This window comes from Rhineura floridana, chromosome 3 (genome assembly GCF_030035675.1).
Source record: "Rhineura floridana isolate rRhiFlo1 chromosome 3, rRhiFlo1.hap2, whole genome shotgun sequence".
NCBI classification, from domain to species: Eukaryota; Metazoa; Chordata; class Lepidosauria; order Squamata; family Rhineuridae; genus Rhineura; species Rhineura floridana.
The window spans coordinates 228,347,164-228,468,244 of record NC_084482.1 but is presented as its reverse complement, the minus strand read 5'-3'; the positions used below and the strand labels follow the sequence as shown (position 1 = coordinate 228,468,244).

General features: G+C 45.6%; 4 protein-coding genes across 6 annotated transcripts; 1 reads left to right on the top strand and 3 right to left on the bottom strand.

The window, feature by feature from the left end:
- Nucleotides 1-13,763: 13,763 nt before the first annotated feature.
- On the top strand, nucleotides 13,764-24,301 carry LOC133381799 (serine/threonine-protein kinase 35). Its single transcript, XM_061621266.1, has 2 exons — nucleotides 13,764-14,521; nucleotides 24,140-24,301. The coding sequence occupies exon 1, from the start codon at nucleotides 13,822-13,824 to the stop codon at nucleotides 14,482-14,484; it is 663 nt and encodes a 220-aa protein (XP_061477250.1). The 5' UTR covers nucleotides 13,764-13,821; the 3' UTR covers nucleotides 14,485-14,521; nucleotides 24,140-24,301.
- Nucleotides 24,302-46,207: 21,906 nt separating this feature from the next.
- LOC133382455 (zinc finger protein ZFP2-like) lies at nucleotides 46,208-48,794 on the bottom strand. The gene has a single exon (XM_061622181.1). The coding sequence runs from the start codon at nucleotides 48,779-48,781 to the stop codon at nucleotides 48,113-48,115; it is 669 nt and encodes a 222-aa protein (XP_061478165.1). The 5' UTR covers nucleotides 48,782-48,794; the 3' UTR covers nucleotides 46,208-48,112.
- Nucleotides 48,795-52,786: 3,992 nt separating this feature from the next.
- Nucleotides 52,787-79,118, bottom strand: LOC133381798 (zinc finger protein 420-like). Of its 3 annotated transcripts, none has more exons than XM_061621263.1 (4): nucleotides 79,029-79,118; nucleotides 74,884-75,027; nucleotides 69,380-69,460; nucleotides 52,787-57,049 (listed from the first exon to the last, which is right to left on the bottom strand). In XM_061621263.1, the coding sequence occupies exons 2-4, from the start codon at nucleotides 74,915-74,917 to the stop codon at nucleotides 55,410-55,412; spliced, it is 1,755 nt and encodes a 584-aa protein (XP_061477247.1). In that variant the 5' UTR covers nucleotides 74,918-75,027; nucleotides 79,029-79,118; the 3' UTR covers nucleotides 52,787-55,409. The 3 variants fall into 3 exon arrangements, with proteins under 3 accessions (XP_061477247.1, XP_061477248.1, XP_061477249.1); XM_061621264.1 differs by lacking the exon at nucleotides 79,029-79,118 and adding an exon at nucleotides 78,115-78,127; XM_061621265.1 differs by lacking the exon at nucleotides 74,884-75,027.
- Nucleotides 79,119-97,461: 18,343 nt separating this feature from the next.
- On the bottom strand, nucleotides 97,462-104,140 carry LOC133379097 (zinc finger protein 486-like). Its single transcript, XM_061613708.1, has 2 exons — nucleotides 104,131-104,140; nucleotides 97,462-101,310 (listed from the first exon to the last, which is right to left on the bottom strand). Exons 1-2 carry the CDS (start codon nucleotides 104,138-104,140, stop codon nucleotides 100,952-100,954), a joined length of 369 nt encoding a protein of 122 aa, XP_061469692.1. The 3' UTR covers nucleotides 97,462-100,951.
- Nucleotides 104,141-121,081: the final 16,941 nt, after the last annotated feature.

Genomic DNA, 121,081 nt, shown 5'->3' with positions numbered 1-121,081 from the left:
CCTCATCGTCATCGGTCGCCAGGCAGGAGAGTCCAGAGAATGTCCTGTTCAGGCACTTGTCAGATAAAGGGGCAAAATTGAGATCTATCTCTTATCTCTCTGCCCCTCCCACATTTACAGGGGGGGTCATGGCTTCTTCTGATGTACTTTTATTGCGTGTTGATAAATATGTTGCTGCCAGCCACCTGGCAACCTGATATAAATCTTAAGAAAAGATCCGTAAAGGGTAAGGGTGTTTGGGGGAGAGGTCATTACGCTCCATGCTAAGCAACTGGGGGTTCCTGTTGGAGTCAGTAGGGAGCAGCTCTCTGGCTGCCACAGGGGTGCTGCACCCCAGAGAAGAGCATCCCCACAGACACTCACACAAGCCTGCCCCCAGGGACCCTTCTCCAATCCTCCCACCCGGGGACCGTCGACTCACATTGCCTGCATCCCCCTTCCTCTGCTGTGTCTTAGAAAAAGAACATTGTGGGGGGTCTCACTGGGGTGACCCCATAAGGGTCTGTCATGTCCCCCCATGGCAAACCTCAGACCTGGTACACCTTCAGGGACAGCCCCTCCACAAGGAGGAGGGGACCCCCCACTGTGTCACTGGGCATTGAAAGAGGACGTTGAACAGCACCAGACCCAGGAGCAATCCCTGGGAAGCCACACTTGTTGCATGATATGGATACCTGACGTAGACCTTGCTGGTACCCATTTACCTCCCTCCTCAGTTAGCACAGTGAGGATGAGAGCCTGGCTGGGAGTCCAGAGTCTGTGAGTTCAAATCCCTGCTCGTGTCTCCTCAGCGTCAAGAGCCAGCTAAAGATCACCCCCACAGGGAGTGGCTCAGGGGTGACGTGCCCTACCACCTGTGCAGCTGTGGGCCAGCGGCACAGTCCGAAGGAGCCCAGTTGCCCCCCAGCTGGCAGTTGCAGTCAAGGAAGGGGCTGGCTTGTGCAGCCGTGGCAAGCTGAGCAGGCCCTAGCCAGCTGGAGAGGACTAGCCCTAGAGGGAGGCAGTTGTAAACCCCCTCGGAATACTGCTTACCAGGAACACCTTATTTGTAGGGTTGCAATAAGTCGGGATAGACTTGAAGGCAGCCCATTTCCATTTTCAGTTTCATACCCATTCTCTCCCCCCCAATTGACTCAGATTGGCCCAAATGTTCTTGCTTTGTCATGTGTGATATGAGTCCAATCTGGAAACCTCCATTTGCTTCAGGACCTTGCATGGTTTGCAAAGCTGGTTTCCTTCCTGAATGTGTCGTACTGGATATGAAGGGCATCACCACCCTTCCCATGGGGTTGACTTCTCAGGAAAGGGCTCTCATGTTCTAGGATAGTTCCCTTCATTCAACATCGATGAATACTCTGTGGAGAGTGGAGTGGAGAATGCGGGGAGCATCTTTTTCAGGGGGAGGAGGGATGGGCATGCTTGATCAGGGTCTGGGCTTCTAGGGGAGCCTTGACTACTCAGTTTACTTTCCACATTGTTATCAGACAATGTTTTTAATCATCTAACATAATACGACTTCTGTGTGGTTTTTGGATTTGTTTGTCTTTGCAGGGAATAGAACTGGATGGCCCATGATCCTTTGGATTAGTAGCTCAAGTCAACAGCTGACTTGGGAGCCCCTAAGTTTCATTTATTTTATAACTGTTCAATATTATACAGCCACAAGAGTACCAACCGATGCCATTCTGATGCTTCCCATAAGCTCATTTCAAAACAGAAAACTTTACAAAACTTATGGTCCTGAACTCAGAAACACTCGCTTAACAACCCTGTAAATTTTCATGGCTATACACAAAACAGTCAGAAAGAATAGAGTGTTCAAAGTGTAAAAGAGAGAGAGAAACCCCAGAGCCCTTTTGGAGTTCTTTCTGTGAGAGAACAGATGTTGAAATTCATTAAAAAATCGACTTCCGGGAAGGGTGACTTAGCCTGTGCCTGCTTTTGAGACGGGCTCCTGCCTCAAAAGAAGCTTATTCAGATATATCAGTCAGATTTTTTTTTTTTTTTGACTGATTAAACTTCTCCCGGGTAGGGAGAAACGAAGAGATTAACCTCAAAGCCTATTTTTGTTGGGACGACCAGATCTCATTAATTTATGGGACGAGGTCCAGCCGACGAAGGTGGGACGGATTTTCAACAACAAGCTCTATCTGATAAAGCGAACGTTCATCTTATCTTCTAAGAGAGAACGCACTAACAGGCAAGCACCCTTCTTTCTATATTTTTCTTTTACTTGACTTAAATTGTTGCTGTTTAAAAGAGATTTGCCAGATTGATCGGTTTTTGACATCTCACTGGGGAGCCATAACTTCTCTCTGCTACTCACTAATTAATAGCTTATCTCTGTTTTTGTTGCAAAAAGCTGTCCTGGATTTGCATTCTAAAGATATACACAGAAGAGGGATTTCTATTCCAGATTTTTATTTTGAAGAATATTATATTGTCTGAGACTACTCTCTTTTTGGTCTATTTTATTTTGACGAATCTGTTTCCTGACGACCGCCATTAATTGTTTCGATCCTGGGAACTGCATTTTGTTTACTTAAGCATGGAGAGATAAGGCTGTCTGCTCTGTTTATACTGTGATGTCACCAAGTTTGGAGTATTAACCCAATTGTTGCTGAAATAAGAAGTGGTTTTCCTATATTTTTCTTTTAAAATGGCAATTAAGAAAGTGGCTGAGAATCTGGAAATAACTATGTTTCAGAAAATAATGGATGAGATTGAGATAACGAAACAAAACCTGCGACAGGGTTGTAAGGAGCTGAAAATTGAATTGAGTAAAATGAAGCAGGAGATTAAAGATATAGGGGTCCCTGTGAGAGAGGTGACCCTGGAGATTGGAACAAACGTGGAACAGGAAAAAGATTTGGAGTCTATGGACTTTAGAAACAAAATCTATTGTTTGGAGACACAGGAGATTAAAGACATAGGGGTCCTTGTGAGAGAGGAGACCCTGGAGACTGGAACAGGGGTCCCTGTGAGAGAGGAGACCCTGGAGACTGGAACAGGGGTCCCTGTGAGAGAGGAGATCCCGGAGATTGGAACAAACGTGGAACAGGAACAAGATTTGGAGTCTATGGACTTTAGAAATAAAATCTATTGTTTGGAACTCAATGTTATCTCTGAAGAAATTAATGAAGATTCTAGAGATAAAGTTATCAATGGCATGGATAATCTTCTGGACTGGAATGATGTGATGGAGCCCAATATAGAGAAAATCTATGGAATTAACTGCAGCCATGTGACAATGGAAAAACTTTCAAGAGATGACCCAGTGTATTTTGAAAAAAAGAACAGAGATATGATTTTACAGCAGTATTTCAGCAACCTATTCAGAATGGATGGCAAGAAAATATTTGGGATAGAGGTAATTCCCATCAGACTCTTACTATATGACTATGGCTTTGACAGCAAGATTATTATGGAATACTGATAATGGAAGATTGGATACTGAAATTACTGGACTTAACAAGACTACTGAAGATGGAAGATGGAAAATGGAACTAATAGGGATAATAGAACAATGGCTACTGAAATTACTGAACCTAACAGATTCTGATGTGATGGATTAATTGAAATGTTTATTTTGACTATGGTTATGACAATAAGATTATCATAATTAGTAATGAGATGGATTAATCGATATGCTTATCTGGAAAAAAAAATTGATAGATATATTTCTTAAAGAATTGAAACCTCTCTTTGACTTTTTGTGGAAAGAATAAAGTAATGTTTATGAGATTTGATGATTAAGTAAGATAACTACTGGAGGAAAGTGATTTTATAATATGACTTAAGAGACAGGATTGTTATATATTATAGACTTATAACTGATTTGATCTTTGACAAATGGGAAGTCAATATTTTACTCTTTATTTTTTATTTTTTTTCTTTTTTTCTTTTTTTCTTTTTGTTTAACTATTTTTGATTTTGTTTTTTGTCTTTGAATGTTTTATGATTTCGTCTTGTATGTTTTATGAAAATCTGAATAAAAATTATTGGAAAAAAAAAAAGAAATTCATTAAAAAATCAACCATATTCACAAAGTACCTGTAATCCTATTACTGAACTTGCCCCATACTCTGACGTTCATCTTCTGCAGTTTAAAAGTTAAAAAAAATGCCTGGATTATTTTTAATTAATTTAAGAAATTTTGCATTGAACTGAATGATAGTTTAGGGCATGCTCAGTAAGAACCAATTGTCAGAGTTCTAAAAGCCAGACTCACAGCTGCTGGGCTTGCCTAACCAGGGGGCCACACCCACACCAGGCTTTGATTTCACTTGAGACAGTCATGGCTTCCCCCAGAGAATCCTGGGAAGTGCAGTTTGTGAAGGGTGCTGAGAGGAGACTCCTATTCCCCTGACAGAGCTCCAGTGGCCAGAGCCTCTCGGATTGAAGGTCTGTGAGGGGAACAGGGCTTCTCCTAGCAACTCTCAGCACCCCTACACTTTAATGTATATCCCGCCCTTTCTCCCAGCAGAAGTCCAGGGCAGCAAACAAAGTGCTAAAATCACTTTAAAACATCATAAAAACAGATCTTAAAATATATTAAAATACATTAAAAGGAAACAGCGTTAAAAACATTTTTTAAAAAACATTTAAAAAAGGGTTAATAACATTACTAAAAAACATATTAAGCAATTCTGACACAGATGCAGACTGGGATAGGCTTCAACCTAAAAGGCTTGTTGGAAGAAGAGTCTTCAAAAGGTGCCGAAAAGGTAGCGGAGATGGCCCCTGCCTAATATTCAAGGGGAGGGAGTTCCACAGGGCAGGTGCTGCCGCACTAAAGGTCCATTTCCTATATTATGCAGAATGAGCCTCCTGATAAGATGGTATCTGCAAGGGGCCCTCACCTGCAGAGCACAGTGATTGACTGGGTATATAAGGGGTAAGACGGTCTTTCAGGTATTCTGGTCCCGAGCTGTATAGGGCTTTGTACACCAAGATTAGAACCTTGAACTTGGCCCAATAGCAAATGGGCAGCCAGTGCAGTTTTCAGCAGTGGAGTCACATGTTGGCGATACCCTGCCCCAGTGAGCAGTCTCACCTCCGCATTTTGTACAAGCTGCAGCTTCTGGACCAATCTCTAGGGCAGCCCCACACAGAGTGCATTACAGTAATCCAGCCTGGAAGTTACCAGTGCATGGACAACAGTGGTCAGGCTATCCCGGTCCAGAAATGGCCACAGCTGTCTCACCAGCTGAAGCTGGTAAAAGGCACTCCTACGCACAGAGGTCACCTGGGCCTCTAGCGACAAAGATGGATGCAGGAGCACCCCCAGACTATGGACCTGCTCTTTCAGAGGGAGTACAACCCCATCCAAAGCAGGCAAATAACCAATTATCTGAACTCGGGAACCACCAACCCACAGCACCTCCGCCTTGCTAGGATTTAGACTCAGTTTATTGGCCCTCATCGAGCCCACCACCGAGTCCAGGCAGCGGTCCAGGGCTTGCACGGCCTCTCCCGATTCAGATATTATGGGAAAATAGAGCTGGGTATCATCAGCATACTGCTGACACCTCGCCCCAAATCTCCTGATGACTGCTCCCAAGGGCTTCATATAGATGTTAAACAGCATGGGGGACAAGACGGTACCCTGTGGCACCCCACAGCACACCTGCCAGGGGGCTAAAAGAGAGTCACCCAATGCTATTCTCTGGGAGCGACCTTGGAGATAGGATCGGAACTACTGTAAAACAGTGCCTCCAATACCCATCTCACCAAGTTGGCCCAAAAGGATACCATGGTCAATGGTATGAAAAGTCGCTGACTGATCAAGTAAGAATAACAGGGGTTGGTTTGGTTGGAAGACGCCTGTGCGTGAATTTGTTTTATGTGGGGAGATCGGTGCATGACGATCAACACACAATCATGACAGAAAAAGGTCTTGATCCAATGGCATGGATACCACGATGATTGGAAGTCTTTTATCTGCTGCAGCCTTCATCTGCCTTCACAGCCATTGTAATGTACACATTGTTATCCGCCTGTTCTGCCATTGAGAACTTTCTTGGGTCGTTCTTTGTCTGGCTCCTCTCCCTTGACCTTACTGCCATGGGTGACCCTGCTGGGAATACATGACACCCGACGGCATTGCTCAGAGGGTTCACTGGAACACACAAGCCCACTCACCACTGCAAGGTGACAATCCAGCGAATATTCCTCATAGGACAGGAAAGTTATAATTTTGGGGACACATTGATCTTGTTTGGATGCTGGTCTTCCGGACATTTTATGCAATGGTCTGCATCTGAGAAGAAGAGTTATTTTAGCATCCGTGTTTCCTCACATCTAGAATTACCTACCATGTGGTAGGCATGATGGTGCAATTTTATTCGTGTTCAGTCAGGTTCAGACCAAGATTTATGCCACCTGCGCTCCAGCTGCCAACCCTCCTGTTTCATCACACACAGGTTATTGGAGTACCAAGATGACTTACGTGCTCCACAGTGATGGTGAGGGCACTCACAAGCGATCGTGTCAATGGCTCAATGCATCTCACTGTGCCACAGTGTCGTGCCCGGGTTGGGACTCAAGAACAGAATCACTTGATGAAAGCAAATCAGTTTTTATTAGAGTAATTTCCAGACATAGGCTTCTTCGCCTCATGAACTCTTAACATGAACCAAAACCCGCGGCATGGGAGAGAGTTGATAGAACAAAGTTTCAAGCATTCCCCATCCCTTATCAAGGGGGCTTTCGGGCCCGGATCCTCTCACTCCGCCTCAAACTGCCCACATCTACGCCCCTTCCCTCCTCTTTTCTTTGGCGCCTTTTTAACTGTCTTTGGGTGTGGGGCGATGGGGGGGCGGCTGCCTCCTCCCCTTCTGATTCGGAAAGGATGATAGGAAGTAGGGGGGGTTGGCCCAACACTTCAGGCGATTTATCTCTACCCTTCTCTGCAGCCGAACGACCTTGGTCCTCCTCCTCCCTCTCTGTCTGTAACTGCAGCACCTTCCTAGGAGGGGAGTGCGTGAGAACCGAGTCTGTTGTCTGTTCAAGATTTCCCCCCTCTATCTGGGAAGCTTCCCCCTCCCCTTCAGAACCCTCAGCCCAGCTGCCCCCCTCTCCTAGCTCATTCTCAGAAACATCAGAACTCCAACCATACATCCTGACACACAGCGAGAGAAAAGCTTGGAGAGAAGCACCTGCCATGTCAGCCAGGAAATCCCCCAGGGTATTGAGGAATCCATCAGATTCCATAAGGGCGGACCACCTCAATGGGTCCAAATGGGTACTGAGACATCCCCATGGTTGTCATGGAGACCATGAAGTCCCAAGTTGGACCCTTCCTGAAATCCTGGAAAGTTACTGCTGGTCAGTACAGACCAGGGAATGGCAAACCTGTGTTCCTGCAGATGTTGATGGACTCCAGTTCCAGTCAGCTTGACCAATGGTCAGGGATGATGGATGCTGAAGCTCAGCCGCATCAGCCTAAGGGCCACAGGTTAGCCATCCCTGGTGTAGCCAGCACTGAGTAAGGTAGTTTCCTATATTGTTTGCTTAACACCAGCATGGCAGCTGAATCCGCTGCCCTGAGACCATGTCCTGCTAGGACCTTTTCCAAAGTTAGTATTTTGAGCAACCAAGTCACGTGACCCGTGCATGCATGTTTTACTACAGAAACTGTGCTTAGAAATTTTAGAATGTGAGGTTGCAATCCATCTATAAGCAAATATATAGCCATGAGCAAATGTATAGCCAAGGTAGGATGAATTTGTGCTTTTAGACCGGGAAGTCTGTATCCCCTTCAAGGCCTCAGCATTCCTTAGGTATGCAGCATGTTGTTGGTAGCTGTAATGTGCAACAGAAGTTTCCCCAAAGACATGTACAGGGTTAAAACACACAGAGGAGCTCAAGGCCGTGCAGAAGCCGAAGGCTGCAGCTGGCAAAGAGCTGCCAAGGCTATAAAGTCCTTGAGGGAATGTCTCTGTGGTGTGGGGGGTGTATATGGAAAGTGAAGGCATTTGGAGTGAGAGTGTTTTGTGATTACTGCTTTGAATCTATTGAATCAGTAAAAGATTCATCTTACAATAATCCTGGTGGTGCGTCTCTATTCATTCAATCTGGGGCAACTGGATGTACTGGTACACACATAGCTTTAACAGACTACCGCACAACAAGGGTTATGGGCCCAGAGTACCCAGTATAATCCCAGTTAAAACCAGTAAAGAGAGCATCGGGTAACCAGTGGAAGCAAGCTGGACTTCATCGTTGGTGTGAGGAGTCCTAGAAGGCAGCAAACGGATAACGTTTCCAGGGAGACACAGTGAAGGAGTGTAAGTCAGCATGGCAGTTTCACTTTCGAAAGGAATGCCGCTGGAGCGACTTAATGAGACTAATTACTTAAGCTGGCGTTTAAGGATACAAGCCTTTCTCACGAAAGAAGATTTATGGCAGGTCATAACGCAGGATCCCCCATCCGATCTGCCTCCTGCACAGTGGCTGAGACTGGATGAAAGAGCTCGGTCGTACATAGTTCTGACTGTCAGTGATTCACAACTGTTACTCATTCAAGATAAACAAACAGCGAAACTGGCTTGGACTGCTTTGCATGAAACACACATTCAGAAAACGGCAAGTAGCAAAATAAATCTGACTACAAAACAATATCAACTGAGGCTGATGGATACTGTGACTATGTCTGAACATTTATTGACTATTTCCAGGATTTTTGCTGAGTTGCAGGAAAGAGACGTTGTGCACACTCCGTTACAGAAAGTATACATTATCCTATCGACTTTGAATGCATCATGGGATAATTTAATAAGTTCCTTGGAAGCGATGTCTGATGAAGGATTGACAGTTCAATATGTATCCGGAAAATTGATACAGGAATGGGAAAGATGTCAAGAATCGATTGAACAGGAGAAAAGAAATAAGCCAGAAAGAAGAACCGAAAGGACTGAGAGGAGTGCTAAGTCTTTTGGAATGAAAGCATGCTATAGCTGTGGGTCTGTTACGCATCTTCAAAGAGACTGTGATTTACGACGAACAAGGCAAAGGAGAAAGCAATCGCAGATACAGCTGGTGAGTGCTGGCACAGAAGAAAGAAAAGGAAGAAAAGACAGAGACTGTAAATATTGACTGTAGTGAATAGGTGATTGATTCGGGAGCAACACATAGCTTATTAAAGGACAGAACATTATTCAATACGTGGGTTCCAACAACAGAGGATGTGGTGTTGGTGGATGGTACATGCAGACAGGTATTGGGCAGAGGAACAGTGAAATTATGTATTTTGAACACTGTAATGACAGATGTTTTATATGCGCCAGACATAGAATGTAATATTATGTCAGTATCTAAACTTAATGCTATGGGATATACTGTAACATTTAAACAAGGAATGTGTGAGTTAACGAAAGAAGGCAATGTATGTGTGAGAGGATTTCTTAGAGATCCTCTGTTTCACATAACACTAAGTCCTAAAGAACAAGTATCCATGATTGCTAACAAGAAAACCAAATGAAGCATAATAGAACCAGAGCCCAGTTCCAGCGATGAGTGGGCTTCAATAGAGGCTGCCAGACAGTCTATTCATGCCCTAGTGACGGTGAGCAGGGCTGGGTATGCACTAAATGGAAGCTACGCCCTGGCATTAATTAGGGAGCCCCAAGATGCAGTAATGGCCACCAGCTTGGATGGCTTTAAAAGAAGATTAGACCAATTCATGGAGGACAGGGCTATCAATGCCTACTAGCCATGATGGCTGTGCTGTGCCACCCTAGTCAGAGGCAGCATGCTTCTGAAAACCAGTTGCTGGAAGCCTCAGGAGGGGAGAGTGTTCTTGCACTCCGGTCCTGCTTGCGGGCTTCCCCCAGGCACCTGGTTGGCCACTGTGAGAACAGGATGCTGGACTAGATGGGCCACTGGCCTGATCCAGCAGGCTCTTCTTATGGTAGCTATTGGATTTGTGAAGGAAAAGCCTGGCCGTGGTTGCCCCCATGCTGGATTGGAAGATGTTCCCTGGAACTATGGGGCCCACATAGGTTTGTGAACACTTTGGAGAGCCCCTCAATAGGTAATTACAGAGCGTGGAAAGTCAGATGGCAAAGGGATGTTTTCAGCTGCACTTGGGCCCTAGTGCCTGGAGGGGGGTGGCTAATATCATGTATAAGGTAAATATCTTTGGGAGAGCTATGGAAGTTGCTTTAAATGTTACTGCCTTAGCCTTGGAGGCGATTGGAATAGAGATGACAAGCATGAGGACTGCTGTATTACAGAATAGGCTCGCGTTGGATATGCTGACATCATCAATGGGAGGAACATGCGCAATGTTACAACAGGAATGCTGCATGTATATTCCAGATAAACAAAACATGGTGAATCACACCGTGGCTGCATTATATCAGCAAAGCAGTAAAATAAAGGATTTGGAGGGAGAATCATTCCTGGATCCAATTCTAGCCTGGTTTCAGGGAATAGGAGAATGGTGGAAACAGCTTCTTTCCATTGGATTCATTATTTGTGGAATTCTGCTCATATGTGTATGTTTATCTTGTTTGTGAGCTATTAAAGGCTGATGACTGAAAGGTATGATAAACCCCTCTTATGGTCAAACGATAGGGCCATGAAGATCTGGCCCCTTGGGGTTAGAAGACATTTGTAACGCATAGTGCATTGACACGTCCTTTGAGCAATCGGGGGTGGAATGTAATCCATCTATAAGCAAATATATAGCCATGAGCAAATGTATAGCCAAGGAAGGATGAATTTGTGCTTTTAGACCGGGAAGTCTGTATCCCCTTCAAGGCCTCAGCATTTCTTAGGTATGCAGAGTGTGAGTGTTCTTGGCAAAGGGATGGGTCAGAGGACGGTCAATAGAAACAGTATTAGGCAACCCAGGTGTGTTATCAGCTTGTTGCTAACGAGCATGGCGTAAGTGAAATGCTTGCCAAAGAGGTGGTCAAGAGGTAGCTGGGAAGGGCAAGTACGCTATTGGTTATTTGCAGTGTTAATTAGCAGCATGAGATAGAGCACCCTAGCGAGGGAGCCTGCTCCACGAGCTAGAGGGAGCCCCAGCTGACGAAGCGTCAAGGCCCCAGCTGACAAAGCGTCAAGGCGAGTTAAGCAGCAGAGCGAAAAGAGGGTAAGTAGCTCCCATTTATTCCATTATTTAATTGAAGTAAAACAGCTCAGAGCAATAAGTAATAAGGGCAGCCCAAGGTCACCCTGAGCTAGGAGCCAAATCCTGAAAGAACCTATATCTTAGGAGACAGATCCTAGGAGAAGGAAGCCTATAGAAAGCTAGTTTTCAACACCACCCTAGCAGGAAAGCTTCAGGGGACACTGTAAACAAGGCTAAATTCCAGTCGGAGAGAAGGGGGAAAAGGAAACTCCACCGACACATACAGGGAGAGAGTCAGCTCAGTCCTTGCTAAAAAGGGCAGCTTCAGCCTTCCTGAAACACAACCACAACCTCTGTTTCCCTAGGTTAAAGAAAGGTCAGGCTGTTCTAGGTGGGAAAACAACAAACACAAAAGACTTGCCTGGAAGGCGCAGCCCCTTGGTTAGATTAAAAGCAGCCAAAAGCTTAAACAGCCCGGCCCCTCGCTCAGGAAGGAAGGAAGCCTGCCTTCCTGCCTTCAAAGGAAGGAAGCCTGAGAGAATACTAAAGAGTTAAGCCCCAGCTGATAGCCATCAGCCTCAAGTAACACATCATTGGCTGGCAGCAGTAGCTGGGAGGAACCAGCCACACATATAAAGTCAGAGCACCCTAGCGAGGGAGCCTGCTCCACGAGCTAGAGGGAGCCCCAGCTGACGAAGCGTCAAGGCAAGTTAAGCAGCAGAGCGAGAGGCCAGGACCCCCCACTCTGCCCGTCTGTTCCCTGACCTCAACTAAACCGCAGTCTCCAACCCATTGACGTAATAAACCGTAAACCAAACTATGCAGGTAAGAAGCCAGCAGGGGTGTGGGGGCTTTCCAGTGTTTTGCACCGCCTGCAGAATGTACGACTATCTGCCTGTTGGACAGAAATCGTGGGTGTGCTCTCGGTGCAATGAGCTCCTGGCTCTCCGGGAACGACTTCATTTCCTTGAGGCCAAGGTGGCGGACCTGGAAAAGCTGAGAGAGGCAGAGAGGTGTGCGGAGGAGGCCTTCAGGGACGTTATAGCTGTGTCCCACTCCAACGATGATAGCTCTCCTGCTATCATGGACAACGATGGTCTCGGGGAAGGAGAGCATCTAGCTGAGGAAGAGGGAAACGATCCCTTAGAAGGGACCCATTCCTTGGGGGATGAGCAGCTATCCTCTCGTGCCGAGGATATATCTCCAGGGGGTGGAGGGATCCTTGTAGTGGGTGATTCGATCATTAGGAACATAGACAGTGGGGTGTGTGATGGGCGTGTAGACCGCAAGGTGTTTTGCCTGCCTGGTGCGAAGGTTGCGGATATCGCCCGTCGTTTAGATAGTTTGGTAGACAGTGCTGGGAAGGAGTCAGTGGTCGTGGTGCACGTTGGCACCAACGACATGGGGAAATGCAGCCGTGAGGTCCTGGAAGCAAAATTTAGGTTGCTAGGTAGGATGCTGAAAGCCAGGACCTCCAAGGTGGCTTTCTCTGAAATGATACCGGTTCCACGCGCAGGACCAGCCAGACAGGCCCAGCTTCGCAGTCTCAATGCGTGGATGAGACGATGGTGTCGGGTGGAAGGGTTCAGATTTGTTAGGCACTGGGGAACATTTTGGGACAAGCCGGGCCTGTACAAAAGGGACGGGCTCCACTTGAACCAGAATGGAACCAGACTGCTGGCACTTAAAATTAAAAAGGTAGCAGAGCAGCTTTTAAACTGACTGAGGGGGGAAACCCGACAGGAGCTGAGAAAGGTCCGGTTCGGAATAAACCTCCCCCCTGGGATAAAAACCAAAGAAATGATGAAATTTTAAAAGGGGTAGGCCTAGAAGTAGGCATTGTGAGAGCAGGGGCACTGGATATAAATTCAGAAGAGCAAAATTACCACAGGCCAAACCACAAGTGCCAAAGACACTTGAAGAGTGACACTGTGTAAAGTGCTCTTTCTGTAGAGTTTATCCTTTTAGTTTTGAACATAAAAACAGAAATAGCTTGATGAACAACAACTGCTTCTCCTCTGGGTTTGGTGCCATCTGGGCTTATTAAATTCTGTCTGCTGGGTCCTGCTTGATGAGCTGTGTGCTGGTGAGTACTACTTGCCCTCAAAGTACAGGTGGCCACTTTAGCCAGATGGCTCCAAGCGAATGTTTTTCAGTGAAACACACACCAGAAGCCTGGCCACCAGAATTTGAATTATGCATCATTCTTTAAGCCAGGTGTAGGGAGCCTTTAGCCCTCCAGATGTTGCTGAACTACAGCTCCCATCAGCCTCAGCAAGCATGGCCGGCGGCCAGGGATGGTGTGAGTTATCTCTGGCACTCCAGATCTATTCCCCATACCTGCTTTAAGGGCTCGCATAGTTAGAGAGATCTCTGAAAGCATCTCCAGTATGTCCTCAAAGACGTCTATTGATCAAAGAGGCAGGGCACAGCCTAACTTGTCAAAACCAGGATTCTGCTAATGCCCATCCACATGCAAACATTTCTAGCCCCTCCCCCCCCAGTTTTAGCAAAATAAATCAGGAGAGTTCTCTGTAGAATTCTTAATTGACCTTGGTGAGGGTTGCCAGGAAGATAGGCTGTTGGGTTGTACACTCCTCCTCCTCCAGGTTCTGTTTAATCTTCTTCATCTCCCCATCTTGCTTTTGCAGTAATTCTTTTCCTTGTTTTCTCTCTTCCCCTGGCAAGGTGAGAGGATCCTGGGTTATGCTGAAGAACCTTGCTATCTCTGGTTTGTCATGGAGTACTGCGAAGGGGGAGACCTGAACCAGTACATTCTTTCCCGCAGACCTGACCCGGCCACCAACAAGAGTTTTATGCTGCAGCTGACAAGCGCCATTGCCTTCCTTCACAAGAACCACATTGTGCACAGGGACCTGAAGCTAGACAACATCCTAATCACGGAGAAATTGGGCGCTCCCATTCTGAAGGTGGCGGACTTTGGGCTCAGCAAGGTGTGCGCTGGCTTGACTGCTCGAGGCAAGGACGGGGGGAACGATAACAAAAATGTGAATGTGAACAAATACTGGCTGTCGTCTGCCTGCGGCTCAGACTTCTACATGGCTCCTGAGGTCTGGGAGGGGCATTACACTGCCAAGGCGGACATCTTTGCCTTGGGCATCATTATCTGGGCAATGATTGAGAGGATAACGTTTATTGATGCCGAGACTAAGAAGGAGCTGCTGAGGACCTACATCAAGCAGGGGACTGAGATTGTACCCGTCGGGGAGGCGCTGCTAGAAAACCCAAAGATGGAGCTGCACATCCCCCGAAAACGCAGGACTTCCATGTCTGAGGGGATCAAGCAGCTCTTGAAAGACATGTTGGCTGCTAACCCACAGGACCGACCCGATGCCTTTGAGCTTGAATCCAGGATGGACCAGGTTACATGCGCTGCTTAAACTCAGGTCAGAGTGTTGGTGTACTTTGAAAACTGGGGTAAGTGCAGTTTCTCTGTTGGCTGTACAACATAGTTGGACTTTGTCGCCATTTTTTGTCTATTAAGCTGCTTGGGGTTGTAGAGGCACTTACTTGCTTCCCTCTGTAGGATTTTCACCAGATTTGCCTTCATTTTTTCCTTTAAGTAACGGCCATCAAAAAGATTGAAAACCGAACCTCCAGGTGCATGCTCTAATGCTGTTCAAATCGCGTGAGATTGGTTTGTACCCAGAAGTTCCCTTTCGTTCTTGTTGAACAAACTGAAGTGGCATGTAATGGATGAGATTAAGGGGCAAGATGTTGAACTGCTAAAAATCAGGTCTTTGTTCTTAGGGCACTGTGAACCCTGCATATAAAGGGAAGTAGGGCTGCAACCCCATTTTAAAGACCTTTTAATCAATTAAATTTGCATATGGGTAAAAGCATTGTCTCTGAAGCGACAGTGTAGGCATCATCTTAGATGAGGCATTCCTCCTGTGTGTGTAAGGAAGGGGAGAAAGCCTCTTCTGAGATGCTGCCTGCCACCTGCAGTTTTTATAAGTGGCTGTATCAAAACATAATTTTTAAAAAATCTGTCCAGTTAATCAGGTACTCGTTTTGTCAATTAAAGGGTTTTTTTAAAAAAATACCTAACTGATTAAACATTACAGGCCTAAAGGTAATGTCCTTGATTGCTTCCTTGAGAGCAGCAAACTGCTGTTTGTGAGATGGGCTACATTGTGCTACACTCCCTTCCTTGCAGATGTCTTTCACCCTATAATTCTGGATCCGTGTCATAATCTTGGGGCTCCTGGGTCAAGGATTTTGGTGGGACCTTCCCCTTCCTTTCAGACTTTTCTCTCATTGCGTACAGTGGTGACGTGAAGCAACAGAAGAACCGTTTTGTGTTCTGAAGCAACCTTATGTGCAAGGGCCCACAAATCCTGGTTGTCCTTAGTAGCCAGTTGAGATTTTGTTTGCCACAACCAACAGAGGAAGGGGCAGGGTCTGGCTTGACATCGCCTTGTGCTTAAGGCTCAGGGAGTCGCCTGGGGGAAGCCTCCTCTCTCCTCTACAGTCCTGAGCTGTGCGATGGAAGGGAAGGCTCATCCCTGTTTTACAGTGCCACAGAAATGCTCCTAGAGCAGAAAGGAATGACAGTAAGTCTTAGGACACTGCCAGGTAGAGACTGCCTTTTTCTGTGGATTGTCTGATGCTGTCCTCCGCAGATCAAAAGATGCACTTTGCACTTGGTGGTGGTTGCCATTATGAGCCCTTGCTTGTCAGGAGGGGAAGAGTCCTGTGACGGTCTGGAGCCTTAAGTAACTGCCTGTGTCGTGTCAGCAAGCCAGTTTTGCCACCTTGACCACATACCACATGGTGACTTGGGTGTTCTTATTATCCTCGCTTAACCACAATGGCCAAGTTTTGCAATTTCCATGTTCAGAGGCAAATAATGTTTGCTGGGTGTGGCTGTTCCCTTCATGCCTGAAAGCATCTAGTTAGCTTATTGTGAGAAATGGGATGCTTATGGGCCTTTGGTCTGATCCAGTCGGTCTCTTGGGTCCTGCAGTTGCTCCCAGCAGAGTCGCATATTAACGACCATTGTCAGCTCTTTGATTTATACATTGCATTCTGTGTTCAGGCACACTTTATCTGACTCCAAAAAAGGGAAGTAGTTTCTGAAAGACATAATCCTACATGCGTTAAATAAAAACAGTTGCAAGGATGTCTAGTTCAGACATCATCCCATTAGTTGCAGTTAAAAATCCCCATTACTGAACTGGGCATTTTTAAGTGCAGAATTATCCCCCCCCCTCCGCTGCCTGACAGTTCTTCCACTCACCTTGGTTTTTTCATCTGAATGTTGGTAGAACCAGTGTTCCCACCCCTCCCTTGGCACAAAATGCCCATGATGCACCTGCTGTTAGATCCTTGTCTCCCTCGTTATCTTTGGCTTCCTCAGTGAGGAATGTCGTGGTCTGCTTTGCTTCACCCTCCCTGGGCTGAGCAGAGGCCACCCTGCTCTTTTTGCACACTGCACGCACACAGTGGTAAGCTGTCCCTCTCACCCGCTACAAGCTACAAGCAAGCAAGGCAAAAGCCTCCTACAGAGAAGATGTTGATGCTACTAAATGCCTCCCCCTCTAAGCCAGTCACCAGAGCAGCTTTACATTCTCTGAATCTGCTACATGCTCCTGAAGTTAAAACACAGGGAAAACAGGGATCTTGCTTCCGTCCCAGGCACTGCTTGCAAAACACTTTCACATTTCGGGAATGGGAGGACTCTTGAACCATTTGCAAAGCCATATACAAACAATCTGGTACCAAGGGTATGCAGAGGCAAAGAACTTGGCTGAAATTATGGAAAATGGTTGTTATTTTCAGCAGGCGTTCCAAAATGCTGCTCCGGTAGTTGAATGCTACAGTGAGTGGTGTGATAATGGTGCCTCCCTGCCAGGCCTTTGGTCCTCCATTCTATTAGAATAAATTTGCACAAGCCAATATTTAATTGCATTGCAGAATGCAAGTCAATGCGATCTTTAGAGCAGGTACAGTCTTGCTACTTGGTAAGTAGCAGTGAGAGTCTGGATACCTGAAGGACACAGAAGGGCTAGGTGGGGGTGAGGAACCCTCTCTCCCTAGGGCAGACTTGCACAACTAGTGGCCCATCAACCTGAATTCAGCCCACTAGCCATAGAAGAACTTGATACACCTTTGGTTTGGCTGCCTGCCTGGGACCCCAGAAATAAGGGGCTGCCATAGACCTGACAGACCACCATAAGTGGCTCATGGCCGCATTTGACTTGGTTGGTCTCAAATTGTGCAGGCCTGTCCTAAGGCCCAGCTGTTGAATTGACTTCCTAAGAGTGAAGCCTGTGCCCGGTCTTGTATCTTTGTGCTAGAGGTAACTTCATCACATCCTACCCAGGAAGGTTATGTGGAAGGTGCTCTTGGCAGCCTTTGCCTTTCAGTTTCCTGCAGCTGTTGGGATGGTCTTGCCCTCCAGCATGCATTCCAGAAGTTATATAAAAAGTGATGTGCTGTGCTTTCCAAACACCACTTCAGAGCTTAGATGAGAATGTTATGTGGGGCGTTGCCTACTGGTGCCTGTTAACTTCTTTTAAAAAAGAACTCCATTGGACGGTTGCTGTTCCAAAATAAAACCTTTACATTTGTCGAGACAACAGCCTATTTAGCCCAGTTCTGTTTGTGCTCAGCTGTCAGCAGAGGTGGGTTTTTGTCTCAGCCTGTTGCCTTGTAGTCATTAGTTTGGAAATGCCGGTCTTGGACCTATGACCTCTTCTACCTGCCTGGCATGTCCTGCACCTCTTCCAGTATTCAGCCCAGAATGTAACATCACCTTTAAATTCCTGAAACAAATTGCTCTCCATGTGGTGGGTGTAGCATTTCTTTTCCTCTGCCCTGGTCCAAACGCGTCTTGTGCCTCTGCTGCTGCCACATCTCCTTAGGAGCCATGGCATGCATTTGGGCTTTTGTCCAGTGTGAAGCATGGACCGCAAAAAAGACAAATAACTGGGTGTCAGAACAAATTAAACCAGAACTATCACTAGAAGCTAAAATGATGAAACTAACGTTATCATACTTTGGACACATCATGAGAAGACATGAATCACTAGAAAAGGCTATAATGCTGGGGGGGGGGGGGGGAAGAAGGGAGTAGAAAAAGAGGAAGGCCAAACAGGAGATGGATTGATTCCCTAAAGGAAGCCACAGACCTGAACTTACAAGATCTGAACAGGGTGGTTCATGACAGATGCTCTTGGAGGTGCTCATTCATAGGGTTGCCATAAGTTGTAACCGACCTGAAAGCACATAACACACACACAAACCAGTGTAAAGAGTTCTAAGTGTTCCGTGCCACTGTGAGACAATTTTTGGTGTGGGGACTTATGCCTTTAAAAGGTCCTAACACCCTAGCCCAGTGGTTCCCAAACTGTAGTCAGTGGTGCTTCATTCAGGTGGCTCACAGAGTGTCTGTAAAAATGCAACTAAAAAATCATACAGCATGTAACACAGTGCATTGCAATTGCTACAACAGGCAGAAAACCCATTAGGTGATCTGCCCTCAGCAGTTTTTAAGTGGTCCAGGTGGGGTGGCGTTTGGGAATCACTGTCCTAGTCTAAAGCACTCCTCCGTCTGCAGGTTTTCTAAGAAGTGAATACAAAGAGAATAATTTTACTACTTCAGCCTCCTAGATAACCACAAGTTTTAAGTTGTCTTAAGGCTTAAAGCAAGATCTAGACTTAGCTATGACAGCTGTATCTCAAACTGATAGAATAACAGGGGTATGAGTGAATTAGGCAGGTAGGTAGTTATTAAATTTCTGTCCCGCCCTTCCTCCCAGAAGGAACCTGGGGCAGCAAACAAATGATAAAACATTAAGAACATCTTTAAAGATTAACAACAGGGTCAACAATAAGACAGAAATATGCAGGAACAGAATTAAAACCTAAAAAGAGCAAGTTAAATCAAACCATTTAAAAGCCAAGCAGAATTTTTTTAAAAATGTTGCCCAGTCACCCCTGACAGCCTTAACTCAATAAGAAGCAGCAACTCCTCCAGCTAGTCAGTTTCAATGCTCGGGGTTTTTTGGTTTGAAAAATGGCAAGGGAGGACATGGTAGAGGTATGGGGGGAAAATACGCATGGTGTGGAGAAGCAAATAGAGAGACATTCTTTTTCCGGTACTACTACTATTGCATCCCTGAGGTCATCTTGTGAATCTGAATGGTAGGAGACTAAAAAGAGAGAACAGGAAGTACTTTGTTGCACAGCACATAGCTGTACTATAAGGTCTGCTCCCATAAGATGTGACAGTGGGTACTGAATCAGCTGGCTTCTTAAGGCTGTCAGTGGCTGCTAGTCAAGTGTGCGTCTCTTATCAGTCACTGGGAACAACAGCAGGAGAGGGCTAATACCCTCATGTCCTCTTTTTCCAGCTTCCCAGAGGCATCTGGTTGGCCACAGTGGGGAACTGGATGCTGGGCAAGATAGGCCTTTGGTCTGTGCCTGCTGGGCATCTCTTCATTCCAAGTTGAATGACTTTTTCTCATAGGGGTTTGGGAGAGGCGAGGATAGTGGCATCCAGTATTTTTCCCCCTCTCCTTTCTCAACCCTCTGTGTGGGTCACCTGTGGTCACTCATGCTCTGCTAACATGCTGCCGAGTTGCATAACCAGGCTGTGCCCTCTGGGGAAAATTTCTCCTGCGCATCTTTTCAGAACGGTAAATGCAAGCATAATAAACACTATGAGGGCACAGACCTGCCCTCTGGCTGTTTATTCTAGGGCCCAGCGGCCTCTTCCCATCCAGGGCCTGAGCGGGTAACGTCTCCATCCAAAGCACAGCTGCAGCGAAAGAGGCTGCCTCTTACATAACTGACAGAGATGTGCCACTTTGCGTATCCCCTTGCCAGCCTTGTGCTCATAGAAATGGATGCTGTGCATTGTGATGGACACATCTGTCCCTCTGGTTCTGATGGTGATGGTGGTGGTGGCTTCTTATCTTGATAGATCAGCTTGGAGCTGTGGCCACGTTTCTGCAGGCACTGGAGTGAGTTTGGTGTGGTTCTGTGTATGCAGTCGTTCAGCCTGGGCCACAAGCATACAAAACTGCCTTCTACCAAGTCAAGCTGTTTGGCCCATTAACCCATTAAATCTTCCTCCGAGTGGGGTGGGTCTAGTCAGTGGATGTCAATGGCCTGCCCTACTTGCTAAAATCCTTTTCCCTGGAGATGCCTGGGACTGGACATGGGACTGACTTGCCCCTAGATCTTGTCCTCTCATTAATGAGCTGTGCCACTCCTCGGACAGGATTCATTTGTGTTCAAGGGTTGACATGAGCCGACAGTCATCAACCTTTGGCACAGTCAGGGGAATCTGGTCTCTTACTTATCCTGGGATAAGCCAGTCGTAAGCAGCCACCTTCCTACTATCTCTGGAGCATAGTTCCTTGGAGATGATCCACAGTGAACTGTGAATGACCTGAAACAGGCAGCAAGGAGGGGGTGACTGAAACACCCTAGAATTCCTTGCTGGTGTAGATTGGGGGTGGGGACTTGTTTTGAGAGAATCTGAAGTTTGATTGTTCTGCCAAGCTACAATTAAATGGCTACTGATAATTTTGGAACTGAAAGGAAGGTGGACATTGACCCAGAGGAGGAGGCTGGGCTAAAACACCTCTCTGTCAGTATCTGCAGGGGAGCTCTTTCCCCCCAACTCTAACTGAAGTGGGGAATGGAAGAACGAAAGAAAGCTTCGCACTAGTCAGAGCTGCTGTTCTACAAAGGCTTTCCTTCTGCTGATAGTGTTTGGTTGAATTCACCTGGGCTGTTCGCTCCCCTTCACTCTGCCAAAAGAGCATCTGAGGCACAGGACAGTCTGTTCCCTGTATCTGGCTGGGTACCAGGCTGGATGGAACCTCAGCTCAGTCTGTTAGCCCTGTAGGCCTTTTGCCTCACATGTGCAGTGCTAGTGACAAAGCCTTTGCTTCCACTGGCAAGAACAGCATCATTAATCTTGCAAAGGCTTACATAATACTTGTTGCCCTCATCTGATTTCGGTGCTTATTGTACTCCCTCCCATGAATTGCAAGGATTTGGCTAGGCAGGTTGGGGAGGGCTCTTTGGAAGTTCAGTCTGTCTTGCTATCCCCGTTTTCAGTCGCCCTTTATAATGGAAAACCTGCAGCCTTAAAAAGCCAACTTCTGTCAATCTTAGGATTAACCTCTCTTGAGGAATGGTTAGATGAATCTTTTTTTCTTCCACAAGTGTGAAAGTATATGTCTGTGTCTGTATTTGTGTGTGTGTATTTATGTATGTTGTCAGGTGTCTTTCTCCCCTATTCCTCCCCACCCCTCTAATTTCTAAGCATAGCCTGAGTGTACGCAAGGTACAATAAATATAATTGCCTTGCATAAGTTCAGTATTCTGCAAAATGTGACGTTTCTGGAGAGCTGAGCTGATGAAAGAGGTGAACAGGATGGGAAGAGCCAAAATTCATTTCGTTTTTGTAAGCGTTGAAGAGATGGCCTGTTGACACTGCGTGCAGCAGTGTCTGACCTATCATACAGAGCCTTAACAAGAAATTTACCTGCTTTTCTGCTTCTGCTGATTCTGTAAACTAGGTTGTGCTGTCTGTTTAACATTGTTCTAATTACAGCAGTCTCACCTGAACCCTCCTCTCTTAAGGGGCCAATTTTAACTGTATCTGAGCTCCAGTTTCAGAAGCACCCTTGCCAAATCCAACAAGAAAATTAGAGACTGAGAAAATCCATTGCCAATAACTGCCTCCTCTATACCCACTGTTTTCTCTTACGGCTTCCTCCAACTAATTGGGCTTCCCAGTAGGGAGTTTGTCCCGAGAAACTTGGTTACTGAGTTTGGATGTTGAAGCAAGAGCCCGCCCAAACCTCGCTCCCCTCGAGACCCAGGTATGCTGGGTAAGGGAGGTGAGGCAGGGTGCCTGAGCGATGAGTCCAATAATTGGATTAATGCCTCTTTACGCTCCCAGTCAGGCTGCATAAGCATCCTGAAGTCTCCACAGTGGTGGTGAAGCTTGTCTTGTTCTGCTGATTTAGTACAGAAAGCAATACTTCCCATGTACTAACTTGAAAGCATCATTCACTTTTTAAAACTATGAAATTATAGTGCTGTGAATTAGAAAATCTGCCTTCAGTCACCAGTTAATTCTCACCACTGGGAACCAGGGGCCAGGTGGCACGTGTTTAATGTCATTCATTTAATACTCAGCATTTGTATAGTGCTTTATGTTCAGAACATTGGAAATACATTCTAGGTAGCCTCTTCAACAGCCCTGTAAAGGGCAGTCGTAATGTCTCCATCTTGGAGACAGCCCAGGGAGCAGGGCCAGGTGGCGGAAACTGAGATCGAGAAAATGGCGATGAGCTGGGATGAGATTTGCATTGGGAACTCTCCTGGCTCTCCTCAACCTTTACACCACACTAGCTCTCGCTGGGGATTTTTGCAGAGGATCTGCCTGTACCGTTGTGTCCACCAGTGACCAGTTTCTCAGAAGCACAAGATGCTTTGAGGGGGCCTTAGGATACATGTGTTCAGTAGTGGATCGTGCTCCCACTCTGTCAGCTTCAAGCTGGACGAGATTCTGCACATGCAACTACCAATTGAGCAAATGATGCAAAAAAAAAAAAATAGCAGGCCAGGAGGACCAATCTTTCCCCCATGTTGCAGTCCCACCTGCTATTTACTTTGAAAAGGCTATTATCATAATTACTAATTGCACGGACGGTGCATTATCTACCTTGGCCCTGTGACTCCTGTCTGTTCCTTTGTTTGTGTCAGCCTTTTTCAGTGTCTGTATTTAAAAGTAACTGTGCAATAAAGGTCCTACCAAAAGATGCTGCAGCAAAATAAAGGGGGGGGGATGCAGTTCATAGGGAAGAAGAGATCAAAGTCAGTCTTGTGCAGCTGTCTGAAAGCCAGGCCACAGGATGCTTGAACAGGAACTGCAATACTCTATGCGCTGGAAGAGGCCAAAATTAGTAGTTAGTGGGATTGCTGTAGCTCTTGAAGTGAACATGCAAATTTGTTACATAACAGCAAGTCTCAAGTAGGTGAACGGGGCAGTACAGATTGTTTAATGTATGCAGGACATGACACGCAGCTAGCACAGACCCTATTGGGTAAATCTTGTGCTTTGCACTTCAGTGCATTATACCAGTTAATCAGCTTCTCCTCAACAGGATCTGCAGTGTGGCAGAGCTGGTGTTTGAGGAGGGAAATCGTTCATTGCTTCTTTTGGCACTCACCAGAGAGCTGATTCCCTAAAGAAACCGCCACTGCTGCTGCCACCACCACTACTCTGGTGAAACACTATAATTAGACACAGAGCTCTGAGAGCTACACTGGAGAAGTTGCAATGCAATGTAACCTGTAGAGCAAAACACTCGACTAGCTTTGCAAACAAGTGAACCGTCACTCATGGCTCAGGTGCTGGGCCAGAAGCCTGTCCCTTTCAGGTCCAAGGCACTGAGAAGATCTGCCTGCCACTGCATTGGCCTCATTGCCCAAACTCTCCTCCTCCTCCTCTCCTGCTGCGGCAAGCAGGACTGCAGTGTGCCTCCACACCAGAGGTGGTGCAGGAGTTTGCACTGGGGAGATCTCATCTTAATCTGGTTTGTTGTTTTAATGCTTTGCACATTGCCTTGGGGGCCCTTGTTTAGGACTGAAAGGTGGTTTATAAATATTTTAATTAACAGATATATGTCTTCTAAAGCAGGTGTGAGGAAACATTGGTTCTCTAGATGTTGCCGAACTACAACTCCCATCATCCCTGGCCTTTGGCCGTGCTTGCGGTGGCTGATGGGAGTTGTAGTTCCTCCCACTTGTTCTAAAGGGACAAGTACCCGCTCCACTCCGAACAAAAGACAAAGACATCCCAGTCCAATTGCTGCCAGCATCTAACTGAGAGACCTTTCTTCCTTGAGGAAGCAAATAGGTAGAATTGTGATACTTATCATACTGCATTGTTGTCTGTCAGGGCTAGCTGCTTTTACCAAATGATTGTCTGTTGCTTTTACCTTTGTAGGGTTTGAGGGCCTACAAAGTTATTTCATAATTTCTTTTTCCTTCTTCCAGGTTTTCTTACCAGGGACCTACAATCTCCGTGACTTACATGCATAAAGAAAAGCTGAGGATGATCCAGGTCAAGCATCAGGATCTCTGGCAACATGAAGCTTCGAGGTTCTTCTTAAAAGTCACATGAGACCCATTAAGAAGAGCAGGACCTATTGTAATCCATTTCATGTCATCAGGATCAGGACCTGTCAGGGTGATTAAAATAAAGAGGGATTGTGAGGAACTCCAAAAGGAACTCTCCAAGCAGGCTTGGGTATTAAAGAGAAAATGCAATTAAATGTAAGCAAGCGTAAACTGATGCACGGAAGTGAAAAATCCTAACTGAGCCAGAGGTGACTGACAGGAGAGACACCTTGAGGTCATAGCAGATGCCCCAATTAAGGTACTGATGTTATTGGTGATTTGCATGTGAGGGATCACTAAGACGCAGATTGAAAAGAAAACTGCCAATATCATAATGCCATTATACACATCCAAAATGTGATCCTACTTGGAATGCTGTCTTCAGTTCTGGTTGCCTGACCGCAAAAATAACATTCTAGGGGTGGAAGCGGTAGAGAAATGAGCAATCAAAATGATCAAGGGTCGCAACATTTGGGATTTTTCTCATAGAAAAAAAGGAAAGAGGAGACATGATAGAAGTGTATGATCACACCAGACATTTAAAGCACACTCAGCACAAATGTAAAGCACACGGCTTCCCCCAACAAATCCTGGAGAATAGTTTTTTCTCACTGTGCTACATTCCCAGCACCCTTCATAAACTACAACTCCCAGGACTCTTTGGAGGAAGCCACATGCTTTCAATGTACTGTGGATGTGCCATAAAGGTGTGTGGTGTGGAGAAGCTGGATGACACCCTCTGATTTAGCAGGGAACTTACACCTGGTGTAGGAAGAGGGAGGGAAGTAGCTCCCACCAATTTGCACCCGTTTCAGGAGACACATCACTCGCTAAACATTTTGTCTGCCAAGGAGGGCAGGGCCACGTTTCAGCTTTCCTGAATTAAACGGTGACCTTAATTCTAACAGAATAGGAAACTGGGGAGGGCTGGCAGAATGCAGGCATTGAAAGAAGAGCCTCACTATTAAATGTGCTTTGAGCGCTGTGGAGCCAGTTCTGTGGAGTTCTCTTCCCTCTGAAGTGAAACAAGCCCAGACATTCTTACGCTTTCCAAGTTTGTTGAAAGGTTTTTGTCCCCCCCCTCAACAAAGAATTCTTAATTACTGTTTTTATGATCCTTATTAGGTCTTATATTCTGTTTTTTATACATATATATTGTTTTTCCGGTGAAGTTTGGCTTTTATTGGAAATGGTACGCTGCTGTGTGGAAGAAGTTCCTCGAAAAGAAAATGCCAATGGACTGCTTTCAACTCGATCCCGATTTATGGCGACCCTATGAATAGGGTTTTCCTGGTACGCGGTATTCAGAGGTGGTTTACCATTGCCTTCCTTGAAAAGTGAGGCATAAATTTTAAAATAAACCAATAAATATGCTGTAGAATGTGTCTTGGGTTTTAAAAGGGTTCATATAAAAACCTGTGCAAAACCTGAGCTGTGTGGCTTTTCCAGATAATATCTGTGCTGAGAAGCTTCTAGCTCCATTTGATGAAGGGCTTAATGTGAAGCAAGATCCACTTTTGTTCAGAGGGGCTCATTTTTACAACTAATGCTGAATTTGGCTTCAGGCGGGTGCAGCCTTGCAAGATCTCAGCTGCATGACTGCGAGACGGGGACCCTCTTCCAGAGCATGCATGGCCTCACTTTTACTTTGGGCTTCAAGAAAATAAAATCCAAGTGCTGGAGAAGGAGGCATGAAGAAGCCCTCTTCGACTATCTGCCCCCTATCTTAAAGGAAGGACCAGCCATCAAGTAGTCTGCAGGATCCACAACCAGAAAAAGGAGTCTGTGGTACAAATAGTCCCCGACAACAAAAGCGAGTAACCCAAAGTACACACACCAAAGAGAATGGGAAGTCATTTAGAATATCTAGAAATTTTGCTTCTTTGTCATGACTGGAACACATATGCTGCCATTCTATGTCTGGGTATTTGAAGTCACCCATTACTACCACATTTCCTAGTTTGGATGCTTCCTCAATTTCATATCTCATCTCAAGGTCTCCCTGAGCATTTTGAACGATAGATCGTTCCCAGTATTAAATCTCTCCTGGGGCATGGTATCACCACCCACAACGATTCTGTGGGGGAGTCCGCCTCTTTTGAGGTTTTGAGCTTGCTGGATTCAATGCCTTCTTTCATGTATAGAGCGACTCCAACACATCCTTCCCTGTCCTTCCGATATAGTTTATATCCAGGGATAACCGTATCCCACTGGTTTTCTCCATTCCACCAGGTCTCCGTTATGCTCACTATATCAATGCTCTCCTCTAAGACCAAGCACTCCAGTTCTCCCATCTTGGTTCGGAGGCTCCTAGCATTAGCATACAGGCACTTGTAAGCAGTGTCACTCTCCAAGTGTCTTTGGCACTTGTGGTTTGGCCTGTGATAATTTTGCCCTTCTGAATTTATATCCTGTGCCCCTGCTCTCACAATGCCTACTTCTAGGCCTACCCCTTTTAAAATTTCATCATTTCTTTGGTCTTTATCCCAGGGGGGAGGTTTATTCCAAACCGGACCTTCCTCAGCTCCTGTCGGGTTTCCCCCCTCAGTCAGTTTAAAAGCTGCTCTGCCACCTTTTTAATTTTAAGTGCCAGCAATCTGGTTCCATTCTGGTTTAAGTGGAGCCCGTCCCTTTTGTACAGGCCCGGCTTGTCCCAAAATGTTCCCCAGTGCCTAACAAATCCAAACCCTTCCACCCAACACCATTGTCTCATCCACGCATTGAGACTGCAAAGCTGGGTCTGTCTGGCTGGTCCTGCACGTGGAACCAGTAGCATTTCAGAGAAAGCCACCTTGGAGGTCCTGGCTTTGAGCATCCTACCTAGCAACCTAAATTTTGCTTCCAGGACCTCACGGCTGCATTTCCCCATGTCGTTGGTGCCAACATGCACCACGACCACTGACTCCTCCCCAACACTGTCTACCAAACTATCTAAACGACGGGTGATATCTGCAACCTTCGCACCAGGCAGGCAAAACACCTTGCGGTCTGCACACCCATCACACACCCCACTGTCTATCTTCCTAATGATCGAATCACCCACTACAAGGATCCCTCCACCCCCTGGAGATATATCCTCGGCACAAGAGGATAGCTGCTCATCCCCTAAGGAATGGGTCCCTTCTAAGGGATCATTTCCCTCTTCCTCGGCTGAATGCTCTCCTTCCCCAAAACCATCGTTCTCCATGACAGCAGAAGAGCTATCATCCTTGGAGTGGGACACAGCTATAACGTCCCTGAAGATCCTCTCCGTCTTCCAAACAGGAATTGAGCTCCGATTCTTTGAAGGAAAAAGACAGGACTAGTTACTTTTGACCACAAGATATTCAGCCATTCCAAGTCAAGCCATTTGTAGTTAACAGGAGGGATTGTTTGGAACATTTTAACTCCTGCACCCCCTGAAGAGGACAGGGCCGTGTGCCCCAGCAGGGTCAGCCTGGCACTTGGGAACATGCGCTCACTGGATATGACACTCAACCTGAACTGCCTGATGGGGAGGGCACGGTGGAACTCAGCCAACCCAGCTGTTTTCATTTGGACAACATCATCTCTTCACAAAGAAAGTGAAAACCAGCCCTGAGAGCTCCACCCTCCTCCTCCTCCTCCTCCCAAAAGGAGTCAGGGCTGCGCTTCACATTTACACTTCTGAGGAAACCTTTCTCCGTGGAGATTAGGGGCTCATCCAGACGACTGCAAAATGTGTGACATTCCTGTTATGTGTGTTCATTATTTTTCGGTCGTCCTGATGACGCCGAGTGCAAAAGCGCGTTTTCACGTGGTTAAATCCGCTTTCGCACAACCACGGAAAATGCGATAAACTATTTAAAAGCGTGAATCATCCACAGTTCCTTCGGCCGCTCGGACGCAATACCGCGGATTTAAGAGATGACGCTGTTGCATTGGCGGTACTGGGGCGGTTCCCAATTCCCCCTCCTCTTTTCCAGCCAATCCCGTCCTTTGCACGTTTGCGCTTGTGTGGAAACGTCTCCTGGAAAAGCCCGGGAAAACGTGTCCAACCAGTGCTGTTGGATATACTGCGCAGGTGTGGAAATGTATATGGAAAGGAGTGTAACAGGGCTGTTTAACCGTTTTGGATTAACGTGATTGCAGAAATGCAAGAAAGCATATTTGTGAAAGCAGCCGAAGGAAGGGGAAACTGGAAGGGGAAACACAAATCACTTTTGCGCCGCATGTATGATGTACTTGCTGGGGCCTATAAATGGCTGCAATAGGGAGTGTTTTGCAAGCCAAAAAGGGAAATATCCAAGAACTCGCTTGCCAAACGGAATAACTATTCTGGTTTGCCACAAATGTGCAGTTCTGCAAGACTTGCCGAGCAGACACACCATAACCGTAGGTGTTGTTTGTGTGCGATGAGAAGCTGGGTGGGCTGTGGCGTTTTTCTCCGTTGCAGCCGTGCAGCCTCGTAAGCCGCTTCCCGCTCTTGGGATATCCCCCGTCCCCAGATGAGTGGCTGGACAGCTTCCTCCCTCTCTGCTCATCAGCTGTGAATTGGGTTTGTGTGAGGTATTTTGGTGGGAGGTTTGAATCCCCTGAGTGGATTCCTTGTGCTGCCCGGCTCGTAAAATTGGAAGCAGCCAATCCTCCGCCAGCATGAACAGAAGGGAAACATCCCTCACCTCCCTAACTCCATTGCGCCCACAGGAAATTCAAACTTTGGCGCTTCCGCGTTCAAGCACGCATGTGCAGAACTGATAGCAGTGGAAGGGGAGAGAGGAGCAGACGCCATATTTTCCCAACGAATCAGATGTGTCAGGGGCATGGCTAGGAAAATAGCGAGAAGATGCTGCATGTTCGGGCTGTGTGTGCGGCCGGTAAAAAAGCGTGTTTTTAACATCAGCAAAAAGCGGGAAAGGAGCGGGAAAAGGGGCAAGTGAGGACTCTCCGCTGACAGAGCAGGTATGGAAAACCTGGATTGTCTCGCTCCGTCTGGATGAGCCCTAAGAGTGAAGCCACCGCAAGATATTCGTGTCGCCAGAAATGCTCCCATAAGCTTTTCAGCGTTGTAGCTTGAGAATGTACATGCAAATATCAATGCTGGCATCGGGAAGAGACAGAAAAGGGCCAGAGTATATGGTCTGGATCGCTGGAAGGGAAATGGTGGTGTGTTGCATTTAAATAAATGCTCCCTTTGTAAATGCATTTCCTCTAAAAAACGTCCTATTGATTTTGATGGAGTCAACTTTGACGCAAGCATGTTCGGGATTGCAGCTTAATTTTAACTTCCAGTTTATGATTCAGGTATAATTTGCATATCGAAAGGGCTCCAGCAATGGGGGTGGTGGGTGGGGGAGTGAGAAATTTGTCAGAGAGAGTGTTTCTCCCCCCACCCCCTTCTCCCCATAATCCATCTATGGTACCAACCATGCAAATGGTATGATTCTGAAAAATATATGTAGAAAGGAATGATGGAAAATATATTCTGTGGCTGAGTACAGAATAATGTCCAACTTCTAATGCACCTGCAATTTACCACACAGAGTGTGATGTGAACTACTAGCTTTGTATATGAGATGTACATACACTCCCAATGACAACACAGCAATAAAAGGCAGAGGTGTGCTAATACAGAAATATAAAATGCAAAGATAAAATGCACAACACATCTCAAATAATTTGCCAAAGACATTTCGACTTGAAGCAAGTCTTCTTCAATGGCATCTATTTGGAGAGCTTCTCCAGAGAATCTTCCTCAACCAAAAGACACAACAATGTGTGGAATGCAGGAACATTCTTGCAGAAACTGCACTAGGGCTGTCTTGAGAACTGGCAAGGACTTCAACTCCAACGCATGAGGGCAGGATCCAGGCAGACACCAGTCCTGCTCACAGACTGGTGCAAGCACAAGGGTGCCCACCTTGATTCTGCAAGCTGCCACCTCCGCCGCTTCCTAGGCCCCAAAGGCATAAACTGGATGAAAGAAGGATGGGGGAGAGAGGGGAAGACACTCCCAAGCGCCAACGGAGCAGCAATTCCCACTGTAGAGTTTGGACTACAGCTCCCAGAATCCCTAGTGAGAAACTGACTTTCCACTAAACGCATCATTGGCACAAATGGTCTTCAACATCTATCAGTTAAGAAAACGTGTCTCCTTACTGAAAGAGGCTCCAATCTCATAATTCTCCTCCATGGCTTCCCTGCGCAGAACACTTTGGCCCGGATCCAGGAGACCCACTCCTCCTCCATGAAATGCACAGCTGCTGCCTCCTCCTCCTCCTCAAAGGTCACCGGACCCTGAAAGAAGAAAATGCCGTCTACTCATGAGATGGCCTCTTCCACACAGACCATTCCCTCCAGGTTGAAAGGGCTCTGCCCACCTGTCAGAGTTGGATCCTGAGGCGAGGGTCCAGTAAAGATCTGGCCCGCAGAGCCAGAAAGGGTTCCCACGGCTGGTTTTGAAACTGGAGGGCTGTGAATGCCGTAAGCAGAAAGGGCATTTACCTTGGCCCATTCCCCAAAAGAGCAAAACTTTAGCCTCAAATCCAGAACTTCTCTACACAGCCATTTAGGTGAAGGGCATCTGCCTTGCCTGCAAAAAGTCCTGGGTTCAAATCTCAGCAGCATCTCCAGGCAGGACTGGGAAAGGCTCCCTGCTTGAAACCCAGGACAGCACTAGTGTAGACAATAGTGAGCTAGGTGGACCAAGTCAATATAAGGCACCTCCCTATGTTTCCACGAAGTAATAATAATAATAATAATAAATTTTATTTCTAGGCCGCCTATCTGGCCGCACAAGCGGCCACTCTAGGCGATGTACAAGATCAAGTAAAATACAACATACAAACTACATAAAAACCCAAGAAGTACAATATAAAATGAAACCGAACCCACCCATAGCTAAAACCAATAAAATTAGGCTACTCCAGGGATCTTGTAGGCCTGCCTGAATAGCCAGGTTTTCAAGGCTTGGCGAAAACTTGGCAGGGAGGGGGCATGGCGAAGATCATAAGGGAGAGAGTTCCAGAGGGTGGGGGCCACGATTGAAAATGCCCTCTCTCTGGTCTGCACCAGTCTAGCTGTTTTGACTGGTGGGACCGAGAGAAGGTCTTGAGTGGCTGATCTTGTCAGGCGGCATATTTGTTGATGCTGGAGGCGTTCCTTCAGATAAGCTGGGCCGAGACCGTATAGGGCTTTAAAGGTTAGTACCAACACCTTGAATTGGGCCCGGTAAACAACTGGTAGCCAGTGTAGATCCTGTAACACCAGAGTGATGTGATCGCGGCGACGGCTGTTCGTAATCAAATGTGCCACCGCATTCTGTACCAGCTGCAGTTTCCAGACCGTTTTCAAGGGTAACCCAACGTAGAGCGCATTACAGTAGTCTAAGCGAGAGGAGACCAGGGCATGTACTACCCGTGGGAGAAGATGGACAGGCAGATGGGGTCGCAGCCTTTGTATTAGATGTAATTGAAACCAAGCTGCCCGGCTTATTGCCAAAACCTGAGCCTCCCTGGACAGCTGGGAATCAAGGATGACCCCGAGGCTGCGGACCTGGTCCTTCAGGGACAGTTTTACCCCATTGAACACCAGGTCTAAAGCTCCTAATCTTTTCCTGTCTCCCACAAGCAGTACCTCGGTCTTGTCAGGGTTTAGCTTCAGCCTATTTCCTCCCATCCATTCACTTACTGACTCCAGGCACTTGGAAATGGTCTCCACATCCAACTCTGGCGAGGATTTAAATCAGAGATAGAGCTGGGTGTCATCCGGATATTGGTGGCACCGCAGCCCAAATCTCCTGATGATGGCTCCCAGCGGCTTTACATAGCTTTACAAAGCCACTGAGAGATCCAGGAGGACGAGGAATGCATGTTCTCCTTTATCCAACACCCTCCTTAAATCATCCACCATAGCGACCAAAGCTGTTTCAGTTCCATGACCAGTCCTGAAGCCAGAATGGAATGGATCCAAATAATCTGCTTCATCCAAGTGTGACTTTAACTGTTCGGCCACCACTCGCTCGATGACCTTGCCCAAGAATGGAAGATTAGAAACTGGGTGAAAGTTGTTTAAATCTTGGGGATCCAAGGAGGACTTTTCAGAATGGGCTTTATTACCACCTCCTTGAGGGCTAATGGCACCACACCTTCTTCTAAAGAAGCATTCACCACTGCCTTGATCCCTTCGCTCAGTTTCTTTTTACAGCCCAAAATGAGCCATGTAGGGCAAGGATCAAACAAGCAAGTGGTTGGCTTCACAGTAGAGAGCACCTTGTCCACTTCCTCAGAGGGAAGAGGCTGAAACCGATCCCACCAGACCGGAATGCAACTGGCCGACTCTGGCACACTTCCTGTATCCACGGCATATGGAATCACACTCTTCAGGCGCTCAATTTTATCAGCAAAGTGTTTAGCAGATATGTCACAGGAGGCTTTAAAAAGTTCCATGGGTTCCTGCACAACTGGACTGACCAGGCTTCAGACCACTCGGAACAACCTCCTGGGACAACACTCTGCGGATACAATAGAGGCAGCAAAGAATTCCCTCTTTGCTGCCTTTGTTGCCACTTGGTAGGCTTCAATTGCTGCTCTAACCAGTGTCCTCATTGTCAACTGTAAAGTTGCATAAATCTTATGTTGTCATTACATTAGTCTTTCTGACGTTCAGCTGTAGTCCTGCTTTTGTGCTTTCCTCTATAACTTCCATCAGCCTTCGTTTCAAATCATTACTGGTTTCTGCTAGTAGTATGGTATCGTCTGCATATCTTAAATTATTGATATTTCTCCCTCCAATTTTCACACCTCCTTCATCTTGGTCCAATCCAGCTTTCCATATATGTTCTGCGTATAGATTAAATCAATAGGGTGATAAAATACACCCCGGTCTCTCACCCTTTCTGATAGGAACCAATCGGTTTCTCCATATTCTGTCCTTACAGTAGCCACTAGTCCAGAGTATAGGTTGTGCATCAGGACAATCAGATGCTGTGGCACGCCCATTTCTTTTAAAGCATTCCATAGTTTTTCATAATCTTCACAATCAAAGGCTATGCCATAATCTATAAAGCACAGGGTGATTTCCTTCTGAAATTCCTTTGTCCGTTCCATTATCCAACGTATGTTTGCAATACGATCTGTGGTACCTCTACCCTTTCTAAAACCAGCTTGGACATCTGACATTTCTCCATACAGGGCCGACTTATCCATTAGGCACATTAGACACAGTGCCTAGGGCTCATGATACTTTTAGGGGCCCACAAAAATGTTTTAATTTCTTTTAAAATCAGAAGAAAAATAAACTTTTAGGGTTGAAGAAAATGTTTTTCTTTTTTTCTCATATCAGAAAAAAATGAAACTTTTAGGGCCCTCGAAAATCTATTAAATTTTGCCTAAAACAGAAAAAAATAAAATGTTAAAGTATTTAAAGCTATATAAATATGATTTTTAATATTGATATTATTAAGGTGGGAGGGGTGGCCCTGGCTCCATATATGGAGCCTTTGTTGTAGAATCTTGAGCATTATTTTACTTGCATGGAATATTAAGGCAATAGTTTGATAATTACTGCATTCTCTGGGATCTCCTTTCTTTGGAATTGGGATGTATATTGAACGCTTCCAGTCTGTGGCCATTGTTTTCTTTTCCATATTTGCTGACAGATTTTTGTCAAAATGTGGACAGATTCAGTCTCAGTAGCTTGTAGCAACTCTATTGGTAGGCCATCTGCTCCTGGCGATTTGTTTCTTCCAAGTCTTTTAAGAGCAGCTTTCACCTCTGTCACACTTCAGGTTCTCAGACAGCACCAGAGAGGCTATGCAGACACACGAGGTTTGCTTAAAAGGAGTAAAAATTTATTGAGTACCTTGCACAGATGCTCAATGAAAGTGGATCAGTGACACTGCCCTGCAGCAGCTGGTGTCGGACTGAACACTCATGCTGGGCACAAAAGACACTTTTATAGCATGCATGTTTACCACTTCAATAATGAGGTTACATAAGTGATTAATTGCTACAAAACATAAAATCATGAGACATCAGCATATGATTCGACTGATCCTACATTATCAGATCCTTCCCACCTAGGAATTAGACTTAGACTTAGACTCCAATATTATAGCAGCTGGATTCAATGAAGCATCCAGAACATGGTCTTGTCCTTATTTATTGGATGAGTTTCAGTCTGTGCAGCTTGAGGATGTTGACAAGATCCTTGGACTGGTGCGGGCGACCACATCGGTGCTGGATCCTTGCCCCTCTTGGCTGGTGAAAGCTGGTAGGACCGGAACCGCCGACTGGGCCAAGGAGGTAATCAATGCCTCTTTGCGAGAGGGAGTGGTCCCTGACTGCCTAAAAGCAGCGGTAGTGAGACCACTTCTGAAGAAACCCTCCTTGGACCCAGATAACTTGAACAACTATAGACCTGTGGCGAATGTTCCGTTCCTGGGCAAGGTTCTGGAGCGGGTGGTGGCCGGCCAGCTCCAGGGGCTCTTGGATGACACTGATTATCTCGATCCGTTTCAATCCGGTTTTAGGCCTGGGTTTGGTACCGAAACAGCCTTGGTCGCCCTGTATGATGACCTTTGTCGGGAGAGGGACAGGGGGAGTGTGACCCTGTTGATTCTCCTTGATCTCTCAGCTGCTTTTGATACCATCGACCATGGTATCCTTCTGGGAAGACTCACGGAGTTGGGAGTTGGGGGTACTGCTTGGCAGTGGCTCCGCTCCTACTTGGTGGGTTGCCACCAGAAGGTAGTACTTGGGGAACATTGCTCGATACCCTGGACTCTCCATTGTGGAGTCCCGCAGGGATCAGTTCTGTCCCCCATGCTTTTCAACATCTACATGAAGCCGCTGGGTGCAGTCATCAGGAGTTTTGGAGTGTGTTGTCATCAGTACGCTGACGACACGCAACTCTATTTCTCCTTTTCATCTTCTTCAGGTGAGGCTGTTAACGTACTAAACCGTTGCCTGGCCGCGATAATGGATTGGATGGGAGCTAACAGACTGAAGCTTAATCCAGACAAGACCGAGATGCTGTTAGTGAGTGCCTTCTCTGCCCAGATGGTGGATGTTCACCCTGTTCTGGACGGGGTTACACTCCCCTTGAAAGAACAGGTTCGTAGCTTGGGAGTTCTTATCGACTCTTCCTTGTCTCTTGAGGCTCAGGTAGCCTCAGTGGCAAGGAATGCTTTCTACCATCTCCGATTGGTAGCCCAGCTACGTCCCTATGTGGACAGTGACGACCTCGCCTCAGTCGTTCATGCTCTGGTAACTTCTAGATTGGACTACTGCAATTCGCTCTACGTTGGGCTGCCCTTGAAGACAGTTCAGAAACTACAGTTAATCCAGAATGCAGCGGCCAGATTGTTGACGCGGACAAGAAGGTCCGCTCATATTACACCCGTTCTGGCTCGTCTGCACTGGCTTCCTATTTGTTTCCGGGCTAAATTCAAAGTGCTGGTTTTGACCTATAAAGCCTTACACGGCATGGGACCGCAATACCTGGTGGAGCGCCTCTCCCAATATGAAACTACCCGTACACTGCGCTCAACATCTAAGGCCCTCCTCCGAGTACCATCCCATCCAGAAGCTCGGAGGGTGGTGACTAGAAATAGGGCCTTTTCGGTTGTGGCTTCCGAACTATGGAATGGTCTCTCCGATGAGGTGCGCCTGGTGCCGACGCTGCTATCTTTTCAGTGCCAGGTGAAAACCTTTTTATATTCCCAGGCATTTTAATGTGTTTTATTATATGTATTGTTGTATTTTGCTCCTGTTTGATTATTTTTGTTTACCTTTGTTGGCTTGATTTTATAGTATTATTGTATTTATATTTTCCTGATTGCTTTATTTTATGTACACCGCCCAGAGAGCCCTTGGGCTTAGGGCGGTATATAAATTAAATTAAATAAATAAATAAAATTAATAGCTGGAAAAACCTATCTCATGCTGCTAACTAACAGTGCAAATAACCAAGAGTGTCCTTGCCCTTCCCAGCTACCTCTTGACAAACTCTTTGGCAAGCATTTCGCTTACGCCATGCTCGTTAGCAACAAGCTGATAACACGCCTGGGTTGCCTAATACTGTTTCTACTGACCGTCCTGTGACCCATCCCTTTGCCAAGAACACGCACACGCTGCATACCTAAGGAATGCTGAGGCCTTGAAGGGGATACAGACTTCCCGGTCTAAAAGCACAAAGTCATCCTACCTTGGCTAAATATTTGCTCATGGCTATATATTTGCTTATAGGTGGATTACAACCTCACATTCTAAAATTTCTAAGCACAGTTTCTGTAGTAAAACATGCATGCACGGGTCACGTGACTTGGTTGCTCAAAATACTAACTTTGGAAAAGGTCCTAGCAGGACATGGTCTCAGGGCAGCGGATTCAGCTGCCATGCTGGTGTTAAGCAAACAATATAGGAAACTACCTTACTCAGTGCTGGCTACACCAGGGATGGCTAGCCTGTGGCCCTTAGGCTGATGCGGCTGAGCTACGGCATCCATCATCCCTGACCATTGGTCAAGCTGACTGGAACTAGAGTCCATCAACATCTGCAGGAACACAGGTTTGCCATTCCCTGCTCTGTACTGACCGGCAGTAACTTTCCAGGATTTCAGGAAGGGTCCAACTTGGGACTTCATGGTCTCCATGACAACCATGGGGATGTCTCAGTACCCATTTGGACCCATTGAGGTGGTCCGTGTGATGTTCCTATATTAATGTATATATGGTAAGTGTTGGTTGTTTAGAAGATACATGGTAAGTGGAGTGAAAGAGGAGGGGGAGTGAATGGGCAGTAGAATGCTAGATGATTGGCTGAGTGTTTAAAATGGCTGAATGTATAAAAGGAAGAGAGACAGTGGATGTGAGGTGGACATGTGTGGACGTTGGTGAACTGAGTGGGTTGCTTGGTGGGGGTTTAGAGAGTTGTTTGACAGGAGAGGGTGGAGAATGAGGGTGGTGGAGTTCGGATTAGTATTGAGTAAAACCATATGCTTATGTGCCTTAAGAAGAAATCTTGTTAATCTTGTTAGCTTTGTTATCTTTAATAAATACTTAATTTGGTTTACCAAAGGCCTGATCCTTGGCTGGGGTTTCACAGACCAGAAGGGAGGGTAAGGTAATGACCAAGGCTGAAGGGAAACTGTAACAAATGGTGGCACCGGTGAAGAGAATAACAATACCAGTATTCAGAGTCTCTGGGAATACTAGTATTAGGACGTGACTGGTGGTTGCCTAGCAGGGGGATCTGTTGAGATCTGTGCTAGAGCGGGGAGAGAAACAATAAAAAAGGACAGTCCGGACTGGTGGAGTCCCTGGTGGTGCCTAGTGACAGGCAGTAGCCACGTGCAGGTAGGAACCTGACAGGGAGAGCCAGGGAAGGGTGTCACACGTAGTGGCAGTAGCGGTGGGATACGAACAACAGAGAATCCAGATATGAACCAAAGAGAGTCCCAAAGACACGTGGTGACAAAGGAGACTACGTCACAGGTGTTGGCTGTAGCAGTGAGATACGAATACTAGAGAATCCCTAACAGTGGTGTGGCAAACAGAAATAACAAAACAAGATTACTTGTGAGAGTGACTGGCAAAGAGTGTGTGGCAAAGAGTGAGTGAACTCAAACACCATGGCTGAATATATAAAAATGAAAAGAGAGGAGCTGGTGGAGAAGTGCATAACATTCAATTTACCTCACGAGGGTAAAGGGGTAGATGAATTGAGGGTAGCACTTATAGGATTTGCAACTGCCCAGCAAAAACAACCTGTCAGGGAAGAGACCCCAGAAGGATATTTAAGCAATCCCGCTTATATAGAGTACTTGAGAGAGAAGTTAAGATGGGAGGCTGAGGAAAAAGACAAGCAGAGGGAGTTGGAAGCTGAGAGATTGAGGATGGAAGCTGAGAGATTGAGGAGGGAAGGTGCAGAGAAGGAAAAATAGAGGGAGTTGGAATTTGAGAGAATGAGAGTGGATGCGGAATTACAGGCAGAAAAGTTAAAATTTGAAAGAGAGAAGTTTCATTCTGATGAAACAAGAAAGGACAGAGATGGAGGAGCTGGTGGAGAAGTGCATAACATTCAATCCCGCTTATATAGAGTACTTGAGAGAGAAGTTAAGATGGGAGCATGAGTTGGAAACTGAGAGATTGAGGATGGAAGGTGCAGAGAAGGAAAAACAGAGGGAGTTGGAAATTGAGAGAATGCGATTGGGGTTTGAGGAGAGGGAGAAGCAACGAGCATTGGATGCTGAATTACAAGTAGAAAAGTTAAAATTTGAAAGAGAGAAGTTTCATTCTGATGAAACAAGAAAGGACAGAGATGGAGCAAAAATAAAAATTACTCCAAAGGACTTTGCTGTCTATGAGCCTGGTCAAGATCCTCAAATTTACCTCAGCACCTTTGAAAAAGCAGCTCAGTTGTGGGGGCTACCTGAAGATAAATACATGCAGTATTTATCAACCCTGATTAAAGGGGAATTGGCTGAGGTATACCAATATTTCCCCTCAGACAGGCCCGTCACCTATGCTGAATTCAAAGAAGCAGTGTTTAAAAGATTCAGACTGGGGCCTGATTATTTTAGAAAGCTTTTCAGAAACTGCCAGATACAGACAGGGAGGTCTTTTGTGGAGCTGGGGGCAAAACTGATGGACATATTTGGGAAATGGCTGACAAGTGCAAAAGCTCAGTCTGTGGAGGAGGTGAAAAACCTCATGATATTGGATCAATTATACCATCAGTTACCACCAGAAATAAGGCTCCTGGTCAAAGACCGTTCCCCTACATCGGTGCAGGAGGCCGCAGAGATGGCGGATCACTTTGCCTCCAACAGAACTGGCTGGGTGGGGAAAACATCAAGAGATTTTAAACCCAGACCATAAAATTCTGGCAGAAGGGATGTGGTACCACAGAGAGTGAGTCCTCCAGTAAAATCTGAAGGGCACAGGACACCCCAGAGTGGATCTGTGTACCCTAAAAGTGAGGAGAAATTATGCTACAAATGTGGTAGACCGGGGCACCTACGTTTTCAATGTGAGGTTGCCAACCCCATTAGAAATCCTGCTCAGACAAGGGCAGTGAAAACAGAGCCCAAGGCTTTAGAAACAGTGAAAAAGTTTCAGTTCTGCCAGATAAACTGGACAGAAGTAACAGACCTTGATTCAAGTCTGAGAGAGGAAGTGAGTGTACAAGGGGCAAATTATTGGGCATTGCTTGATACTGGTGCCGCTCAGACATTACTGAGGCAAGATTTAATAAAATCTGAGGTGATATTACCTCAGGAAACTGTGACAATCCAAGGAGTGAGGGGTCAACCAGAAAGTTTGCCTGTGGCCCTGGTGGAAATGACTTGGAGAGGCCGAGAGGGCCGATATAAAGTAGACATTAATGCCCAGCAACAAGAACCAGTAATACTGGGAAGAGATGTAATGGGAGCCCAAGGAAAGATCTATGTAGTGACCAGACAGCAAATTGGCAGAGAAAAAGAAGCCATATTAAGGGGGGCTGAAACAAACAGGGTGGAATCTGTTAACCAGCCTCAGGTCACCATAGCAACCACTAGCAGGCCTGCTGAAGGAGACCAACTATATCAAGTGGTCTCTGATAAGAAAGAAGCAGAGCAATTCAGGGAAGAGCTGCATAAAGATATAAATTTGAAGCAGATAAAGGAACAAGCTCTGACCCAACAGATTCCTTTCACTGACAAACTGAGGAATCAAGTTGTGTGTGAGAATGGGATTTTATATAGACTGTGGATGCCCGCTGAGAGAAAGGATGAATGTGAACCAGTGAAGCAATTGATAGTACCTAGCAAATACAGAACCAGATTGCTAGAGGTAGCCCACGATGTCCCATGTGCAGGACATCTGGGAATAAAAAAGACCAAGAGGAGATTGGCAGCACACTATTATTGGCCAAACATCTCCAAAGATGTAAAACAACATTGTCTATCTTGTGGAATATGCCAAAAGGTGGGAAAAAGTGGAGTAAAGACTAAGGCACCCTTAAAGCCCCTTCCTATAATTGGACAACCTTTTTATAGAGTGGGAATAGATTTGGTGGGCCCTTTTTCCAAACCCACAAGGCATGGCAAGAAATATCTAGTGGTGGTGGTGGATTTTGCCACCAGGTACCCAGACGCAGAAGCACTAAGATCTGTAGAAGCCCCTGTAGTGGCAGAGGCTTTATTAAAAATCTTTATGAGGCTGGGTTTCCCTCATGAAGTGCTGACGGATCAAGGCAGTGTATTCATGGGAGATATGGTTATGGCATTCATACCCAGGAAACATGACAAATTACAGGCTAACTGGGAAGGACCATATACCATCAGAGAAAGGCTTGACACAGTGACGTATGTAATCACCACAGACCAATTAAACAAAAGCAAAGTGGTTCATGTAAATATGTTGAAGCCTTACCATACCAGGGATGTACAGGTGTTGCAAGTTACCTTATTCCCTGAGGGAAGTGGGCCTGAACTTCCAGATTTGGTACAGGAAAGCAAAGACAAAGGAGGGGTAGATCAAGTGGAATGGTCAGAGGAGGTGAAGGAGGAAGTAAAAGAAGAGATTCTGAGAGTTTTGAAAACCTATAGGAATCTCTTTAGCAACAAACCTGGCCGAACCAGTATAGTTATACATTCCATTGATACTGGAGATCATGCCCCAATCAGATCTGTTCTGTACCGTGTGAATGGGAAAGTTTTGAATGAGATCAAAAAGGAGGTAGAAGAGATGCTGGAATTAGGAGTGATCAGGGAATCCATCAGTCCCTGGGCCTCAAGTATTGTCCTGGTTCCGGAAAAACATGGAACGACAAGATTTTGCATTGATTATCGGCTAATCAATAAAATTACTGTCCCAGATGCGTATCCTATGCCTAGGGTAGATGCAATGTTAGAGTTATTGGGGGAAGCAACCATTATCTCTACACTAGATCTCTGTAAAGGATTTTGGCAAATGGAACTAGACAAGCAATCCAGAGCCAAAACTGCCTTCAGTACACCAGATGGGTTATATGAGTTTGTGACCTTACCCATGGGACTAAGGAACTCACCAAGTTCATTTCAGAGGCTAATCAATACTGTGTTGCGAGGCATGTCAGATTTTGCAGTGGCCTATATCGATGACGTGGCCATTTTTAGCAAGTCGGTGCCTGAGCATGTCCAACACCTGACAACAGTATTGGAGGCCTTAAGAAAAGCAGGCCTCACAATAAAAGCTAAGAAATGCCAGTTTGGACTAAAGGAAGTAATCTATTTAGGACATAAGGTGGGGAGTGGGAAAATCACCCCCTTATGGAGCAAGGTGGAGGCAATACAAGCGTGGCCTATCCCCTTAACAAAAAAACAAGTAAGGGCATTTCTGGGTGTGGCTGGATTTTATAGGAAGTTTGTGAGAAATTTTGGGGAAATAGCAACCCCCTTGCATGAATTAACAAAGAAGAAGTGTTCTGAGCGTGTGGTATGGACAGATGAATGTCAGAAGGCTTTTGATGTGCTGAAGCAAGCCTTGTGCCAAGGACCCATATTAATAGCACCAGACTATGAGAAACCATTCATCGTGGCTACAGATGCGTCGGACCTGGCACTGGGAGTCGTCTTGCTACAGGAGAGAGAAGGCACCAGACATCCAGTGGCGTACCTGAGTCGCAAGCTGACGCCGAGGGAGAAAAACTATTCGTCGGTCCAGAAGGAGTGCCTAGCGGTCGTGTGGGGACTGAACAAGTTGCGCCCATACGTGTGGGGACGAAGATTCACAGTGACTATGGATCATCGGGCCTTGTTATGGTTGCAGACTATAAAAAACCATAACACTATGCTGCAGAGGTGGTCCTGGGCCCTACAGGACTATCAAGTGGACTTCCAGTTCATAAAAGGCAAGGACAATGTACTGGCCGATGGACTTTCAAGGCAAATGGCTGGGACTGTAGTGACATGACCAGACGGAGGAACAAAGAAAGACATTTTCCCCATAGAGACTTTTATTTGTTAACGCGATGTATAAATCCTGGAACAGGAATAATACTCTGCCGTTGTTTTAAGGGGGGGGAATGTGATGTTCCTATATTAATGTATATATGGTAAGTGTTGGTTGTTTAGAAGATACATGGTAAGTGGAGTGAAAGAGGAGGGGGAGTGAATGGGGCAGTAGAATGCTAGATGATTGGCTGAGTGTTTAAAATGGCTGAACGTACAAAAGGAAGAGAGACAGTGGATGTGAGGTGGACGTGTGTGGACGTTGGTGAACTGAGTGGGTTGCTTGGTGGGGGTTTAGAGAGTTGTTTGACAGGAGAGGGTGGAGAATGAGGGTGGTGGAGTTCGGATTAGTATTGAGTAAAACCATATGCTTATGTGCCTTAAGAAGAAATCTTGTTAATCTTGTTAGCTTTGTTATCTTTAATAAATACTTAATTTGGTTTACCAAAGGCCTGATCCTTGGCTGGGGTTTCACAGACCAGAAGGGAGGGTAAGGTAATGACCAAGGCTGAAGGGGAACTGTAACAAATGGTGGCAGCGGTGAAGAGAATAACAATACCAGTATTCAGAGTCTCTGGGAATACTAGTATTAGGACATGACTGGTGGTTGCCTAGCAGGGGGATCTGTTGAGATCTGTGCTAGAGCGGGGAGAGAAACAATAAAAAAGGACAGTCCGGACTGGTGGAGTCCCTGGTGGTGCCTAGTGACAGGCAGTAGCCACCCGCAGGTAGGAACCTGACAGGGAGAGCCAGGGAAGGGCGTCACAGTCCGCCCTTATGGAATCTGATGGATTCCTCAATACCCTGGGGGATTTTCTGGCTGATATGGCTGGTGCTTCTCTCCAGGCTTTCCTCTCGCTGTGGCACAGTGAGATGCATTGAGCCATTGACATGATTGCTTGTGAGTGCCCTCACCATCACTGTGGAGCACGTAGGTCATCTTGGTACTCCAATAACCTGTGTGTGATGAAACAGGAGGGTTGGCAGCTGGAGCGCAGGTGGCATAAATCTTGGTCTGAACCTGACTGAACACGAATAAAATTGTACCATCATGCCTACCACATGGTAGGTAATTCTAGATGTGAGGAAACACGGATGCTAAAATAACTCTTTTTCTGAGATGCAGACCATTGCATAAAATGTCCGGAAGACCAGCATCCAAACAAGGACAGAGATCAATGTGTCCCCAAAATTATAACTTTCCTCTCCTATGAAGAATATTCGCTGGATTGTCACCTTGCAGTGGTGAGTGGGCTTGCGTGTTCCAATTAACCCTCTGAGCAATGCCGTCGGGTGTCATGTACTCCCAGCAGGGTCACCCATGGCGGTAAGGTCAAGGGAGAGGAACCAGACAAAGAACAATCCAAGAAAGTTCTCAATGGCAGAACAGGCAGAGGATAACAATGTGTACGTTACAATGGCTGTGAAGGCAGATGAAGGCTGCAGCAGATAAAAGACTTCCAATCATCGTGGTATCCATGCCATTGGATCAAGACCTTTTTCTGTCATGATTGTGTGTTGATCATCGTGCACCGATCTCCCCACATAAAACAAATTCACGCACAGGCGTCTTCCAACCAAACCAAACCAAACCAAAAGTCCCATGGTGATCGGTGAATGGCAACGGGGGCAAGACTGTGAAATCTGGAAGCCCCTAGCCATGGACCGGCACATGGGCGGTGGATACAGACTCAGTCATCCTGGCTCAAGGACCGAGGCAGTTGAGTAGTTCAGCAGCTGTATCCACGACTGAGCAGTCCTAGTAAGGATCCACTCTGCTCACCCCGTCTGGGGAGGGGGCTAGAAAAGGTGCCCTAAACATAGTCTGCCTCATCTCTCTCCCTGACTGGATCACCGCTTCCAGTGGGGTCACCACTTAGCGGTAGCAAAAGACAAATGAATTTTGGAACATGGAATATACGGACATTGCTGGACAATACAGACAGTGAACGTCCTGAACGCAGGACCGCCATCATTGCGAGGGAGTTGAGACGTTTTAATATTGACATAGCAGCACTCCAAGAAACTCAAAGAGCAGGAGAGGGACAATTGAAGGAAGAAAAAGGAGGTTACACCTTCTTCTGGAAAGGTCTGCCTGAACAAGCAGTTGTAAGTGAAGCGAAGTAGTTGCAAGTGCAATTGGAGGAAGCTGATTATCTGGATCCATTTCAGTCGGGCTTCAGGACTGGACATGGGACTGAGACAGCCTTGGTCGCTTTGGTGGATGATATGAGGAGTGTTGAATATGGGTGAATGCACCTTCCTTATCCTCCTGGATCTCTCAGTGGCTTTTGATACTGTTGACCACTGTATCCTTTTGGACCGCGTGGAGGGATTAGGCATAGGGGGCACTGTACTGCAGTGGTTCCGCTCCTTCCTCTCTGATAGGCACCAAAGAGTAGCATTGGGGATGAGGTTTCAGATCCTTGGGCTCTCACCTGAGGGGTGCCACAGGACTCCATCCTCTCCCCAATGCTATTTAACATCTATATAAAACCGCAGGAGGCTATCATTAGATTTGGGCTGCAGTGTCACCAATATGTGGATGACACACAGTTCTATCTCTCATTTAAATCTGCACCGAGGTTGGCTGTAGAAACCCTGTCCAAGTGCCTGGAGTCGGTGAGTGGCTCGATGGGAAGGAATAAGCTGAAGCTGAACCCTGACAAAACTGAGGTAATGTTCATGGGAGACAAGGGAAGGGTAGGGGATTTGGACCTGGTGCTCAATGGGGTACAACTGCCCCTAAAAGACCAGGTCTGCAGCCTCAGGGTCATTCTTGACTCCCAACTGTCCATGGAAGCTCAAGTTTCGGCTGTGAGCCAGGCAGCGCTGTATCAACTCCATCTGATATGGAGGCTACACCCCTACCTTCCCAATCATCTGCTCCCATCGGTGGTACATGCCCTGGTCTCCTCTCGCCTAGACTACTGTAATGCGCTCTACGTGGGGCTACCCTTGAAAATGGTCTGGAAACTGTGGCATGGATTCTTCATTTGTCACAACACTTTGGACATTTGAATATGCCATGAGGAGCTTGATTTATCTCAAGGCAGGACAGGTGGTACTCCCTGGCAGAGAATCATTGTGTCCTCCTTGGGTTTCTTGCACAGATTACCTATTAAAAACTATGACCAAGATGACATATAATACTGTTGTACTGCTGAAGATAAGAATGCAATTGTAGACAATGATCCTTCAGGCACATTTCTTGAGACAGGAGTGTTGAAATTGTTCATGACTTTCTGATTTATTTGTTCCTTTGTTCTCTGCTGCTGTCTCTGAGTTGCACTTGGTTGTGGAAGTAATGCATTCTTGCTGAGCAGTTCTGAGCAGTTGCTGCCCTGAGACCATGTCCTGCTAGGACCTTTTCCAAAGTTAGTATTTTGAGTACCCAATGGGAACTGTGTACATTGGTGGGGATGAGCCAGATGTCCTTCATCACAACATCCAAGTTTGTGCCAAAGTTATGTACACTTGTTGTGTATCCCTGTAATTCCATGGACTGCATAATAAATGGGCTGAAGACACACACGTCAACATCTGTACTTGTCACAGTCTCTAGATTTGTCCTAGTAATTAGGAATCCCTCAATTACAGTGTCAACTAGCCAGTTTTGATTCCGAAGAGACTTCATGTCATCTGCATTGATGTAGACCCTTTGTATGGTTGAATTTCTCATGCGTGGATAGCATGTTATAGGTTCCCGTGGAACATGTTCTTTTTTTCCCATCAGCTTTCCTTGAGTAGGTTTTGCAGGGGTACTTGAAAAATAGGGGGCTTCCTGCTCAAGATCCAAAGCAAAGGATGATAATTGCCTTTCCTTGCTAGCAGCTTGATTTTCATTTTTCTTATTTCTCTGTTGGGAGGCATTAGTTGTAGTATAACCATGCATCAGAAGGGAATCTGATACAGCCAATATGGTTAACTGATCTTTTTATCTAGGTTTCTTTCTTCCAGATTTTCCTTTTCATCCACTCATCCTCAATTTCTTCAGAGAATAAGGGGAAGGAGAAAGAGGGGATTGGAAGGGGATGGGGAGTGAGGGGCAAAGGAAGGGGGAGGGAAGGGGCAAGAGGAGGGGATAGGAATAAGGAGAAGGGAGGGTGGGTTTGATCATTTGCATATTTTTTGAGTTCAGTGGGATCTATTTCTATGCAATCATGTTTGAAAATGAAAATGGACTGCCTTCAAGTCAATCCCCACCTATTGCGACCCTTTGAATAGGGTTTTCATGGTAGACGGTATTCAGAGGTGATTTCACCATTGTCTTCCTCTGAGCCCAAGAGGCTGTGACTGGCCCCAGGTCACCCAGTCAGCTACATGGCTGTGTGGGGATTCAAACCCTGGTCTCCCAGGTCATAGTCCAACACTGACCCAGGGAAGGGGCAGGGAGTGGGAGGGGAGGAGATTGGGTGGGTGGGCACTGGGCAGAAGGGAAGACCTTTCCCTTTCCAAAAGGAAAACATTGTAAACAGAATCGTTCTTTTTCAGCCTTTCCCCCACCTTTTTATTCTACAGCAGACACATGTAGCCTCCCACCCAAATTTAAACCAAAGCTGTCCCTGGCCACATCCACACCAGGCCTTTATTTCCCATTGGCCAGTCATGGCTTCTCTCAAAGAATCCTGGGAAGTGTAGTTAGTGAAGGGTGCTAAGAGTTGCTAGGAGACGCCCTGTTCCCCTCACAGTCCTTCAATCAGAGTGGCTGTCTGTTAAACCATTCTCTCAGGGGAATAGGAATCTCTTAGCACCCTTCACAAACTACACTTCCCAGGATTCTTTGAGAGAAGCCATGATTGTCTCAAGTGAAATCAAGTCTGGTGTAGGTGTGGCCCTCTGATTAGCCAAGCCCAGCAGCTGTGAGTCTGGCTTTTAGAACTCTGACAGTTGGTCCTTACTGAGCATGCTCCGCGCTATCATTGGGTCCCAGCCAAAATTTATTAAATTAATTAAAAATCAGCCAGGCATTTTTTAAACTTTTAAACTGCAGCAGATGAAGGTCAGAGTATGGGGCAAGGTCAGTATTAGGATTACAGGTACTCTGTGAACATGGCTGATTTTTAATGAATTTCAACAGATTATAACTCTCAGAGAAAAAAGTCCAAAAGGGTTCTGAGGTTTCTCTCTCTCTTTTTACACTTTGAACTGTCTATTCTCTCTGACTGTTTTGTGTATCGCCATGAAGATTGACAGGGCTGTTAAGCAAGCGTTTCTGAGTTCAGGACTATAAGTTATGGAAGCTTTTGTTTTGAAATGAGCTTATGGGAAGCATCAGAATGGCATGGGGGGTATTTTCAATTGAACATTGCGGAATGTGAAAAATCCCCGCTGGCTATACTATACAGACACTCTTGTGGCTGTATAATAGGTCAAATCCAGCACCTTGAATTGAGCTTGGAAACATACAGGCAGCCAACGCAAGCAGGCCAGAATTGGTTTTATACGTTTGAACCATCTGGTCCCTGTTACCAATCAGGGCATTGCATTTTGGACAACCTGCAGTTTCTGAACCGTCTTCAAAGGCAGCCCCAGGTAGTAAAGCCTTTACCTGCTTAAGCATTCACATAGAAGTGATCGAGTCCATGGACACTTTGAGTTTCATAAATGCCCTCCATAGGTTCCTTGCCATACGAGGCCCAACCAAGCAGTTGAGGTCCAACTGTGGGACCAATTTCATAGGACCCTGTCGAGACCTAGGGATTGGTTAGGGATTTAGAGAACTAAAGCTCTTTCCACACTCCAAGCATTTATAAGGTTTGTCTCCTGTGAGTTCTTTCATGTTTACTAAGGGTGTCACTCCGACTAAAACACTTTCCACACTCCAAGAATTGATAAGGTTTGTTCCCTGTATGAGTTTTGTGATGCGAAGTAAGGTTGCTACTCCTCCTGATGCTCTTTCCACACTCCAAGCATTTATAAGGTTTGTCCCGTGTGACTTCTTTGATGTAAAGTAAGGTTGCCATTCTGACTAAAGCTCTTTCCACACTCCAAGCATTTATAAGGTTTGTCCCCTATGTGAGTTCTTTGATGTGAACTAAGGGCGCTATTCTGACTAAAGCTCTTTCCACACTCCAAGCATTGATAAGGTTTATCTCCTGTGTGAGTTCTTTGATGCGAAGTAAGAGTGCTACCCTGACTAAAGCTCTTTCCACACTCCAAGCATTTATAAGGTTTGTCTCCTGTGTGACTTCTTTGATGCGAAGTAAGGTTGCCATTCTGACTAAACCTCTTTCCACACTCCAAGCATTGATAAGGTTTGTCCCCTGTGTGAGTTTTGTGATGCGAAGTAAGGTGGCTACTGCACCTGAAGCTCTTTCCACACTCCAAGCATTGATAAGGTTTGTCCCCTGTGTGAGTTCTTTGATGCAAAGTAAGGTTGCTACTCCACCTGAAGCTCTTTCCACACTCCAAGCATTGATAAGGTTTGTCTCCTGTGTGAGTTTTTTGATGCAAAGTAAAAGTCCTACTCTGACTGAAGCTCTTTCCACACTCCAAGCATTGATAAGGTTTCTCTCCTGTGTGAGTCTGTCTTTCCTCTTGTCTCTTTGCTCCATCTTGACTCCTCAGTTTCTGTTCTTGCATCTGCTCCTCAGCTTTTTCCAGTGATACTTCAGTTACTTCTCTGTCAGCTTTGAATGAAAAAGAAAGGAGATAAAATGCTGTGGAGAAATCCTGTGAATATATTATGATTTGTATTTTGAAAATGTATTTTTGGGAGCTCTGTTGATATCAGAGTTTAACTGGCAAAGCTCAAGGCCTTGTACAGAGTTAGTTTAGCAGGAGGTGCTTGGTAACAGGTTGTGAAAAGAGACACACACAGAGACAACTGTAACAAAAATTTCCTCTCTTGTTCCTCCATTTAAGGTGGACAGCTCAGTACTTATGCACAGCTGGAATTTAAAAACCTAGGATGGATCCTGTCTGACAGGAACATGGCCTTTTCCAGTGCCCAGAGGGCAGCTCGAATACCCTCCCTCCTTCCCTCCCTCCCTCCCTGACAGAAGGGAATCTGATACAGCCAATATGGTTAACTGATCTTTTTATCTAGGTTTCTTTCTTCCAGATTTTCCTTTTCATCCACTCATCCTCAATTTCTTCAGAGAATACATCACCTTTGTCCATGAAGACTTTTTCCTACAGACATCTGTCCTGCCATAATATGATGGCATGTCCTGGAACTGTTGCAAGAACATGTTACTTTTGGAAATAATTTCACCACATATTCCTTCTCACGTAATCCTCTGATAAGGAAACAGCCAGACTGTGCTTGTAAGAATATGTGGTTTTGCTTTACAGTTAAATTTGATGGACTTTCCATAGTCTTTGATTTAAGCTCTTTTCTTTGAAGTTCAGGCACATGGTCTGTGTCCATCTTTCTCTGCTTTATGAAATGCACAATGTCATCTACAGGAACACAGTCTACTGGAAACTGTGTAGTATCAGGATTTAATTTTCTGCTATTGTGTTCTGCTAAGAGGTGGCTTCCAATTCCACACAATCCTCTTAAAATTTCTTTTAGGTAATATGTCTGAAGGAAATAAAAAACCAAAACCATTTCATCCATGTTTAGCATTACTTTCATATGTTCAGCTGAAACTATTGTTGTTGCTATTTTATGCTGATAAAGTTTGCACTGGCTAAAGTGTTTCTGCCCCATAGCTTCTGACAATACAGAAGGCATGATACGTACATGACATCTCATGGGATATTTTTTCATATTTCCATGAGGCACAGATGGTTCAGGTCTCTCATCCTGTCCAAGGTAATGGACAATTACTCTGCCTACACTTCCATCAGGCACTTCATATGCATATCTGTGAAACAACACTTGCTCTGCATTAAATAGTCTTTGGAAGTATCTTTTTCATCCCAGAGGACCCCCCCTTGGCAACAAATGCCTTCCTTTTTGAATCCATTTGTACTGATCACATCTCCAGTCATCTTTTTTCTGTTTGTGGCCTTCGTAGCTATAGACAAACAGCTGCCCACATTTTGGCTTAGCAGCTGGGAGAGTTGATATTTTCTCTGCTACTGGGTTTTCCAAAATCTCAAGAGCTTCAAATGGTGAAAGTTGCTCAAACTTACACATGTATACTACACTCATGGTTTTTCTGCTGTAGGTAATGAGAGAAGACACTACTTGCTGCCACTGAGCCACCTCCACAGTATCAATATAGCATACCTGGGCTGCTGCCTTTTTGGTCTGAAAAAAGAAGGGATCATCCTGTCTCTGCAGAGACCAACAGATCTTATAGTGCCCCTAGTGGGAAGAAGAGTAAACTGCAGCTATTCTCTAGCACCAAAAGCTATCTGTAGTTGCATTCAATACTAGTATAGCTTACTACAAAGACCTTGCTAGGAAAGAAAAACAACAATGTACTATATTGTTTTCACACACATACCTAATTAATCATTACTAGAGCTGCCAACTAAGTAATAATATTTATTGGACCAATTTGTTTTGCAGTTAAATTTGCATACTATCAACATTTCATTCAGGATGTTTTGTGTAGATGACTGTATAATTTATAAATAAACACTACCTCTAGTTGGAATGAAAGTTTATCTTTAATATATATTACAGTAACATCAAATGAAATTTGTCTCTGTTGTTAAATTAACTGAAGTTATATTTGGCTATATACCATTGAAAACAATTGGAGTGCATAGCACAAATCTTTGCTTGTGTGTATGCAAGTGAAAGTGGTTGCTGTGAAAGCTTGTGGCCCAGAGCATTGACTCATACAGTTATGCATGGCTGGTGCATTTGATTGACTTGGCTGGTTCAGATGTTGTTCTGGGCTCTGTTCAGAAAGATGTATTATTGCATGGAACGTGGCTTATGTGGAAGTTTTGTGTCTTATTGCATGAATCCCATGTAGTCATGTGGGACTGGTGAATTTGGTAGGTCTGGCTCACTGGAAAGTCACCGTTCCGGGCTGTTTCATTCTGTTCTGGAGGGCATTTTGGTTGTTAAAGGGTTACTAAAAATCCTATCTGAATGTTTTTTGTTCTTAAATGTTCTCAAGTGTCTCTAACACATCCCAGTGATTTTGGCATCAATTTCTTTTATAAAGGGCCTGTTCCAGCCTGTTCCATTCCATTTTTCCAGGGAATCATTCCATAATTTTGGGGGCCACCACTGAGAAAGCCCTCTCCCTTGTCGCCAGACTCCCACCATCCCTCGGAGGAGGCACCTGGAGGAGGGCCTTGGATGTTGAGAATAGTTTATGGGGGGGTATATGCTGGGAGAGGTGTTCCATCAGGCATTGTGGTCCCAAGCCATGTAAGGCTTTATTCACTAATAGGCAAAAAACCTTGCGGTTTAATAACATACCTATAGCCCACAGCTATTCTATCAAACTTTAATAAGCTGGGAAATTGGGCAGCTCTAGTGAATGCACCAGCGGAGCAGGAGACCTGAACTCCTCCCTGAGATATTGGACCGCCCCACATATTGGTCAAAATGCAAACACCATTTGGGTTGGTCTTTCACAGTCCAATCCACTTCCTGTGTAGCTTGGAAGAATTTGGTAACATGCGCCTCTGAGCATATGGTGAGTGGTGGCAACACTTGCCATCTCCAAAGATAGAGAATTATATTTTTGTATGTTTGCTGGTGTTCTTCTTACTTTGCTTCTTTCCTCTGTTATTAATGTTTCTACAGAGAATCTGAACTAGAAAATTTTATTATCCTCATTATTTATCCCAGAAATCTGTGTCAAATTTATTTTTATTAATTTCAAAGCCTTTTTATTGGTCAGTGTCATATGATGGTGAAGACAGCCTTTTGTGTTTCAAATTGGAGGTTATGGTCTAATTCTATCTTGGGGGCATTAACAGTGGAATTTGGACCTGCAGTTTGATGAAAAATCAGACCGATTCCAGTATGTTGCTACTTCAGCAATGACTCTAGCTGTTGGAAAAAAGAGGATGCATATTTCAGCCTGCTATGTTTAAACCACTTCATTTAAGGCAAGGTGGGCACAGTCAATTAAAAACATAGAGGACACCTAGCATTTTTCTAGAATATATTTCACCTCCCACTGTTTTATCATGTGCAAACTGAGACACTCCTGAGGTCCACTGGAGACTATTCTGCAGAAGGCAGTGCCATTATTCCACAATTATGTTTGGAGTTTTTTTAGTATAAATTTGGCAAAGAGTTGCTGTACTTCACATATTCACAGAAATAGAAACAAAAGAAAATGATTTCCTATAGGAAACTTCACTAAAATTTCAAAGGAAATCAGACATATTCAAAGTGACCATCTGAACTATGTCAACTGTCTTAATAATGTTGCTTCCTCCCGGCTAAAACAAGATCACCACAGCACATGTCTTCTTTCTATTCTTTGGGCTGATTGCAGGTGTTGCCACCACTCACCATATGCTCAGAGGCACATTTTACCAAATTCTTCCAAGCTACACAGGAAGTGGATTGGACGGTGAAAGACCAACCCAAATGGTGTTTGCATTTTGACCAATTCGTAGGGCAGTCCAATATCTCAGAGAGGAGTTCAGGTCTCCTGCTCCCCTGGTGCATTCACTATAGCTGCCCAATTTCCCTGCTTTTTAAAGTTTGATAGAATAGCTGTGGGCTATAGGTATGTTCTTAAACCGCAAGGTTTTTTGCCTATTACTGAATTTCCCTGCTTTTTAATCTGGGAGGTAAGAAATGGGATCCTGTCCAAGTTTGCTGAGAATGGATCCATCATTTGCATGCTTATTGAGTTCAATGGGATTTACTCCCCTGCAATCATGCTTAGGATAGGTGAAACTGACCACAGAGGATGGGGAGGGGAGGAGGAAGAGGGAGGGGAGGAAATGCAGAGGGGAGGACTGGGAGGGGAGCAGGCAGGATGGGGAGGGGAGGAGAAGGACATGCTTGATCATTTGCATGTTTATTAAATTCAGTGTGATTTGCTCCCATGCAATCATACCTAGGATAGGTAAAACTAACCGGGGGGGTGAGGGAGGGAGGGCTTGAGTGGGCAGGAGAGGAGGAAGGGAGAGGAGAGGGGAAAACCAGGTCTGATCATTTGCATGCTTATTTTCAATGGGATTTACTCCTATGCAATCTTGGTTAGGATAGGAAACACTGTCCATGGGGGAGGAGGAGGGGGAGCGTATTGGAGGGGGGGAAAGGAGCGTATTGGAGGGGGGCAAAGGAAGGTGGAGGGGAGGGCAGGTTTGATCATTTGCATGCTTATAGAGTTCAATGGTATTTACTTCCGTGCAATCATGTTTAAGATAGGTAAAACTGACCATGGGGAGGAGGAAGGGGAGGAGGGGGAAGGGGAAGGAGAAAGAGGGGATTGGAAGGGGATGGGGAGTGAGGGGCAAAGGAAGGGGGAGGGAAGGGGCAAGAGGAGGGGATAGGAATAAGGAGAAGGGAGGGTGGGTTTGATCATTTGCATATTTTTTGAGTTCAGTGGGATCTATTTCTATGCAATCATGTTTGAAAATGAAAATGGACTGCCTTCAAGTCAATCCCCACCTATTGCGACCCTTTGAATAGGGTTTTCATGGTAGACGGTATTCAGAGGTGATTTCACCATTGTCTTCCTCTGAGCCCAAGAGGCTGTGACTGGCCCCAGGTCACCCAGTCAGCTACATGGCTGTGTGGGGATTCAAACCCTGGTCTCCCAGGTCATAGTCCAACACTGACCCAGGGAAGGGGCAGGGAGTGGGAGGGGAGGAGATTGGGTGGGTGGGCACTGGGCAGAAGGGAAGACCTTTCCCTTTCCAAAAGGAAAACATTGTAAACAGAATCGTTCTTTTTCAGCCTTTCCCCCACCTTTTTATTCTACAGCAGACACATGTAGCCTCCCACCCAAATTTAAACCAAAGCTGTCCCTGGCCACATCCACACCAGGCCTTTATTTCCCATTGGCCAGTCATGGCTTCTCTCAAAGAATCCTGGGAAGTGTAGTTAGTGAAGGGTGCTAAGAGTTGCTAGGAGACGCCCTGTTCCCCTCACAGTCCTTCAATCAGAGTGGCTGTCTGTTAAACCATTCTCTCAGGGGAATAGGAATCTCTTAGCACCCTTCACAAACTACACTTCCCAGGATTCTTTGAGAGAAGCCATGATTGTCTCAAGTGAAATCAAGTCTGGTGTAGGTGTGGCCCTCTGATTAGCCAAGCCCAGCAGCTGTGAGTCTGGCTTTTAGAACTCTGACAGTTGGTCCTTACTGAGCATGCTCCGCGCTATCATTGGGTCCCAGCCAAAATTTATTAAATTAATTAAAAATCAGCCAGGCATTTTTTAAACTTTTAAACTGCAGCAGATGAAGGTCAGAGTATGGGGCAAGGTCAGTATTAGGATTACAGGTACTCTGTGAACATGGCTGATTTTTAATGAATTTCAACAGATTATAACTCTCAGAGAAAAAAGTCCAAAAGGGTTCTGAGGTTTCTCTCTCTCTTTTTACACTTTGAACTGTCTATTCTCTCTGACTGTTTTGTGTATCGCCATGAAGATTGACAGGGCTGTTAAGCAAGCGTTTCTGAGTTCAGGACTATAAGTTATGGAAGCTTTTGTTTTGAAATGAGCTTATGGGAAGCATCAGAATGGCATGGGGGGTATTTTCAATTTAACATGGCAGAATGTGAAAAATCCCCGCTGGCTATACTATACAGACACTCTTGTGGCTGTATAATAGGTCAAATCCAGCACCTTGAATTGAGCTTGGAAACATACAGGCAGCCAATGCAAGCAGGCCAGAATTGGTTTTATACGTTTGAACCATCTGGTCCCTGTTACCAATCAGGGCATTGCATTTTGGACAACCTGCAGTTTCTGAACCGTCTTCAAAGGCAGCCCCAGGTAGTAAAGCCTTTACCTGCTTAAGCATTCACATAGAAGTGATCGAGTCCATGGACACTTTGAGTTTCATAAATGCCCTCCATAGGTTGCTTGCCATACGAGGCCCAACCAAGCAGTTGAGGTCCAACTGTGGGACCAATTTCATAGGACCCTGTCGAGACCTAGGGATTGGTTAGGGATTTAGAGAACTAAAGCTCTTTCCACACTCCAAGCATTTATAAGGTTTGTCTCCTGTGAGTTCTTTCATGTTTACTAAGGGTGTCACTCCGACTAAAACACTTTCCACACTCCAAGAATTGATAAGGTTTGTTCCCTGTATGAGTTTTGTGATGCGAAGTAAGGTTGCTACTCCTCCTGAAGCTCTTTCCACACTCCAAGCATTTATAAGGTCTGTCCCGTGTGACTTCTTTGATGTAAAGTAAGGTTGCCATTCTGACTAAAGCTCTTTCCACACTCCAAGCATTTATAAGGTTTGTCCCCTATGTGAGTTCTTTGATGTGAAGTAAGGGCGCTATTCTGACTAAAGCTCTTTCCACACTCCAAGCATTTATAAGGTTTATCTCCTGTGTGAGTTCTTTGATGCGAAGTAAGGTTGCCATTCTGACTAAAGCTCTTTCCACACTCCAAGCATTTATAAGGTTTGTCCCCTGTGTGAGTTCTGTGATGCAAAGTAAGAGTGCTACCCTGACTAAAGCTCTTTCCACACTCCAAGCATTTATAAGGTTTGTCTCCTGTGTGACTTCTTTGATGCAAAGTAAGGTTGCCATTCTGACTAAAGCTCTTTCCACACTCCAAGCATTTATAAGGTTTGTTCCCTGTATGAGTTTTGTGATGCAAAGTAAGGTGGACACTCTGACTGAAGCTCTTTCCACACTCCAAGCATTGATAAGGTTTGTCCCCTGTGTGAGTTCTTTCATGTATACTAAGTTTGTCACTCCGACTGAAGCACTTTCCACACTCCAAGCATTGATAAGGTTTGTCTCCTGTGTGATTTCTTTCATGTATACTAAGTTTGTCACTCCGACTGAAGCACTCTCCACACTCCAAGCATTGATAAGGTTTGTCCCCTGTGTGAGTTCTTTGATGCGAAGTAAGGTTGCTACTCCAACTGAAGCTTTTTCCACACTCAAAGCATTTATAAGGTTTGTCCGCTGTGTGAGTTTTGTGATGTGAAGTAAGGTGGCTACTCCACCTGAAGCTTTTTCCACACTCCAAGCATTTATAAGGTTTGTCCCCTGTGTGAGTTCTTTGATGCGAAGTAAGAGTGCTACCCTGACTAAACCTCTTTCCACACTCCAAGCATTTATAAGGTTTGTCTCCTGTGTGACTTCTTTGATGCGAAGTAAGGTTGCCATTCTGACTAAACCTCTTTCCACACTCCAAGCATTTATAAGGTTTGTCCCCTGTGTGAGTTTTGTGATGCGAAGTAAGGTGGCTACTCCACCTGAAGCTCTTTCCACACTCCAAGCATTGATAAGGTTTGTCTCCTGTGTGAGTTCTTTGATGCGAAGTAAGAGTGCTACCCTGACTAAAGCTCTTTCCACACTCCAAGCATTTATAAGGTTTGTCTCCTGTGTGACTTCTTTGATGCGAAGTAAGGTTGCCATTCTGACTAAACCTCTTTCCACACTCCAAGCATTGATAAGGTTTGTCCCCTGTGTGAGTTTTGTGATGCGAAGTAAGGTGGCTACTGCACCTGAAGCTCTTTCCACACTCCAAGCATTGATAAGGTTTGTCCCCTGTGTGAGTTCTTTGATGCAAAGTAAGGTTGCTACTCCACCTGAAGCTCTTTCCACACTCCAAGCATTGATAAGGTTTGTCTCCTGTGTGAGTTTTTTGATGCAAAGTAAAAGTCCTACTCTGACTGAAGCTCTTTCCACACTCCAAGCATTGATAAGGTTTCTCTCCTGTGTGAGTCTGTCTTTCCTCTTGTCTCTTTGCTCCATCTTGACTCCTCAGTTTCTGTTCTTGCATCTGCTCCTCAGCTTTTTCCAGTGATAGTTCAGTTACTTCTCTGTCAGCTTTGAATGAAAAAGAAAGGAGATAAAATGCTGTGGAGAAATCCTGTGAATATATTATGATTTGTATTTTGAAAATGTATTTTTGGGAGCTCTGTTGATATCAGAGTTTAACTGGCAAAGCTCAAGGCCTTGTACAGAGTTAGTTTAGCAGGAGGTGCTTGGTAACAGGTTGTGAAAAGAGACACACACAGAGACAACTGTAACAAAAATTTCCTCTCTTGTTCCTCCATTTAAGGTGGACAGCTCAGTACTTATGCACAGCTGGAATTTAAAAACCTAGGATGGATCCTGTCTGACAGGAACATGGCCTTTTCCAGTGCCCAGAGGGCAGCTCGAATACCCTCCCTCCTTCCCTCCCTCCCTCCCTCCCTCCCTCCGAAAATGTTAGCCTCCAATTAACTGCAACACTAGATAGGGCTGGAAGATGAGACCCCCAGGTCAGAAGGCACTCACTGAGCTACTGGGGAAGAACAAAGGACAAGGACAAGTAGTGCTGTGACTATGATGCAGCTGGGTCAAAGCCCAAAGGAAGCCCAGAGCCTGATGTGCACAGATGTGAAAGGAGAGTCCGGAGTTGTGCGATGCACACAACAGGAACATGGAATGTGAGAATGTGAGACAATAACAAATGAAACCCTACAATTCTTTGCTACACAACCATCTTGAATTCAGCTTTTCATGACATGTTCCTCTGTGTTGAAAGATCTCTTATTTCATTGCTGCTTCAAGTGAAGATGGTCAGTAAGTAGACTAATAAAGCTTAACTTAAATCATTAAATTTAAATCCCCAAGCATGATCTGTTCCTTCTAACCTATGCCTTCCAAAAAGATAAAATTCAGAAATCCTTACCAAAACAAGTAAAAACCTATTAAAATACCACAGGAATAAAAGGTTCCTAAAAAGTGATCTAACTGGGCATAAAAGTGAATAAAAGGATGAGAAAAAAGGGACACTTCCACAAATCAGGTCCAATTCGAGGCATAAGTCATCAAACCATAAAAATCCACCCAAATATCAACACCCTAAAGGGACAAGGTAAAACATACAGAGTTCAGTCCCAAGAGAAAAACCAGCTATCTAGCCTAGTCTCTGCTTACACACAGGTAGACAGTTGCACAGTCCCCTCTCCTCAGAGAGAGGAACAGGCAGGAGAGTTGATGCAAAATGGGACCTCAGGAGGCAACATCAAGTAGGCATGATGGGACCCAGCAGAGGAAAGCAAGCCAAGGTTTGAACCCCATACTTATGGCAAACTGCCTAGCAACAGGCCGGATCCAATTAACCAATCAGGGAATTTCTTCATGGAATAAGGGCTCACCAATCAGTGGCCAAATGGAACACCCTCCCTAAAACTTCCCAGACTTCATGACCTTGATGGAGCCCGGTTTCTACGGATAAGGGGGTGTTAGCAGGCCAGACTTATGGCACAGTGCCAGGGCCCACAATACTTTTAGGGGCCCATGAAAATGTTTTAATTTCTTTTAAAATCAGAAGGAAAAAATGAATTTGTAGGGTCAAAGAAAATGTTTTAATTTTTTTCTCACATCAGAAAAAAATGAAACTTTTAGGGCCCACAAAAATCTATTAAATTTTGCCTAGAACAGAAAAAAAATAAAATTTTGAAGTATTTAAAGTTATATCAAAAATATTTTTTCATATTGATATTATTATGGAGGAAGGGGCCCACGAAGGCAAAAGTGCCTAAGGCCCACGAAAGTCATAATGCGGCTCTAGGGCTATATTTTATCACCCATTTACTTAATTTATACATAGAACATATCATACAAAACGTGGGATTGGAGCAAGATGAAGGAGGTGTGAGACCTGAGGGAGAAATATCAATCATTGAAGATACGCAGATGATATCATACTACTAGCAGAAACCAGTAATCACTTAAAACAAATGCTGATGAAAGTTCATGTCGAGCCCCAGCTCTCTCTCGAAGGCCAGGGAGAGGAAAGGCATGAGTTGCAGACGCCTCAACTGCCAGAAGGCACGGAAGAGCCAGTTTTTGTTGTGTCTATTCCAGACATTGGGGAAAGGAGTGTGGGAGATGCTCCGCCAATTCCCACAGGTGGCCCAGCCCCCCTTGGGGACAGGGCTCAGCCTTCAACCATTCCAACGGATCCATTAGGGGAGGATTCTGAAAGAGCAGCAACTCCTCCTTCACCGAGCCATGAATTAGCACTAACCCCCCTTCATCCCGCAGAAACTTAGAGATGCCTGACGCTTCTCAGCCCTCTACTTCCTTGTCTGTTGATAAGGACCCTGTTCGTCTGATCAGCCCATGGAGGCTCGCCCCCCCTCACCTCACTCTTGACGGCGGGAAAAGCATACCGGGTAGAGGGCGGGTGTGCGAAGGAGTGAGAGTGTTGAGTCAACTTTCTTCTTACGTCGCAGAGCATGTCTAGAGTGTAGTTAGGGATTGCTTTTGATGTATCCATTACTCTAATAAGATGAGATTTACTTGCACCAGTGTCTCAGTCTCCTGGTATCAACTCTGGACAGGACAGTTAAAGAGGAAAGCACAAAAGCAGGACTACAGCTTAACGTTAAGAAGACTAAAGTAATGACAACAGAAGAGTTATGTAATTTTAAATTTGGCAATGAGGACACTGAACTTGTCAAGGATTATCAATACTTTGGCACAATCATTAACCAAACTGGAGACAATAGTCAGGAAATCAGAAGAAGGCTAGGACTGGGGTGGGCAACTGTGAGATAAGATCCTCAAATGCAAAGATGGATCACCGAACACCAAAGTCAAGATCTTTCAGAAAATGGTATTCCCGATCTCTATGTATGGATGTGAAAGTTGGACAGTGGAAAAGCAGATAAGAGAAAGATCAACTCCTTTGAAATGTGGTGTTGGAGGAGAGCTTTGTGCATACCATGGACTGCGAAAAAGACAAATAATTGGGTGTTGGAACAAATTAAACCAGAACTATCACTAGAAGCTAAAATGATGAAACTGAGGTTCTCATACTTTGGACACATCATGAGAAGACATGATTCATTAGAAAAGACAATAATGCTGGGAAAAACAGAAGGGAGTAGAAAAAGAGGAAGGCCAAAAAGAGATCAACTGATTCCATAAAGGAAGCCACAGACCTGAACTTAAAAGATCTGAACAGGGTGGTTTACAACATATGCTCTTGGAGGTCACTGATTCTTAGGGTCGCCATAAGTCGTAGTCGACTAGAAGACACATAACACACATACACCTGCACTATGTGAGTTCCGTTTTAATTGATCCAAGAGAGCCCAGTGCCCCACAAAGCCCCACAAAGGCTGCCCGTTCGAAGCCCTGGTGATGGAGTGGAATGGGGAGATCACTAGGGCAGTAGACCAAGTGGCTCCAAAACTTCCTCTCCCCCTGAATAGCACTCAGATAGCTCCCTGGTATACACCACGGCTGCGAGGTCTGAGACAGGAGGTGAGACGACTAGCGCGCCGGTGGCGGAAATCTCGCGCTGACGGTGATCGGACACTGATTCGAGCAGCAATTGCTGCCTACCAAGTGGCAACAAAGGCAACAAAGAGGGAATTCTTTGCTGCCTCTATTGCGTCCGCAGAGTGTTGTCCCAGGAGGTTGTTGCAAGTGGTCCGAAGCCTGGTTGGTCCAGTTGCCCAGGAATCCATGGAGCACTCTAAAGCCTCCTGTGACATGTTTGCTATACACTTTGCTGATAAAATTGAACATCTGAAGAGCATGATTCCATACGTCATGGACACAGGAAGCGAGCCAGAGTTGGCCAGTTGCATTCTGGTTCAATGGGATCGGTTTCAGCCCCTTCCTTCTGAGGAAGTGGACAAGGTGCTCTCTACTGTGAAACCAACCACCTGTCTGTTGGATCCTTGCCCATCATGGCTCATTATGAGCTGTAAAGAGAGGCTGAAAGAAAGGATCATGGCAGTGGTAAATGCATCCTTGGAAGAGGGTGCATTGCCATCAGCCCTCAAGGAGGCAGTGATAAAGCCCATCTTCAAAAAGCCCTCCTTGGATCCACAAGAACTAAATAATTTTCTTCCAGTCTCTAATCTACCATTCTTGGGCAAGGTGATTGAGTGAGTGGTGGCCAAACAGTTACAGACACACTTGGAGGAAGCAGATTATCCAGACCCATTCCAATCGGGCTTCAGGACTGGACATGGAACTGAAACAGCCTTGGTCACTCTGGTGGATGATTTAAGGAGGGCGGTGGATAGGGGAGAACATAGTTTCCTCGTCCTCCTGGATCTCTCCGCGGCTTTTGATACCGTCAACCACGGTATCCTTTTAGATAGCCTGCAGGGATTAGGCATAGGGGGCACTGTTTTACGGTGGCTCCGTTCCTATCTCTCAGACAGGCACCAGCGGGTGGCTTTGGGGGATGAGGTTTCAGACCCTTGGCCTCTCAATTGCGGAGTACCACAGGGTTCTATCCTCTCCCCCATGCTATTTAACATCTATGTAAAGCCGCTGGGGGCCATCATCAGGAGGTTTGGGCTGCAGTGTCACCAATATGCGGATGACACTCAGCTCTATCTCTCATTCAAGTCCTCACCAGAGCTGGCTGTAGATACCGTGTCCAAGTGCCTGGAGGCCGTAAGTGGATGGATGGGACGGAATAGGCTGAAACTGAACCCTGACAAGACCGAGGTGTTACTCGTGGGAGATAAGAGAAGGCTTGGAGATATAGACCTGGTGTTTAATGGGGTAAGATTGCCCCTGAAGGACCAGGTCTGCAGCCTCGGGGTCATTTTGGACTCACAGCTGTCTATGGAGGCTCAAGTGTCAGCAGTGAGCCGGGCAGCTTGGTATCAACTCCGTCTGATAAGGAGGCTGCAACCCTACCTTCCTGTCCATCTTCTCCCACGACTGATACATGCCCTGGTCTCATAAGAACATAAGAACATAAGAAGAGCCTGCTGGATCAGGCCAGTGGCCCATCTAGTCCAGCATCCTGTTCTCACAGTGGCCAACCAGGTGCCTGGGGGAAGCCCACAAGCAAGACCCGAGTGCAAGAACACTCTCCCCTCCTGAGGCTTCCGGCAACTGGTTTTCAGAAGCATGCTGCCTCTGACTAGGGTGGCAGAGCACAGCCATCACGGCTAGTAGCCATTGATAGCCCTGTCCTCCATGAATTTGTCTAATCTTCTTTTAAAGCCATCCAAGCTGGTGGCCATTACTGCATCTTGTGGGAGCAAATTCCATAGTTTAACTATACGCTGAGTAAAGAAGTACTTCCTTTTGTCTGTCCTGAATCTTCCAACATTCAGCTTCTTTGAATGTCCACGAGTTCTAGTATTATGAGAGAGGGAGAAGAACTTTTCTCTATCCACTTTCTCAATGCCATGCATAATTTTATACACTTCTATCATGTCTCCTCTGACCCGCCTTTTCTCTAAACTAAAAAGCCCCAAATGCTGCAACCTTTCCTCGTAAGGGAGTCGCTCCATCCCCTTGATGGTTGCCCTCTTCTGAACCTTTTCCAACTCTATAATGTCCTTTTTGAGATGAGGCGACCAGAACTGTACACAGTATTCCAAATGCGGCCGCACCATAGATTTATACAACGGCATGATGATATCGGCTGTTTTATTTTCAATACATTTCCTAATTATCGCTAGCATGGAATTTGCCTTTTTCACAGCTGCCGCACACTGGGTCGACATTTTCATCGTGCTGTCCACTACAACCCCGAGGTCTCTCTCCTGGTCGGTCACCGCCACTTCAGACCCCATGAGCGTATATGTGAAATTAAGATTTTTTGCTCCAATATGCATAATTTTACACTTGTTTATATTGAATTGCATTTGCCATTTTTCCGCCCATTCACTCAGTTTGGAGAGGTCTTTTTGGAGCTCTTCGCAACCCCTTTTTGTTTTAACAACCCTGAACAATTTAGTGTCATCAGCAAACCTGGCCACTTCACTGCTCACTCCTAATTCTAGGTCATTAATGAACAAGTTGAAAAGTACAGGTCCCAATACCGATCCTTGAGGGACTCCACTTTCTACAGCCCTCCATTGGGAGAACTGTCCGTTTATTCCTACTCTCTGCTTTCTGCTTCTTAACCAATTCCTTATCCACAAGAGGACCTCTCCTCTTATTCCATGACTGCTAAGCTTCCTCAGAAGCCTTTGGTGAGGTACCTTGTCAAACGCTTTTTGAAAGTCTAAGTACACTATGTCCACGGGATCACCTCTATCTATATGCTTGCTGACACTCTCAAAGAATTCTAATAGGTTACTGAGACAGGACTTTCCCTTGCAGAAGCCATGCTGGCTCTGCTTCAGCAAGGCTTGTTCTTCTATGTGCTTGGTTAATCTAGCTTTAATAATACTTTCTACCAGTTTTCCAGGGACAGAAGTTAAGCTAACTGGCCTGTAATTTCCGGGATCCCCTCTGGATCCCTTTTTGAAGATTGATGTTACATTTGCCACTTTCCAGTCCTCAGGCACGGAGGAGGACCCGAGGGACAAGTTACATATTTTAGTTAGCAGATCAGCAATTTCACCTTTGAGTTCTTTGTGAACTCTCGGGTGGATGCCATCCGGGCCCGGTGATTTGTCAGGTTTTATATTGTCCATTAAGCTTAGAACTTCCTCTCTCGTTACCACTATTTGTCTCAGTTCCTCAGAATCCCTTCCTGCAAATGTTAGTTCAGGTTCAGGGATCTGCCCTATATCTTCCACTGTGAAGACAGATGCAAAGAATTCATTTAGCTTCTCTGCAATCTCCTTATCGTTCTTTAGTACACCTTTGACTCCCTTATCATCCAAGGGTCCAATTGTCTCCCTAGATGGTCTCCTGCTTTGAATGTATTTATATAATTTTTTGTTGTTGGTTTTTATGTTCTTAGCAATGTGCTCCTCAAATTCTTTTTTAGCATCCCTTATTGTCTTCTTGCATTTCTTTTGCCAGAGTTTGTGTTCTTTTTTATTTTCTTCATTCCGACAAGACTTCCATTTTCTGAAGGAAGACTTTTTGCCTCTAAGAGCTTCCTTGACTTTGCTTGTTAACCATGCTGGCATCTTCTTGGCCCTGGCGGTACCTTTTCTGATCTGCGGTATGCACTCCAGTTGAGCTTCTAATATAGTGTTTTTAAACAACTTCCAAGCATTTTCGAGTGATGTGACCCTTTGTACTTTGTTTTTCAGCTTTCTTTTTACCAATCCCCTCATTTTTGTGAAGTTTCCTCTTTTGAAGTCAAATGTGACCGTGTTGGATTTTCTTGGCAATTGGCCAGTTACATGTATGTTTAATTTAATAGCACTGTGGTCACTGCTCCCAATCGGTTCAACAACACTTACATCTCGCACCAGGTCCCGGTCCCCACTGAGGATTAAGTCCAGGGTTGCCGTCCCTCTGGTCGGTTCCATGACCAACTGATCTAGGGAATAGTCATTTAGAATATCTAGAAACTTTGCTTCTTTGTCATGACTGGAACACATATGCAGCCAGTCTATGTCCGGGTAGTTGAAGTCACCCATTACTACCACATTTCCTAGTTTGGATGCTTCCTCAATTTCAGATCTCATCTCAAGGTCTCCCTGAGCATTTTGATCAGGGGGACGATAGATCGTTCCCAGTATTAAGTCCCTCCTGGGGCATGGTATCACCACCCACAACGATTCTGTGGAGGAGTCTGCCTCTTTGGGGGTTTCGAGCTTCCTGGATTCAATGCCTCCTTTCACGTATAGAGCGACTCCACCACCAATACATCCTTCCCTGTCCTTCCGATATAGTTTATATCCAGGGATAACCATATCCCACTGGTTTTCTCCATTCCACCAGGTCTCCGTTATGCTCACTATATCAATGCTCTCCTCTAAGACCAAGCACTCCAGTTCTCCCATCTGGGTTCGGAGGCTCCTAGCATTAGCGTACAGGCACTTGTAAGCAGTGTCTCTCTTCAAGTGTCTTTGGCACTTGTGGTTAGGCCTGTGGTAATTTTGCCCTTCTGAATTTATATCCTGTGCCCCTGCTCTCACAATGCCTACTTCTAGGCCTACCCTTTTTAAAATTTCATCATTTCTTTGGTTTTTATCCCAGGGGGGAGGTTTATTCCAAACCGGACCTTTCTCAGCTCCTGTCGGGTTTCCCCCCTGTCAGTTTAAAAGCTGCTCTGCCACCTTTTTAATTTTAAGTGCCAGCAGTCTGGTTCCATTCTGGTTCAAGTTGAGCCCGTCCCTTTTGTACAGGCCCGGCTTGTCCCAAAATGTTCCCCAGTGCCTAACAAATCCGAACCCTTCCACCCGACACCATCATCTCATCCACGCATTGAGACTGCGAAGCTGGGCCTGTCTGGCTGGTCCTGCGCGTGGAACCGGTAGCATTTCAGGGAAAGCCACCTTGGAGGTCCTGGCTTTCAGCATCCTACCTAGCAACCTAAATTTTGCTTCCAGGACCTCACGGCTGCATTTCCCCATGTCGTTGGTGCCAACGTGCACCACGACCACTGACTCCTTCCCAGCACTGTCTACCAAACTGTCTAAACGATGGGCGATATCCGCAACCTTCGCACCAGGCAGGCAAAACACCTTGCGGTCTATACGCCCATCACACACCCCACTGTCTATGTTCCTAATGATCGAATCACCCACTACAAGGATCCCTCCACCCCCTGGAGATATATCCTCGGCACGAGAGGATAGCTGCTCATCCCCCAAGGAATGGGTCCCTTCTAAGGGATCGTTTCCCTCTTCCTCAGCTGGATGCTCTCCTTCCCTGAGACCATCCTTGTCCATGATAGCAGGAGAGCTATCATCATTGGAGTGGGACACAGCTATAACGTCCCTGAAGGCCTCCTCCACAGACCTCTCTGCCTCTCTCAGCTTTTCCAGGTCCGCCACCTTGGCCTCAAGGAAATGAAGTCGTTCCCGGAGAGCCAGGAGCTCATTGCACCGAGAGCATACCCACGACTTCTGTCCAACAGGCAGATAGTCGTACATGCTGCAGGCGGTGCAAAACACTGGAAAGCCCCCACACCCCTGCTGGCTTCTTACCTGCATAGTTTTGTTTAAGGTTTATTACATCAATGCGTTGGAGACTGCGGTTTAGTTGAGGTCAGGGAACAGACGGGCAGAGTGGGGGGCCCTGGCCTCTTCGCCCTGCTGCTGAACTCGCTCTGCTGCTTAACTCGCCTTGACGCTTTGTCAGCTGGGGCTCCCTCTAACTCGTGGAGCCTTTTGAGGAGGACTGTTTTGAGGAGAGTAGAAGAAGAAGGGGTGGTGTTGCCCCCACTTCAGCAAACGTCACCCACGTCTTCTGTCCAACAGGCAGATAGTCGTACATGCTGCAGGCGGTCCTCTCGCTTCGGGCTGCCTCTGAAAACGGTCAGGAAACTACAGCTGGTACAGAATGCGGCGGCACGTTTGATAAAGAACAGCCATCGCGGTGATCATATCACTCCAGTATTAATAGATGTTCACTGGTTACCAGTTGTTTACCGGGCCCAATTCAAGGTGCTGGTGTTGACCTTTAAAACCCTATATGGTTTAGGCCCAGTTTATCTGAAGGAGCACCTCCAGCATCACCAATTATGCCGCCTGACAAGATCAGCCACACAAGACCTTCTCTCGGTCCCACCAGTTAAAACAGCTAGGCTGGTGCAGACCAGAAAGAGGTCGTTTTCGATTGTGGCCCCCACCCTCTGGAATTCCCTTCCTTTCGATCTTCGCCATGCCCCCTCCTTGATGGCTTTCCGCCAGTCTTTGAAGACATGGCTGTTCAGGCAGGCCTATGGGGTTTCAGGGGTGGGTAAGTTTTTAATGCTGTTGATTACATGTATTTAGTTTAATTATTGAATGTTGTTGTTGGTTTTATATTGTATTTTATCCTGTTACTGTACGTCGCCTAGAGTGGCCATTGCTTCGGCCAGATAGGCGACTCAAAAATAAAATTTTATTATTATTATTATTATTAGGAAATATCCTTCAAAGGTGGGCTGAGATACGCAGCCTTTGTGCCTCATCCACCATCAGGAAAAAGCCTGCAGTGGACCAGCCAAACAGAGTCTTCCTGTTTGGGAAAACAGGTTACAGGAAATGACGGCAGCTGTACCGGATAATCTGAAATGCATAGTGGGTCAGGTTTGCGAAGCAGGGGTGCCAGGAAGGGAGTAAGAAGCCTATCCTTAACCTCTCCTAATTCTAACAGAACAGGTCGCCATCTCAGGAATCTCCCGCATGATCTCCTTGTACAGAGCTCTCTAGGCTGGATCCAGCTGAGCCCGTTCCTCCTGGGTGAAGTGCAGGACCCTTCCTCAAAGGTCACCAGTCCCTGGAAGAAGAAACCATTGCCTTCCACATTCATACTCCCAGGCAAGGCGTGGACATCATCTGCCCTCCACTCACACTCTGAAGAGAGATGGGACAAGCGGGATATTTTCTTTTAGTGTTCACAAATCATGTCAAGTCCAGATGGCATCTACCTGAGAGGTCTTAAAAGAACCCAAATGTGACATTGCTGATCTTCTAAGAAAAATATGTACCTTCTCCCAAAGACTTGCTACCATATGGACTGGCAAATGTATTACAAGATGCAAGTCAAAAGGACACAGAAGGTATCCGGGAAATCCGAGGCCTATTACCTGTTCCGGGAAAAGTAGTGGAAAATATTATGAAATACAGAATTACTAAACATGGAGTGGAATATAGCAATCATGGGATACGAGGAAATGCGCTCTCATGCATCAGTAAGTGTTTAAAGATCAGGAAGGAGAAAGCAGGAATAAATGAAGAGTTCTCCTAATTGAGGGATGTAAGAAGTGCCCCCCAGTCATCAGGATCAGGACCTGTCAGGGTGATTAAAATAAAGAGGGATTGTGAGGAACTCCAAAAGGAACTCTCCAAGCAGGCTTGGGTATTAAAGAGAAAATGCAATTAAATGTAAGCAAGTGTAAAGGGATGCACAGAAGTGAAAAATCCTAACTGAACCAGTGGTGACTGACAGCAGACAGACCTTGAGGTCATAGTGGATGTCTCAATTAAGATGGTGATGTTAAAGCTATGAAATTGGTGAATTCCATGTGAGGGATCATTAAGACACAGATTGAAAATAAAACTGCCAATATCTTAACGCCATTATACACTTCTAAGATGTGATCCTACTTGGAATGCTGTCTTCAGTTCTGGTTGCCTGACCCCAAAAATAACATTCGAGGGGTGGAAGCAGTAGAGAAATGAGCAATCAAAATGATCAAGGGTCGCAACATTTGGGGATTTTTCTCATAGAAAAAAAGGAAAGAGGAGACATGATAGAAATGTATGATCACACCAGACATTTAAAGCACACTCAGCACAAATGTAAAGCACACGGCTTCCCCCAACAAATCCTGGATAATAGTTTTTCCTCACTGCGCTATATTCCCAGCACCTTTCATAAACTACAACTCCCAGGACTCTTGGGAGGAAGCCACATGCTTTCAATGTACACTGTGGATGTGCCATAAAGGTGTGTGGTGTGGAGAAGCTGGATGACACCCTCTGATTTAGCAGGAAACTTACACCTGGTGCAGGAAGAGGGAGGGAAGTAGCTCCCACCAATTTGCACCCGTTTCAGGAGACACATCACTCGCTAAACAGTTTGTCTACCGGGCTACCCTAAAACAAGGAGGGCAGGGCCACGTTTCGGCTTTCCTGAAATAAGCGGTGACCTTAATTCTAACAGAATAGGAAACTGGGGAGGGCTGGCAGAATGCAGGCATTGAAAGAAGAGCCTCACTATTAAACGTGCTTTGAGCGCTGTGGAGCCAGTTCTGTGGAGTTCTCTTCCCTTTGAAGTGAAACAAGCCCAGACATTATTACGCTTTCCAAGTTTGTTGAAAGGTTTTTGTCGCCCCCCAACAAAGAATTCTTAATTACTGTTTTTATGATCCTTATTAGGTCTTATATTCTGTTTTTTTATACATATAACTGCTGGTTTATAATTCAGTTATATTTTATATATTTTTTTTTTATTTTTCCAGTGAAGTTTGGCTTTTATTGGAAATGGTAAGTCGTTCTGAGGAGAAAGCTCCTCTAAAAGTGAGCTATAATTTTTTTAATAAACCAGTAAATATGCTGTAGAACGAGTCTTGGGTTAAAAAAGGGTTCATATAAACACATGTGCAAAACCTGAGCTATTTTCCGAGGAGGGAATAGTGTGAGATGTTGGATGAAGGGAAGGAAATTGTGCCCTGATGGGTCCGTCTGTTCCGGATGATATTACACAGGAACGGGGCGGGCGAGGGGAGCGAAGCTTCAGCTCCTGAAAGGGCCCCAACACACAGCTAAGCATGTGGGCTCCTGCTGGGAGGAAGGGCGGGATATACATTAAATAATAAATAAGTAAATCTACCTGCTGAGGTCTCCTCCTCTTCTTTGGGTTCCTGCATCACTGGATCTTCTCCTTCTTCCCAACAGGAAATGAGGTCTGGTTCTTTAAAAAAAAGGAAATCAGGCAAGATTAGTTCCTTCTGACCACACAGTATTTGGGCATTCCAAATCAAATCTGAACGCTCAAAACATTTTGAACGAGAGCAAAGGGGTGAAGCCTTGCCAACAGCACATGACTCGGGCCACATGCTTTGAGCGCTGTGGAGCCAGTTCTTTGGAGTTCTCTTCCCTTTGAAGAGAAACAAGCCCAGACATTCTTACGCTTTCCAAGTTTGTTGAAAGCCTTTTGTCCCCCCCCGAAGAATTCTGAATTACTGTTTTTATGATCCTTATTAGGTCTTATATTCTGTTTTTTATACATATATATTATTTTTCCGGTGAAGTTTGGCTTTTATTGGAAATGGTAAGCTGCTGTGTGGAAGAAGTTCCTCAAAAAGAAAATGGCAATGGACTGCTTTCAACTCGATCCCGACTTATGGCGACCCTATGAATAGGGTTTTCCTGGTAAGCGGTATTCAGAGGTGGTTTACCATTGCCTTCCTCGAAAAGTGAGGTATAAATTCTTAAATAAACCAGTAAATATGCTGTAGAATGTGTCTTGGGTTTAAAAAGGGTTCATATAAAAACCTGTGCAAAACCTGAGCTGTGTGGCTTTGCCAGATAATATCTGTGCTGAGAAGCTTCTAGCTCCATTTGATGCAGGGCTTAATGAGAAGCAAGACCCACTTTTGTTCAGAGGGGTTCATTTTTACAACTAATGCTGAATTTGGCTTCAGGCAGGTGCAGCCTGGCAAGATCTCAGCTGCACGACTGCGAGACGGGGACCCTCTTGCAGAGCATGCATGGCCTCGCTTTTACTTTGGGCTTCAAGAAAATAAAATCCAAGAGCTGGAAAAGGAGGTATGAAGAAGCCCTCTTCGACTGTCTGCCCCCTTTCTTAAAGGAAGGACCAGCCATCAAGTAGTCTGCAGGATCCACAACCAGCAAAAGGAGTCTGTGGTATAAATAGTCCCTGACAACGCAAGCAAGTAACCAAAAGTACACACACCACAGAGAACGGGAAGAAGAATCCGGTGCTGCTGCAACTATTACCTATTCAAATTTTAATAGTCTTTAACTTGGAAATTAAGTGCCAGATATAAAGTTTGGGACAGAAGCTTTAGGTTTGAATGTTTGGGGCTCCTGCGTTCCAAAATCTACCGCTGCGCCTCTACTTAAGATCAATGGTCCACAGTCCTGCCCAGAATCCTGGGAGGGATGGGACCATTTCATCCTTTGCAACCCAAGGTCTGTGGATGAAGAGAAACTCTGAGAAATGAGATGTTGTGAGATTTTTAGGTGGTAGAGGAATGGAGAGGGAAAAACCATGAGAAGAATTTGTAGCCTAACGGGTCAGTCTGCCCTGGATGACATTATTCAGGAACAAGAGGGGTGGGTGGGGAATCTTCAGTTCCACAAAGGGCCCCACAGCACTACCTGCTGATGTCTCCGCCTCCTCTTCTTTGAGACCCTGGACAAGCGGATCTTCTTCACCTCCTTCTGAAAAGGAAATGAGGCCTAGCTCTTTCAAGGAAACACACAAGTTACTTTTGGCTACAAAACTAGCTGGGTCTCCTTCAGACTGTCAGGATCTGGAAGCCAAGCCAGATATTTTAATTTGGGGAATCTCTCAGTGGACGGAAGGGAAACTTCAACCTGACGGCCAACCTTCCAATTTATAGCATGAGATGAGCTTGATCAAACCAAAGGCCTATCTAGTCCAGCATTTCCACAGGGCCTGAATCAATGTGCATGGGAATCCCACAATCAGTCCTAATAATACTAATAAAATTTATATCCTGTCCTTCCTTCCAAAGGGAAACCAGGGGGGCAAAAAAATGATGAAGGACCAAAATCACCTTTAAAACAAAACATCTTTTTAAAAAAACAAGGACAGAAGGCTACACCATCATGACTTGTAGCCCTTGACAGCCTTCTCTTCCATGCATTCCTCAAGCTTCCTTTTTCAAGCCATCCAAGATGTCCACCAGGAGAACTCACCGCCTGATGGACGATTCTCCCCTGGATATCATTACTCAGGAATAGAAAAATTTGGACAAGACTTCCATTTTCTGAAGGAAGACTTTTTGCCTCTAAGAGCTTCCTTGACTTTGCTCGTTAACCATGCTGGCATCTTCTTGGCCCTGGCGGTACCTTTTCTGATCTGCGGTATGCACTCCAGTTGAGCTTCTAATGTAGTGTTTTTAAACAACTTCCAAGCATTTTCAAGTGATGTGACCCTCTGGACTTTGTTTTTCAGCTTTCTTTTTACCAATCCCCTCATTTTCGTGAAGTTTCCTCTCCTGAAGTCAAAAGTGACCGTGTTGGATTTTCTAGGCAATTGGCCATTTCCATTTATGTTCAATTTAATAGCACTATGGTCACTGCTCCCAATCAGTTCAACAACACTTACATCTCGCACCAGGTCCCGGTCCCCACTGAGGATTAAGTCCAGGGTTGCTGTCCCTCTGGTCAGTTCCATGACCATCTAGTCTAGGGAATAGTCATTTGGAATATCTAGAAATTTTGCTTCTTTCTCATGACTGGAACACATATGTGGCCATTCTATGTCTGGGTAGTTGAAGTCACCCATTACTACCACATTTCCTAGTTTGAATGCTTCCTCAATTTCATATCTCATCTCAAGGTTTCCCTGAGCATTTTGATCAGGGGGACGATAGATCGTTCCCAAAATTAAATCCCTCCTGGGGCATGGTATCACCACCCACAACGATTCTGTGGAGGAGTCCGCCTCTTTTGAGGTTTCAAGCTTGCTGGATTCAATGCCTTCTTTCACGTATAGAGCGACTCCGCCACCAATATGTCCTTCCCTGTCCTTCCAATATAGTTTATATCCAGGGATAACCGTATTCCACTGGTTTTCTCCATTCCACCAGGTCTCTGTTATGCTCACTATATCAATGCTCTTCTCTAAGACCAAGCACTCCAGTTCTCCCATCTTGGTTCGCAGGCTCCTAGCATTAGCGTACAGGCACTTGTAAGCAGTGTCTCTCTTCAAGTGTCTTTGGCACTTGTGGTTTGGCCTGTGGTAATTTTGCTCTTCTGAATTGATATCCTAGGCCCCTGCTCTCACAATGCCTACTTCTAGGCCTACCCCTTTTAAAATTTCACCATTTCTTTGGTCTTTATCCCAGGGGGGAGGTTTATTCCAAACCGGACCTTCCTCAGCTCCTGTCGGGTTTCCCCCCTCGGTCAGTTTAAAAGCTGCTCTGCCACCTTTTTAATTTTAAGTGCCAGCAGTCTGGTTCCATTTTGGTTCAAGTGGAGCCCGTCCCTTTTGTGCAGGCCAGCTTGTCCCAAAATGTTCCCCAGTGCCTAACAAATCCAAACCCTTCCACCCAACACCATCGTCTCATCCACGCATTGAGACTGCAAAGCTGTGTCTGTCTGGCTGGTCCTGCGTGTGGAACCGGTAGCATTTCAGAGAAAGCCACCTTGGAGGTCCTGGCTTTCAGCATCCTACCTAGCAACCTAAATTTTGCTTCCAGGGCCCCACGGCTGCATTTCCCCATGTCATTGGTGCCAACATGCACCATGACCACTGACTCCTCCCCAACACTGTCTACCAAACTATCTAAATGATGGGCGATATCTGCAACCTTCGCACCAGGCAGGCAAAACACCTTGCGGTCTGCACGCCCATCACACACCCCACTGTCTATGCTCATCCCTTCTAAGGGATCGTTTCCCTCTTCCTCGGCTGGATGCTCTCCTTCCCCAAGACCATTGTTCTCCATGATAGCAGAAGAGCTATCATCTTTGGAGTGGGATACAGCTATAACGTCCCTGAAGATCCTCTCCATCTTCCGAACAGGAATTGAGCTCCGATTCTTCCAAGGAAACAGACAGGACTTTACTTTTGACCACAAGATATTCAGCCATTCCAAGTCAAGCCATTTGTAGCTAACAGGAGGGATTGTTTGGAACATTTTAACTCCTGCACCCCCTGAAGAGGACAGGGCCGTGTGGTCCCAGCAGGGTCAGCCTGGCACTTGGGAACATGCGCTCACTGCATATGATGCCCAACCTGAACTGCCTGTTGGGGAGGGCACAGTGGAACTCAGCCAACCCATCTGTTTTCATTTGGACAACATCGTCTCTTTACAAAGAAAGTGAAAACCAGCGCTGAGAGCTCCACCCTCCTCCTCCTCCTCCTCCAAAACGGAGCCAAGGCTGCACGTCATATTTACACTTCTGAGGAAACCTTTCTCCGTGGAGATTAAGAGTGAAGCCACCGCAAGATATTCGTGTTGCCAGAAATGCTCCCATAAGCTTTTCACTGTCGTAGCTTGAGAATGTATATCCAAATATCAATGCTGGCATTGGGAAGAGACAGAAAAGGGCCAGAGTATATGGTCTGGATCGCTGGAAGGGAAATGGTGGTATGTTGCGTTTAAATAAATGCTCCGTAAATGCATTTCCTCTGAAAAACGTCCTATTGATTTTGATGGAGTCAACTTTGATGCAAGCATGTTCGGGATTGCAGCTTAATTTTAACTTCCAGTTTATGATTCAGTTATAATTTGCATATCGAAAGGGCTCCAGCAATGGGGGTGGTGGGTGGGGGAGTGAGAAATTTGTCAGAGAGAGTGTTTCTCCCCCCACCCCCTACTCCCCATAATCCATCTCTGGTACCAACCATGCAAATGCTGAATTAGACAAAATAGGCAAAGGCACATAAAGTGAAGGTCTAAGTCATGGTCTGATTCTGAAAAATATATGTAGAAATGAATGATGGAAAATATATTCTATGGCTGAGTACACAATAATGTCCAATTTCTAATGCACCTGCAATTTACCACACAGAGTGTGATGTGAACTGCTAGCTCTGTAGACAAGATGTGCATACACTCCCAATGACAACACAGCAATAAAAGGCAGAGGTGTGCTAATACAGAAATATAAAATGCAAAGATAAAATGCACAACACATCTCAAATAGTTTGCCAAATGTGTTTCGACTTGAAGCAAGTCTTCTTCAGTGGCATCTATTTGGAGAGCTTCTCCAGAGAACCTTGCTCAACCGAAATGCACAACAATATGTGGAATGCAGGAACATTCTTGCAGAAACTGCACTAGGGCTGTCTTGAGAACTGGCAAGGACTTCAACTCCAATGCGTGGGGGCAGGATCCTGCTCACAGACTGGTGCAAGCACAGGGGTGCCCACCTTGATTCTGCAAGCTGCCACCTCCGCCGCTTCCTAAGCCCCAAAGGCATAAATTGGATGAAAGAAGGATGGGGGAGAGAGGGGAAGACGCTCCCAAGCGCCAACGGAGCACCAATTCCCACTGTAGAGTTTGGACTACAGCTCCCAGAATCCCTAGTGAGAAACTGACTTTCCACTCCACGTATCACTGGCACAAATGGTCTTCAACATCTATCAGTTAAGAAAACGTGTCTCCTTACTGAAAGAGGCTCCAATCTCATAATTCTCCTCCATGGCTTCCCTGCGTGGAACACTTTGGCCCGGATCCAGGAGACCCACTCCTCCTCCGTGAAATACACAGCTACTGCCTCCTCCTCCTCCTCCTCCTCAAAGGTCACCAGACCCTGAAAGAAGAAAATGCCGTCTACTCATGAGATGGCCTCTTCCACACTGACCATTCCCTCCAGGTTGAAAGGGCTCTGCCCACCTGTCAGAGTTGGATCCTGAGGCGAGGGTCCAGTAAAGATCTGGCCCGCAGAGCCAGAAAGGGTTCCCACGGCTGGTTTTGAAACTGGAAGGCTGTGAATGCCGTAAGCAGAAAGGGCATTTACCTTGGCCCATTCCCCAAAAGAGCAAAACTTTAGCCTCAAATCCAGAACTTCTCTACACAGCCATTTAGGTGAAGGGCATCTGCCTTGCCTGCAAAAAGTCCTGGGTTCAAATCTCAGCAGCATCTCCAGGCAGGACTGGGAAAGGCTCCTTGCTTGAAACCCAGGACAGCACTAGTGCAGACAATAATGAGCTAGGTGGACCAAGTCAATATAAGGCACCTTCCTATGTTTCCACGAAGCTCAGAAAAATCCAATTTTCAATAATATCATCCCTGGCCACTCTTCCCAATTCCTCAAGTAAATGACTTCCTGATCATTAATTTATAATGAAAGAAATAAAACTGGCCTCTTCTCTAAAGTGAGCAGCTGGGGTGCAAAGCGGGAGGCTGACACCACTCTTGCCTACCTTGCAGGGCTGCAGTTTGGACGACTGAGATGAGTTTATTTGCTGGCCACACATGTTTATTCAGACCTTCCTCCAAAGGCCACAGAGTGGGAAATGGAGGCTGATTTCCCCGTCCCCAACCTTCAGCAGCAGCAACGGTGTTGTAAGGTCAGGAAGGCAAGGAGATGATTGTCCTAATGTGTGTGCGTGCGTGTGCGTGTGCGTGAGAGAGAGAGAGAGAGAGAGAGAGAGAGAGAGAATCTACAATGGGGGGGGAGGTTTGAGGAGACCAGAAGAAGAGGCCAAGTGCATTTGGGGGAGAGAGTAAGCACTGAGCTGGGGGTTCGACTGGATGGTCTTACAGGCCCCTCCCAACTCTATGATTCTACAAAAAGCATGTTTCCTCCCAGGAACTACCGCAGTGCAGAAATGGGCTCACAGAAACACACTGTGGACAGAACAAATAATAAAACAGGCCCCACTTGTACGTGGGGAAAATATTGCTTACTTATTCGCGTGCTTACTCTCTCTCTTTTTGGTCTGCTTTCTAGTCCAAGGCGTTTGGGGAGGGGGACACCTGCCCTTGCTTCCCTTTTGTCCTCACACAGCAGCCCAGTAAGGTAGGCCAGCTTTCTTAGGCCCGACACCCGAGTGTCTCCTCTGCACCAGGGCGTCTCTTCCCACCCCCAATCCTGGGGGAGAGGGAGCTTCACAGAGGATCATGCAATGGAAGCGCTGCAGCTGTTCGGCCCCCAATGTTGCAGCTAGGTTGCATGCATGCGACTCCTTCCCATGAATTCTGGGCAGTGGCATCACTAGGGTTGGTGTCACCCAGTGCGGTAACTCATGGTGTCACCCCCACGGACCTCCTCCCGTACCAGACCATACAAAATCCTTAGTAATGTGTTTTGTACTAATGTTACTCATAAATCGTAATTCCCATATATCACTGAATGTAATAGCACACACACACACAGAGCCAGCTGTGGGATCATCACACAAACAACCTAGAACATTTTTTCCCTTCCACAAGGACATGTAAAAGATTGAACTCAGGACCTTCTGCACGCAAAGCGCATGCTCAGCCCACCACTGAGATGTAGGGTAGAAAAGCACTCACTGTTCTGCTGGCCTGGGGATAATTCTGAGGGCCAGTGGGAGCCACAGATGTGATGGGAGGCAGGGAGAAGTGAGTGGGCAAAGGGTGCAGGTGCAATGCCGAGGTACCGTCTCAGCAAAACTGATGCCAGTCCTAGTGGGTAAGCCCCATTCAACAGGGTGGGATTTACTTCTGAGTAAACATGCACAGGATTGCAAGGTGGGGGGAGCAGCAAATCCCCCCTCCCTCAACCCCAGCTGAGCCCTTCCCTACTTTAAAGTTGACAATGAGGACACTGAACTTGTCAAGGATTATCAATACCTTGGCACAGTCATTAACCAAAATGGAGACAATAGTCAAGAAATTAGGCTAGGACTGGGGAGGGCAGCTATTGAGAACTCACATGCAAATCTGTATCACTGAACACCAAAGTAAGGATCATTCAGACCATGGTATTCCCCATCTCTATGTATGGATGAGAAAGTTGAACAGTGAAAAAATGGATAAGAGAAAAATCAGCTTATTTGAAATGTGGTGTTGGAGAACTTGGCGCATACCATGGACTGTGAAAAAGACAAATAATTGGGCGTTAGAACAAATTAAACCAGAACTATCACTAGAAGCTAAAATGATGAAACTGAGGCTGTCATACTTTGGACACATCATGAGAAGACATGATTCACTAGAAAAGACAATAATGCTGGGAAAAACAGAAGGGAGTAGAAAAAGAGGAAGGACAAACAAGAGATGGATTGACTCCATAAAGGAAGTCGCAGACCTGAACTTGCAAGGTCTGAATAGGGCGGTTTATAACAGATGTTACTGGAGGTTGCTTATTCATAAGGTTGCCATAAGTCATAATCGACTTGAAGGCACATAACAACAAAAACCTTGAAACTCAGGAAGCTGCTTTAGACTGGGGATCATTGGTTCATCTAGTTCAGTATTGTCTGCCCTGACTGGCAGCAGCTCTCCAAGATTTCAGGCAGGGGGTCTTTCCCAGAAATGTCGGTGATCGAACGTGGCCCTTCTGCATCCAATGAGCTTCGTTTCGTTCCCCAAATGGTGAGCCCCCATTCAAAAGAGCCACCACCTGTCCACTGCTGAAGTGTATCCAGGGGGTGGAAGGTGGTGAGCAGGATCGATCTCAAAGCAGAGGCAGAGAAAGGGGAGGCCTTGGCCTTGTTGGAGGCAGGTGTTCGTGGGGCCCATTACTGGCCCTGGGCTCACAGCCCCCCAAAAGTCTGTTGCCAGCCCTAGACCAACCCCTCTCCAAACATCAGAGGAGCCTGGCTGCTGGGTCAGGCCAAGAGCCCAGCATCGTGCCCTCAGTGGCCAACCAGAGGCCCCAGTGGGAAGCCTGAAAGCAGGCCTCGAGGGCAACAGCAACACTCACCCCCAAATGACATTCCCAGCAACTGGTATTCAGAGATATTTCCTGCCTCTGACAGTGGAGGGAGCAACAGAGCCGTCGTGGTCAGGAGCCATTGAACCTCTAGAAACGTGTGCAACCGCCTTTGAAAGCCATCCAAGTTGGCGGGCATAGAATCATAGAATAGTAGAGTTGGAAGGGGCCTATAAGGCCATCAAGTCCAACCCTCTTTGACATCCCAAAGTGCAGCCGCTGTACCCACCCGCCCCATGCAAGGCGGCTTACTCTGCACCAGGACAGCCCCCCCCCAAAAGATCTGGAGGTTGCAAGAAAACCAGGCAATGGAAGCAGTGGAGTTTGGGCTCTTTTCGCATGACTTTGGATTGGAGTTGATTGCACGGAGAAGCCCTCAGGTTCTTCAAAGGGGTGGAGCCTGGGAGTTTATTCTCCCCTCCTCCGTCCCCGCTTCCCCCCCCTTCTTTGCAAAGGAAACTGACCAGGCCGGAGCAGGGAGGTGCAACGACCATCCAGAGACTCAGAAAAGCGGAGGAAGACATGCAGCCTTCCGGTCCTCATTCGGAGGCTGGAACTGGTTTCATTGCCGTCATACCTCTTTCATCCCCCCTCCTTGCGTTTCTTTGGACCGGCACCCTTCCGCATTGCTGCTCTCGTTTGGGAACCGGAAGTGTTCCGGAGTCTAAGGACCACCCTACCCCTTTGGCCCATTAACCATTAGCGTTCGGTTGACCTTTTCCTCCACCGGAGGATCCGCTCGCTCTCGCATTTGTCACTCAATTGAGAGCAAATCTAGCTCGAGGGAGTGCGAAGAAGCCCCATAGTGACGCCCCTGATTCCGGGGGAGAGGTGGGGGGAGGATCTCCCCCTTTTTACACCCCGAAAGGCAAACTCCTGACCATTTCGCCCCCCCACTGCTGCACCTCTCTCTTGGTCTTGCGTCCTCGCCACGATCCAGCCTCCTTCCTCCTCCTCCTCCTCCTCCTCGGAAATCAATCAAGCCTGTTTGCTTCCTTGCTTCACTCTTGTCTCCCTCCCTCCGTCCCTCCCATTGTCATGACAACATCCTGCCTCTCTAGGAAACAGAGCTCAGTTCCTTCCACCGCTGGAGGACTGAATCCCAGCGGCGCTCTGGGCAAACGTCTCGCAGGCTCTGCCCCTTGTGCAAATCCAGGGCGCAGGCGCGGAGGTTCCTGCTTCGCCCTGTCGCCAAAGCGCTTTTTGCAAACAGCGTTTCCATGGTTTCTCCCCTGCATGCATCCTTTGATGTGACCGGAGCAGGGAGAGGCGACTGACGCTCTTTCCACACTTGGAACAGGATTACTTATATCTGCAAAACACACACACACACACACACAAGGTGCCCTCCAACTTTTCAAGTACCTGCGGAGGGTAAATGAACATCTTGCAATAATATACAGTGAAGTGAACGCTGTAAGTCATTTAAGTCAAATTATATTTATTTTTCTCGGTTTTTATTATGAATCAATAAACAAAGCAGTACAGAAAACAAAAGAAAACAAAAAAGAACGGAAGAGAGAAGAAATACAGAAATACCCCAGACAACCGTTGCCCCAACCCCCTCCCTCTGCATTATACTAGAATTTCAACCATCAAATATATTCAAGAGAAATCAATTAAACAATTTCAAGGAAACCATTATCTGTTGAGCTGCTGCTGACAATTAACAGTGTAAATCATCTTCTGAAGCATACACAATACGCTTGTATATGTAAACACACACACACACACAGAGAGAGAGAGAGAGAGAGAGAGAGAGAGAGATAAAAGGTGCCCTCCAACTTTTAAAGTACCTGCGGAGGGTAAATTAACATCTTGTAATAATATACAGTGAAGTGAACGCTGTAAGTCATTTAAGTCAATTTAATTTATTATTTCTTCATTTGTATTATGCCCTTTTTTCACTGTCCAACTTTCACATCCACACATAGAGTTTGGAAATATCATGGTCTGAATGATCCTGACTTGGTGTTCAGTGATACATCCTTGCATTTGAGGACCTTTTCTAGTTCTCTCACAGCTGCCCTCCCCAGTCCTAACCTTCTTCTGATTTCTTGACTATTGTCTCCAGTTTGCTTAATGATTGTGCCAAGGTTGACAAGTTCAGTGTCCTCATTGTCAACTGTAAAGTTGCATAAATCTTCTGTTGTCATTACATTAGTCTTTCTGACGTTCAGCTGTAGTCCTGCTTTTGTGCTTTCCTCTATAACTTCCATCAGCATTCGTTTCAAATCATTACTGGTTTCTGCTAGTAGTATGGTATCGTCTGCATATCTTAAATTATTGATATTTCTCCCTCCAATTTTCACACCTCCTTCATCTTGGTCCAATCCAGCTTTCCATATATGTTCTGCGTATAGATTAAATCAATAGGGTGATAAAATACACCCCGGTCTCTCACCCTTTCTGATAGGAACCAATCGGTTTCTCCATATTCTGTCCTTACAGTAGCCACTTGTCCGGAGTATAGGTTGTGCATCAGGACAATCAGATGCTGTGGCATCCCCATTACTTTTAAAGCATTCCATAGTTTTTCATAATCTTCACAATCAAAGGCTATGCGATAATCTATAAAGCACAGGGTGATTTCCTTCTGAAATTCCTTGCTCCGTTCCATTATCCAACGTATGTTTGCAATACGATCTGTGGTACCTCTTCCCCTTCTAAAACCAGCTTGGACATCTGACATTTCTCCATACAGGGCCGACTTATCCATTAGGCACATTAGACACAGTGCCTAGGGCTGATGATACTTTTAGGGGCCCACGAAAATGTTTTAATTTCTTTTAAAATCAGAAGAAAAATAAACTTTTAGGGTCGAAGAAAATGTTTTACTTTTTTTCTCATATCAGAAAAAAATGAAACTTTTAGGGCCCTCGAAAATCTATTAAATTTTGCCTAAAACAGAAAAAAATAAAATGTTAAAGTATTTAAAGTTATATAAATATGATTTTTAATATTGATATTATTAAGGTGGGAGGGGCGGCCCTGGCTCCATATATGGAGCCTTTGTTGTAGAATCTTGAGCATTATTTTACTTGCATAGAATATTAAGGCAATAGTTTGATCATTACTGCATTCTCTGGGATCTCCTTTCTTTGGAATTGGGATGTATATTGAACGCTTCCAGTCTGTGGGCCATTGTTTTCTTTTCCGTATTTGTTGACAGATTTTTGTCAAAATGTGGACAGATTCAGTCTCAGTAGCTTGTAGCAACTCTATTGGTAGGCCATCTGCTCCTGGCGATTTGTTTCTTCCAAGTCTTTTAAGAGCAGCTTTCACCTCTGTCACACTTCAGGTTGTCAGATGGCACCAGAGAGGCTATGCAGACACATGAAGTTTGCTTAAAAGGAGTTAAAATTTATTGAGTACCTTGCACAGATGCTCAATGAAAGTGGATCAGTGACACTGCCCTGCAGCAGCTGGTGTCGGACTGAACACTCATGCTGGGCACAAAAGACACTTTTATAGCATGCATGTTTACCACTTCAATAATGAGGTTACATAAGTGATTAATTGCTACAAAACATAAAATCATGATACATCAGCATATGATTCGATTGATCCTACATTATCAGATCCTTCCCACCTAGGAATTAATTGCTAGAAAAACCTATCTCATGCTGCTAATTAACACTGCAAATAACCAAGAGTGTCCTTGCCCTTCCCAGCTACCTCTTGACAAACTCTTTGGCAAGCATTTCGCTTACGCCATGCTCATTAGCAACAAGCTGATAACACACCTGGGTTGCCTAATACTGTTTCTATTGACCGTCCTCTGACCCATCCCTTTGCCAAGAACACTCACACGCTGCATACCTAGGAAATGCTGAGGCCTTGAAGGGGATACAGACTTCCCGGTCTAAAAGCACAAAGTCATCCTACCTTGGCTATACATTTGCTCATGGCTATATATTTGCTTATAGATGGATTACATTCCACCCCCGATTGCTCAAAGGACGTGTCAATGCACTATGCGTTACAAATGTCTTCTAACCCCAAGGGGCCAGATCTTCATGGCCCTATCGTTTGACCATAAGAGGGGTTTATCATACCTTTCAGTCATCAGCCTTTAATACTTCGCAAACAAGATAAACATACACATATGAGCAGAATTCCACAAATAATAGTGAATCCAATGGAAAGAAGCTGTTTCCACCATCCTCCTATTCCCTGAAACCAGGCTAGAATTGGATCCAGGAATGATTCTCCCTCCAAATCCTTTATTTTACTGCTTTGCTGATATAATGCAGCCACGGTGTGGTTCACCACGTTTTGTTTATCTGGAATATACATGCAGCATTCCTGTTGTAACATTGCGCATGTTCCTCCCATTGATGATGTCAGCATATCCAACGCGAGCCTATTCTGTAATAAAGCAGTCCTCATGCTTGTCATCTCTATTCCAATCGCCTCCAAGGCTAAGGCAGTAACATTTAAAGCAACTTCCATAGCTCTCCCAAAGATATTTACCTTATACATGATATTAGCCACCCCCCTCCAGGCACTAGGTTTTTATGTTCTTAGCAATGTGCTCCTCAAATTCTTTTTTAGCATCCCTTATTGTCTTCTTGCATTTCTTTTGCCAGTTTGTGTTCCTTTTTTAAAAAGATAAATACATACATGTTCATGCTTAGCAGGTTACAATCTCCCTTTTAAGTCTTCAGAACAGAATGATTTTTAAAAAAAACAACATTCCCTAATGCAATTCCCATCGCCTCCATCCGCAGCCCACTACAACATACAAACCCAGGCCCCTTCAGCCGCCACCCTTTCTTGTTCTTGCCGCCTTGACAGGCTACTGCGCTGTATAACCCCTTACAGCGCAACCTATACATCAGGGGCTCCCAAACTGTGGTCTGCATTTCCACCAACAACCGGCTGGCAAAATTCCTGAAAATGTCACAGTCGGCTCTCGAGAGCCTGCACGAGCCAGCTCCAGCACACCCCTGGTTGTAAGCCTCTGATTAGTTTGGCTAATCTATTTCTTTTAATGACCATGCCCATCCCTTGAATATTAAGTGTTGAGATTCTCATGTTATCATACTCATCTTGAATATAGCCTCACCTGTTTCTTCTAATTTAACTCTCCCTTTTCTCTAAACTATAACGTAACTATATACCTCCTTCCCGTGCCATCCTTCTTTTACCTCCCCCTTCTTTCCCCCCTTCTTTTCCTGTTCCTCCTTTTCCTTCCCTTTCCCTTAAGACTTTTCTACACTAAACTAATATGAATGAGAGGGAATAATTCACATTCACTCAAACCAACCTGGACCTTTAGTTTACATTTTGCCCTAACTCATAACTCTGCTTGAAACTGTTATGATGATCTGATGCTCCTTCTCATCTGCGCCTGTTTGGAAGATTTCGAAGGCTCTGTTGCAGATTCGAATATTCAAATTGGGGGCACATTCCTTTTCCTCTGTTTTCCAGTCCCCCTCTGTTCTGCCTTTTCCATCTGATCAGTTCAAAATCCTCGTCCTCTTCTAATTCTGCTTCTCCAACCTGATCTTCTTTTTCTGAATCTCTTTCTCCTTCTGGTTGTTCCAAGTGTAATATTTTAAATATACTTGCTACCTCTTTTTCCGTTGAAGCCATGTGTGTAATCCCTTTGTAGGGAACTATAAGTTTAAATGGGAACCCCCAGTGGTAGCCCTGCCTTTTGCAATATAAGGGCTCATCCAGACAACTGTAAAATGTGTGACATGATCGCTTTGTGTTTTCATTATTTTTCAGTCGTCCATATGACGCTGAGTGCTTTTGCACATTTTCGCATGGTTAAATCTGCTCCTGCAATACCGTAAATCATACGATTTGCTTTTTTAAACCGGGAATCATTCGCTGTACCTTCAGGTGCTCAGATGCAATACAGCGGACTTTACAGCTGTGGGCATTTGATGGGCAGTTCTTGGACAGTTCCCCATATCCCTTCCCTCATTCTCAGCCAATCATGTATTTCCACTGTTGCGCATGTGCGCAAATGTCCAGGGAAAGCCTGGGGAAAAAGGAACCAATCAGGGCAATGGTGTGGTGTTGGGGGGGCTCTGCAACTTCTACTGCACAGATGCAAAAATCTGCATTTGCGCAGAAGCAGCAAGAGCAGGGTTTTTTTAGCCAGCCTGCAAACTGGGTTGCTGCACTTGGCGGCAGCTCCCAGCTCCTCCACACTCTCTCTCTCTCTCTGCCTGCCTCTCTCTCTCCGCTTAGGCGGCCTTGGCAGCATCAGGGAAGAGTCCTAGACTCACTTACCTGGGCATAAGCCCTACTGAGCACAGTGGGACTTACTTCTGAGTAGACATGTCTAGGATTGCAGCCCACGTTCGTTTTCCTTTCCCTCTACCTACATAGTACTGGATATATACCCGGGCGGAGAGGAGATTTCCCCCACGTGCACACATAGTGCGCTGCTTATCTCCTCCCATCTATTGGATTGTTGCCCCAACTTGCCCCCAAAAAGGACAAGGTGTGGGGGGGAAAGGGAGCAACCGCCTTTGTGGATCTGACTTGATTCCCCCCTCCTCCTGTGCGTTCCCCGCTCTTTGCTTTAAGCTTCAGGTTACGTTCGCTTTGGAAGACACAGGTTGCGAGCAAAGGCTGCGGGAGCTGAAGGGAGAGGTGAGCGCACCCTCCACGCTAAGGACGGCAGAGTGACAGAGTGAGGCTGCAGGGGGACTCCGGCTGCCTGGGGGGGAACCGGCTCTCTCTCCCCCACCCCACCACTGCTCTCTGCCAAAGTGCTCCTAACTTGCCTCTCCTCTGGGCAACCTGCTCGCCGGCACACCATGGGGGAAACTCCCTGGTTCGGCTCGCCGATGCCCCCTCTCTGCAACATAGCACCCCTCCTGGCACTCACCCACCCCCTTGAGCTCCGTGCACCCCTCTCAGCCACCCCCCGCCCCGGCTCAGATCCTAGCCCTGCAGGGGAACTACCTGGAAACCGGCATGGACGGGGTGGCTTGGAGGGGGGCCCTAGCCGCTTTGCTGCTGCTGGTGGTGGTGGCGGTGGCGGTGGCTTGCTGGCTGGTGCTGGGTGCCGGAGCCACCCCTCCCCGCCACTCCTGCAAAGACCTGCTTGCTCTCCCTGTGTGTGTTTAAAAACAATAAACTCCAGTGTGCGTTTCAGGAAAAGGGAGAGGAGCAGCCTCTTTTGCATAAAGGTAGAAAAGCATACAGTCGGTTTTACGCAAAACAAGCCAACCAAAATGCAGTAATTATTGGCATATAGGCACCTGGAGAGAGAGAGACACAAATCTGGAACATATAGGCAGTTTTTAAGTTCAAGCTGTCTTTCGCCATCTGGCATTTTGCACAGCAATTCCACTGTACCTATCCCTGTCGCGCCTCCGCTCTCTCTCCATGAGCAGGGAGGGGGAAGGCATGAATGGCAGGCTCCTCCACGGCCAGAAGGCGCGGAAGGTCCCGCTGTTGTTGTGTCTTTTCCAGCCTTGGAGGAAGGGAGTGTGTTAGATGCTCCGCCAATTCCCACGGGTGAACCCTCCCCCTTTCCGGATAGCGCTCAGCCTCCAAACGCCCTCTCGGAGCCGTTAGGGGAGGATTCCGAAAGAGCAGTAACTCCTCCATTGCCAAGCTGTGAAATAGCAGTAACTCCCACTTTGTCCACCTGTAACTTAGAGATGTCTGATGCTTCCCAGCCCTCTACTTCCCTGTCTGTTGATAAGGACCCTGTTTTGTCAGACGAGCCCTTGGAAGTTCGCCCCCCTTCACCACGCTCTCGACGGTGGGAAAGGCATACTGATCAGAGGGCGGGGGGTACGAAGGAGTGAGAGATTGCGCTCCAAAACTTCCCCTATATAAGTCTGCTGAGTTTGGAGGGGGGTGTTGCGTCCACTCTTTTTTACATTGCAGAGCATGTCTAAAGTGTTAGGGAATTATAGTGAGTTATTGTCGGAACTCTATGAAGGGCACTGCTTTTGATGTATCCATTACTCTAATAAAACAAGATTTACTTGCACCAACGTCTCAGCCTCTTGGGTCCGACTCTGGACAGGACAATTCCTTGACAATAAAAAATATCTCTGGAGGCAGTCTTTATTTCTTGAGTAAAGTATTTAAAATACTTAAACAAATGTTTATCTTTTATGAGGTGGCATGTACATCCTGAATCGATTAAAAATCTGTTTTTATAATCATCTTTCCTCTCACCAGATACATGGTAACTAGAAGCCCTTGTTATTGCCTTTCTCTGCCCAGCGGCTTCTCTCACTTCAGTCTGACTTTGTTTTAAGTCAGGCCGTATGACACCTATTGCAATCCCTTTGAAGATGGTTTGGAGATAACAGAACTTCCTTCTCTGTCCCTTGCCAGCCTGTTGATTCGGGCAATGACTGCTATTTTTGTTTGCTTGTTTCTGCCCAGAGTAAGGTTTGCCTCATCAGACAGACCTTCTTGTCTCTCCTTAAAATCCTGGTCTTTTAAATATGATGTGATCCGACTCATGTTTTGGTCAGAATTTTTGAGCACAGAAAATTAATTTATGACGCTCATTGAGAGAGCTCAAGTGTAGTGCCTTTTTTATTTCATCATTAGCCAGGTCCCTCCCACATCTCTGAAGTTCAGCGAGCAGCTCTGTAAACGCTTGAATATGTGTATTCAGGCTGCCTCTCTCAGCAGTCTCCTTCAGAGAAAACAACTCCTTGTAAAAGTACATGATGTGATTATTAGACTTTCTATTATATATTTATTGTAGCTTCTCCCACATTTGTTTTACATTGTTACAGCCTATGCAAATATTTAGCGCCTCATCTGATAATGCAGAAATAAGCAGAGATTTCACTTTGGCATGCTTACATCTCCAGGATGCTGTAGCAGTTTCATCCTCTGCCGAGGGCTCAGGATCAATCAGGATTCTGTTTAAATCTTCCCCTTCAAGGATCACAGTGAACCAAAGATTCCACACTGCATAATTCTCTTTTTCTAGCCTCTCTTATTGATTCTTCAGCCATCCTTTCCTATCTTTTGTTCTGCTTTTCTGTCTCTAACTAAAAGTCTCCCTTGTATATCACACACAGCACTTAGCCTTTTATAAGGCATAACTTGCAATTCAACTTAGTTTGCTGGGCCCATACCTTTGTTGTTGTTGTGTAAATTTGTATTTTGTTAAGCAGAGAATAACAGTGGTCTGAAATGCACGTGTGTGTTTACCTAAGAAAGCAGCCTTTTACCCTGCATTGAGATCACGGAGACTTCACACTTAGTAAAATAAGAAATGCTACTTTATTTATAGAAATGCATAGTAGAGAGGAAAGGCATCCCTAGTTCTAAGTAACTAATTAAGTTGGAGGTGCAATGCCCAGACGTGGGTCTTGCCCTCATGGCTCAGGAGAGAGAGAGCAGAGACAAAGACGTCTCCAGAAGAGGGGCAGATAAGCTTCCCTTAAAGGTAAACAAGCCTATCCATCTGGAAAATAAACAAAAGAATAAAACAGGAGTTGCACTTGCCCCACTTCCAACATGGGCCAGGACAAATCATACACCCCAGAAAAGGGGAGGGTCTCCTCTATAAGATGCCACTGTGTGCCGCCTGGCCCCGAGCTTCTGTTGGGCACAGGGCATGGAGTAGGGCATCTATCCAAAACCAAAGCAGAAAAATATAGAAAAAAATAAGTAAATAAGGGTGCCCACCCCAAAATCTGCTCTGGGCCAGGACAAATCATATGCCCCAGTAAAGGGGAGGGTGTCCTCTATGTGATGCCACTATGCCCTGTCTGGCCCAGAAATTCTATTTATGGTAGACTGACGTAAAGGAAACAGGGTTTAGATAACCTAAGCTGTTCCCTTGAAGCCCTTTTTCAAAAATGTGCCTGGCATTTTTAGTTTTCATATGTAGAAGGGTCAGTGGCCAGAAAGGGGTTTCCCACCTCCCCTTCCTCTCTGTGTGATGCAGCCAAGGAACTTCAGCCACGTTCAGGGTTAACACTCAACAACAGTGCCGAAGGAAAGAGCGCAAAGGAGGGACGTCGCTTTCCTGTCCCGCCTCTCTGCCAGAATGCAGCGTGGGAGCGCGGAGGCCTCTTTGTGCGCAGCGATGTTGCAGAGCGGGGCTGCGCAGGCGGAGCCTGGAGACAAAGGTAGGCAATGGGGGCGGAGGGGAGGGTGGGAGAGGGTGAGGGGCCCCCTTAAGCGCCCCTCCCCACAGACCCTCCAGATCGGAGGCTGCAGCTCTGCCCCGTCCCGTCTGACTCCCCCCTCGGCTGGGATGGATGTGTTGGGGCCGGATCGAAGCAGCCCTCGGGAACATCACAACACTGAATTTCGTTCCTAGTTCCCAGTTCCTTATTTGCTTGAAAGTTCAAAATACTAAAAAGAAGAAAAGTTGGCATGTCTCTGAGCCCCAAAATATATGTTGGGGTACCCTGTATGATATATCACTGCGATCGGGGGACTCCCCCCTTCAAGAATACCAATACATTTATGCAATCAAAATCATCAGGCTTCTGATATTATCATAAATACATAATGATGTCATAAATTCATAAAAAATAAGTAACTGCTGGTGCCCACCCTAAAATCTGCTCTGGGCCAGGACAGATCATACACCCCAGGAATGGGGAGGGTGTCCTCTAGGAGATAGCAGTGCATCCCATCCACCCCAGAGGTTCTGCTGGGCGCAGAGCACGGATGAGGGCATCTTCGCAAAACATACACCCCAGGAAAGGGGAGGGAGTTTTGTATAACATACCAGTGCGTCCCGCCTGGTCCAGAGTTTCTGCTGGACGCAGGGTATGAATAATGCCATCTACGCAAAACTTAAATGGACAAAAAGCGCTCAGAAAAAAGAAGTAACGGGGTGCCCACCCCATGATCTGCTCTGGGCCAAGACAAATGATATACTCCAGGAAAGGGGAGGGTGTCCTCCACAAGATGCCAGTGCATCCCATCCAGCCCAGAGCGTCCGCTGGGTGCCAGGCACACATGAGGGCATCTATGCAAAACCAAAATAGAGAAAAACACGGTGAAAAAAATCAGTAACTGGGGGTGCTCATCCCAAAGTCTGCTCTGGGCCAGGACAAATCATACATCCCAGGAAAGGGGAGGGTGTCCCCTCTAACATACCAGTGTATATATATAAAATAAGTAACTGGGGTCCACAAGAAAAACCATTATAGGCTGGATGGAGTGGCATTTCGCAGAGGACACTATCCACTTTGCTCAAGTGAATGATTTTTCATAGCCCACAGCAGATTTTGGAGCGGTCACCGCAAATTAAATATTTCCCCCTATTTATTCTTCATTATTTTAGCTGGGAAAGATGGGCATCTCATAGAACACACCCTCTTTTCCCGTGGTGTATGATTTGTTCTGGCCCAGAGAAGATTTTGGGGTGCATACCACAACTTACTTATTTACTTTGGGGTGCTTTTTGTCCATTTTGGTTTTGCATACATGCCCTTATGCATGCCCTGTGCCTCACAGAAGCTCTAGGCCAGGTGGGACACACTGGCATCTCATAAAGGACACCCTCTTCTTTCCTGGCGTCTATGATTTGTCCAGGTCTAGAGCAGATTGTTGGGTGGGCACCCCCAGTTACTTATTTTTCTCCGTCTCTTTTTGTCCGTTTTTGTTGTGCATAGATGCCATTATTCATCCCCTGTGCCCAAGAGGAGCTCTGGGCCAGGTGGGACAGACTGGTATGTTACAGAGGGCACCCTACCCTATCATGGGGTATATGGTTTGTCCTGGCCCTGAGCAGATTGTTGGGTGGGCACCCCCCAGTTACCTATTTTTCTATGCCTCTTTTCGTCCATTATGGTTTTCTGTAGATGCCCTTATTCGTGCCCTGCGCTGCAGAGAAGCTCTGGGCCAGGCAGGATGCACTGGTATGTTATAGAGGACACCCTTCCCTTTCCTGGGGTTTATGATTTATCCTGGCCCAGAGCACAGTTTCGGGTGGGCACCCCCAGTTACTATTTTTTATGATTTTATGACATCATTATGCATTTATGATAATATCAGAAGCTTGATTATTTTGGTTGCATAAATTTACTGTTATTCATGATGGGGGGAGCCCCCCAATCACAGCGATATATCATACATATCATTTTGGGGTTCAGAGACATGTTAACTTTGGCTTGAAGTTGCTGTAGCTGTCAACTTTTCTTCTTCTTTAGTGTTTTGAACTTTCAAGCAAATAAGGCACTGAGAACCAACTTCAACATCATGGGAACATCTGTGTTTTTGATGATGAATTTTATGGTCTTAAGCTTCGAGATGTGGGCGCCTCATAGTTGGAACAGAGCTAGGTAGACAACCGAGAGCTAAAAGGGCCGGTTCTTCATGTGTCCTCATTTGTTCTTTGGTTTAGCTGTGATAGTTTAATAGTGAGGTTATTCTTTCAATGCCTACATTCTGCCAGCCCTCCCCAGTTTCCTGTTCTGTTACAATTAAGGTCACCATTTAATTTAGGAAAGCAGAAACCTCCTTTTTTTAGGGTAGCCTGGCAGAGAAAATGTTTAGCAAGTGACACTTTTCCTGAAATGGGCACAAATTGGTGGGATCTACTTCCCGCTCCCTCTTCCTGCACATCAGATGTAAGTTCTCTACTAAATCAGAGTGCATTTTCCAATTTTTCCACACCACACACCTTTATGGCACATCCACATAGGCACTCTGAGGGTAAAGTTGCTCTCCACCATAGCAGTCTTGATGCCCCCTCCACATCTACTGTAGTCCCCAATGAGGTGTCCAGTGCAACGTCTGCTGCAACTTCTTGGGAACGGTTTCAGTTGATGCAGCCCAATGACATAGACAAGGTGCTTGTGATGATGTGGCCAGCAATGTGTCCTCCCGACCCTTGCCCTTCTTGGCTTATTAAAGCTTTTCGAGGGGGTCTGACTGAGTGGATCCAGGGTGTGGTTAACACATCATTGCAGGAGGGAGTGATCTGACCACTCCTGAAAAAGCCCACCCTGGACCCATTGGTTTGTGACAACTACCGACCAGTTGCAAATACCCAAGTACATGGGTTGGAATGTTGAAGAATGTTGTATGATGATTGACTGAGGGTCTGAAGGCATAAATGAGAGGATGACTGTTGAGAGGGGGTTGGTAAGTTTGGGTTCTGTGGAGTCTGTTGGTTGGAGGGTTGGCTGGTTTTGGAGAGCTTGTTGGGTGGGTTGGATTAGGCGGGTAGTGAGGCAGGTTATTGTTGACTAAACCTTTAAATAATCTTGTTATTCCTTGTGTAAATAAATAAATAGTTCTTGGTTTACCAAAACACCTGATCCTTGGCTGGGTTTTCACAGACCAGAAGGGTTGGCAGGGCCTATACCGAGGTTGGGAAACAGTATCAATGGTGGCAGCAGTGAAGAGATAGTGTAACATCATCAGGTATACAAAACAACCCAGGGCTGTGATCTTTATAGGCCCAAAGATACACGGGGGTTGTAGCCTGCAAGTGCACCCAGACACAAAGAAGCAATAAGCCAGGAGGAGACAAAGGCACAGTCTCAAGGCAATATTGTTTTACAGGGAGTATCTGGTGGTGCTGCTTAGCAGGGGGATCTTGAGAGATCTTTGCTAGGGCCGGTGAGAGAACCATTAAGAGATCAGGACCCTGAGTTGGGACCATGACAAGATGGTGACCACAGAAGAGGCCTGACAGGAGGTGCCAGTAGCGGTGGGATCCTGACAGTATCCTTCTGAGCTGACTTGGTGAGATGGGTATAGGAGGAACTGTTTTACAGTGGTTCCAATCCTATCTCCACAGTTGCTCTCAGAGAATAGTATTGGGTGATTGTCTTTCAATCCCCTGGCAGCTGTGCTGTGGGGTGCCGCACATGTCCCCCATGCTATTTAAGATCTATGTGAAGCCCGTGCCGCCGCATTCTGTACCAGCTGTAATTTCCGGACCGTTTTCAAGGGTAACCCAACATAGAGCGCATTGCAGTAGTCTAAGTGAGAGGAGACCAGGGCATGCACCACCCGTGGGAGCAGATGGACAGGAAGGTAGGGTCGCAGCCTCTGTATCAGATGTAATTGATACCAAGCTGCCCGGCTCACTGCCAAGATCTGAGCCTCCATGGACAGCTGGGAATCAAGAATGACCCCGAGGCTGCGGACCTGGTCCTTCAGGGGCAATCTTACCCCATTAAGCACCAGGTCTATATCTCCTAACCTTCTCTTGTCTCCCACGAGCAGCACCTCGGTCTTGTCGGGGTTCAGCTTCAGCCCATTTCCTCCCATCCATCCACTTACGGACTCCAGGCACTTGGAAATGGTATCCACAGCCAACTCTGGTGAGGACTTGAACGAGAGATAGAGCTGAGTGTCATCCGCATATTGATGACACTGCAGCCCAAATCTCCTGATGATGGCTCCCAGCGGCTTTACATAGATGTTAAATAGCATGAGAGGATAGAACCCTGTGGCACACCACAATCATCTCCCAATGCTACCCGTTGATGCCTGTCTGAAAGATAGGAATGGAACCACCATAAAACAGTGCCCCCTATTCCCATTCCCTCCAGGCAATCTAAAAGGATACCGTGGTCGACGGTATCGAAAGCCGCTGAGAGATCCAGGAGGATGAGGAAAGCATATTCTCCCCTATCCAACGCCCTCCTTAAATCATCCACCAGAGTGACCAAGGCTGTTTCAGTTCCATGTCCAGTCCTGAAGCCTGACTGGAACGGATCTAAATAATTTGCTTCATCCAAGTGTGTCTGTAACTGTTTGGCCACCACTCGCTCAATCACCTTGCCCAAGAATGGTAAATTAGAGACCGGGCGAAAGTTGTTCAACTCTTGGGGATCCAAGGAGGGCTTTTTCAGAAAAGGCTTTATTACCGCCTCCTTGAGGGCTGATGGCATTGCACCTTCTTCCAAAGAAGCATTCACCACTACCTTGATCCCTTCGCTCAGTCTCTCTTTGCAGCCCATAATGAGCCACGTGGGGCAAGGATCAAACAGACAGGTGGTCGGCCTCACAGTAGAGAGCACCTTGTCCACTTCCTCAGAGGGAAGAGGCTGAAACCGATCCCACCAGACCGGAATGCAACTGGCCAACTCTGGCCCACTTCCTGTATTCACGGCGTATGGAATTGTGCTCTTCAGGCTCTCAATTTTATCAGCAAAGTGTTTGGCAAATATGTCACAAGAGGCTTTAGAAAGTTCCATGGGTTCCTGCGCAGCTGGACCAACCAGACTACGGACCACTTGGAACAACCTCCTGGGACAACACTCTGTGGACGCAATAGAGGCAGCAAAGAAATCTCTCTTTGTTGCCTTTGTCGCCACTTGGTAGGCAGCTATTGCTGCTCTAACCAGTGTCCGATCGTCTTCGGAGCGAGATTTCCGCCACCGGCGCTCTAGTCGTCTCACCTCCTGTCTCAGACCCCGCAACCGTGGTGTATACCAGGGTGCAGTCTGAGTTCTATTCAGGGGGAGAGGACGTTTTGGAGCCACCCGGTCTATTGCCCCGGAGATCTCCCAATTCCACTCCATCACCAGGGTTTCGACCGGGCGAACTTCAGACAGCTCCAAATCTCCCAGCGCATTCAGGAATCCCGTAGGCTCCATCAGGCGCCTGGGGCAGACCATCCTAATCGGTCCCTGTCCCCTGCGGAGGGTGTGCGGCATTGAGAAGTCTACATTTACCAGATAGTGATCTGACCATGACACGGGGTTAGAAAAAATAGCCCCCATTTTCAGAGCAATTCCTCCCCCTCCCGAGACAAACACAAGGTCAAGAGCATGACCGGCTACATGGGTGGGCTCAGTATTACTAAGGTGCAGTTCCCAGGAAGTCATGGTTTCCATGAAATCCCAAGGCGCTCCTATGAGAGCTGCCTCGGCGTGCAGGTTAAAGTCCCCCAAAACCAATAGGTTGGGGGAAAGGACCTGCATGCCTGAGACAATCTCGAGCACCTGGGTCAGAAAGTCTGCTGTGCAGCGGGGTGGGCGGTACACAAGCAAAATCCCTAAACTGCACTTTGGGCCCAACCTCCAGTACATGCAGTCAACAAACTTGGTCTCGTGGAGAGGAGGTCTGGCGAAAACCAAGGACTCTCGATAAATAACTGCCACTCCCACTCCCTGCCTACCAACCCTCGGCTGCTGTGCGTACTGGAAACCGGCTGGACACATGGCCTCAAGCACAGGGGCTGAGGCCTCATGCAGCCAGGTTTCCGTGATGCACATCAGGTCTGCGTTCTCATCCACGATGATGTCATGGATGAGTTATGTTTTCTGTACCACAGACCTGGCATTACACAACAGCAGTCAAAGGTTGGATGGAGTCATGCATCCCCCAGTTGACTTCTGGCTATGAACAGGCCCGGAACAAGGAATGGATATTATGCATCTATCCCTTGTTCCCCTAAACTGGCATGGCCTGCCACCCGCACCTCTCCAGCATCTGCCGCCTAGCCTCTTAATATCGTGGCTTCCCACCCTCCCCACCGTAACCCTCTCCGATCTACATATGTCCCCCTCTCCGCCTAACACTTAAGCAGGTCCCCCCACCCCCAACAAGTCCGCGTAAAGTTGTTGATGCCTTTCTTGCTGCAGTCAGCTCGTTTGAAGCCAATAGGCCGCTAGTTTCCTGTCGCTCCTGGGCCTCCAGCAAGGCTTCTGGCCTTCGTCGCCCTTCCAGTATGTCCAATGAGTCCCTCTCCTCTTCAAGGTCGAAATGTTTCGTCGTCCTCCTCCCCAAGTAGGTCCTATTCTTCCAGTGCAGCAGGGGCAGAAGTCAGTGCCATTATTCCACAATTATGTTTGGAGTTTTTTAGTATAAATTTTGCAAAGAGTTGCTGTACTTCACATATTCACAGAAATAGAAACAAAAGAAAATGATTTCCTATAGGAAACTTCACTAAAATTGCAAAGGAAATCAGACATATTCAAAGTGATCATCTGAACTATGTCAACTGTCTTAATAATGTTGCTTCCTCCCGGCTAAAACAAGATCACTACAACACATGTCTTCTTTCTATTCTTTGGGCTGATTGCAGGTGTTGCCACCACTCACCATATGCTCAGAGACACGTTACCAAATTCTTCCAAGCTACACAGGAAGTGGATTGGACTGTGAAAGACCAACCCAAATGGTGTTTGCATTTTGACCAATTCGTACGGCAGTCCAATATCTCAGAAAGGAGTTCAGGTCTCCTGCTCCCCTGGTGCATTCACTATAGCTGCCCAATTTCCCTGCTTTTTAAAGTTTGATAGAATAGCTGTGGGCTATAGGTATGTTCTTAAACCGCAAGGTTTTTTGCCTATTACTGAATTTCCCTGCTTTTTAATCTGGGAGGTAAGAAATGGGATCCTGTGCAAGTTTGCTGAGAATGGATCCATCATTTGCATGCTTATTGAGTTCAATGGGATTTACTCCCCTGCAATCATGCTTAGGATAGGTGAAACTGACCACAGAGGATGGGGAGGGGAGGAGGAGGTAGAGGGAGGGGAGGAAATGCAGAGGGGAGGACTGGGAGGGGAGCAGGCAGGATGGGGAGGGGAGGAGAAGGACAGGCTTGATCATTTGCATGTTTATTAAATTCAGTGTGATTTGCTCCCATGCAATCATGCTTAGGATAGGTAAAACTGACCGGGGGGGGGAGGCAGGGCTTGAGAGGGCAGGGGAGGAGGAAGTGAGAGGAGAGGGGAAAACCAGGTCTGATCATTTGCATGCTTATTTTCAATGGGATTTATTCCTATGCAATCTTGGTTAGGATAGGAAACACTGACCATGGGGGAGGAGGAGGGGGAGCGTATTGGAGGGGGGGAAAGGAGCATATTGGAGGGGGGCAAAGGAAGGTGGAGGAGAGGGCAGGTTTGATCATTTGCATGCTTATAGAGTTCAATGGTATTTATTTCCGTGCAATCATGTTTAAGATAGGTAAAACTGACCATGGGGAGGGGGAAGGGGAGGAGGGGGAAGGGGAGGAGGGGGAAGGGGAAGGAGAAAGAGGGGATTGGAAGGGGATGGGGAGTGAGGGGCAAAGGAAGGGGGAGGGAAGGGGCAAGAGGAGGGGATAGGAATAAGGAGAAGGGAGGGTGGGTTTGATCATTTGCATATTTTTTGAGTTCAGTGGGATCTATTTCTATGCAATCATGTTTGAAAATGAAAATGGACTGCCTTCAAGTCAATCCCCACCTATTACGACCCTTTGAATAGGGTTTTCATGGTAGACAGTATTCAGAGGTGATTTCACCATTGTCTTCCTCTGAGGCCAAGAGGCTGTGACTGGCCCCAGGTCACCCAGTCAGCTTCATGGCTGTGTGGGGATTCGAACCCTGGTCTCCCAGGTCATAGTCCAACACTGACCCAGGGAAGGGGCAGGGAGTGGGAGGGGAGGAGATTGGGTGGGTGGGCACTGGGCAGAAGGGAAGACCTTTTCCTTTCCAAAAGGAAAACATTGTAAACAGAATCGTTCTTTTTCAGCCTTTCCCCCAACTTTTTATTCAACAGCAGACACATGTAGCTGTTGGGCTGGTGACCAGTAGGCATTACTGTCTCTAGTAGTTTTCCATGAAGCCTGCAAGTGTGAAGACGTAACTGTGGTTAAGGGGGAGTTATGTCTATGATATGTCTGGGAACGGACTGCCAGGGTCGTTGCTATGGTAGCCATCTGATAACGACTGGGAAAGTTCTAACAGAGACTATGTGTTGTGTTCTTCTGAATTATGCCTCTGAGCTGAGAGGCTGTCTTTTGTGTTCATCTATGGAGAGAGATGTACCAGAAGGGGGGGGTGACTGAAGAATCTCTATATGTATTTACTCTTAAGCCTCTGGCCTTAATGTCTTTCAATAAAGACTCTTACATGATTTAAATGCTCTGAAGAAGTCTTCTTGCTCAACTTAACTCCAACGTAATGTATGCTGTTTCACACAACAACACACAAGCCAACAGTGGTAGCAGAGGATGGTTACGCTCCACAGCGCATTACACCGGAGTAAGTTGCTGGTCTGAAAGGCAGACGGAGTTCCAGAGGGCAGCTTGATTGATTGAACCAGACGGAGGTGAGCAACATGGCTGTAAACCTGTCTGGGGGAGGCTTGCCGATGGAACGACTTAATGTGAAGAATTTTGGCAGCTGGAAGCCGAGGATGAGGGCTTTGCTGATAAAAGAGGATTTATGGGACACAATAGATGGACCCACTCCGGCGGTACTGACTGCGGTTTGGACGTGTAGAGATCAGAAGGCGCAGGCTTTTATACTTCTGGCTCTATCTGACTCTCAACTGCTACACGTGAGAGATGTTACAAACGCCAAGGAGATGTGGGACCGGTTGGAAGGCATTCATGTGCAACAGACCGCGGGATCTAGATTGTGTTTGGCACAGAAGCTTTATCAAATGCGCTTCATGGGTGTGTGCGACATGTGTGAGCATCTCACGGAATTCAGACGCCTGTTTGCTGAGTTGACAGACCGAGGCGTCGAACACTCTGAACTTCAGAAGACCTATCTGATCCTGGCTTCACTTGATGGGACTTGGAATAATATGGTCATGGCTTTCGAAGCCATGCCTGACGGAGGTTTGAACGTTGCGTTTATTGAGGAAAAATTGACCCAAGAATGGCAGCGGAGACAGGAGGCGAAAAGAGCCGAGTCAATGGAGGCTGTCGAAAGCAGACAGGAAAACAAGCGGGAGCAGCCGCGGCTGAAGTCTTGTTTTGCCTGTGGGGCCTGTGCGATCAAGTGAAACTCCAGGGACGGAGGCTTGAAGCAGGGAAGTGTGAACTTTGTTTGTAAACAGAAGTCTAAAGACTTGGAACAAATTAACTTTATTGTCGACAGCGGAGCAAGCCATATACTAATTAAAGACAGGAGTCTGTTTTACACGTCTACAGATGAGCAGGACTTTGTTTTACTTGCTGATGGATCACGGAAATCTGTGCAAGCTAAAGGTCTGATTAAATTTGACAAGCTTGGAATTATGACAAACTGTTTGTTTGTTCCGGACTTGGCTCATAATATTTTATCAGTGGGCAAACTGGTGAGTTGTCAATTTTCAGTCTGGTTTGATAAAGGAACATGTTGGGTGCAAAGAGGAGAAAATGTTGTCTGTCAGGGTTTCATGACACAAGGGCAGTTTAAAATGACCATGGGTGTGAAGTGTGCTGATGCCTTGAGTTTAATGGGGCGGAAAGGGAATGACCGCCAGAGCTGTAAAAAGACAGCTGTAAAAGGCACACAGTCAGTGTTTACTGCTCACATGGAATCTTCATGCAATGCAATCAGGTTAATGCCTAAGAGAGTGCAAAGCAGCCGGGTACACATTCCACAGGGAAAAAGAAGAGGCAGGCGTGCACCCAGAGCGCCATGAGGTTTTGTTTGGATGCCAGAAACACAGCAGTTAATTCTGAGCAGAAGCATTAAAGTTGCAGAAAAGCCTTGGGATCAAAGGCAAACAGTCATTCTCACAGGGTCAAGTGACACACAACCGCAAACATTTAAACGTAAGGCTGAGGAAATGGAATCTCCAGCGCAGGCTGTGCCAAGCACAAGCACAGATGGGGGGGCTGAGAGATCAGAAGTTCATACCAAAAGTGTCAGATACTTTCACGTAAGGGATTGTGTGCAGCAGGGGTTCATTAACCTAACATTTTGTGACACTAACAACATGGTGGCTGACATAATGACCAAGCCTTTGTGTGAGGAGAAATTTGGCAAACTGGTGACAAGGCTTGGAATGAACCAAAGTTTGAGTGAATAAAGTTCTGAAATGTACTGCTATGTACTGAGATATACTTTTGAACTGTACTGAACTGAAAATGCAATGTACTGAAATGTATTGCAAGAGGTATTGTAGAAATGTATGACTGTATGACTATGTATTATGGAGATGTATTTCATGTGTATTTTGCAGTCTTAATGGAAAAAAGGGAGGCTGTTGGGCTGGTGACCAGTAGGCATTACTGTCTCTAGTAGTTTTCCATGAAGCCTGCAAGTGTGAAGACGTAACTGTGGTTAAGGGGGAGATATGTCTATGATCTGTCTGGGAACGGACTGCCAGGGTCGTTGCTATGGTAGCCATCTGATAACGACTGGGAAAGTTCTAACAGACTATGTGTTGTGTTCTTCTGAATTATGCCTCTGAGCTGAGAGGCTGTCTTTTGTGTTCATCTATGGAGAGAGATGTACCAGAAGGGGGGGGGTGACTGAAGAATCTCTATATGTATTTACTCTTAAGCCTCTGGCCTTAATGTCTTTCAATAAAGACTCTTACATGATTTAAATGCTCTGAAGAAGTCTTCTTGCTCAACTTAACTCCAACGTAATGTATGCTGTTTCACACAACAACACACAAGCCAACAGTAGCCTCCCACCCAAATTTAAACCAAAGCTGTCCCTGGCCACATCCACACCAAGCCTTTATTTCACTTTGGACAGTCATGGCTTCTCTCAAAGAATCCTGGGAAGTGTAGTTAGTGAAGGGTGCTGAGAGTTGCTAGGAGACGCCCTGTTCCCCTCACAGTCCTTCAATCAGAGTGGCTGGCTGTTAAACCATTATCTCAGGGGAATAGTAGTCTCCTCTCAGCACCCTTCACAAACTACACTTCCCAGGATTCTTTGAGGGAAGCCATGACGGTCTCAAGTGAAATCAAGTCGGGTGTGGGTGTGGCCCCGATTAGCCAAGCCCAGCAGCTGTGAGGCTTTTAGAACACTGACAGTTGGTCCTTCTGAGCATGCTCCGCGCTATCATTGGGTCCCAGCCAAAATTTCTTAAATTAATTAAAAATCAGCCAGGCATTTTTTAAACTTTTAAACTGCAGCAGATGAAGGTCAGAGTATGCGGCAAGGTGAGTATTAGGATTACAGGTACTCTGTGAACATGGCTGATTTTTAATGAATTTCAACAGATTATAACTCTCAGAGAAAAAAGTCCAAAAGGGTTCTGAGGTTTCTCTCTCTCTTTTTACACTTTGAACTGTCTATTCTCTCTGACTGTTTTGTGTATCGCCATAAAGATTGACAGGGCTGTTAAGCAAGCGTTTCTGAGTTCAGGACTATAAGTTATGGAAGCTTTTGTTTTGAAATGAGCTTATGGGAAGCATCAGAATGGCATGGGAGGTATTTTCAATTTAACATTGCGGAATGTGAAAAATCCCCGCTGGCTATACTATACAGACACTCTTGTGGCTGTATAATAGGTCAAATCCAGCACCTTGACTTGAGCTCGGAAACACACAGGCAGCCAATGCAAGCGGGCCAGAATTGGTTTTACACATTTGAACCATCTGGTCCCTGTTAACAATCAGGGCGCTGCATTTTGCACAACCTGCAGTTTCTGAACCATCTTCAAAGGCAGCCCCAGGTAGTAAAGCCTTTACCTGCTTATGCATTCACATAGAAGTGATCGAGTCCATGGACACTTTGAGTTTCATAAATGCCCTCCATAGGTTCCTTGCCATACGAGGCCCAACCAAGCAGTTGAGGTCCAACTGTGGGACCAATTTCATAGGACCCTGTCGAGACCTAGGGATTGGTTAGAGATTTAGAGAACTAAAGCTCTTTCCACACTCCAAGCATTTATAAGGTTTGTCTCCTGTGAGTTCTTTCATGTTTACTAAGAGCGTCACTCAGACTGAAACACTTTCCACACTCCAAGCATTGATAAGGTTTGTCCCCTGTGTGAGTTCTTTGATGCGAAGTAAGGTTGCCATTCTGACTGAAGCTCTTTCCACACTCCAAGCATTTATAAGGTTTGTCTCCTGTGAATTCTTTCATGTTTACTAAGGGTGTCACTCCGACTGAAACACTTTCCACACTCCAAGAACTGATAAGGTTTGTTCCCTGTATGAGTTTTGTGATGCGAAGTAAGGTGGCTACTCCACCTGAAGCTCTTTCCACACTCAAAGCATTTATAAGGTTTCTCCCATGTGAGTTCTTTCATGTTTACTAAGGGTGTCACTCCAACTGAAGCTCTTTCCACACTCCAAGCATTGATAAGGTTTGTCCCCTGTGTGAGTTCTTTGATGCGAAGTAAGGTTGCCATTCTGACTAAAGCTCTTTGCACACTCCAAGCATTTATAAGGTTTGTCTCCTGTGTGAGTTCTTTGATGCGAATTAAGGGTGTCACTCCAACTGAAACACTTTCCACACTCCAAGCATTGATAAGGTTTGTTCCCTGTGTGAGTTCTTTGATGCGAAGTAAGGTGGCTACTCCACCTGAACCTCTTTCCACACTCCAAGCATTTATAAGGTTTGTCTCCTGTGAGTTCTTTCATGTTTACTAAGGGTGTCACTCCACCTGAAGCTCTTTCCACACTCCAAGCATTTATAAGGTTTGTCCCTTGTGTGAGTTCTGTGATGCAAAGTAAGGTTGCCATTCTGACTAAAGCTCTTTCCACACTCCAAGCATTTATAAGGTTTGTCTCCTGTGTGAGTTCTGTGATGCAAAGTAAGGTTGCCATTCTGACTAAAGCTCTTTCCACACTCCAAGCACTTATAAGGTTTGTCTCCTGTGTGAGTTCTGTGATGCAAAGTAAGGGCGCTACTCCAACTGAAGCTTTTTCCACACTCAAAGCATTGATAAGGTTTGTCCCCAGTGTGAGTTCTTTGATGAGAACTCAAGGCATTACTCCAACTGAAGCTCTTTCCACACTCCAAGCATTTATAAGGTTTGTTCCCTGTATGAGTTTTGTGATGTGAAGTAAGGTGGACACTCTGACTGAAGCTCTTTCCACACTCCAAGCATTTATAAGGTTTGTCCCCTGTGTGAGTTCTTTCATGAATACTAAGTTTGTCACTCCGACTGAAGCACTTTCCACACTCCAAGCATTTATAAGCTTTGTCCCCTGTGTGAGTTCTTTCATGTATACTAAGTTTGTCACTCCGACTGAAGCACTCTCCACACTCCAAGCATTGATAAGGTTTGTCCCCTGTGTGAGTTCTTTGATGCGAAGTAAGGTTGCTACTCCAACTGAAGCTTTTTCCACACTCCAAGCATTGATAAGGTTTGTTCCCTGTATGTGTTTTGTGATGCGAAGTAAGGTGGCTACTCCACTTGAAGCTCTTTCCACACTCAAAGCACTTATAAGGTTTGTCTCCTGTGTGAGTTCTTTGATGCCTAATAAGGTTGCTACTCCAACTGAAGCTTTTTCCACACTCAAAGCATTGATAAGGTTTGTCTCCTGTGTGAGTTTTATGATGCAAAGTAAGAGTGCTACTCTGACTGAAGCTCTTTCCACACTCCAAGCATTTATAAGGTTTCTCCCCTGTGTGAGTTTGTCTTTCCTCTTGTCTCTTTGCTCCATCTTGACTCCTCAGTTTCTGCTCCTGCATCTGCTCCTCAGCTTTTTCCAGTGATACTTCAGATACTTCTCTGTCAGCTTTCACCCCCCAGATGTATCCTGAGGGAATGAAAAAGAAAGGAGATAAAATGCTGTGGAGAAATCCTGTGAATATATTATGATTTGTATGTTGAAAATGTATTTTTGGGAGCTCTGTTGATACCAGAGTTTAACTGTCAAAGCTCGAGGCCTTGTACAGAGTTAGTTTAGCAGTAGGTGCTTGCTAACAGGTTGTGAAAAGAGACACACACAGAGACAACTGTAACAAAATTTTCCTCTCTTGTTCCTCCATTTAAGGTGGACAGCTCAGTACTTATGCACAGCTGGAATTTACAAACCTAGGATGGATCCTGTCTGACAGGAACATGGCCCTTTCCAGTGCCCAGAGGGCAGCTCGATTTCCCTCCCTCCCTCCCAAAATGTTAGCCTCCAATTAACTGCAACACTAGATAGGGCTGGAAGATGAGACCCCCCAGGGCAGAAGGCACTCACCGAGCTACTGGGGAAGAACAAAGGACAAGTACAAATAGTGCTGTGACTAATGATGCAGCTGGGTCAAGCCCAAAGAAAGCCCAGAGCCTGATGTGCACAGATGTGCAAGGAGAGTCCGGAGTTGTGCGACGCACACAATAGAAACATGGAATGTGAGAATGTGAGACAATAACAAATGAAACCCTACAATTCTTTGCTACACAACCATCTTGAATTCAGCTTTTCATGACATGTTCCTCTGTGTTGAAAGATGTCTTATTTCATCGCTGCTTCAAGTGAAGATGGTCAGTAAGTAGACTAATAAAACTTACTGCAACAAATCATTAAATTTAAATCCCCAAGCGTGATCTGTTCCTTCTAACCTATGCCTTCCAAAAAGATAAAATTCAGAAATCCTTACCCAAACAAGTAAAAACCTATTAAAATACAATAGGAATAAAAGGTTCCTAAAAAGTGGTCTAACCGGGCATAAAAGTGAATAAAAGGATGAGAAAAAAGGGCCCGCGATAGTTATAGGGGTCCACAGAAATGTTTTAATTTCTTTTAAAATTAGAAGGAAAAAATGAATTTGTAGAGTCAAAGAAAATGTTTTAATTTTTTTCTCACATCAGAAAAAAATGAAACTTTTAGGGCCCACAAAAATCTATTAAATTTTGCCTAGAACAGAATAAAAATAAAATTTTGAAGTATTTAAAGATATATAAAAAAATAATTTTTCATATTGATATTATTATGGAGGAAGGGGCCCACGAAGGCAAAAGTGCCTAGGGCCCACAAAAGTCATAATGCGGCCCTAGGGCTATATTTTATCACCCATTTACTTAATTTACACATAGAACATATCATACAAAACGTGGGATTGGAGCAAGATGAAGGAGGTGTGAGACCTGAGGGAGAAATATCAATCATTGAAGATACGCAGATGATAACATACAACTAGCAGAAACCAGTAATCACTTAAAACAAATGCTGATGACAGTTAATGTCGAGCCCCAGCTCTCTCTCGAAGGCCAGGGAGGGGAAAGGCATGAGTTGCAGACGCCTCAACTGCCAGAAGACACGGAAGAGCCAGTTTTTGTTGTGTCTATTCCAGACATTGGGGAAAGGAGTGTGGGAGATGCTCCGCCAATTCCCACAGGTGGCCCAGCCCTCTGTGGGGACAGCGCTCAGCCTTCAACCCTCCCAACGGATCAGTTAGGGGAGAATTCCGAAAGAGCAGTAACTCCTCCTTCACCGAGCCATGAATTAGTACTAACCCCCCTTCATCCCGCAGAAACTTAGAGATGCCTGACGCTTCTCAGCCCTCTACTTCCTTGTCTGTTGATAAGGACCCTGTTCGTCTGATCAGCCCATGGAGGCTCGCCCCCCCTCACCTCACTCTCGACGGCAGGAAAAGCATACCGGGCAGAGGGCGGGTGTGTGAAGGAGTCAGAGTGTTGAGTCAACTTTCTTCTTATGTCGCAGAGCATATCTAGAGTGTAGTTAGGGATTGCTTTTGATGTATCCATTACTATAATAAAATGAGATATACTTGCACCAGTGTCTCAGTCTCCTGGTATCAACTCTGGACAGAACAGTTAAAGAGGAAAGCACAAAAGCAGGACTACAGCTTAACGTTAAGAAGACTAAATGAATGACAACAGAAGAGTTATGGAATTTTAAATTTGGCAACGAGGACACTGAACTTGTCAAGGATTATCAATACTTTGGCACAATCATTAACCAAACTGGACACAATAGTCAGGAAATCAGAAGAAGGCTAGGACTGGGGTGGGCAGCTATGAGAAAAGATCCTCAAATGCAAAGATGGATCACCGAACACCAAAGTCAAAATCTTTCAGAAAATGCTATTCCCGATCTCTATGTATGAATGTGAAAGTTGGACAGTGAAAAAGCAGATAAGAGAAAGATCAACTCATATGGAATGTGGTGTTGGAGGAGAGCTCTGTACATACCATCGACTGCGAAAAAGACAAATAATTGGGTGTTGGAACAAATTAAACCAGAACTATCACTAGAAGCTAAAATGATGAAACTGAGGTTCTCATACTTTGGAGACATCATGAGAAGACAGGATTCATTAGAAAAGACAATAATGCTGGGAAAAACAGAAGGGAGTAGAAAAAGAGGAAGGTCAAAAAAGAGATCAACTGATTCCATAAAGGAAGCCACAGACCTGAACTTAAAAGATCTGAACAGGGTGGTTTACAACATATGCTCTTGGAGGTCACTGATTCTTAGGGTCGCCATAAGTCGTAGTCGACTAGAAGTCACATAACACACACACACCTGCACTATTGAGTTCCTTTTTAATTGATCCAAGAGAGCCCAGTGCCCCACAAAGCTATTTGGAAATATCCTTCAAAGGTGGGCTGAGATATGCAGCCTTTGTGCCTCATCCACCATCAGGAAAAAGCCTGCAGTGGACCAGCCAAACAGCTTTACACCTGACAGGACCAATATCCTGGAGGTAAGTAGTGACTTAGGATCAGGTAGATACTTGAGTTAAAACTTGGGTTCACCACTTCCGAGTAAAAGGATTTTGAGGTGCAAAGGAAAAGCTGACTCTTCAGACTGGTGGCAGCAACAGAGGGAGAGTGTTGGTTGTAGGCCTTACAGGAAGTTCAAGAGAGCTCTGGCTGGGAAGCACAGGGGGTGCTGTCCTAGGATCCCAGAATTATCAGTACTAAATTGGCCCCCCAGAGTCTTCCTGTTTGGGAAAACGAGTTACAGGAAATGTTGGCAGCTCTACCGGATAATCTGAAATGCATAGTGGGTCAGGCTTGTGAAGCAGGGGTGCCAGGAAGGGAGTAAGAAGGCTATCCTTAACCTCTCCTAATTCTAAGGAATCTCCTGCATGATCTCCTTGTACAGAGCTCTCTAGGCTGGATCCAGCTGAGCCCGTTCCTCTTGGGTGAAGTGCAAGGACCCTTTCTCAAAGGTCACCAGTCCCTGGAAGAAGAAACCATTGCCTTCCACATTCATACTCCCAGGCAAGGCGTGGACATCATCTGCCCTCCACTCACACTCTGAAGAGAGATGGGACAAGCGGGATCTTTCATAAATCATGCCAAGTCCAAATGGCATCTACCTGAGAGGTCTTAAAAGAACCCAAATGTGACATTGCTGATCTTCTAAGAAAAATATGTACCTTCTCCCAAAGACTTGCTACCATATGGACTGGCAAATGTATTACAAGATGCAAGTCAAAAGGACACAGAAGGTATCCGGGAAATCCGAGGCCTATTACCTGTTCCGGGAAAAGTAGTGGAAAATATTATGAAATATAGAATTACTAAACATGGAGTGGAATATAGCAATCATGGGATATGAGGAAATGCGCTCTCATGCATCAGTAAGTGTTTCAAGATCAGGAAGGAGAAAGCAGGAATAAATGAAGAGTTCTCCTAATTGAGGGATGTAAGAAGTGCCCCCCAGTCATCAGGATCAGGACCTATCAGGGTGATTAAAATAAAGAGGGATTGTGAGGAACTCCAAAAGGAACTCTCCAAGCAGGCTTGGGTATTAAAGAGAAAATGCAATTAAATGTAAGCAAGCGTAAACTGATGCACGGAAGTGAAAAATCCTAACTGAGCCAGAGGTGACTGACAGGAGAGAGACCTTGAGGTCATAGCGGATGCCCCAATTAAGGTACTGATGTTATTGGTGATTTGCATGTGAGGGATCATTAAGACACAGATTGAAAATAGAACTGCCGATATCATAACGCCATTATACACATCCAAAATGTGATCCTACTTGGAATGCTGTCTTCAGTTCTGGTTGCCTGACCGCAAAAATAACATTCTAGGGGTGGAAGCGGTAGAGAAATGAGCAATCAAAATGATCAAGGGTCGCAAGATTTGGGGATTTTTCTCATAGAAAAAAAGGAAACAGGAGACATGATAGAAGTGTATGATCACACCAGACATTTAAAGCACACTCAGCACAAATGTAAAGCACACAGCTTCCCCCAACAAATCCTGGACAATAGTTTTTCCTCACTGCGCTACATTCCCAGCACCCTTCATAAACTACAACTCCCAGGACTCTTGGGAGGAAGCCACATCCTTTCAATGTACACTGTGGATGTGCCATAAAGGTGTGTGGTGTGGAGAAGCTGGATGACACTCTCTGATTTAGCAGGGAACTTACACCTGGTGTAGGAAGAGGGAGGGAAGTAGCTCCCACCAATTTGCACCCGTTGCAGGAGAAACATCACTCACTAGACAGTTTGTCTGCCAGGCCACCCTAAAACAAGGAGGGCAGGGCCACGTTTTGGCTTTCCTGAATTAAACGGTGACCTTAATTCTAACAGAATAGGAAACTGGGGAGGGCTGGCAAAATGCAGGCATTGAAAGAAGAGCCTGACTATTAAATGTGCTTTGAGCGCTGTGGAGCCAGTTCTGTGGAGTTCTCTTCCCTTTGAAGTGAAACAAGCCCAGACGTTGTTACGCTTTCCAAGTTTGTTGAAAGGTTTTTGTCCCCCCCCAAACGAAGAATTCTTAATTACTGTTTTTATGATCCTTATTAGGTCTTATATTCTGTTTTTTATACATAAGACTGCTGGTTTATAATTGTTATATTTTATATATATATATATTATTTTTCCAGTGAAGTTTGGCTTTTATTGGAAATTGTAAGCTGCTGTGTGGAAGAAGTTCCTCGAAAAGTGAGCTATAATTTTTTCAATAAACCAATAAATATGCTGTAGAATGAGTCTTGGGTTAAAAAAGGGTTCATATCAACACCTGTGCAAAACCTGAGCTATTTTCCGAGGAGGGAATATTGTGAGATGTTGGATGAAGGGAAGGAAATTGTGCCCTGAGGGGTCCGTCTGTTCCGGATGATATTACACAGGAACGGGGCGGGCGAGGGGAGCGAAGCTTCAGCTCCTCAAAGGGCCCCAACACACAGCTAAGCATGTGGGCTCCTGCTGGGAGGAAGGGCGGTGTCATGAACCTGTAATGGTCATGAATTATTAAAAATCTAATGGCAATACTTTGGCTCCAGCAAGGGACTCTGGGAGACGGTTACAGTTGGAAAAGACAAGCCTTTGCCAATTTGCAAAACTGAGTTTCACTTCCCAGCTGAAGATGGTTAGAGAAGCCTTAACAAGCTGCACCTGTTTATCTTTGCTGATTAGCAAGTGCCTGGTACCCAAGGTCATCCTTGGCCTGTACAGTTGGAAAACACAGTTGGGGACTTCCGGGAAGGGTGACTTCGCTTGTGCCTGCTTTTGGGATGGGCTCCCGCCTCAAAAGAAGCTTATTCAGATATAAATCAGTCAGAACATTTTTTTTTGACTGATGAAATTTCTCCCGGGCAGGGAGAAACGTAGAGATCAACCTCAAAAGCCTGTTTTTGTTGGGAGGACTGGATTTCATTAATTTATGAGATAAGGTCCAGCCAACAATGCCGGACGGACTTCCGAACAAGCTCTATCTGTTTAAGCGATACGTTTATCTTTTCTTTAAAGAGAGAACGGACTAACAGGCAAGCACCCTTCTTTCTATTATTTTTTTTACTTGGTTTAAATTGTTGCAGCAAAAGGAGATTTGTCAGATTGATTGGCTTTGGACAACTTCTGGGTGAGCTATAACTCTTCTCTGTTATTCACGAAATTAACAGCTTATCTCTGTTTCTGTCGCAAAAAGCTGTCCTGGAAGTGCATTCTAAAGATAATAAACAGAAGAGGGATTTCTATTCCTGATTTCTATTCCGAGGAATATTATATTGTCTGGGACTATTCTCTTTTTGGTCTATTTTATTTTGACGAATCTGCTTCTTCACGACGCCACTAACTGTTTTGATGCTGGAAACTAAATTTGTTTTGCATTCTTGAACATAGAGAGATAAGGCAGGCTGCTCTGTTTATACTGTGATGTCATCAAGCCTGGAATATTAACCCAATTGTTGCTGAAATAAGAAGTGGTTCTTCTTTATTTTTGTTTTGCTTTGTTTTCGTGGTTTTAAAAATGGCAATCAAGAAAGTGGCTGAGAATCTGGAAGTAACTATGTTTCAGAAAATAATGGATGAGATTGAGATAACGAAACAAACCCTGCGACAGGGTAGTAAGGAGCTGAAAATTGAACTGAGCAAAATGACGCAGGAGCTTAAAGAAATAGGGGATCCTGTGAGAGAGGAGAATGAGATCAGAGATGAGAAAAGAAAAAATAAAGGGAAGATACAAGCCCTGGAGATTGGAACAAATGTGGAATTGGAAAAAGATCTGGAGTTTATGGATTTTGGAAATAAAATCTACTGTTTGGAATTTAACGTTATCTCTGAAGAAATTAATGAAGATATTAGAGATAAAGTTATTAATGGCTTGGATAATCTTTTGGACTGGAATGACGTGATGGAGTTTGATATAGAGAAAATCTATGGAATTAACTGCAGCCATGTGACAATGGAAAAACTCTCAAGAGATGAGCCAGTGCATTTTGTAAAACAGAAGAACAGAGATATGACTTTACAACAGTATTTCAGCAACTTATTCAGAATGGATGGCAAGAAAATATTTGGGATAGAGGAAATTCCCATCAGACTCTTATTATATGACTATGGCTACGACAGCAAGATTATTATGGAATACTGATAATGGAAGATTGGACACTGAAATTACTGGACTTAACAGGACTATTGAAGATGGAAGATGGAACTAATAGGGATAATGGAATAATGGCTATTGAAATTATTGAACCTAACAGATTTTGATGAGATGGATTAATCGAAACGTTTATTTGGACTATGGTTATGACAATAAGATTATTATAATTATTAACGAGATGGATTAATCGACATGTTTATTTGGAGAAAAATTGATAGATATATTTCTTAAAGAATTGAAACCTCTCTTTGACTTTTTGTGGAAAGAATAAAGTAATGTTTATGAGATTTGATGATTAATTAAGATAACTACTGGAGGAAAGTGATTTTATAATATGATTTAAGAGACAGGATTGTTATATATTGTAGAGCTATAACTGATTTGATCTGTGACAAATGGGAAGTCAACATTTTATTTTTTTTGTTTAATTATTTTTGTTTTGTTTTGTTTTTTGTCTTTGAATGTTTTATGATTTTGTTTTGTATGTTTTATGAAAATTTGAATAAAAATTATTGTAAAAAAAAAAGGAAAACACAGTTGGGAGGGGGCCTGAAGGCGCAAAAATGTGAGAAACATCGAGAAGAAAGTTACATCAGCCAATTCCTGATTGGTCAATTAATTTTGGACCGTTAGGATCCTTTTCCCTTAAGTATAGGGCTAGAGACCCATAGCCTTTGTTCTCTGTTCTCTGCCTATGCTGACTGGCACCAGAGTTCCAAACCTTTCTCCCTTATGGTTCCAGGGGTTGCTTATGGGAAGGCAACCTATGTCTGGTTCCATTGCTTTATGTTGAACATCCATCTCTCTTAGGAGAGGTGCCACGCAACCAACTACCTCGTGTGTAAGTAGTTAGGTGAGTTAGTTTGTTATTTTCTTGTTGTGCGTATGAATTCTCTTGTAAGAACCTAAACCCCTGTTGGGTGAATGGTCTTAAAGGATTACTTGCTGCTATATGTTAAGTGCACTTATATATCTTAATAAAGCTATTTCTATTTAACCTGGTGTGTTCAACTGAGAGAAGGGGTGGTTCTGGATTCAGTAACTTGACCAATCTCAGTCACTAACTACCAAAGAAGGTTAAGAAGTTAAAGGCTTGGATTTTAAGTGTTAAACCAGAGGTGCCTGGCAAGGAGTGTAACTGTGACTCTTGCCTTTTTGGACCTTGGTTTTATATATCTTCTGGGCTCAGAGATCCCCTGGCTCTGAGTGGACCAGTATACAGAGGTGGTGGCAGCCTACCTTCTACCTTGCAGGGTTGTTGTGAGCGTACACAGCTTTGGCAAGGGTGAAGTAATAGCTTTTTGGTTCCAGTCTCATTTCCCTAAGGGTGGGGGGTCTGAGTCTGATGCATGAACCCAGTACCTTGAGGGTCTGGGGGTCTTGACATGGTGGTAGCGGTGGGATCGAAGCCATTCCTGCTCTTAAGTGAACACGCTGTGTGAGATAAGTGCATTGCAGCAAGTTGTAAATTTGAAAGAGACTTCTGACACAACCGTTTGTTACTTTGGGTAGTAAGGTCAGTGCAGAATGTCGCAAAAGATAAAAACCAGATCTCAAAAGAACGGAGCCGAGGATGTGCACCTGGCAGACAATGCGTTGCCTAGTCAGCTTGTTCAGCTGGAGGAAGGCGCTGCTGCTCTGTCGTTTATACCTCAGCCTTCTGCGGATGACAAGGAGATCGTGCTTAAGCAAACTGAGGAAAGTGAGGAGGACAGTGAAGATGAGGAGGAAGAAGATTCTGATGGGGAAGAGCTGCCTAGAAGTATGCAGCGTTACCTAGCCAAGCAAATGAAGCTGTTGTCCCTACAGTTCAAGGCTATGAAGGAGGATCGCCGGAGTAGGGAAAGTTTTGCTCGTGAGTTGCAACAACCGCGAGGAGGAAGACCAGACCTCCATAAAAAATCTTTTCCGACTTTTCGTGAGACAGATGACATCTTTACCTTTTTTCAAGTTTTTGCTCACTCTTGTAGAGACCAAGGTGTGCTTAAAAAGTACTGGATGAGTGCTTTACGCATTAACGCTGAAGGTGAATTGAGAGAATTGTTGAACTCTCTGCCAGTAGAGTATGCAGATAATTTTGATTACTTCTATGCTCTGGCCAGATCCCACTTTGCTTTAACAGCAGAGGACTGTTTTCGACATTTAGAGGCAGATAAAAAAAAGCCTCGGGAAAGCTTCTCAGCTTTTTCTGCGCGGATGGGCAGGAATGTGGAGCGCTGGGCAGACAAGGCTGAAGCTGCAACTCGAGGGGAGAACATAAGAACATAAGAAGAGCCTGCTGGATCAGGCCAGTGGCCCATCTAGTCCAGCATCCTGTTCTCACAGTGGCCAACCAGGTGCCTGGGGGAAGCCCACAAGCAGGACCCGAGTGCAAGAACACTCTCCCCTCCTGAGGCTTCCGGCAACTGGTTTTCAGAAGCATGCTGCCTCTGACTAGGGTGGCACAGCACAGCCATCATGGCCAGTAGCCATTGACAGCCCTGTCCTCCATGAATTGGTCTAATCTTCTTTTAAAGCCGTCCAAGCTGGTGGCCATTACTGCATCTTGTGGGAGCAAATTCCATAGTTTAACTATGCGCTGAGTAAAGAAGTACTTCCTTTTGTCTGTCCTGAATCTTCCAACATTCAGCTTCTTGGAATGTTCAAGAGTTCTAGTATTATGAGAGAGGGAGAAGAACCTTTCTCTATCCACCCTCTCAATGCCATGCATAATTTTATACACTTCTATCATGTCTCCTCTGACCCGCCTTTTCTCTAAACTAAAAAGCCCCAAATGCTGCAACCTTTCCTCGTAAGGGAGTCGCTCCATCCCCTTGATCCTTCTGGTTGCCCTCTTCTGAACCTTTTCCAACTCTAGAATATCCTTTTTGAGATGAGGCGACCAGAACTGCACACAGTATTCCAAATGCGGCCGCACCATAGATTTATACAACGGCATTATGATATCGGCTGTTTTATTTTCAATACCTTTCCTAATTATTGCTAGCATGGAATTTGCCTTTTTCACAGCTGCCGCACACTGGGTCGACATTTTCATTGTGCTGTCCACTACAACCCCGAGGTCTCTCTCCTGGTCGGTCACTGCCAGTTCAGACCCCATGAGCGTATATGTGAAATTAAGATTTTTTGCTCCAATATGCATAATTTTACACTTGTTTATATTGAATTGCATTTGCCATTTTTCCGCCCATTCACTCAGGTTGGAGAGGTCTTTTTGGAGCTCTTTGCAATCCCTTTTTGTTTTAACAACCCTGAACAATTTAGTGTCGTCAGCAAACTTGGCCACTTCACTGCTCACTCCTAATTCTAGGTCATTAATGAACAAGTTGAAAAGTACAGGTCCCAATACCGATCCCTGAGGGACTCCACTTTCTACAGCCCTCCATTGGGAGAACTGTCCGTTTATTCCTACTCTCTGCTTTCTGCTTCTTAACCAATTCCTTATCCACAAGAGGACCTCTCCTCTTATTCCATGACTGCTAAGCTTCCTCAGAAGCCTTTGGTGAGGTACCTTGTCAAATGCTTTTTGAAAGTCTAAGTACACTATGTCCACTGGATCACCTTTATCTATATGCTTGTTGACACTCTCAAAGAATTCTAATGGGTTACTGAGACAGGACTTTCCCTTGCAGAAGCCATGCTGGCTCTGCTTCAGCAAGGCTTGTTCTTCTATGTGCTTAGTTAATCTAGCTTTAATAATACTTTCTACCAGTTTTCCAGGAACAGAAGTTAAGCTAACTGGCCTGTAATTTCCGGGATCCCCTCTGGATCCCTTTTTGAAGATTGGCGTTACATTGGCCACTTTCCAGTCCTCAGGCACGGAGGAGGACCCGAGGGACAAGTTACATATTTTAGTTAGCAGATCAGCAATTTCACCCTTGAGTTCTTTGAGAACTCTCGGGTGGATGCCATCCGGACCCGGTGATTTGTCAGTTTTTATATTGTCCATTAAGCCTAGAACTTCCTCTCTCGTTACCACTATTTGTCTCAGTTCCTCAGAATCCCTTCCTGCAAATGTTAGTTCAGGGATCTGCCCCATATCTTCCACTGTGAAGACAGATGCAAATAATTCATTTAGCTTCTCTGCAATCTCCTTATCGTTCTTTAGTACACCTTTGACTCCCTTATCATCCAAGGGTCCAATTGTCTCCCTAGATGGTCTCCTGCTTTGAATGTATTTATAGAATTTTTTGTTGTTGGTTTTTATGTTCTTAGCAATGTGCTCCTCAAATTCTTTTGTTTGCTAAAGAACTGTTTTACAGACGTCTCCCTCGAGACCTGATGGCTCTGGTTAGAGACCAGCAGCCCCGTTCGCTGGCTGAAGCAGGCATGCTAGCAGATCGTATGTTTAAAAACAGAGCTGGAGAAAAGTTTACTCTGTTTCGGAAACCTGAGAAACCGCCGGGGCGAGAGATTTCAGGTATGCAGAAACCATGGCAACCGCCGAGGGAAGTGAAGGGAGGGCACGGCTACTCCAAAGTACCTTCCGCCCTGACAGAGGCTGCATTATAAAAGAAGCCCCTTGTAGAAATAACTTGCTTTAAATGTGGAAAAATCGGCCATAAGGCTAATTCCTGTTCTGAAACCTTGCCTAAGCCCAATCCTGCTGGGAGGAAGAATCCAAGGGTTGCTCCAGTTGTGCGTGTAAGAGACTTAGCGTCACCTGGAGCGGAACCCCCTGAACTTTCTTCTTGGTCGTCAGCAGAGGAGAATGAAGGAGCAGAATCGGATTTTGTATTTTCTGCCCCAAATTCACAAGACCGTCCTGAAACTTCTCGTGGACCGGTAGTCAAAGCCCTGTCGGTGAGTGTTGTACAAAATATACCCGGGGGCAGAGAGGGAGAAGAAAAGGATAGCTTGCTGCCAGGGAGAAACTATCCAGAACCTCTTTCATCGGAATGTAAGGAATGGGTTCAAACGCAGTTTTCAGAACCCATATATGTCAATTGTGTTCAGGTCATGGGAAGGGTAGATTCGGGTGCTGAGATTACCAGTATTGCTGAACACCTAGTTAAGCCAGAGCAATATGTCCCAGACTTACAAGTGACTGTCACGGCGTATGGACCCAGGACAGTGCAAGCTCGTGTAGCTGAGCTGGTGCTTTCGTACAAGAATTGGACTGGGCGCCATAGAGTTCTAGTTCATTCAACCAACAGTTTATGGGACGTTTTGATAGGAGCAGACCTGCTTTTCCTGCACCATAAAGAGACTGAACGTAGGGCGGAGAGGGATGCTCTGGCTAGGTCTCAAGTTTTGTTAGACACCTTGAAATGTAGTGGGAGAGAAGCCAAGGCTTCGAAGGAGTGGGCCGTGCGCTTGCCTGAGCCACAGGAAAGAAGTTCGCCTTTGCAGCCCAGAGGAGGGGGGCTGATGGAATGCAAAGTGCCACCTGTTGGCTCTCAAGGAATAAAGACAGCTCTATTAAAGGAGGGAAGCCTCCAAAGTTGTAAAAGCAAAACGGAAGCCAACTCGGCTGTTTTGTTACAAGCTGAGAAATCTGATTCTCTTAATGGACATTTAATTATGGCTTGTGCTAAGGTGTGTGAATTTGCAGAGGATTCTTTGGATTTGGTTACAGAGAGCCAACAAGCAGGGGGGATAACTGAAATTACCCTACGCGAAGGTTTGACTCAGGAGCAACGAAATCAATTAGTCCAAATCCTGACTGACTTTAAACCTATGTTTTCCAGTAAGCCTGGAAGAACTGGTTTGGCTATTCATTCTATTAACACCGGGAATCATCCCCCTATGCAAGCTTCTCCGTATCGAGTTACAGGGCGGAATGCAGAAGTAGTAGAGAGGGAAGTCCAAGCTATGTTGGAAATGGGAGTTATTGAACCCTCTACCAGTCCCTGGTCCTCCCCTATTGTGCTAGTGGCTAAACGAGAAGCTAATGAAGTGCGTTTCTGTGTGGATTACAGGAAGCTGAACCAGATTTCCCAAGTGGATCCGTATCCTTCGCCTAGGATGGACCATTTAATAGAAAGGCTGGGAGCAGCAAAATACATCACTACACTGGATTTAACCAAGGGATATTGGCAAGTGCCTCTAGATGGGGACGCTGCTGTGAAATCTGCTTTTGTCACGCATATGGGCTTGTTCCAGTTCAAGGTTCTCCCATTCGGACTTCGAAACGCTCCAGCAACGTTCATGAGGCTTATTAATTCTGTGATTAATGGCCTAGGCAAATTTTCTTGCGCGTATCTGGACGATATAGCCATTTTTAGCCCTGACTGGAAGTCGCATTTGAATCACTTGAGAATTGTTTTACAGAGACTGCAGGCCGCTGGACTAACCATCAAAGCGCAGAAATGTCAATTTGGGTTGGGGGAAGTTGTGTATCTTGGCCACAGGGTGGGGCAGGATCGTGTAAAACCCCTGGAAGCTAAGATCGAGGCTATTCAAAATTGGCCTGTCCCTAGGACTAAGAAACAGGTTCAGTCTTTTTTGGGGTTAGCCGGCTACTACAGAAAATTCGCCCCACATTTTAGCAGTGTTGCTACCCCCCTAACTGAATTGTGCAAAAAGACTATGCCAATGCGTGTCATTTGGACTGATAAATGTCAAAGTGCTTTTGATGCTTTAAAGACTATGTTGGTAAACTACCCTGTTTTGAAAGCCCCTGATTTTTCAAGCCCTTTTGTAGTTCAGACGGATGCCTCTAACTTTGGGCTTGGAGCTGCCTTGCTCCAGGAAGATGCTGCTGGAGATTTGCACCCTATTGCATACATTAGTAAGAAATTGATTCCAAGAGAGCGCAATTTGGCTACCATTGAAAAGGAGTGTCTTGCTTTGGTTTGGGCTCTTGACAAGTTACGCCCGTACCTATGGAGATCTCATTTTCAATTGCAGACAGACCATTCCCCTTTGTGTTGGTTGAACAGGATGAAAAACTCCAACCAAAAATTGTTACATTGGAGTCTGGCCCTTCAAGATTTTGATATTTCAATCCAGTTCATAAAAGGGCGCGATAATGTAGTAGCTGATGCTCTATCTTGCTTATCTGTTCCAGTTGACTGATATTTGATTCATGCCTATTTTACTGACTGATTTCCCGGCTCTGATGACCTCAGGACTGTTTTAGACCTTCTTTTACTCTTTTACGCTTTTAACATATTTTATGGACTTTTATAGGATTTTATGGCTTATGACCTTTTTGAACCTGGACCAGCTTTTCGATTACCCCATTTTTTATTCTATTTCTTTATTTTTTTTAATAAAGTTTTCTTTTCTCGGGTGTTTTAGGGGTCCCTTAATTTTCTTGCTGTTATTTTGTAACTTTGTTGGATTTTTTGAATATATCTAGAAGGCATAAGTCAAGAAGTAGCTCACTTGCTTAAAATGTATTAACTTTTTCTTTTTTTTTATGTTGTATATAGTGCAATGTCGATATATTGATGGAATTTTTGTTTGTTCCCTTATCCCTGGTTGCTGTGGCGATGACGCAGAACTATCCAGAGTTCTGACATCATCTTCCCGAAAAGGGGCGTGTCATGAACCTGTAATGGTCATGAATTATTAAAAATCTAATGGCAATACTTTGGCTCCAGTAAGGGACTCTGGGAGACGGTTACAGTTAGAAAAGACAAGCCTTTGCCAATTTACAATTCTGAGTTTCACTTCCCAGCTGAAGACGGTTAGAAGAAGCCTTAACAAGCTGCACCTGTTTATCTTTGCTGATTAGCAAGTGCCTGGTACCAAGGTCATCCTTGGCCTGTACAGTTGGAAAACACAGTTGGGAGGGGGGCCTGAAGGCGCGAAAATGTGAGAAACATCGAGAAGAAAGTTACATCAGCCAATTCCTGATTGGTCAATTAATCTTGGACCGTTAGGATCCTTTTCCCTTAAGTATAGGGCTAGAGACCCATAGCCTTTGTTCTCTGTTCTCTGCCTATGCTGACTGGCACCAGAGTTCCAAACCTTTCTCCCTTATGGTTCCAGGGGTTGCTTATGGGAAGGCAACCTATGTCTGGTTCCATTGCTTTATGTTGAACATCCATCTCTCTTAGGAGAGGTGCCACGCAACCAACTACCTCGTGTGTAAGTAGTTAGGTGAGTTAGTTTGTTATTTTCTTGTTGTGTGTATGAATTCTCTTGTAAGAACCTAAACCCCTGTTGGGTGAATGGTCTTAAAGGATTACTTGCTGCTATATGTTAAGTGCACTTATATATCTTAATAAAGCTATTTCTATTTAACCTGGTGTGTTCAATTGAGAGAAGGGGTGGTTCTGGATTCAGTAACTTGACCAATCTCAGTCACTAACTACCAAAGAAGGTTAAGAAGTTAAAGGCTTGGATTTTAAGTGTTAAACCAGAGGTGCCTGGCAAGGAGTGTAACTGTGACTCTTGCCTTTTAGGACCTTGGTTTTACATATCTTCTGGGCTCAGAGATCCCCTGGCTCTGAGTGGACCAGTATACAGAGGTGGTGGCAGCCTACCTTCTACCTTGCAGGGTTGTTGTGAGCGTACACAACTTTGGCAAGGGTGAAGTAATAGCTTTTTGGTTCCAGTCTCATTTCCCTAAGGGTGGGGGGTCTGAGTCTGATGCATGAACCCAGTACCTTGAGGGACTGGGGGTCATGACAGGCGGGATATAAATTAAATAATAAATAAGTAAATCTACCTGCTGAGGTCTCCTCCTCTTCTTTGTGTTCCTGCATCACTGGATCTTCTCCTTCTTCCCAACAGGAAATGAGGTCTGGTTCTTTAAAAAAAAAAAGGAAATCAGGCAAGATTAGTTACTTTTGACCAGAAAGGATTTGGGAGTTCCAAATCAAATCTGAACGCTCAAAACATTTTGAACGAGAGCAAAGGGGTGAAGCCTTGCCAACAGCACGCAACTCGGGCCACATGCTTTCAGCGCTGTGGAGCCAGTTCTGTGGAGTTCTCTTCCCTCTGAAGTGAAACAAGCCCAGACGTTGTTACGCTTTCCAAGTTTGTTGAAAGCTTTTTGTCCCCCCCGAAGAATTCTGAATTACTGTTTTTATGATCCTTATTAGGTCTTATATTCTGTTTTTTATACATATATATTATTTTTCCAGTGAAGTTTGGCTTTTATTGGAAATGGTAAGCTGCTGTGTGGAAGAAGTTCCTCAAAAAGAAAATGGCAATGGACTGCCTTCAAGTCGATCCCGACTTATGGCGACCCTATGAATAGGGTTTCCCTGGTAAGCGGTATTCAGAGGTGGTTTACCGTTGCCTTCCTCGAAAAGTGAGGTATAAATTTTAAAATAAACCAATAAATATGCTGTAGAATGTGTCTTGGGTTTAAAAAGGGTTCATATAAAAACCTGTGCAAAACCTGAGCTGTGTGGCTTTGCCAGATAATATCTGTGCTGATGAGCTTCTAGCTCCATTTGATGCAGGGCTTAATGAGAAGCAAGACCCACTTTTGTTCAGAGGGGCTCATTTTTACAACTAATGCTGAATTTGGCTTCAGGCAGGTGCAGCCTTGCAAGATCTCAGCTGCATGAATGCGAGACGGGGACCCTCTTGCAGAGCATGCATGGCCTCGCTTTTACTTTGCACTTCAAGGAAATAAAATCCAAGAGCTGGAGAAGGAGGAATGAAGAAGCCCTCTTCGACTGTCTGCCCCCTTTCTTAAAGGAAGGACCAGCCATCAAGTAGTCTGCACGATCCACAACCAGAAAAAGGAGTCTGTGGTACAAATAGTCCCTGACAACGAAAGCGAGTAACCCAAACAACACACACCACAGAGAATGGGAAGAAGAATCCAGTGCTGCTGCAACTATTACCTATTCAAATTTTAATAGTCTTTAACTTGGAAATTAAGTGCCAGATATAAATGTTTGGGACAGAAGCTTTAGGTTTGAATGTTTGGGGCTCCTGCGTTCCAAAATTTACCACTGTGCCTCTTCTTAAGATCAATAGTCCACAGTCTAGCCCAGCATCCTGGGAGGGATGGGACCATTTCATCCTTCGCAACCAAAGGTCTGTGGATGAAGAGAAACTCCGAGAAACGAGATGTTGTGAGATTTTAAGGTGGCAGAGGAATGGAGAGGGAAAACCCATGAGAAAAACTTGTAGCCAGTCTGCCCTGGATGACATTATTCAGGAACAAGAGGGGTGGGTGGGGAATCTTCAGTTCCACAAAGGGCCCCACAACACTACCTGCTGATGTCTCCGCCTCCTCTTCTTTGAGACCCTGGACAAGTGGATCTTCTTCTCCTCCTCCTTCCCAACAGGAAATGAGGCCTAGCTCTTTCAAGGAAACACACAAGTTACTTTCGGCTACAAAACTAGCTGGGTTTCCTTCAGACTGTCGAGATCTGGAAGCCAAGCCAGATATTTTAATTTGAGGAATCTCTCAGTGAACGGAAGGGGAACTTCAATCTGACGGCCAACCTTCCTCTTTATAGCATGAGATGAACTTGATCAAACCAAAGGCCTATCTAGTCCAGCATCTCCACAGGGCCTGAACCTGAACTAACATTTGCAGGAAGGGATTCTGAGGAACTGAGACAAATAGTGGTAACGAGAGAGGAAGTTCTAGGCTTAATGGACAATATAAAAACTGACAAATCACCAGGCCCGGATGGCATCCACCCAAGAGTTCTCAACGAACTTAAATGTGAAATTGCTGATATGATAACTAAAATATGTAACTTGTCCCTCAGGTCCTCCTCCGTGCCGGATCCCGGAAATTACAGGCCAGTTAGCTTAACTTCTGTCCCTGGAAAACTGGTAGGAAGTATTATTAAAGCTAGACAGAGCTTGGAAGATTACTTTTAAAAAGTAATAAATTACAGTTACAGTTACATGGCCCAAAAAAAGTAGTAATTACCATTACAATTGCAATTGCTCTGAAAGTAACTGATTGCTTTACTTTTCCTCCAAACCAATCACTACAATTACTTTTCAGTTACTTTAAAAAATGCCTACAAGGTGCTGGCCTTGGCTGCTGCACATCTTAAGTAGCCTAAAACAACATTAAAAACAAAAACACACATCCAGAGGTAGTAGAATAATTCTTTTTATTCATAAGGTAGCAATGGTGGTCTCTCCACTGGTAAGGGTGGTGGTGAGGGAGGCAGAGGCCACTACTCAGATCTTTGCACGTGCGCGCCCCCTACTCAGCCAGCCAGCATAATCTCTCTCACTTAACCACATCCCAGACCCTGCCCTGCCACCAACTAAGGGACACTCACTCAAGCAAACTGATATGCAAAAGTTAAAATACTGCAAATGCAGCAAAGTAGCTAGGGAGGGTGGTGGAGGCCACTTTGTGTGCCAAGTGTGGAGGAGGAGGCCTTCAGGGTTGTTATAGCTCTGTCCCACTCCAACGATGATAGCTCTCCTGCTATCATGGACAACGATGGTCTCGGGAAAGGAGAGCATCCAGCTGAGGAAGAGGGAAACGATCCCTTAGAAGGGACCCATTCCTTGGGGGATGAGCAGCTATCCTCTCATGCCGAGGATATATCTCCAGGGGGTGGAGGGATCCTTGTAGTGGGTGATTCGATCATTAGGAACATAGACAGTGGGGTGTGTGACGGGCGTGTAGACCGCAAGGTGTTTTGCCTGCCTGGTGCGAAGGTTGCGGATATCGCCCGTCGTTTAGATAGTTTGGTAG

Coding starts and splice junctions, on each gene's coding strand:
- LOC133381799 (XM_061621266.1), top strand. CDS start 13,822: ATGGAGTACTGCGAAGGGGGAGACCTGAACCAGTACATTCTTTCCCGC.
- LOC133382455 (XM_061622181.1), bottom strand. CDS start 48,781: ATGCAAGAACAGAAACTGAGGAGTCAAGATGGAGCAAAGAGACAAGAG.
- LOC133381798 (XM_061621263.1), bottom strand. CDS start 74,917: ATGGAGGAGAATTATGAGATTGGAGCCTCTTTCA. Junction 69,461..74,883: donor TGAGATTGGAGCCTCTTTCA/GTAAGGAGACAC, acceptor TTTTTTTTAAAG/AACCAGACCTCATTTCCTGT. Junction 57,050..69,379: donor AGAGGAGGAGACCTCAGCAG/GTAGATTTACTT, acceptor TTTCATTCAAAG/CTGACAGAGAAGTAACTGAA.